The 139194-nt window shown below is 55.6% G+C and overlaps 2 protein-coding genes and 1 long non-coding RNA gene across 20 annotated transcripts in view; 1 reads left to right on the top strand and 2 right to left on the bottom strand.

Annotated features, from left to right (window-relative positions):
• RAP1GAP (RAP1 GTPase activating protein) overlaps positions 1-25553 on the top strand; it is a 62684-nt gene extending 37131 nt beyond the window's left edge. For 4 of the 10 annotated variants that reach the window (XM_060200874.1, XM_060200879.1, XM_060200880.1 and 1 more), the window contains 23 exons: positions 584-619; positions 1500-1547; positions 3207-3245; positions 3636-3821; positions 6376-6479; positions 7239-7317; positions 7616-7669; positions 8684-8767; positions 9976-10076; positions 10187-10316; positions 11660-11815; positions 12173-12244; positions 12669-12755; positions 14969-15103; positions 16746-16877; positions 20219-20296; positions 21120-21229; positions 22360-22515; positions 23129-23252; positions 24063-24165; positions 24456-24559; positions 24750-24790; positions 25326-25553. In XM_060200874.1, the coding sequence (XP_060056857.1) occupies positions 584-619; positions 1500-1547; positions 3207-3245; positions 3636-3821; positions 6376-6479; positions 7239-7317; positions 7616-7669; positions 8684-8767; positions 9976-10076; positions 10187-10316; positions 11660-11815; positions 12173-12244; positions 12669-12755; positions 14969-15103; positions 16746-16877; positions 20219-20296; positions 21120-21229; positions 22360-22515; positions 23129-23252; positions 24063-24165; positions 24456-24559; positions 24750-24758 (2127 nt within the window). In that variant the 3' untranslated portion in view covers positions 24759-24790; positions 25326-25553. Of the gene's footprint in view, positions 1-583; positions 620-1499; positions 1548-3206; positions 3246-3635; positions 3822-6375; positions 6480-7238; positions 7318-7615; positions 7670-8683; positions 8768-9975; positions 10077-10186; positions 10317-11659; positions 11816-12172; positions 12245-12668; positions 12756-14968; positions 15104-16745; positions 16878-20218; positions 20800-21119; positions 21230-22359; positions 22516-23128; positions 23253-24062; positions 24166-24455; positions 24560-24749; positions 24791-25325 lie in introns of those variants that run through there. The other 6 variants (XM_016193070.2, XM_060200877.1, XM_016193071.2 and 3 more) reach the window with 4 other exon arrangements.
• Positions 17478-17851, bottom strand: LOC132541175 (uncharacterized). The gene is made up of 3 exons (XR_009552347.1): positions 17785-17851; positions 17660-17706; positions 17478-17548 (listed from the first exon to the last, which is right to left on the bottom strand). It is a non-coding gene; the product is annotated as an uncharacterized LOC132541175 (long non-coding RNA).
• A 15006-nt stretch (positions 25554-40559) lies between the features above and the next one.
• ALPL (alkaline phosphatase, biomineralization associated) lies at positions 40560-114557 on the bottom strand. 9 transcript variants are annotated; one of them, XM_016193074.2, is made up of 13 exons: positions 66533-66659; positions 66078-66183; positions 63811-63978; positions 61231-61350; positions 60887-61002; positions 59432-59606; positions 58831-59006; positions 51644-51787; positions 49459-49528; positions 46098-46232; positions 44034-44225; positions 43167-43286; positions 40560-41500 (listed from the first exon to the last, which is right to left on the bottom strand). In XM_016193074.2, exons 1-13 carry the CDS (start codon positions 66560-66562, stop codon positions 41235-41237), a joined length of 1818 nt encoding a protein of 605 aa, XP_016048560.1. In that variant the 5' UTR covers positions 66563-66659; the 3' UTR covers positions 40560-41234. The 9 variants fall into 9 exon arrangements, with proteins under 9 accessions (XP_016048560.1, XP_060058330.1, XP_060058325.1 ...); XM_060202347.1 differs by lacking the exons at positions 66078-66183; positions 66533-66659 and adding an exon at positions 114435-114557; XM_060202342.1 differs by lacking the exons at positions 66078-66183; positions 66533-66659 and adding an exon at positions 105309-105325.
• Between the last annotated feature and the right edge of the window lie 24637 nt (positions 114558-139194).

Genomic DNA, 139194 nt, shown 5'->3' with positions numbered 1-139194 from the left:
TAAGCCCAGCCCCTAGCCCCCAGCCCTGACAGTTCAGCAGGCAGGGATGCTGCCTTCCAGGAAGGCTCCCAGGAGCAGGCGCTGGAGAGGCCCAAGCTGCCAGACACAGCTGGCAGATGACCAGGCTAACCCTGCGTGTGCCCTGGCTGGCCTCAGGGAAGGCTGTGTGGGGGGTGTTGGGGGCTGGACTCACACATAGTTGCTGGGTCAGTGGGTCATGGTGCCGTCTTTTCCCCAGCCCACTCTGCTTTAGAGGGGAGCCCTCTTTCTGGATGCCATCTAGGCTGGGACCTGGGACTGTGGGTGCCCCTGGCACTGGCAACATTGCGGTGACTTGGGGGAGATGTAGTTCTCTTAAGGTCACATCTTTCTCCCCCTCCCTGCGGAGAGGGGGCTGACTGTATTCATAGCTGGCCACACCCATAGGCCAGCTGCTTGGTGCCCCCTCCCAAGATGTCCCCTCTCTTACTGCTTGGGTAGGTCTGCCATGGTTGGCCAGATGGGGGTCAGACGCCTAGGGGCTCAGCAGGGCCCACTAGACTGCCCTTAGGTCTGACCTCACTCCTCTCCACCTCTATTGCAGAACACTGACCTGTTTGAGATGATTGAGAAGATGCAGGTGAGTTGCCTCCAGGGTCATTGTGGGGCTGTGGGGCGGGGTTGGGTGGCTGGAGAAGGGGTCCTTGCTCTGGAATGGCTAGGAGGTCTTGACAGGCTGAGCCCAGAGGGGGTGTTGGCAGCTTGCTGCACAGGGCTCTCTGCCTTGGTCAGAGAGGAGGACACACACAGGTGGTGCCCACTTCCTGGCCTGCGGGCACAGACCCATCAGTGTCTCACTGGCTCCCAACCCTGTGCCGATCCCCAGCAGGACTGTGGTCAGCACTTCAGCCCACCTACATATTAACCAACCGACTCCCCCAGCCCCATGTGGTACCGACTTTGCAGAACTCCATTGTGGAAGGGGAAGAGGGACAGATGCCAGGGTGCTGGGTAACCAGAGGCTGTGAGCCTCGCAGCACCCCTGCTCCTGTCCCTCCCTGCTCCTCTCACCTTTGTCTGTTTTGTGTGGGGAGGTGGGGAGGTGGGTGGGAGGTGGCAGGGGGTGAAGTGACTTGCAGAAACCCCAAGAGCTTGCCCCAGGTCAGTTCACCCCCCTAGCCTCTCTCTCCTGCCTCCTCCTGTCTCTGCCCCCTCAGTCTTTCTGTATCCGCCTCCCTACCCTTGCCCCCACCACTCCAGGCTCACACAAGCATGTGCACCCCAGGCCACCCCATGTGCAGCGCAGGGCTCGAATTCCTGCATGGAGACTCCAGCCCTGCCTGCTGCCCAGCCTCCAGTAGACTGGGTGTCCACCGGGACAGCCAGCCTGCAGGAGCCCTGGAAACTGTCCTGGAGGAACCAGCCTCACTGGGCTTTGCAGGTGCCCTCTGCAGGCAGGGAGGGGCAGCCTCATTCAGCGGGCAGTGCACGGAGATGTAACCAAGTCCTTCTCTTGGCAGGGAAGCAGGATGGATGAACAGCGATGCTCCTTCCCACCACCCCTCAAAGTAGGTCTGAGGACATTTCTGTGGGCTGCTTGCCTGTGCCCTGCCCTGTGCCACTGCTTCCTGAACAGCCTCTCCAGTGGCCGTGGGGCCCTGGAGGAGACAGGGAGACGGGGTGGAGCCTTTGGAGTGGCCCCTACTGAGACAGCCCACCCAGTCTCTCCCTGCCCCTGCCAAGCAGTGCTCTGCCTGTGTGCCAGGCACGGGGCCGGGCTGAGCAGGTGCACCAGCCCCCGCCCTCCAGCAGTTCTGATGTGAGGACCCTACTCTGCTCTGAGCTGAGGGGCTCTGGCTCCTGCCCACCTTTACCTCTCCAGGCTCCCCCATCCCAGAGTCAGATCCCATGTCTCACAGGACAGCCTCCCTCCACCGTTTTCCCTGACACCCATCATGGGCAGCAGTGCTGAGACCCAGGAGACTTATGTCCATACACCCAGCCGGGGGCCTGGTTCTAAGGAGTGAGGACCCCTGCCCATTAGGCCCCTGAACCTGCTTCTGAGAGGAAGTGGCAGGGTGACCAGAGGAGAGGGAGATGGCCTGGTGGCCCCCGGTGCCAGTGGGGAGAATGACAGGGGTTAAAGTTGCCCTCTAGAGAGGCATGTGATGCTGTGACTGGTCTGGGAGGGTGGGACAGGGCTGCAGGGAGAAGGGTGTGTGTGTGTGTGTGTGTGTGGTGTGTGTGCGCGCGCGTGTGTGTGTCTGTGGGAGGTTCATGGTCCTATCCTTTTTTTAAATTAAAAAAAATTTTTTTAATTTATTTCTTTATTGGGGAATTAATGTTTTACATTCAACAGTAAATACAATAGTTTGTACATGCATAACATTCCCCAGTTTCCCATTTAACAATACAACCCCCACTATGTCATTTATCATCCTTCATGGACCTGTATTCTCCCCACCACCCACCCCAGAGTCTTTTACTTTGGTGCGATACGCCAATTCCATTTCAGGTTCTACTTTAAATATTTATTTATTTATTCCCTTCTGTTGTCCTTATTGTTTTATTGTTGTAGTTATTATTGATATCGTTGTTGTTGCATAGAACAGAGAGAAATGGAGAGAGGAGGGGAAGACAGAGTGGGGAAAGACAGACACCTGCTTCACCGCCTGTGAAGCGACTCCTCTGCAGGTGGGGAGCCAGAGGCTCAAACCAGGATCCTTGGGCCGGTCTTTGCGCTTTTGCCATGTGCGCTTAACCTGCTGCACTACTGCCTGACTCCCCCATGGTCCTATCCTAGCGCTCTGTTCAGGCAGGGTTTCTCAAGGTCCTCAGACCTGCGCCAGCTACATGCCTTGGGAGCTTGAGGGAAACATCAGTTCTCAGACCCCACCCAGACACACAACCTCAGAAACTCTGAAGGTGGGATGTGACTGTGTGTACTTAAAGCCCCCTGGCTGGCCCCATGCTCTGAGAACCTCATCCAGAGCCTTCATCTGGGGAGGAAACCTCTTTTTCTCCAGGCAGGAAGAGACACAGAGGGACAGCCTGCTCAGTGAGCGTGCCTGCTGGGCCTCTGCCCCTTGGGGTCAGCACAGTTAGGTCCTGCCCCATCTACACGTGGGAGACGGGTCGAGGCCCCGGCCATACACTCAGCTGGGGGGCCTGGTTCTGATGAGTGTGAGCCCCTCCCCATTAGGCCCTGCCCCGCTTGTGTCTTGCAGACAGAGGAGGACTACATCCCCTACCCCAGCGTCCATGAGGTAACCAGCCAGAACCCCCGAACTCGGCCTCACCTCACCACCTGAGAGGCAGCCCTGTGGGGAGTCTGGGCACCTGGGCCTCCTCCCTGGGCTGTGCGGGCTGCACGTGTCTGAGTCTCATTCTGGCTAGCCTCATGGCCAAGGTCACGTTCCCATCTCTCCCTCCCTCCCTGCTCCAGCCTTTGAGAGCAGCCACACACTCCTTGTGGTCTGCAGTGGGAGAGGCAGGGTGGGACATGGGGCATGGAGGTGTGGGTGAGAGCCCTGGCATGGAGCAGGTGCTGGGTTCTCCCCTCACACCCCTGGCTATGGTGCAAGTGCCCTCAGTTTGGCTGGGGGCCTGTCTTGGCTCCCCAGGTGTGGGTGGCTCTCAGCTGAGTCTCTCCTTAGGTCCTGGGGCGAGAAGGGCCCTTCCCCCTCATCCTGTTGCCCCAGTTTGGGGGTTACTGGATCGAAGGCACCAACCATGAAATTGCCAGCATCCCCGAGACAGAGCCGCTGCAGTCCCCCACGGCCAAGGCGAAGCTGGAGTGTGACCCCACAGCCCGCATCTACCGGAAGCACTTTCTTGGCAAGGTGGGGCTTGCTGCAGTTGGGGGGGTAGGCTGGGGAGGGAGAGGGGTCCCACCCAGCTCTGGGGGAGACTGGGCCAGGGCTGGGCTGGGCTGGGGAGGGAGTGTCAGGGCAGGTGGTTGTTTTCTGTATTTATTCAACAAGGTTTAGTGTAAAAGGCAGTGTTCATGGCAGTGGCCAACAGCAGACACTTGACAAGGGTGTGAATATACAAGCAAGGCTCTTCTGCCTCCCATGAGGGATACTGGGCAAGTCACTTACCATCCTGGAGCCTCTGTGTCTTCCTCTGTGAAAACAGAGAGGGTGTCTGTACCTGCCTTGTGAGGTCGCTGCCAGCTTTGAACATTGCTACAAAGGTGTTCAGAACGACGGCGTTCAGGGCCAGCAGGTGTGTGCCTGGCTCTGTGCCTCCCAGGTGTGCAACAGTGAGCAGGCAGACCCAGGCCCTGCCCTTGGGCAGTTTGAGATGGAGACTGCAAAGATCTCAATGTCCTGGCTGGAAGCAACCCCCCTCTCCCAGAGCAAGGACCCTGCACAGTCAGTGTTACCCCGTGGGACTCCCACGGGGTAACAAGAGCTGTGGGCCAAGGTCCATGGGTCCAGGGAACGGTTCAGTGGGTAGAGACAGGACCTGCATGCACCAGGACTCCCGTGCATGTGCCAGACATTTGGTACTCTGGTTTCTCTCTAAGAAAAGAAGTCAGTGGAAGGAAGGAAGGAAGGAAGGAAGGAAGGAAGGAAGGAAGGAAGGAAGGAGACTGGGTGGTGGTGACATGCCCAGTTCAGCACATAGTATGATGTGCAAAGACCCAGGTTCAAGCCCCTCCAGCTCCCTACCTACTGGGGGGTCACTTCACAAGTGGTGAAGCAAGTTTGTAGATGTCTCTCTTTCTCTCTCCCTCTCTGTATCCTCCCCCCCCTCAATTTCTCTTTGTCCTATCAAATAAAAATGACGGAAAAAAAGTAAAAAGAAAAAAAATGGTCACCAGGAGTGGTGGATTTGTAGTGCAGGCAGCAAGCCCCAGTGACTAGAGGCAGGAAAAAAAAAAATGAAGAAAGGGCGGAAGGTAGTTCTTGGGCTGGAAGGACAGTTTGTTTGAGAGAGTGCCTGCTTTGCTGTGTGCACAGCTTAGGTTCAGACTGGGACCCCATTGCACTGGGGGCAGCTTTGGTGCTGGGTTTCCCTCTGCCTTTCTGTTTCTCTTTCCAGCTTAAAAACAGCCCAGAGCAGCAAAGCCCCAGCAATGACCAAAAAGTAAATAAATAAGGTTACTGTGAGGCCGTAGGAGTGGAAGGGGAGGTCGCAGGCTAGGCCCAGGGATGCAGTCGGCTCTGTCAGTTCACTGCGGAGTGGAGGGTGTGGTCTGGATGCGCAGCATGTCCCCTCCTGTGATTGGTGGTGTGACCTTGGGCAAGTTGTTTAAACGTCCTGAGCCTGCTTCCTTGTCTGTAAGGCTGGGAATAAGGAGAAGTGCATGAAAGCACAGAGCTGGCCTTTCACATAGTAAGTGTGTAGTGAGTGCCAGCTGTCTTCATAGTAACTCTGAGATCAGCATTCTCCCTGCCTCCTCCTCCCTCTCCCCCTTCTCTGCTTCTCCTCCTTCCCCCTTCCACCTCCTCCCTCTCTCTCTCTTTCTGCCATTTTCACTACTTTTGGGCCAACTTTTTCAATCTCTCCCCCCACCCCACATAAAGAGTCATACAGAGAGGGAGAGACACCACAGCACTGTATCACCACTCAGGTCACAGGCCAGGCGTGCCGCCACTGGGCAGGTTTCTTATTGAGCACCTACTGTGTGCCTGGCCCCTGAGGAGAGAAGGGCAGGGAAGGAGCCAGTGTGCCAGTGCAGACAAGCTTCCTTTGCTCCCTAGGAGTGAGCTCTTGGGTTTCCAGAAAAGTCATGACCTAGTTTTCCGTTTTTCTCTGCAAAAATGTATCATGGCTTTTCTGACAGCCAGTATCTCCTAGCCAGGATTGGCTTTTTTTTTTTTTTTTAATTTCCAGAGGAGGAAACTGAGGCTCAGGGAGGTGGAGTGACTTGTTGGAGGCAGTGCGACACCCCAGTGTGCTCACGGGGAGCTGCGCTTCCTATTTCTCATGGGCCCTGACTCCGGGGGTCACAGAGTCACGGGGGGAGCATTCCTGAGCACGTTTTGTTGAGCACATACTGTGTGCCTGGCCCCAGAGAAGAGGAGGGTGGAGGCGAGGAGCAAGGTGTGTGTGTGTGTGTGTGTGTGTGTGTGTGTGTGTGTGTGTGTATGTGTGTGCTCGCACGCGCGCGCAGATATGGTCCTGATGCTGTGCAGAACCCAAGCCGCCAGGTGCCACTCAGTGAACACACACAAAGCATCTGGCCTGCACGGGGAAAGCAAGGAAGCAGGCGCCAAGAGGCAAGGGCACCCTTGGCCCTGCTGGCGGGTGCCAGGCTGCAGTGCAGCCTGGGAAGGAGCCTGCCGTTAACGGGCACTTACAGCCTGTCCAGGGCCCCTCCCGGGAGCGGGTTGGCTCTTTGGTCTGGTTTCCGGAAGCTGCCAGATCAGCCTGCCCCCTCCCCAGGAGCATTTCAACTACTACTCCCTGGATGCGGCCCTGGGTCACCTTGTATTCTCCCTCAAGTACGACGTCATTGGGGACCAGGAGCATCTGCGTCTGCTGCTCAGGTGAGGAGCCGGACCTACACAGGGAAGGCCCAGCTCTCGTAAACTAAGCACCCACCTCGCTAACACACCCTTATTTGTCTTTAGTATTTTATTTGTTAGTTTTCTTAGGAAAGAAGCAGAAAGAAATTGAGAGGGAAGGGGAGATAGAGAGTGAAACAGAGACACCTGCAGCCCTGTTTCCACCACGTGTGAAGCTCCCCCTGCAGGTGGGGACCAGGACTTGAACCCAGGTCCCTACATGTGGTGATGTGTGTGCCCCACCAGGTGTGCCACTGCCCTGCCCCTTGTCCACCTTTCTTTTTAAAACATTTTTAAATTAATTACTTATTCCTTTTTGTTGCCCTTGTTGTTTTGTTGTGATTATTATTGTTGTTGTTATTGATGTCCTTGTTGGACAGGACAGAGAGAAATGGAAAGAGGAGGGGAAGACAGAGAGGGGGGGAGAAAGACAGACACCTGCAGACCTGCTTCACCGCCTGTGAAGCAACCTCCCTGCAGGTGGGGAGCCGGGGGCTCGAACCGGGATCCTTAGGCCATCCTTGTCCTTTGCGCCACATGCACTTAATCCGCTGCGCTACCGCCCGACTCCTCCATATCCACCTTTCTAAGCAAAACGGGGCAGTACCTTTGCCCGAGGACTCACAGCAGTTTAGCACCTGTCATGGCCGCTGGTCCTCCCTGGAGTGTCCCCTCCATGTGGGAGTCTCCCACATCCTTTCCCCATCACCCAGCTCCTCACCGTGGGCTTCCTCCTCCCAGGACCAAGTGCCGAACGCACCACGACGTCATCCCCATATCTTGCCTCACCGAGTTCCCCAACGTGGTCCAGATGGCCAAGGTGAGGCCCTGCTCCGTCACGCCCACTGGCACGCGCCCTCTCTCTGGCCCTTGGTGCTTCAGCTCCCGCCTCTGCTGTGCTCCCATGTTGTGCGTGTTTGGGCTTCTGGGCCTTGTTAGGGCACCTGCAGACAGAGACTCTATTTCTTTGTGCCCTGTTCCACACAACAAGGAGCTCTTGGCCCTGCCTCAGCCCTGGGTGTTCCCCGACAAGCCACAGGAATCCTAGGTGTGGCCAGGGAGGCTCAGAGACCCCTTCCACTTAGCCCCGCTCTCAGGCCCCCCTTTATCTCCTGCAGCTGGTGTGTGAAGATGTGAACGTGGATCGATTCTACCCTGTGCTCTACCCCAAGGTACGGCTAGATCTGAGCCCTGCGCATGTAGGCTGGGTGGTGGGAAAGTGAGGGTCTGAGCACTTACTGGACACTTGCTGCACGCCAAGCATCCTCCCTGCATTTCCTTACTCAGTTCTCACAGTCGCCCTGCAAAGGCCGTGACTTGCAGAAGAGGGACCAGAGATGTGGCAAGGTCCTGAGTATCCCAGAATGCATAGCAGATAAGGAGGGCCTTCCTTGAGCCTAGGGACATGCACCTTAGAAGCAAGACCTCTGAGCACCTGCTGCTGCCCCCCCCCCCCCACACACACACACCTTGTACTCCTGAGCCAGGAGACGCCACTGACCCCAGGGAAGTCCTGGGCAGAGAGCAACATAGGCCCCTCCACATGGCTGCCCCATGGACAGCGGCTGCACTGCTGCTCTGGTGCTGGATGCCGGGTGCTGCGTCTGAGCCTCTGCCTGTGTGGACAGAAAGGAAGGGAGGGGGTGTCCATCTCCAGCAAACCAGGGGGGCCTTCCTCGATGAGATGGGCTTTAGAAGACACAGGAAACCCTGTGTCACTCTGGTCTCTGAGCGGTGGTGTGGTCCAGGGAACATCCCCTGAAGGGACCTCAGAAAGCAGGTCCCTGTAACTGCTCCTCTGTACAGAAGAGGAAATGGAGGCTCAGTGTGAGGAGGGAGCTCGCTGAAGGCTCTGCTAGTTAGCGGGGTGATGACAGGTTGCTGGTGTGCCATGGGACCCAGTGTTGGGATACTGGGGCTTCCTGACTCTTAGGCAGCACTTGGGAGCAGTGAGCTGCTGCTCTGAGACCAGCAGGCCAGGCAGGGCCCCAGTCCCAGCCCTGCCCGCAGCCAGTCCGTAAACTCTCTGCACTTTGGTTTCTGCGTCTGTCCGACGGGGCAGCAGGAACACCTCCTCTCAGTCTTGTCTTGGTGAGATGAGCCAGTGTGCGAAGAGGGCCTGGTGCCGTGCAGGAGAAGTAAACGGCTTGAAATAGCAGGCTGTCACCACCCTCCTTCTCCTCCAGGCTTCGCGACTCATTGTCACCTTTGACGAGCATGTTATCAGCAATAACTTCAAGTTTGGAGTCATTTATCAGAAGCTTGGGCAGGTGTGTCCAGCCCCTCCCACCTCTGCTTCCCCTACAGTCTGGCTGGATGTCAGGTTGATACCACCTGCCCAGCCGGGGACTCCGATTACCAGGAGCTCAGGGCCCCCAGAGGTCTCCTTCCACCTCCTTTGGGTGTGAGTGGGGACAGGATGGGGGGCTGCCTCATAGCGTCTGCTGGTGTGTGAGTGGGGACAGGGCAGGAGCTGCCTCAGAGCATCTGCCCGTGTGTGAGTGGGGACAGGGCAGGAGCTGCCTCAGAGCATCTGCCCGTGTGTGAGTGGGGACAGGGTGGGAGCTGCCTCAGAGCGTCTGCCCGTGTGTGAGTGGGGACAGGATGGGGGGCTGCCTCAGAGCGTCTTCCGGTGTGTGAATGGGATCAGGGCAGGGCTGCCTCAGAGCGTCTGCCCATGTGTGAGTGGGGACAGGGCAGGGCTGCCTCAGAGCATCTACCCGTGTGTGAGTGGGGACAGGGTGGGAGCTGCCTCAGAGCGTCTGCCCGTGTGTGAGTGGGGACAGGGCAGAGGGCTGCCTCAGAGCGTCTGCCCGTGTGTGAGTGGGGACAGGGAAGGGGGCTGCCTCAGAGCATCTGCCCGTGTATGAGTGGGGACAGGGCAGGGCTGCCTCAGAGTGTCTGCCCGTGTGTGAGTGGGGACAGGGCAGGAGCTGCCTCAGAGCTTCTGCCCATGTGTGAGTGGGGACAGGGCAGGGGGCTGCCTCAGAGCTTCTGCCCGTGTGTGAGTGGGGACAGGATGGGGGGCTGCCTCATAGCGTCTGCCGGTGTGTGAGTGGGGACAGGGCGGGGGCTGCCTCAGAGCGTCTGCCGGTGTGTGAGTGGGGACAGGGCGGGGGCTGCCTCAGAGCGTCTGCCCGTGTGTGAGTGGGGACAGGGCAGGGGGCTGCCTCAGAGCGTCTGCCTGTGTGTGAGTGGGGACAGGATGGGGGGCTGCCTCATAGCGTCTGCCGGTGTGTGAGTGGGGACAGGGCGGGGGCTGCCTCAGAGCGTCTGCCCGTGTGTGAGTGGGGACAGGGCAGGCAGGAGCTGCCTTAGAGCATCTGCCCATGTGTGAGTGGGGACGGGGAAGGGAGCTGCCTCAGCGTCTGCCTGTGTGTGAGTGGGGACAGGGCGGGAGCTGCCTCAGCGTCTGCCCCATGTGTGAGTGGGGACAGGGCAGGGCTGCCTCAGCATCTGCCCGTCCCATGGCCCACAGACCTCTGAGGAGGAGCTCTTCAGCACCACTGAGGAGAGCCCTGCCTTTGCGGAGTTCCTTGAGTTTCTTGGCCAGAAGGTCAAACTTCAGGACTTTAAGGGGTGAGCCACGCAGAATCTGCCCGGCCCCCTGCACCCCACCCTCGCCCGGGAGGCCTGGCCGGGGGCTGCAGACTGAGGCTGGCCTGGGGACTCTGGGCATCCCTAAGCAGGTTCCGAGGAGGCCTGGACGTGACCCACGGGCAGACGGGGACGGAGTCTGTGTACTGCAACTTCCGTAACAAGGAGGTCATGTTTCACGTGTCCACCAAACTGCCCTACACAGAAGGGGATGCCCAGCAGGTACCTGGACCCCCGCCCACTGCTCCCCCCAGCCCGTCTGCCTGTCCCCCCCGCACTGCTCTAGTCCGCGCGGCCACACAAGGCTCACAGGCCCAGGGTTTGGTGTTCTGCGTGGGCCAGCCTCTCCCTCTTGTGGGCCTTGACGGGGCCGGGGAGGGAGCCCCAGTTTCCATATCTGTGGAATGGGGCAGCGGCCTCTGACCTGGGCGAGGGTGTGCATGGTGGCAGCAGGGCCAGGAACGCAGACTTTGCCGGGGCCGAGGGGCATGGGCAGAGACCTGGAGGGGTGGAGGCGGGCCAGGTGCTCACAATACAGGTCGTGGGCGAGGAGGAGAGAGTGTCCTCCGCAGACTGCAGGCCAGGTGTTTCCGGCACTCGCACTCAGACTTGTTACCTCGTCCTTAGCTTCCTGTGGGGCCCTCTCGCCACCCCACGCCTCCACCCTGGGGGCACAAGGACAGGGTGAGGAAAGGAGAGCTAGGTGATCCTTATTCTTCATGACTCAGAAAAAAAGGTGTTCTGTTCCGAGTGTGTCCTGAATAAAATTCATTTGTTCAGGAAAGACGAAATCTGGGGGTATTTAGACAGACGCAATGGGAGAGAGAATTGGGGACCAGGAGCTTTGGATTTGAGTCCCTGACTCACTCTTGGCCTGAGTTTCCATAGATATCAGGAATTTAAGTAGACAAAAGAATATATTTTTTATAAAGGCCTGTTATTGATGAGAGGGAGACGGGGGTGGGTGGGAGAGCCAGGGCATCACTCTGGCACGGGTGCCACCAGGGATCAAACTCTGGAGTTAAGCACCTTACCCACCTTCACCACTTCCTAGACCACAACAGACAGTACTTTTAAAATTTTATTTAGTTGTTATTGGATAGAGACAGAGAGAACTTGAGAGAGGAGGGGGAGATAGAGAAGGAGAGAGACAGAGAGAACTTGAGAGAGGAGGGGGAGACAGAGAAGGAGAGAGAGAGAACTTGAGAGAGGAGGGGGAGATAGAGAAGGAGAGAGACAGAGAGATGCCTGCAGCCCTGCTTCACTGCTTGCAAAGGCTCCCCCCTGCAGAAGGGGACCTGGGGCTCGAACCCAGATCCTTGTGCTTGGTAACATGTATACTTAACTAGGTGTGCCATCACCCAGCCCCACAGAGTACTTGCAGCTCCTCCTCATTAAGTTGGGGCAGCAAAGCTTCTCCCAGCCTCTGCCCGTCCTGTCCCCCTCCCGTGGGCCCCATGCTCAGCCCGCCAGGCTCTCACACCCGGGCTCCCTGCTCATCCTGCCCCCTCCCGTGGGCCCCATGCTCAGCCTGCCAGGCTCTCACACCCGGGCTCCCTGTTCAGCTTCAGCGCAAGCGTCACATTGGGAACGACATCGTGGCCGTGGTCTTCCAGGACGAGAACACGCCCTTTGTGCCTGACATGATCGCCTCCAACTTCCTGCACGCCTACGTGGTGGTGCAGGCCGAGAGCGGGGCCCCTGAGGGCCCCCTCTACAAGGTGGGTGACCTCAGAGAGCCTCCAGGGGAGCCGGGACACCCCCTGAGCTTCAGTGCCCTCTAAGTGGGGCCGTCTGGGGGGTGTGTCCCGGCCACACACACCGTGATGGGTACAGGGTTCCCTCCTGCCTTTCCTGTGCCCAGAACTCCCCTCCAGAGCCCTCTTGCTGCCTCTGCTGTCACCACCACCATTGTTCGGTGGCTCCTGAAGGCCTCACCCCTGCACCACCCAGATGCAGGACAGAGGGTGAAGGAGCTGTGGCCCTGGGCCACCTCACCCCTCCACCCCATCAGCAGCCACTGGGCCACCCCACCTGGGGCAAGAGGCAGCTCAATGAGGGCTTGCCCTGCCTCCCAGGTCTCGGTCACTGCCAGAGACGACGTGCCCTTCTTTGGACCTCCGCTTCCGAACCCTGCTGTGTTTAGGAAGGTGAGGACTCAGTGGGTGAGGGCAATGGGCAGGCCATCCTCCCACCGCCACCTGGGGCCTGTGGTGCTTCATTTCCAGAGCAACAGGAATGATTGTAGCACTCAGCGAGGCTCCCGGCAGACTCCCAGACACCCCTCACTTGCCTTCTCAGAAAGTGTCTGCCATCAGTGCTTCTTCGCACACTGAGCCCCGAGCCAGCCCCTGGCATCTGTGGCATCTGCTTTCCCAAGGGTGGAGGGGCCTGGCAGGTGCCGGGGCTGGGGAGCAGGGCACGGGGGGCACCCTTATGGGAGTGAAGAGGGCGCCCGGGCCCCCGCAGGGAGGGCCTAGGAGTCTCAGCCCTGCTCTCTGGGACTCAGCCTCTGGTGCCTATGCTCACCTAGCCCCACCCCTGTCTCCCCTCCTCCACGCTGGGGGCTCCCAGGGGCCTGAGTTCCAGGAATTCCTGTTGACAAAGCTCATCAATGCTGAATACGCCTGCTACAAGGCCGAGAAGTTTGCCAAACTGGAGGTGAGGGGGCTGTTGGGGCTGAACCCTCACCACTACTACCCTCCCTACTTAGAATGTCAGTTCTGCCCCTGGTAGGGGAATGCTGTGTCCAGACCCCTGGCTTCAGGGAGGGCTGCCTGGGGGAGGAGGGATGGACTGGAAATGAGGACTGGGGTCAAAGGGAAGTAGGGCATCTCCTGTGTGTGAGGAATGTCCAGAGGGGCTTGGGGGCAAATGGGGAGAAGGGAGGGGTGAGTGAGTGAGTGTGTGTGTGTGTGTGTGTGTGAGTATGTGATTGTGTGTGAGTGTGAGAGTGTGTGTGTGAGAGTGAGTGCATGTGAGTGTGTGTGTGTGAGTGTAAATGTGAGTGTGTGTGAGTGCGTGTGTGTGAGTGTGAATGTGAGTGAGTGTGTGTGTGAGTGTGAATGTGTGTGAGTGTGTGTGAGTGTGTGTGAGTGCATGAGTGAGTGTGTGTGAATGTGAGTGCGTGTGAGTGTGTGTGTGTGAGTGCGTGTGAGTGTGTGTGAGTGTGAATGTGAGTGAGTGTGAGTGTGTGTGAGTGTGAATGTGAGTGTGTGTGAGTGAGTGTGTGTGTGAATGTGTGTGTGAGTGCATGTGAGTGTGTGAGTGTGAGTGTGTATGAGAGTGTGTGTGTGAGTGTGTGTGAGTGTGTGTGTGAGTGTGTGTGAGTGTGAGTGAGTATGTGAGAGTGTATGAGTTTGTGTGTGTGTGTGAGAGATTGAGAGAGAGTGTGAGTGTGTGAGAGTGAGTGTGTGTGAGTGTGTGTGTGTGAGAGTGTGTGTGTGAGAGTGAGTGTGTGTGTGAGTGTGAGTGTGTGAGTGTGTGTGTGTGTGAGTGTGTGTGAGTGTGTGAGAGTGAGTGTGTGTGTGACTGTGTGTGTGTGTGAGAGAGTGTGTGTGAGTGAGTGTGTGTGTGAGAGTGTGTGTGAGTGTGAGAGTGAGTGTGAGAGTGTGTGTGTGAGTGTGTGAGAGTGTGTGAGTTTGTGAGTGTGTGTGTGTGTGTGAGTGAGTGTGTGTGTGAGAGTGTGTGAGTTTGTGAGTGTGTGTGTGAGTGTGTGTGAGTGTGTGTGTGAGAGTGTGTGTGTGAGAGTGAGTGTGTGTGTGAGTGTGAGAGTGTGTGAGTGTGTGTGTGTGAGAGTGAGTGTGTGAGTGAGTGTGTGTGAGTGTGTATGTGTGTGAGTGTGTGAGAGTGAGTGTGTGTGTGTGTGTGAGAGTATGTGTGAGTGTGTGTGTGAGAGTGTGTGTGAGTGTGAGAGTGAGTGTGAGAGTGTGTGAGTGTGTGTGAGTGTGAGTGAGTGTGTGAGAGTGTGTGAGTTTGTGAGTGTGTGTGTGAGTGTGTGAGAGTGAGTGTGTGAGTTTGTGAGTGTGTGTGTGAGTGTGTGAGTGTGTGTGTGTGAGTGTGTGTGTGAGAGTGAGTGTGTGTGTGAGAGTGAGTGTGTGTGTGAGTGTGAGAGTGTGTGAGTGTGAGTGTGAGTGTGTGAGTGAGTGTGTGAGAGTGAGTGTGTGAGTGAGTGTGTGTGAGTGTGTATGTGTGTGAGTGTGTGAGAGTGAGTGTGTGTGTGAGTGTGTGTGTGAGAGTGTGTGTGAGTGAGTGTGTGTGTGAGAGTGAGTGTGTGAGTGAGTGTGTGTGAGTGTGTATGTGTGTGAGTGTGTGAGAGTGAGTGTGTGTGTGAGTGTGAGAGTGTGTGTGAGTGAGTGTGTGTGTGAGAGTGTGTGAGAGTGTGTGAGTGTGTGTGAGTGTGAGTGAGTGTGTGAGAGTGTGTGAGTTTGTGAGTGTGTGTGTGAGTGTGTGAGAGTGAGTGTGTGAGAGTGTGTGAGTTTGTGAGTGTGTGTGAGTGTGTGAGTGAGTGTGTGTGTGTGAGTGTGTGTGTGTGAGTGAGAGTGAGTGTGTGTGAGTGAGTGTGTGTGTGAGAGTGAGTGTGTGTGTGAGAGTGAGTGTGTGAGTGTGAGAGTGTGTGAGTGTGTGAGAGTGTGTGTGAGTGTGTGTGAGAGTGTTTGCGTTTGTGAGTGTGTGTGTGAGTGTGTGAGAGTGAGAGTGAGTGTGTGAGTGTGTGTGTGTGTGTGTGTGTGTGTGAGTGCATGTATAAAGCTGCATTTAGCTGGGTGAGGACCTCCGGGCTGGAGCTGCAGGGCTCTGAGGGCTGTGAGCTCAGGCTGCTGGGACCCAGGTCCACTCCCGCCCAGAGAAGGTTCCGCAGCTCTGCTGTCCCCCAGGAGCGGACCCGGGCGGCCCTCCTGGAGACTCTGCATGAGGAGCTGCACGTCCACAGCCAGTCCATGATGGGCCTGGGCGACGAGGACAAGATGGAGAACGGCGGTGGTGGTGGCGGCTTCTTCGAGTCTTTCAAGGTGACGGACGTCCTGCCTGGGTTCTGGCCAGGGCTAGGGGTGTGGGGTTGGGCTCAGGCTGGGGCTGTGGGCTAGGTGTGGGGCACAGCCAAGGGGACACATGGGGGCATGACTGGGGCCTTGGGTAAAGCTCAGGCCTGGGTATGGGGCTGGCGGGTGGGTGCTCAGGCCAGAGCTGCGGCTGCCACAAGGATGGTGGCTGCAGGCAGAAGCTGGACTTGGAGACTGTGCTTGGGAGGCCTACAGAAGACGGGAGTCCTCTGGGGAGCTGCCGCCATGGTGGCCGCTGCCAGCTCAGGCGGGGAAACACTACGGTCTGAAGAGGCTGTGTGAGCTGCGTGGCTGGCCCACTGGGTCTGTGCCTCCCCAGGCCAAACCTTGAGGCTGGAGGCGTGCGTTTGTGTGGGGGGCAGAGCCTGGCTGCCAGACCTGCCCGGGCTTGGGGGAGCTGACCTCACTGAGGAGACCCAGGACACCCCACCTCTGCGCACTGAACAGAGGGAGTGGGTGACGGTGGACACGGGTAGGGATGTCTTCTTGGGTGGACTGTAGGGGTCGCTCTCCAGTGGGTGTGGGGTGGTGTCCTTGCAGGAGGCTGAGCACGGATGGGCGTGGGTGCTAGGCTCACACTCGTGTCTGCCTCACCACATGTGGCATGGCCATGACAGCAGTGCCCGCCTCCTGGGGAGACTGGGTGAGAGGTCGGATATGACGTACCTGACACCTGGCTGAATGCACACGTCACTATGCGCAAGGATCCCGGTTCAAGCCCCGGTTCTCACCTGTCCCGGGGGAGGGGGCTTCATGAGCAGTGAATCAGGGTTGCAGGTGTTTCTTTTTCTGCCCCTCTATCTCCCTGTTCCCTTCAGTTTGTCCTTGTCCTATCAAATAAAAGAAAGGTAAAAATAGTCACTGGGGGCAGTGCAAACACCAAGCCTCAGCAATAACCACGGTGGCAAGCAAAAAATTAATCAGTCAATTAGCGAGAGGTAGGAAAATTGATCAATTAATTAAAACAAGGAAGCAGGTGGATGAAGGGAGGTGAAAAGAAAGGAGACCCTCTAGAAAGGAAGCTGAGCTTTCTGGAGGGCTCTGCCCTTTTTTTTTTTTTTTTTTGTCTCCAGGGTTACTGCTGGGGCTTGGGGCTGACACTACAAACCCACTGCTCCTGTGGCCATGTTTCCATTTTATTGGACAGGACAGAGAGAAACTGAGAGGAGAGGGAAATAGAGAGGGGAAGAGACAGAGAGGCACCTGCAACCCTGCTCTACCACTTGTGAAGCATCCTCACAGGTGGGGAACCAGGGGCTCGAACCCGGATCCTTGCGCAGGCCCTTGCACCTCATGCTGGTGGTGCTTAACCGGGTGTACCACCCCCGCTCCCTCGCACACTCTGTCAGCTCCCAGCAGCCCCCACAGTCCTCACACGTGTAGACTCAGGTCCATGGCTTGTCCATGGTCACCTAGCAGATCGGCAGCAGAGCCCGGGCCCGGCGGCCATTGCACCATGAGAACTTGCTCCACATGTGGCCTCACAGGGAGGGACTTGGTGTGGAGCGGCCGGACACCTGGGCTCCTGGGTCCTCCCAAGGGGGCACTTGAGGAAGCCTGCATCTCCTCCACCAACCCGTGTCCCTCACAGCGGGTCATCCGCAGCCGCAGCCAGTCCATGGACGCCATGGGACTGAGCAACAAGAAGGCCAGCACCGTGTCCACCAGCCACAGTGGGAGCTTCACACCCAGCAATCCTGACCTGGCCAAGGCTGCAGGAATAGTGAGTGCCCCAGCCTACCCCCCCCCCCCAGCAGTCCTCAGTCCCCTGCCTCCATGGCTCCGCTGGCCCAGTGCCCATCCTGGGCTCACAGTCCATCCTAGCCCTGCTCACCTTGGGGCCAGGTGCCCAGGCCACCACGTAAGGGTTCCAGGCAGCCCCCTCCCCCTGGTCCCTGGCATCGTCCCTCCTTCCAGCCCTGTTCCGCACGGATGGCTTTCTGCCGGCGGGCTCTGGGCAGCTTTGATACGTAGCACACCCCTTGTTCAGCATCTACTGTCTGTCGTCCACTTGGAACGGGGCTGCTATGTGGGCACCTGTTGTCAAGCTTTGTCAACCTACTTTGTGTCAGGCTGTGGGCATGTACTGTGCGTCAGGACCTGGACTTCTGTGTGGACCTGTTGTGTCCCTGGCTCTGAGATGATGCAAACACCTGCTGTGTGTCAAGACTTGGTGGCTGCTGTGTGAGCCTACTGTGTGCCAGGACCCAGGCTGCTGTGTGAATACCTACTGTGTGTCAGGACTTGGCTGCTGTGTGAGTACCTACTGTGTGTCAGGACTTGTCTGCTGTATGAGTACCTACTACGTGTCAGGCCCTGGGCTGCTGTGTGAGTACCTACTGTGTGTCAGGACCCAGGCTGCTGTGTGAATACCTACTGTGTGTCAGGACTTGGCTGCTGTGTGAGTACCTACTGTGTGTCAGGTCCTGGGCTGCTGTGTACCTACTGCGTGTCAGGCCCTGGGCTGCTGTGTGAGTACCTACTGTGTGTCAGGTCCTGGGCTACTGTGTGAGTACCTACTGTGTGTCAGGACTTGGCTGCTGTGTGAGTACCTACTGTGTGTCAGATCCTGGGCTGCTGTGTGAGTACCTACTGCGTGTCAGATCCTGGGCTGCTGTGTGAGTACCTACTGTGTATCAGGACTTGGCTGCTGTGTGAGTACCTATTGCGGGTCAGGACTTGGCTTCTGTGTACCTACTGTGTCAGGACTTGACTGCTGTGTGAATACCTACTGTGTTCCAGGTCCTGGGCTGCTGTGTGGATGTTCTGTGAGCTTCTGTTGTGGCTCAGGTGGCCCCGAGCTACTGTGAATGCCTCTAGTGTGTCAGGACCCAGGCTGGTGTGTAGACATCAGTTCTATGTGTGTCTGCTGTGCTCACAGCCCTGGATTGCTGTGAAGACCTACTGTGTGCTGGGGATGAACTACTGGTTGGGCATGTGATGTGTGCAAGTGACCTGCTGTAAACGTCAAGTCCTTGGTCCGCGAGTGCTGTGTGTTAGCTCCTGACTGTAAAGACTTGGCGTGTGCACCTCATGAGTGAACACCTACTGTGTGTGACTTACTGTCTGCCAGGCTCTGGGATCCTGCTGCTAACACTCAGAGGGCATGCTGGGCAAGCTGGGCATGCTGGGTAAACAAAGCCTTGGACTGTGGGCCTGTGCACTTTCTGCTGCTTAGTGGCCCCTGGGCGCTGCACCTGCTGCTCTGCTTCCCCTTGCTGACCCACCTGCCCATCCACCCACCCACCCATCCAAACACCAACCTGCCCACACACACCCACCCGTCCACACACACCCACTCGCCCATCCACACACCCACCTGCCCATCCACACACCCACCTGCCCACACACACACCCACCTGCCCACACACACCCACCTGCCCATCTACACACCCACTGGCCCATCTACACACCCACTGGCCCATCCACACACCCACATGCCCATCTACATACCCACCTGCCCATCCACACACCCACCTGCCCATCCACACACCCACCTGCCCACACACACCCACCTGCCCACACACACCCACCTGCCCATCCACACACCCACCTGCCCATCCACACACCCACCTGCCCATCCACACACCCACCCGCCCATCCACACACCCACCCGCCCATCCACACACCCACCCGCCCATCCACACACCCACCCGCCCATCCACACACCCACCCGCCCATCCACACACCCACCCGCCCATCCACACACCCACCCGCCCATCCACACACCCACCCGCCCATCCACACACCCACCCGTCCATCCACACACCCACCCGTCCATCCACACACCCACCCGTCCACCCACAAACCCACCCGTCCACCCACACACCCACCCGTCCATCCATACACCCACCTGTCCATCCACACACCCACCCATCCATCCACACACCCACCTGCCCATCCACACACCCACCTGCCCATCCACACACACACTCGCCCGCCCACCCACCCATCTACACACACACCCGCCCGCCCACCCACCCACCCACCTGCCCATCCACACACACACCTGCCCATCCACACACCCATCCGCCCATCCACACACACACCTGCACATCCACACACTCACCCGCCCACACATACACCCACCTGCCCATCCACACACCCACCTGCCCATCCACACACCTGCCCATCCACACACCTGCCCATCCACACACCCACCTGCCCATCCACACACCTGCCCATCCACACACCTGCCCATCCACACACCCACCTGCCCATCCACACACCTGCCCATCCACACACCCACCTGCCCATCCATACACCCACCTGCCCATCCACACACTCACCTGCCCATCCACACACCCACCTGCCCATCCACACACCCACCCATCCATCCATCCTGTCTGCTGCATGCAACAACGTGTGCTCAGAGCAATGTCATGTGGAAGAGGGCCTCACCCCAGCCCTATCCTCTGCTGCCCAGCAGCCAGTCACCAAGCCCACTGTCACCAGAGGAGCATGCCCACCCTCCCCGACCCAGACTGGCCCAGCCTCCTGTGGGTGAGGGTAGAGGGGCCGCGGGGGCAGGACTGGGGACAGGACAGAGCCAGCAGCACCCACTGTGGCAGTAACCAGATTCATTTCTGTTTTTGTTTTTGCACAACTCTCCCTTTCCGTTGTGTTGCTTCCTTTCCCTCCCAATATTTCCTTTCTCTCTTCCCTCGCTTCCTCCTCCTGGCTTCTCTCCATCTTCTTGTGCTTTTATATTCCTTCTTCTCTTCTGTGATTTTTCCTCCTCCTCTTCCTCCTCCTTCACCCCCCACATTCCCCTCTTCCTTCTCCCCCCACCACATTCTCCTCCACCTCCCCTCCTATCTTCTCCCTTGCTTTTCTCTCTGTATCTCCCTTTGTCTTTCTCACTCCCTGGTCCTACCTCTGTGTCTCTCTGTCACTCTGTGCCTTGTGTCTCTATCTTTGCTGAATTGTCTCCATCAATTTCTCTTCCTTCTGTTCTCTCTCTCTCTCATCCATTTTTCTCCTCTCCCTGGCCCCATATCCCCACATCCCTCCCTCTCCTATCTCTCTCTCTCTGTGTCTCTGTCTCACCCTGCTGCTTGCCAGTCATTGCTTATTCCTGGGAAAAGTGCGAGTAGATTCGGACGCCGGGGCAGTGCCATAGGCATAGGAACCGTGGAAGAGGTTGTCGTCCGCGGGGCCGCCAGCTATGGAGGCTGCCTGCACGCGCTGTTCTCTGCTCGCTGTCAGGATGGAGGCCATATTGGGGACGTTGCCCCCGCCTGGGGACCAGCCCAAGGGCATGCAGGGTGGCATGCCGGCAGCTCTGATGGCACTCAGCACCTGCTTTGGGGCCTCCTACCAGCACCAGAGCCAGAGCCCTCCACCAGGGGTGTCTGGCTCTGCCCTGGCCCCTGGGACCCTGGCCCAGTCCCTCCCAGGATCTGGTACCCAAAGACCCTGTGTCCAGCTGCACGTCCCCCAATATTGCCAGTTCTGCATGGAGCACCATCCCTCCTCTCTGGCCTGAGGGCTCCTGCCACCCCGTGCCTCCCTGGGGCCCACCTTCCTGTGTCCCCAGAGAGGCTTGGGCCATGCTTCTGGTGCATGGTCCTTGCAGAAACTGGGATGGGGATCCTCTAAACTGCTGGACTGGAACCTCCCCAAGCTAGTCTGGCAATGCCAAGGTGGGGTGGGGACTTGAGGCGCTGTGCTCACTCTGTGGGGTGGTATCCGCCCAGCCCAGCCCAGCCCAGCCCAGCCCAGCCCAGAGCGGCTCTCAGCCTGCTCCCCCAACCCTGGGCTCTGCTCCTGACTAACACATGGGGGAGGTTGCTGCCCACACTGGGCACCTTCCTGGCTTGACACCCTGGGGGCTGTCTCTGCTCTCTCCTCTGTGCTCACTGCCTCTGCTTTGGGGCCTGGGGCAGCAGGACCCAGGGTGGCATGTGGGGGGCAGTGGGGCTCACAGGCCAGGTGGGCACTGATTTGGGGCCTCTCCCCACAGTCACTGATTGTCCCTGGGAAGAGCCCCACGAGGAAGAAGTCGGGCCCCTTTGGCTCCCGCCGCAGCAGTGCCATTGGAATTGAGAACATACAGGAGGTGCAGGAGAAGAGGTGGGGACCGGGGTAGCTGGGCACGGGCAGGGACGGCTCCTTTGCTGCGGTCGGTCTCTCTTTCTCTGGAGATACCGGTCAACCCTGGTGGGATGCAATCATGCAGGGATGAGGTCCTGCTAAAAAACAAACAGGATTCTTTAAATTTTTTTATTATCTATATTTATTTATCGGATAGAGACAGCCAGAAATTGAGGGGGAAGGGGGGGTGAGGAGAGAGAGAGAGAGAGAGAGGGAGAGAGAGAGACCTGCAGCCTTGTTTCACCACTTGCAAAGCTTTCCCCCTATAGGTTGGGACCAAGGGCTTGAACCCGGGTCCTTGTGCACTGTAATATATGCACTCAACCAGGTGCACCACCACCTGACCCCAAGGCTTATCATGTCCTGGCTGCAGGTCCCCAACCAGGTTGCGTTGACACTCCTCCCCCCAGTTCAGGGGCTGCTGGGTGTCCAGCGGACTGAGCCCCCTAGTGCAGGGGCTGCCAGGTGTCCTGTGGGGCTGAGCCCTCCCCACTCCCCAGTGCAGGGGCCAGCAGATGTCTTGTGGCACTCAGCCCCACAAGTGCAGAGGCTGCCAGGTGTCCTGCAGGGCTGAGCCCCTCAAGTGCAGGGACTGCCGGGTGTCCTGCAGGGATCAGTCCCTGCCCAATGCAGTGTCCAGCGGGGCTCAGCCTCCCCCAGTGCAGGGGCTGAGCCCCCCAAGTGCAGGGGCTGCTGGCTGTCCTGCGGGGCTCAGTCCTCCCCAGTGCAGTGTCCTGCAGGGCTGAGCCCCCCAAGTGCAGGGACTGCCAGGTGTCCTGCAGGGCTCAGCCCCCCAAGTACAGAGGCTGCCGGGTGTCCTGCAGGGCTGAGCCCCCCAAGTGCAGAGGCTGTTGGGTGTCCTGCAGGGCTGAGCCCCCCAAGTGCAGGGGCTACTGGCTGTCCTGCGGGGCTCAGCCCCCCCAGTGCAATGTCCAGCGGGGCTAGCCCCCCCATTGCAGGAGTCGGTGGGTGTCCTGTGGGGCTCAGCCCCCCAGTGCAGAGAAGACTGGCCAGGGCTACATCAGGGCCTGTTGCAGACGCAGCCCCTGAGAGCAGAGGGCAGAGGTGCCATGACCTCCCCTCACCACGTGGGCATCACTCTACCCCAGGCCTGGTGGTGAATCTCCTCACTGCCCCTGTGTACCCTGCAGGGAGAGCCCCCCAGCAGGCCAGAAGACCCCAGATAATGGGCACGCTTCCCAGGAGCCCAAGTCAGAAACCTCCTCTGCTCAGAGCTCCCCAGAGATGCCCACGACCAAGAACAGGTGAGGAGTCGGGGAAGTCCGGCAGGGCAGGGGAGAGGCCTGCGGGTGGTGCACTCCTTCCCCTTCTCTGTTGGGCCCAGGGCTGCCCCAAGCTCTGTCCACACTGCCAGGAATGACACTGTATGTCCTTTTGTGCAGGGAGGGTGGTCTCCATCTCAGGGGCGGATTCAGAGAGCATTTCCTTGAGCGGGCAGCCCTCTGCTGACTGGTGAAAACACATTTGTTTCGGGGGCTGAGGGTAGGAGTGAGTCTGCAGGCAGGAGGCACAAAGGCTCAGGGCAGGTCACAGGCTGTGAGAGTGGAGTGTGCCCTGCGGTCAGAAGGCCTGCATGCAGACCCCTTGCTCTCCCACCAATGGCTGGGCCCGCCCTCTCTGCATGGCTGTCCTCTGGAAGACTGGCCCAGTAGCTCTGGAAGCCAGATGACTCAGGAAAGGCCACCCAGAAGCACTGTGCCTGTCACAGAGGAGACACACGGCGGCAGTTACCTTTGTCAGGCAAGCCCAGGAAGCTGAGTTTCTCTAGGCGTTGGGGAGGGCTCTGAGCAGGGAGCAGTGTGTAGCATGCACCAGGAGGACCTGGAGCTGGGGGCTGATGGGAAGGTGTCTGTGCAGAGCGGACACAGCTGTCCAGAGAGCAGAGGTGCTGAAGGACGTCTCCCGCTCCTCGTCCAGTGCCAGCAGCTTCACCAGCGTGGTGGAGGAGACGGAGGGTGCGGATGGGGACGACACAGGCCTGGTGAGAGGCCCGGGGAGCGGGGGCTTCACAGCGGTGTGTGTGCTGGCGGGTCCCTGGTGATGCTCTGGGCTGAAGCGAGAGCCTGAGTGTGGCCGAGGGCCGCAGGGCCCAGCCCAGAGGAGCCGTGCAGACGGTTTCCTCCTGCCCCAGAGCTTCCCGTGGCTTCCCAGCGCCCTGACTGAGCCCAGTCTCAGGGTCACTTAGCATCTTTCCCACCTTCCTTCCCACTCCCAGCCTTTTTCTTACCACGATAGCCATTCTGCACGCCCTGGCAATGCCCCCAAGTCACCCAGCTGACCCAGAACATTCTTACTTACTGTTGTCTCCTCCTTCCCTTCATTGTCAGACTGACTCCCACTTATCCTTGCTGGTTAGCTGTACACCCCTCTCCTCCTGACAGCCTGCCTAGGTTGAGCACTCCTGTACGTTCTCCTTGGTCTCATCACTCTCCTCACAGACCTCCAGTGGGCCCCTCCCTGCTGGGTTGTTCCAGACGCCAAGGATGCGGGAGGGAACCACGCTGGCCCTGCCCACTGGGGGCTTAGAGACCAGGATTATGACAGTCTCTCAGGCGTCCAGCCCTCTCTGGGCAGGGGATGTGTCTGATCTGTCTTAGGGCCCTGCCACAGAGCATCCGTCGGTGTGTGTTGAGTGAATATGAGGTGGTGTGTACCATCTGCCTGCTTCCACGGCCCTCCTGGCCGACGTGGCTGGGCGAACGGGGCAGAGGCCAGCGGCTAGGATCGCAGCAGAGGGATGGAGGCCAGACCACGCCTCAGAGTGCTCACGTCCCTCTGCTCCCTTCACCAGGAGAGCGTCTCATCCTCAGGGATGCCCCACAAGCGGGACTCCTTCATCTACAGCACGTGGCTGGAGGACAGTGTCAGCACCACAAGTGAGGGCAGCTCCCCAGGTACCCAGCCAGGGCGGCCATCCCCGGGCACAGAGCCACACACGTGGTGGGAGGGGGCAGGGCAGAGACAGCCCCCGGAGGAGCCGCTTCCGCACGGAGGACCGGGCAGCCCACAGTCTGCCTGAGGGTGCCTGAGGGCACGGAAGACGAGTGGCTCCTGGGAGGGATGTGGCAGATGGCTGGGCGTGAAGAAGGGAGCTAGGGGAGGGCTTCTGAGCAGGAAGACCGGGGGCACCGGTGCCCACCCGCCCACACCCCGTCTCCCGTGGCCTCTGTGTCCCCCTCCCCAGGCCCCTCGAGGTCACCCCACCCAGACTGCAGCAAGTCAGGGGACCCTGCATGTCCCGAGATCAAGATCCAGCTAGAAGCAGATGAGCAGCACACACCACAGCAGGTTGGTGCCAGGTGGGATGGGCAGATGGACAGGCAGGTGGGAGGGGAGCCCCCCCAGAGGGGACTGACATCCAGAGTTCTGGGAGGGGGCTGGGCTGAGAGTCTCAGCCGTGACAGGTGCTCACCTGTGTCTCCTGTTCTCTGTCCTCTGTCTGTCCACCACCTACCCCGATGGCCACTGTGCTTTGCAGAGCTGTTAGCCAGGCCTCACTCTGAAGGTGAAACTGAGCAGGTCAGACTCAGCCCACTGGACTTGTGAGGGAGGGTGTTGGGGCTGGGGTGGGCTGCCACCTTCCTGTCCTCTGCCACCCCCTGGGTGGCAGCTGTGTCACTGGGTCTGAACCCTCTGCCACCTTGTTGCTAGATGTTCAAGGGGCAGATGGACTTCCTTGTTGGTGTGAGTTTTCTTTTAGGTTTATGTATGGGGGGGGAGACAGAGAGAGAGAGAGAGAGAGCGCAGGCACACAAACCAGGACGTCACTGTCACGTGCAATGTGGCATCAAACCAGGGCCCTCATGCTTGAGAGCCCAGTGCCGGTCCTCTGTGCTGCCTGGCTGGTGACAGGCCTCTGCTTGCTTGTCTGAGCACCTGCCATCTCTCCACCTGTGCTTTCCTGGGGCCTGATGGGGACTTGGCAGTTGTTGGGAGGGAAGGGTCTGGGGTCCCAGTGAGATTGAAAGATCCACAGTCTGGAACCCCAAGGTTGCCTCCATGCCCCACTTCTGTCCCCCTGCTTTGAGGGGTCTCCACTTCCCTCCGCCTGCAGATGAGACCTCAGAAGCACAAGGTGAAGATACTGTGTCAAATCCAGGCAGCCGGGACCTCTGCCCCAAAGCCTCCACCAGCCCCCCGGCCTTCCCCGTGGCCCACCCTCTGGGCTGTCTCTGCAGGGCAGAGCCGTCCAGACCCTGGAGCTGGGAACCTGCTGGCATCATCCCCACCCCAGGCTGGGGGTCTGGGCAGGGAAAGGGAGAGGTCAGTGGTCAGTGGACGCAGGACTGCAGGCTTGGCAGCCTCCACCCTGGGCTCACCATCACCTTTGAACTCAGGAAGAGCAAGTTGAGAGGGAGGCTGAACGGTCCCAGTGCCACAGAGACAGTGGGGTGGCGGGTGGGGATCTCGAACCCTGGCTCTGAGTTGGGTTCCGATGTGTGAGTCTGGGCCAGCCACTCTCACTCTCTGGGTGCCTCCACCGTGCACAAGAGGGTTTCAGAGTCACAGAGACTGACTCCTGCCCCAGAACGGGGGCCCTCCCATCACATCACCCTGCTTCTTGGGGTCCCTGGGAGCCCCAGGTGGCTGCAGGGTGAGGGGCTGGCTGACTGCCCACTTGCTCCTCCCGGACCTCAAGCTCTACCCCAGATCTGCTGCTGCCCTGTCCACTGCCTCCACATGACACGAGTGACCCCTGCTGTGGAGGGAGGCTCCTCAGCTGGCTCCCACCCAGTCCCTGCTGTCCCGACTCTTGAGCATTCAGGTGGAGGGGTCTCAGCCAGGCGTCATGGGCCTCACCTCTGTGTCCCCCAGCCCATGGGGGCAGAGCACAGCTGCTGTGAACCCGTGTGTGTGTGTGTGTGTGTGTGTGTGTGTGTGGTGTATGTGTGTGTGTGTGTGTGTGTGTGTGTGTCACACCAAAGGCCAGCCTCCCGGCCCCAACACCCATTTTGGAAGTCCCCATGGCTGTGTGTGTGTCCATAACAGTTGTACAAAATAAATTCTATTTATCGCTATTATACACAGACTTGGACCTGGGTCTTCATTACTGCTGCTCCAGACACCACCCCTCACCCAAGACCTCAGTCCAGGAACCAGCCTACCCTCACCCCACCTGCCACTGACACCACAGCTGCTTCTCCGGGACACACCTAAGCTCAGTCGCCTGCCCCGTGACTCTGCGGTCCGTCTGCCCCAGCCCCTTTTTCCACTGAGCGTGGAGTAAGACTAAAACTGAGGCTGCTCTCAGTTTAAGGAAGACAGAGTTGTTGGGGTAGAGGGCACACGTATGCTGGGAATCGAACCCAGGGCCTCAGCTATTTGAAGTGTGGATTCTGCCACTGAGCTCCACCCCTGGTCCCTTGGCAGGCCTGGGTTTGAGTCCTGGCACCATCGCTCACTAGTCGCCTTTTGAGAAATGCACTAACCTCTGAGCTGTGCAGCAGGAAGCAGAACCCTCCCAGGGTTCAGTTAGTAGTCCTGCTTCTCACTCAGGCTCAGGGAAACCCAAGCCTTTCTCCACGTGGCCGGCAGGGGGCACCCAGGGACCACTCACCCTGTCGGAAGAAGCGGGGCCTGTGGAGATGGGCATGTCAGTTCAGCTTTGAAGCAGAGGTCCAGCCTGAGTGAAGGAAACTGGGAAGACCACTCCGGGTGCCGTACTGTCCTGGGAGGCTTAGCACAGTCTCTCCAGGAGGGGACAGCAAGTGCCAAGCTACAGGGGGAGAGTGCGGGGGCTGGGAACGTCCAGGAGGGGCCGGGGCTGGGAATGTCAAGAAGGGGCTGGGGCTGGGAACATCAAGCAGTTCTGAATGACGGAAGGTGGGGGTAGAGGGACAGGGAGGTGGACTGACCTATGGCCACATGGCCTTGAGTGCAGACCACAGGCCTGGGGCCTAATGCTGTGGCCAGCAGGGAGCTGTGGAGGACCTGCGTGGGGACTTGCCATGGAAGGAGAAGCAGGGGCTGTGCTGGAGCCCCACCAGAAGCACTGGCTCAGGGAGGGGGTTCCAGGAGGTTGTTGCTGGGTGACTGGTAGGACAGTGGGCAGGCCTGATGGGCTGGGTGGGAGCAGGAGGGAGATGAAAGGAGGCTCCGGGCAGTGCTGGTGAGTGAGGGAGCTTCTCCTCTGACTGCTTGGAGGAGGCCACAGGACAGGGCCCCCGAGGGACAGCCATCCCTGGCCCCCTACTCCCACCCACAGCCCCCAAACCTTCTCAAGGCCAGTGACCCTGGGAGCTGTCTGGGGGCACCAAGAGCTTCCTGTCAGGGTCCTTTTGTTCCTAAAACTCTCCAGCCACCTAAGGTGCTGGGACTCACCAAGCCCTGTCCTGCCCTGCACCCCTGAGCTTCAGGCTGCTCTGGCTCATGTGTGGCCCAGCCCTCCCTCACTCACCCTCACCCCTGCTCTCTGACCCTCTCTCACCCACCCTCACCTCTGCTCTCTGACCCTCTCTCACCCACCCTCACCTCTGCTCTCAGGCCCTCCCTCACTCACCCTCACCTCTGCTCTCTGACCCTCCCTCACCCACCCTCAGCTCTGCTCTCTGACCCTCCCTCACCCACCCTCACCTCTGCTCTCTGACCCTCTCTCACCCACCCTCACCTCTGCTCTCTGACCCTCCCTCACTCACCCTCACCCCTGCTCTCTGACCCTCCCTCACCCACCCTCAGCTCTGCTCTCTGACCCTCCCTCACCCACCCTCACCTCTGCTCTCTGACCCTCTCTCACCCACCCTCACCTCTGCTCTCTGGCCCTCCCTCACTCACCCTCACCCCTGCTCTCTGACCCTCTCTCACTCACCCTCACCCCTGCTCTCTGACCCTCTCTCACCCACCCTCACCTCTGCTCTCTGACCCTCTCTCACCCACCCTCACCTCTGCTCTCAGGCCCTCCCTCACTCACCCTCACCTCTGCTCTCTGACCCTCCCTTGCTCACCCTCACCTCTGCTCTCTGACTCTCCTGACATCTCCCAGGCCCCAGCTCTTCAGTCCTCTCTGCCTCAGTCTCTCACTCCATTTCCTGCCACTCAGCACCTGAGTCAAGAGCTCACCTCCTAGCTCCACAGCACTGGGCATGTGGGTTTGGTTCCTGGGGCCTCAGCTTCCTCAGCTGTCTGACGTCGATACTGAGAGTTCTAGGTGGGGCTAACTGAGGTGACACTTTCCCAGGTTACCGGGGAACCTTAGCACATAGCAGACTCTGGAGACAGCACTCATGCTGGGGCTCAGTGGCCACAGGTGAGGCCTGTGCCCACAACCACATTAGCACAGGCCAGTGCTTGGTGTGGACTGCTGAGGAACGGGGCCACTTGCCGGTATCCAGGCGCAAGGCTGTGGGCAGGGTGGCTGTCACTTCTGCCTCTCAGCTTTGCTGGGGTCAGTGGTCCTCTTAGCAGAGAGCCCCCCAGTGGGACCCTGTACTTCCTGCCCACCCCACCCATAGCTCTGTCCCGGAGCCTGGAGCCTGGAGCCCAGCACTGGGCTCATTGTGGAAAGCAGGTGGGCAGTGTGGTGGCCAGGCCTGTCTTTGTGGCTGTCTGCCCAGGTCATGCCAGTCCCCAGCTGTGGGAAGGCAGGCCCCTGGGCTGGATTTCAGCCTGGAGGCCCCACCCTGCCCCACCCCACCACTTTGGGCTCCAAGATGGGGCTGTGGAAGCTAAGGATGAATCCTTCTTTGGGATCAAAGTGGCCAGAGCTGTTTCTTTTGTGCCTGTGCCAGCTCTGTGCTTGCCCTGGGTTCTGAGGTGCGGAGGGTGAGTCGGGACACTGACCCAGCTAAAAGGAGGGCTGGCTTGGGCGGGGGGCACTGAGCTCCTGGAAGCTCAGTGCCCCCCATGCTGGAAGTGGCATCTCTAGATGAAGGCAAGCCTCCTCTGGGGGGTGTGGGGGTCTGGCTAACCCAACACCTTCACCGGGGCTGGCTCAGGCCTCTGGGCCTCAGTTTCCCCACCTATAACGTGGAGACGCGGCCTGGGAACTACTGACCCGTCCCTGGACCAGTAGGAGGGGCCCTCCTTGTGGCCCCCAGCAGCTGAGGTGTCCCTGGTGACTCTGCCAACCCACTGGGAGGGAACTGGGGTCCGGGTGTTCCCTGCTGCTGAGACCACAGGGGTTCAAGTCCCTCTTCCCCACACCTTCCCTGCCAAGGGGACAGTCAGGCCTCCTGCAATAACCACATCTGGTTAGGGAAGCTAATTTTAAAAGCCACTCTGGCTGCCCTCTGGGCCCTTCTGGGAAGCCATGAATGTCCCAGAGTTTGGCCCCAGGAGGCCAGATGAGGGGAGGGCAGCAGGGCCCAGGGGGATGCCCACTCCATATGGCAGCGCAGGAGAGCCTAAGCCACCTGCCAGAGCTGGGCCACCTGGGCCAGAGCCATGGGTCTGGTGTTGCGGTTGAGGGGTCCAGCCTCTGACCCAATCCATGTAGGGCCCCGCCACCCACTGCACTAGGCTTCCTGGGACTCTTCTGAGTCTCTCACTGTCTTGGCTTTCTCCCACTCCTCATGCTCCTTTTAAGTTTTTAACATTTATTTATTCACTTAGACTGAGATGGAATGGGGGAGAAATAGGAGAGACACTTGTAGGCCTGCTTCACTTGAGAAGCTTCTGGCCCCAGGTCCTTGTGCATGGTAGGGTCCGTATTTGACACAGAGCTCTGCCGCCTGGCCCTCCCTGTGTTCCTAGGCCTCTGTGGTGCTGGAGATGCTCAGCTGCAGCTGTGACTCTGGCCCCCCTTTTTATCAATCCATTTTTATTATCTTTATTTATTTCGTAGAAACATCTAGCAATTGAGAGGAGGGGGAGACAGGGAGAGGGACACCTGCAGCCCTGCCTCACCACTTGCAAAGCTTTCCCCCTGCAGGTGGGGGCCAGAGGCTCAAACCCACGTCCTTGCTCTCTATAACACGTGCACTCAACCAGGTGCACCACCACCAGCCCCTCTGTGCACCTCTTCCTGGGTCCACTGCCCAGGTGGCTGGACAACATTCCTGAGGGTCTGGAGCTGGGTGTGTGTGTCAGGGAGCCAGCAGGAGCTGTCACTGGGCAGGCAGGGGCCATGTCCAGGCACGGCTGGGGCCATCAGTCCTGGCCAGGTTCCAGCAGGAGGAGCAGTGCTGGGGGTAGGGTTGCCAGATTTAGCAAGCAGAAACACACGGAGCCCCGTTACTCCCTTTCGGATCAACAGAAATCATTTTTAGTTGAGTCTGCCTCATGTAATAGCTGGGATCTACTAAGGCTAAAAGCATTTCCCCTGTGTTTATTTGGAGTTTAATTTAGCAGGGCATCCTATATTTTGTCTGGGAGTGAGCGGAGAGCTTTCTCAGGAGCCGCCACTGCGGGAGTCAGAGACTCTGGGAGCACCAGGGTGGGAAGATGTCCCACCTTGTCCTGGGAAAGCCCAGGGACAGGCACAGCTCCCATCACAGGGACTTTGGGCTTCCGGGGGGAGGGGGGCAATCCTCAGGAACATGGGCGGAAACAGACACCAGCTCCCTCCTCCCAAACACCATGCACTAGAAAAGAGGGTCCCTGTGTATCCCCCGGGTCCCACCCCTAAAAGGACCCCAACCAGGACCAGGCACACATCAGGGGCTTCATCCTGAATATTTGCTGAATGAACGGGGACTCCTATCAGACCATCCTAAGTTGTGTGTGTGTGTGTGTGTGTGTGTGTGTGTGTGTGTGTGTGTGTGTGTGTTGAGAGGGCATGGTCAGCAGGGGACTCCAGCACCTTACCTGTCTTGTTCCTCACACACCTCGGGCCCCTGGGTGTGCACTGCCTCCACCCCAGAGGCCCCCAAGGTGAGCAGTGGAGGTCCTGGAGAGGAGGCCAGTTTTCCCCCAGCCTCCCCCCTCATCTCAGACTTCAGTCCTAACTCAGTTCAGTGTAAACTAGGGTGTGGACGGATAGGGGACTAGGACAGGGTGACCTCTGGCTTCTGTCACTGGGAGGCGGACTGTGGCTAGCGGAGGAGGCAGGCTAGAGGGTGATGCTCACTGCCCCTGGGAGCATTTGGATAATTCCGGCCAGAAAGGAAGGCACCCTGGTTTCTGCACAGGGGAGATTTGTCTATGGCTCAATCTCAGGAGTGTGTCTGGAGGAGCAAATAACAAGAGTTGTGACTTACTCAAAGGCAGGGGCCTTGAAAGAAGTCATTCACTCTCTGACTGTCACCACTGCTGATGACCTTCCTTCTGGCCTGACGCTAAGGGGCCTTACGACTCGTTCTGTCCCAGTGGAAGCACCTGTTCAGGGCCGGCTCTGCCTCTGCTGCTCATGTGTCTGTGCACAAGTCCCTGGGCCCTGAGAACCTCGGTTTCCATCTGCGTGCTGGGCCATGGCCAGCAGCTCCCGGGGTCGCCACAGGGCGGCTGAGGTGACGTCTGCACAGTCAGCGGTTCAGGAGGGTGGGGGAAGTCACAGGCGCCTTATTCTGGGGTCTCTGCGGGCTTGGCAGGGCGTGGCTGGCCATTTCCAAGGCTTGTACTGTGTGGTCAGGGTCTGGCTGAGGACATTCAGTGGGCCCCACTGCTTCCTGGGGGTCAGCTGCCTCAGCCCTCCCTTCTTTTCAAGGAACACAGGTGACTTAGCAGTGCATTTGGCCCCAAGACGTGGCTGTAAATCCTGAGAGAAAAGCAAGGGGTGGCTGGGAGGGCCACCTGGGGCAGGACAGGGGCCTGGCCCTCTCTGAGTCTGTGGTGCGAGCGGGGACGTGTCCCCTCTTGCCGGGGCCTCGGAGTCTCTGTTGCACGGCGAGGGGGCTGGGCCGGCCATCCTGCCGGCCCTGGAAGCAGCCCCTGTGTGCTGTCCTGTTAGTAATGGTTTAGCTGGAGCCTATAATCACATCTACCCTGGGAAGAACTAACACAGCGTTCCTTTCAATTGGGCTCTAATTGTGGCCTTCAGTGGAGTCAGCTGTGCTTCCATCCCCAGCTGGTCTAAATCAGTGAGGCTGTCCCAGCCTGCCCTGCCAGGCCCAGGAACCCTGGCTTGTCCGGCTGAGACAGGGGCAGGTCAGGGACGGTGTCCCTTCAGGACCTACTGTGCATACTGCTCTTAATGCCTTCATGGCCAGGGAACCTGGGAGGCACTGGTGCAAGGCTGTCCAGGGCGCTTTTCAGAAGGGAAGTGGAAGCTCAGAGAGGCAGTCACAGAGCTCTGGTTTGAAAGCAGTTCTCTGGGCCTCCAGGGCTTTGCAGTCTGGGGCTGGGGAGATGGACTCTGTCCCTGTTGGATCCAAACCCCCCCCCCATGCCTGGGAGGCTGGGACACTGGAGCCCCCCAGGATGCCTGGGAGGCTGGGACACTGGATCCCCCCCCAGGATGTCTGGGAGGCTGGGACATTGGAGCCCCCCCCCAGGATGTCTGGGAGGCCGGGACACTGGATCCCCCCCAGGATGTCTGGGAGGCTGGGACACTGGAGCCCCCCAGGTTGCCTGGGAGGCTGAGACACTGGAGCCCCCCCCCAGGATGTCTGGGAGGCTGGGACACTGGAGCCCCCCCCCCAGGATGTCTGGGAGGCTGGGACACTGGAGCCCACCCCAGGATGTCTGGGAGGCTGGGACACTGGAGCCCCCCAGGATGTCTGGGAGGCTGGGACACTGGAGCCCCCCCCAGGATGTCTGGGAGGCTGGGACACTGGAGCCCCCCAGGATGTCTGGGAGGCCGGGACACTGGAGCCCCCCAGGATGTCTGGGAGGCCGGGACACTGGAGCCCCCCAGGATGTCTGGGAGGCCGGGACACTGGAGCCCCCCACTCCCCTCTCAGTTTGCTCTGCCCAAGGTGACCACAGCTACTCTGCTTCTTCCCTGCTGGAAAGTGGGGTGTTGGCACACAGAGGCAGCCCCCACCACTGGGCAGGGCTGGGGGGGGGACTGCGGTTTCCTTGTTTGCTCTAGAGATCCCAGCCGCTTCCCCGAGGAGACAGCCAGTGGTTCCCAGGCCACAGCCCCTCAGGCAGAGCCAGACCACAGCTGGCCAGCCTGGGAGCATTGCCCACCGGCCCCACCAGGCCCCACCAGGCTCCACCAGGCTCCACCAGGCCCTGGCGCTGGGTGGTCTGGGCAGGGGCAGGGGGTGGGGGAGCCTCCATCCTGGCCACAGGGCAGCAGCCATGACTGAGGCCAGACTTGAGGCTAACCCCTCCCCCCAAGGCCAGGGTAGAGACAGGTGTGGGGCAAAGCCTGCCTAGGACTCCAGGAATGAAGCCCTGTGCCTCTGTCCCAGCACGGAGCTGCTAAAGAAGTCCCTTTAGGGTGGTCCCTGGGTTGGTGTCTACCCAGCCACTGGTTGGTTCAGCCAGGAGCCTGCTTGAGAGGTTGGTGGGTAAGTTGTGTCAAAACCTAGGTTCCAGCCCTGCCTTCTGGACCTCAGTTTCTTCCTCCCTCTCTCTCCCCCCCCCCCATTATATTTATTTATTGGATAAAGACAGGCAGAAATTGAGAGGAAAGGGGAGATAGAAAAGGGGAGAGAGAGAGACTTGCAGACCTGCTTCACCACTTGCAAAGCTTTTCCCTGCAGGTGGGGAGCAGGGGCACAGACCCAGGTCTTTGTGAATTGGAACATGCACTCAGCCAGGTGTGCCACCATGCAGCCCCAACCTCACTTTCTCCATCTGTGCAAGGGACAAGAACAGGGACAGGATTCTGCTTGACAAGGGCTTTGGTAATAGGCCAAGCTATGGTGGGGCAGGCAGGCCAGACGCAGACTGGCGGGACCCCAGTTGTTCCAGAATTCATTGCAGGGCTTCTTCCTGCTTGCCCCCATCACTCAGCCCCTCCCACCCCACCACAGATGGCTCTCAGCCTCTCTGTTCCCAGCTTCACCTGCAACAACAGAAAGAGCTCCTGCTGCAGGCTTCAGAGCCCGGCAGAGACCAGTCGGAATCCTGGCATCCAGTGCTGCCATGACCCTGCTCTTCCTGTCTGCAGCCTGGACGCTTCTGAGCGGCAGACTTCTCTTCCCGACCCCAGGAATCCAGACCAACTCTGCGTTTCCTCCTCACCCTGCTCCCCCAGACCGTCAGGCGCCGGCCAGAGCTCCAGCACACCTCTGGTGCGACTGTGCCCCCTTCTCCCCTCAGCCCACCAGCAGTCCGCGGGCTCTCACCCACACACGTCTGGAGGCCAGCTCCTTCCCATGGCAGTGGCTGGTCCGTGCTGTGGCCCTTCCACCAGGACAGCAGAAGGGTTTCTGGTCCACCCTTGGGCTTCTGTTCTTGCCTCGCGACTCCCCCTCTGCTTGGCGCCCAGAGCGGCCACAGGTCACCCAGCATCCAACTCTCCAGGGACCACCCCATCAGCAAAAGGCACCGCCCCAGCTGGCACGCAGGACAATGCCTGTCTACCCCCTAACTCAGCCCCCCGCCGCCCCTTCCCCTGGGCTGTGGTCCTCTTCTGTCCCCACAGTGCAGGCTGTTTGCGGTGCCTAGTTTCTGTTCAGACACTTCTCCTCCCAGCAGCTGCAAGGTGGCTGCTGTCTTAACTTCTCAGCCTTTGCTCAGGTGCCGTTTCCCCAACCACCCACCATGGTGTGACCCACTCACTCTCACTCTCAGGACCACATTTCCTCATCTGTGAGACGGAACCAGCACCCACCCCTGCCAAGCTGTGGTCTGCCTGCCTGCCTGCCTGCTTTCCTATTTAAAAAAAGATTTTTATTTTTATTTATTTATTGGATAAAGACAGGCAGAGTGAAATTGAGAGGGGAGACAGAGTAGGAGAGAGACAGACACCTGCAGTCCTGTCACCACTTTTGAGGCTTCCCCCTGCAGGTGGGGAGCAGGGGCTGGAACCTAGAGTCCATGCTCATGGGAACGTGTTCCAGGCACGCCACTGCCAGGACCCAGACTGTGATGTTGGTGGGGCGGTGCAGTGCCAGTTCAAGGTCGGGGCCTGGTACCTTCCTCCTCACTGGCACCCCAGTCCCAAAGCACAGCTGACTCTCTGATGGCCAGCCCCAGGCCAGGAGGCCAGGAGACCCCTTCACTGGAGGCAAGAGAGAGGAAGCTGGGTTTCCTGCCCCGTGACTTGCACCGGGTCTCTGACTCTGGCTGCAGAAGCCTGCTCCGAGTCAGTCTCATCTGGAAGGCCATGGTGCGGGGTCTGTGGCCCAGAAGGCCCCCTCGGGCGGAGGGCTCTGGGAGACCAAGGGCCAGACGGTGCCTCTCATGGATGTTGGCATGGCACCTGCTCCTGCCTCAGGCTAGGGCCTGGGTACAGGCCCTGGGAGGCAAAGGGGGTGGGGACCAGTCTGTCCCCAAGGCTGTCTCTCAGCGGTGCCAGAGCCCTGCCTACTCTGCTCAGGGCAGAGCCTCATGGCTGTCAACTTCTTTTTCCTTTTTTTTTTTTTTTGCCTCCAGGGTTATCACTGGACTTGGTGTCTGCACTGTGAACCCACTGCTCCTGGAGGCCATTTTTCCCATTTCATTGCCCTTGTTGTGCTTGCTGTAGTTGTTATTGTTGTCATAGCTGTCATTGTTTTTTTGATAGGACAGAGAGAAATGGAGAGAGGAGGGGAAGACAGAGGGGGAGAGAAAGACAGACACCTGCAGACCTGCTTCACCACCTGTAAAGTGACTCCCCTGCAGGTGGGGAGCCGGGGGCTTGAACTGGGATCCTTACGCCGGTCCTTGCGCTTTGTGCCACGTGCGCTTAACCCGCTATGCTACCGCCCAGCTCCCCATTTTTTCCATTTTATTGGACAGGACAGAGAGAAACTGAGAGGGGAGACAGGGAGAGAGACAGAGACACCTGCAGCCTTGCTTCACTGCTTATGAAGCTAGTGGAGAGACAGGTTCAAATCTCGATCACTGTGGGTCCTTGCGCTCAGTACTAAGGGCGCCTAACCGGGTGCACCACCGGCCGGCCTCCCACAGCTGCCATTTTCCTCAACCAGGTGGCCTGGTTGGTTCCAGGGTGTGTGTAGTGTGAGCACATCACTGCCAGTAAGTGTGCAGGGGCTTCCCCACCAGGGCGAAGGCCAAGGCCTGGGAGGACGGGCTCTCCACTAGACACTGCAGCCCCGACCCTGAACCTTTGCAGAGATGCTTCCCACTCTCTAGTCTGCTGTCCCTTCTGCTGGGTCCTGTAGCTTCTGTCTCTCCTTTTTATTATTAAAAAATTATGGGGGGGGGCAGGCGGTGGCACACCTGGTTGAGTGCACACATTATAGTGAGCAAGGATCTGGGTTCAAGCCCTGGTCCTCATCTGCAGGGGAAACTTCACAAGTGGTGAAGCAGGGCTGCAGGTGTCTCTCTGTCTGTCTCTCTCCTTGTCTTTATCTCTTCCCTCTCAATTTCTGTCTCTATCCAGTAATAAATAAATAATTAAAAACTTCATTGCCAGTGGGTCCAGTTGCTGCATGATAACTCTACTGCATCCAGCGGCAGCACCCCCTTTTCCTTCTGTGCTTTATTTGGTAGGAAAGAGAGAAGTTACAAGAGGAGGAGACAGAGAGACACCTGCTGACCTCTCCACTGCTTGCGAGTCTCTCTCTTGCCAGTGGGGACAGGGGACTCGAACCCGGGTCCTTGTCATGGTACCGTGTGCTCTCAACATGTGTGCCACCACCTGCCCTCTGCTGTTCTGCCTGTTTCCTGATAGTGGTGTGGCATCAGTCTGTCCCTTTCTCCATTTCTCAAGCGGGAATAGCAAGGGCCCGACCTCTTGACAATGTTGAAAGGATCAGTGGGTTGACGTGCCCTGGGAGATGGGGGCCAGTGCCTGGCAATGGATAAAATGGGGCACTCTCCAGCCTGAGTTCCTGAGTCTGATCCTTGGCATTTCACATGCCACTGATTCTTTAAACATAAATAACTATTAAAAATTGAAATGCTCGTAACTGCCTGTAGCTGGCATTCCCACGGCCTCCATGGTTCAAGTCTCTGTTGTAAGAAACAGGAGGGAGTGAAGCCCTGGGCCCTAACCCAGGTGTGCCCCTCTCCAGGGTGGGAGCAGCTGGCTAAGGACCCAGCAGCACGACCCCCACCCCACCCCAGGCTGTGATCAGTGCAGTATCAGAGACCTCAGGAGGCCACACAGGAGCCTGGGAACCCAGATCATCTCTGAGAACTTAATTCCCACCCGCATCCACAGCCAGTGCTGCAGTTCTCCATGGGAGGTCCTGGGTTGGCCACCACAGCTAATTATAAAGAGGCTGCTGGAGGCTCTGGCTGGCCCCAGCTAAGGGCTCAGAGCTGATGGGCTGAGGTGGTGCCCTGAGATTGGCACCTAGGAGGCAGGGGGGCCAGGCCCACCTAGGCTGGGCTTGAGCTGACTTGCAGGCCGTGGCCCCTGGAGTGTGTCATGGTGGCCTGCCACAGCCGTCTTCACAGCTGTCATGTGGGGGTGCTTCTGTCTAGGGACAAGACCGTGGGGGGGCATGCATCCTTACAACAGCTTCATCTCCATGTCTCATGGCAGAGCGGGCCCGCTGCACCTCCTTTCAGCCCAGAGCTGTCACGTTCCCGATGTCTGGCCCAGCTCCCCGTGGATGCTGAGGGCTGAGGCATGTCGGGACCTTGCTCCTCCTCCCTCTTTCCACAGTCCAGCTTTTCCTGCCTGGCCTCTGTAAGAGCTTCCTTGCCGGCCCCCCAGCATCGTTTCTCTCCTTCAGGAACTCTTGAAGCCAGATCTGGACATGTTTCAGAAAGTGCCACTTCCAGACCAGCTCATGGGTCTCCCAGGCTCCCCAGAGTCTGCCTGACCAAGACCCAGATTCCCAGAATGGTGTCCGAAGTCATCCTGCCCCATGCCGGCAGTGTCCTCTGGCCCTCCCTCCATCCTCCTCTGGTCTTCTCTGGTCTTCTCTGCTCCTGGGTCACGCTTGGCCTCACAGCAGCTTGCTGTGCACTGCACCGGGATTGTCCTGGAGGGCTGACATGACGTAGGATCTTCCTGAGGACAGGGCCCTGGACAACGCTGACTCCCAAGTGTGACCTCCCAGTTGGAGTAGAGGGAAGCGGGGACCACCAGGATGATAGGTCGGCGTGGGGACACCAGGGTGCTTGGGGCTGGGGCCACAGGAGAGCTGGGCTGCAGATGGCAAGTCACCTGTCAGCTCCTGGCAAAAGTGCAGGGAGTGCCTGTGAGACCTTCCAGTTCTGCCTAGAGCCAAAACCCAAGTCCTAAGAAAGTAAGCTCCTCTTGTTTTATTCATTTTTTACTTTTATTTGTTGTTTTTTTCCTTTTGTTGCCCTTATTATTGTTGTGGTTATTATTATTATTGATGTCATCATTGTTGGATAGGACAGAGAGAAATGGAGAGAGGAGGGGAAGACAGGGAGAGAGAAAGACAGACACCTGCAGACCTGCTTCACCACTTGTGAAGCGATCCCCCTGCCCCCCGCAGGTGGGGTATTTATTTATTCTTAGTGGTGCTGAGACTTCACAGCTCCTGGTACCACTGGATTCTCACGTGGGACCAGCACGAGCAGGCAGGCACCCTGGCCAGAGGACCAGCCTCCAGCCCTCAGCTGTGTTAAAGCGTGCGTGAGCTTGACCGAGATGGCTGACACACAATCCCGAGTCCCTTCCCAGCCAGACCAGAGGTCCTCACTCTCGTTTCTATGTTATTTATTACTGGGTAGAGACAGAAACTGAGAAGGGAAGGGAGATAGTGAGTGAGAGACAGAGACACCCGCAGCCCTGCTCCAGCGCTTGTGACAGGACAGAGACACTGAGAGGGGAGGGGAGTCAGAGAGAGAGAAAGGGAGACACCCGCAGCCCTGCTTCAGCGCTTGTGACAGGGCAGAGACACTGAGAGGGGAGACAGAGAGGGAGACAGAAAGGGAGACACCCGCAGCCCTGCTCCACCACTTGTGACAGGACAGAGACACTGAGAGGGGAGGGGAGTCAGAGAGAGAGAAAGGGAGACACCCGCAGCCCTGCTCCAGCGCTTGTGACAGGACAGAGACATTGAGAGGGGAGGGGAGTCAGAGAGAGAGAAAGGGAGACACCTGCAGCCCTGCTCCACCATTTGTGACAGGACAGAGACACCGAGAGGGGATACAGAGAGGGAGACAGAAAGGGAGACACCCGCAGCCCTGCTCCACCATTTGTGACAGGACAGAGACACTGAGAGGGGAGACAGAGAGGGAGACAGAAAGGGAGACACCCGCAGCCCTGCTCCACCATTTGTGACAGGGCAGAGACACTGAGAGGGGAGACAGAGAGGGAGACAGAAAGGGAGACACCCGCAGCCCTGCTCCACCGCTTGTGACAGGACAGAGACACTGAGAGGGGAGGGGACACAGAGAGGGAGACAGAAAGGGAGACACCCGCAGCCCTGCTCCACCGCTTGTGAAGTGTCCCTCCTGCAGGTGGGAAGCCGGGGGCTCAAACCTGGGTCCTTGCGCATGGTGATTCGTGTGTTCAACTGGTGTGCCATAGCCCAGCTCCACTAGAAGGGGGTTTCTCTAGACCTGGTGGGCAGTGGTCCTCAGCATAGCAATGACAAGAGTAGCACTTCTGGCCCTGTCTCTCTCATCACACACACACACACTCACGGTTCTGCAGGGGAGGCTTGGGGCAGACTGATGCATCAAAGATTGTTATCACCTGTCTGTAACAGGTGCCCTATGATGTCACGTCCACAACCTGACTCAGGCAGCGCTGGGAACTGAACCTGAGACTTGGTGGCTCAGGCATCTAAATCTTTCGCATAACCATCATGCTGTCTACCCAGCCCCTTCATTTTATAGATAAGAAAAGTGGGGGGGGGGTGTGGAGCGGTGACACACCCAGTTAAGTGCACATAGTACTAAGCACAGGGACACTCCCAAGGACCCAGGTTCAAGCCCCCGACCCCCACCTGCAGTAAATTTGCTTCATGAGCAGTGAAGCAGGTCTGTAGGTGTCTCTATTTTTCTCTCTCTCCCTCTCTGTTTTCCCCTCCTCTCTCAATTTATCTCTGTTCTAGCCAATAAAATGGATAAGTTGGCCACCAGGAGCCACCAGGAGTGGATTTGTAGTGCTGGCACTGAGCCCCAGTGATAACCTAGAGGCAAAGAAAGAGAGAGAGAGAGAGAGAGAGAGAGAAGGAGAGAGAAAGAAAGAAAGAAAGAAAGGGAGAAGAAGAAAGACAAGAGGCAAAACCACAAAGCAATTTGTCCAAGTTATCCAAGGACTGATCGCTGAGGCTCCTCAGACCAGCAGGAGCCCCCTCCCTGTGCAGCCCATCTGCCCCTGCACCCCTACGCCCAAGTCTAACTCTTCTCAAGAGAAATGAACTTATTTTAGTTCCTTCCTCACTGACCACAAAGACTCAGCTCTGTCCTCAGAAATATTTGGAAAGTTTTATTTAAATGTTTTGTGTTCCCTTTTAACCAACACCAAGAAGAGGGGAAAACTGCCATCCCAAACAGGGGAGTCACTTCAGAGAGGAGCTGGCATGTGCGTCCAGGGCTGGGAGTATGCACCGCCAGTCTCAGCCTGCTCTGCCCAGCTGTGCCACCCTGGGGCTGCACATTCGGCACCCAGAGTGGGCTCCCTGGGAGTCCCGGGCAGTCTGGAACAGATGGGTGAGCAATCACCCTCACCCTGCACAAGAGGACGGGAACATGGGGACACAGACATGGGGGTTGCAGAGGGAAGGAGAAGAGAATGGGAGGGTCAGATCTGGAATGTCCCATGGAAGCGCCAGGGCCTCTGGGTCTGGAGAAATATATTTGCTAGAAAAATAAGATGCTTTGAGAATTTCCTGCTGTCTATGTGCTCTGTGTGCCCAAGAGAACACACCCTATTGACCAGGAGGCAGTGAGGAGGGGTGACAGCTTGGGGCCAGGAACTGGCCGGCCCCGCACAGGGTCCAGAGCAAGGTGGGCAGTGGACTCTGGCTGCCCGGGCCCCTTCTGGCCTCCCCTCCCCGCCACTTGAGGTGTGGGCTGCCGAGTAGGCAGCGCCGGGAGGGGAGCCGGCCCTCTGTCAGGGGCTGGTGGGTGTCTGGGCTCTGGGCCCTCAGAACAGGATGCTGAGGGCCAGCAGGGCCAGCGGGGACAGCAGGGAGCCGGCCGGGGGGGCACCCGCAGAGCTGGCGGAGGCACAGTGGTCGCGGTTGGCCCCGATGCAGGCGGCGTAGGCCATCACATGGGGGATGTAGTTCTGCTCGTGCACGCCGTGCAGCAGGTGGGCCATGGGGCCCTTGGCAAAGACCGCCACGTCCTCCCCGCCGTGGGTCTCGTGGCGCAGGGGCACAGCCGACTGCGCCTGGTAGTTGTTGTGAGCTGTGGGCAGGGAGAAGCCACAGTGAGAGCCTGGTGAGGCCGGGCCGCAACACCTCTGCTTCAGAGCAGAGGAGACTCAGGCTCGGGGCCGGGAAGGGCTGTGTGCGCATAGTCTTAGGACTTGGGCCTGAACCAGTTCTGACACAGGCCTGCAGGGCACCCCAAAGAAGTCACCCTGGGAGCACCACTGCCATTGTGGCCCCAGGTCCCTAGGGCTGCTGGGGACATTATGAGCACTCAGCAAAATGGAATGGGATGAACAGAGTGGGAGGCACCTAGGTCGGAGTATCATGTAGCCAGTGGAATCACCTCCATGTTCCAGGCACCATGCTTGAGTCAGCAGACCCAGTTAATCTTTCAGACAAGTCCAGGAGGTAGAACCAGCGGCTGAACCCAGGTCTCCTGCATATCTCACACTGCTGAAACACCTCCCCGGCCCAATTTTTATTCCAATTTTTTTTTTGCCTCCAGGGTTATTGCTGGGGCTCTGTGCCTGCACCATGAATCCACTGCTCCTGGAGGCCATTGCCCCCTTTTTGTTTATCATTATTGTTCTTATTGTTGTTATTGATGTCATTGTTGTTGGATAGGACAGGGAGAAATGGAGAGAGGAGGGGAAGACAGAGAGGGCGAGAGAAAGACAGACACCTGCAGACCTGCTTCACTGCCTGTGAAGTGACTCCCTTGCAGGTGGGGAGCCGGGGGCTCGAACTGGGATCCTTACGCCAGTCCTTGTGCTTTGTGCCACCTGTGCTTAACCTGCTGTGCTACCGCCCCAGCCCCCTATTCTAATTTTTTTTAAAGATTTTCTTTTTATTTTATTATATTTATTTATTTTCCCTTTTGTTGCCCTTGTTTTTTATTGTTGTTGTAGTTATTGTTATTGATGTCGTCATTGTTGGATAGGACAGAGAAATCGAGAGAAGGGAAGACAGAGAGGGGGAGAGAAAGATAGACATCTGCAGACCTGATTCGCCGCCTGTGAAGCGACTCCCCTGCAGGTGGGGAGCCGGGGGCTCGAACCAAGATCCTTACGCCGGTCCTTGTGCTTTGTGCTGCCTGTGCTTAACCCGCTGCGCTACCACCTGACTCCTCCATTCTAATTTTTTTTAATCTGTTCATTTGAAAGAGACAGTCAGAAATAGAGAGGAAGGGGAAAACGAGAGAGAGAGAGAGAGAGAGAGAGAGAGACCTGCAGCCCTGCTTCACCACTTGTGAAGCTTTCCTCCTGCTGGTGGGGAGTGGGAGCTTAAACCCAAGTCCTTGATCACTGTGCACTCAACCAGGTGCACCACCACCTGGCCCCCCAATTTTTATCCTACGTTTCTGAAAGGCCAAAGCACTACCCCTCTCCTGCAGAGCTCCCTGGGAGCTGCTCGCACGACTCCCATGTGTGCTGGAGCCTGAGCCCAGAGTCTCGTGTCTGCGAGGCCCGGCCAGGGCCTCTGAGTCAGCTTCGTGCACCAGGGACTGAAGCTGAGGTTGGGGCAGCCGTGCAGCTGAGGCCACAGAGCTGACCTGCAGCAGGGCTTCTCATTCAGGCTGTTCTGTCTCAGGCTCTGGCTACTCTGAGGCTCCTGGCCCTGCCCACAAGCTTGTCTTCTGCTCCAGTGCCCACCACCAGGCTGCCCTGCCTCCTCCCGGCCCCGAGCCCAAGCAGCCTCACCGTAGTCCACCATGGAGACGTTCTCTCGTTCGCCATCCACCACCTTGTAGCCAGGCCCGTTGCCATACAGGATGGAAGTGAAGGGCTTCTTATCCGTGTCGCTCACCGTGGGGGCCAGACCTGCACGGGGAGGCCTCAGCTCAGGGTCTCGTTGGAGCACAGAAAGGACAGTGTCGGGGCCTAGCCCCTGGAGACCTTTTGATAGGCCCTGAGCCACCCCAGGAACCACTTTCCAAACCCCACTTCCAGCCAAATATCCTTCAGCTTTCATGATGCCCACATCCCTCCATCTGCTAGTCCACTGGTGGGTCCATCCATCCACCCATGCACCCATCCATCCATCTAGCCTCTCCTTATCCTGCTCACCATGCCATCCTCCCCTCCCCCTTTTACTGCCACCAGAGTTATAGTTGAGGCTCAGTGCCGGCACTACACATCCACCATTCCTGGTGGCCACCCCCTTTACTTAAATATATATTTTATTAGCCAGAACCAAGATAAATTGAGAGAGGAGAGGGAGAGCGTCAGAGAGACCCCTGCAGCCCTGCTCCACCACTCGTGAAGCTTCCCCCTGTAGGTGGGGAGCCAGGGCTTGAACCTGAGTCCTTGCGCACTATAATGTGTGCACTCAGTCAGGTGCGCCATGGTCCGGCCCAGCCCCTCCTGTCCACTCTCAGTCTCATATCCACCGTCCAGACAGTGACCCACCCATCGCACCCTCTCCTCACTCTGCCCCTCCACTGTGTCCCCCATCCGTGATTTCTCCTACCTGGTGACTAGCCACCTGCGCTATGCTGTGGGCTTGCTGGCTACCCCCTTCTCCCAGACAGGCCAGTTCCCAGTGCCCACCCTAAGGGTCACCCCTACCAAAGATGGAGTTGCCGCGGGGGGTGTAGCCACCAAAGGTGAAGACGTGGGAGTGGTCAGCAGTGACGACGGTCAGCGTGTCTTCCAGGGAGGTCATGGTGCCGGCCTGCCCGATGGCCTGGTCCATCTCCACGGCCTCATGCAGCGCCTGCTTGGCTTTGCCCTCATGGTGTCCATGGTCAATCCTGCCTCCTAGGGACGCCAAGGCCAGAGTGAGGGCAGTGCGGGAGGAACCCCACAGACACTGGACCACCCTCTGAGGGGAGCTGCCAAACCAGCCGCCTGGCCTCTGCCGCTCAGAGTGGGAGACCCACACAGGAGACAGAGTCAGAGCTGAAAGCAGACCCACTTGCGGGAAAGCTCACGCTCTTCACGATGCCCCACACGGCTCCTGGCAACACTGCTCCAGACACTGGCGGCCAGAGGAACCAGCCTGAGTGAGTGCCTGGTAGGTGCCAAGCATAGCTAGGTGGTGTCTGTCTTTTCTCCCTCCCTTTCTTTCTGATTTATTATTTTTTTAAAAAAATGTTTATTATGTTTATTAATTCAGTATAGACAGCCAGGAATTAAGAGGGAATGGGGAGATAGACAGGGGCACAGAGAGAGACACACACACACCTGCAGCCCTGCTCCCCAACTCATGAAGCTTTCGCCCTGCAGGTGAGGACCAGGGTCTCGAACCTGGGTCCCTGTGCACTACCACGTGTGCTCAAGCAGGTGCGCCACCATCCAGCCTCCACCCCTTCCTCCCTTCTTTTATCTTTCTCCCTTTCTCTCTCTTTCTTTCCTTTCTTTTTTTTAGACAGAGGCAGAGAGACTGAAAGACACCACAGCCCTGAAGCTTCCTTTGATGCCGTGGCAGCTGAACTCACACGTGGCCCTGCATGTGGCAAAGCAGCGCATCACCCCAGTGAGCTGTTTCTCGGCCCCGTAAGCTGATGTCCTCCCTCCTCCCCTCAGGCCTGGGCCTGCTGAAGCCTTGGCCTGTGGGCCTCCCCTGGGCAGTGTTCCTGGGCCGGGAGGCCTGCAGGTGAGCCTGCCTCTAAGGTCCCAGAGGGGCCGTGTGGGTGAGGTGAGGCCCCTGGTGTCAGTGAGGAGGATGCCGGCTGGGGGTGCTTCTGGCTCCGAGGCTCCTGACCAGCCTCCCCTCCCACGAGCTGAGGCCTGGCTGCCCTGACCCAGAGGCTGGCAGGGAGGGCCCTCCCTCCCTTTGTTGTGGTTCTGCTGTCCTGGCCTGGTGGGCCCTGGCCCTGTGCACAAAGAGGACAGCTCCCGGGGGTCCATGCTCACCACTGCGGGATGCTGGCTGGTCCCTGGTGTCAGAGGCCTGTGTGAGGCCAGGCTGAGACCGCCAGGCTCGACTGGGAACCCTGGGATTTGGCAAAGAAGCAGCGAAGCCAGGTGGCGGCCACCGGCCTCTGGAGAGTGTGTGTGTGGCTGTGTGTGTGAGTGTGCGAGTCTCTCTCTGTGAGTGTGTGTGGGGATCTCAGGGAACTTGCAAGACGATGGCTGTCAGAACTCTGGGAGAGTCCGGAAACTTGATCATTTCCACACGCTTCCTAGGTCACTGACACGGCTGCTGTGTGACCACAGCATGTAACGGCAATCATAGGGACACAGGATCTTCTCTCACTGAAGTTCCAGGACTTTGTGTCTCTGAATGCAGCAGAGGTTAGTGTCCTCCCACGAGACGGGCAGTCTGGGAGAAGCTGCACACCCAGCAGTGGCTGCAGCGGCTCAAGAAACCAAGCCCGACCCTCGTGCCTTCACCACAGCACTGGGGAAGCTGGGACTGGCGGGGTGTGAAAATCCATCTTTCTGCAGGTTTCCCCCCAGGCCAGGCCCAGGAAGGAGACCCCTCCCCTCCAAAGTGCTTCCTTGCCTGGTGATCCTGACGTGCTACCTGCATGCCCAGGGAAGCCTCAGTTTCAGACCCTCCTTCCTGAGCCCATAACCATCTTCCTAAGAACTGGGACTTTTTTTTTTCTTTAGAAAGCACCACACTTTGCCCTGACCTCAGGAGAGCTTTCTGGAGGCTCTTGCTGTCAGGCCTGGGGCCCCTACCTTCCACCAGCAGGAAGAAGCCTTTGGGGTTCTTGGCCAGGATCTTGATGGCCACCTCCACCATCTCAGAGAGGGACGGGTCCGTCACGTTGTTCCTGTTGAGCTCATACTGCATGTCCCCGGGCTCAAAGAGACCTAGGGGGCACAGAGCAGGGTGGTGGGAGCTGGAAGAGTCTCTCCCTCCCCGCAGAGCCGGTGTCTCAGGCCTCACCACTGGGCTGGGGAGGGAGGGAGGGAGCTGCTTTGGTTGCTGGGGCAGGAGTGAGCTCCTCTGGGTGCGGGAGGGAGGGAGCTCCTCTGGGTGCTGGGGCGGGAGGGAGGGAGCTCCTCTGGGTGCGGGGGCAGGAGGGAGGGAGCTCCTCTGGGTGCTGGGGCGGGAGGGAGGGAGCTCCTCTGGGTGCTGGGGCAGGAGGGAGTGAGCTCCTCTGGGTGCTGGGGAGGGAGGGAGGGAGCTCCTCTGGGTGCTGGGGCGGGAGGGAGGGAGCTCCTCTGGGTGCTGGGGCAGGAGGGAGGGAGCTCCTCTGGGTGCTGGGGAGGGAGGGAGGGAGCTCCTCTGGGTGCTGGGGCAGGAGGGAGGGAGCTCCTCTGGGTGCTGGGGCAGGAGGGAGGGAGCTCCTCTGGGTGCTGGGGCAGGAGGGAGCTCCTCTGGGTGCTGGGGAGGGAGGGAGGGAGCTTCTCTGGGTGCTGGGGCAGGAGGGAGGGAGCTCCTCTGGGTGCTGGGGCAGGAGGGAGCTCCTCTGGGTGCTGGGGCGGGAGGGAGTGAGCTCCTCTGGGTGCTGGGGCAGGAGGGAGGGAGCTCCTCTGGGTGCTGGGGCAGGAGGGAGCTCCTCTGGGTGCTGGGGAGGGAGGGAGGGAGCTTCTCTGGGTGCTGGGGCAGGAGGGAGGGAGCTCCTCTGGGTGCTGGGGAGGGAGGGAGGGAGCTCCTCTGGGTGCTGGGGCAGGAGGGAGGGAGCTCCTCTGGGTGCTGGGGCAGGAGGGAGTGAGCTCCTCTGGGTGCTGGGGCAGGAGGGAGGGAGCTCCTCTGGGTGCTGGGGCAGGAGGGAGCTCCTCTGGGTGCTGGGGAGGGAGGGAGGGAGCTTCTCTGGGTGCTGGGGCAGGCAGAAGGGAGCTCCTCTGGGTGCTGGGGAGGGAGAGAGCTCCTCTGGGCTCCCAGAGCCACACCTGCACCTTTGACAACATCACCTCCTTTCACTGCTGTGACCCTGCCACCACAAGGGGACCACCGTGTCCACACAGAGGGGACTGAGGCCTGGTGTTCAGCAATTTATTAGTACTATTTCAAGTTTTCTTTTCCACAGTTTTATTTATTTATTATTGGATATATAGAGAGAGCCACTGAGAGGGAAGGAGGAGGTAGAGAGAGAGAGAGAGAAAGGGGGCCGTGCGGTGGCGCACAGGGTCAAGCACACATAGTACTAAGCGCAAAGACCAGCACAAGGATCTGGATTTGAAACCTCACTCCCCACCTGCAGGGGGGACACTTCACAAGTGGTGAAGCAGGTCTGCAGGTGTCAATCTCTTTCTCTACCTCCCCTCTCAATTTCTCTCTGCTGCCAGGAGCAATGCCTTCATAATGCTGGCACCGAGCCCCAGTGATAACCCTGGAGGTAAGAAAGAGAGAGAGAGAGAGAGAAAAGGAACAAGACAGAGACTCCTACAGCCCTGCTTCACCACTTGCAAAGCTTTCCCCCTGCAGGTGGGACCAGGGGCTTGAACCCAGGTCCTTGCCCACTGTAATATGTGTGCTTAACCAGGTGCACCACTGCCTGGCCCCAATTTATTATTTTTTAAAGCCTTATTTATTAATGAGAGGAAACCAAAGGAGAGACAGAGAGAAAGAGAGAGAGAGAGAGAGAGGCAGAGCGTCACTGACATCGTGGGCGCCAGGGATGAAGCTCAGTACTTGTCTTCCTCACTCTGCCACCACAGCACCTTTCCAGCGTCCAGCTGCTTCTTTTCAGCTGCCCAGTGATCATGGCTCCCTGACACACAAGGACTCCACGTCCTTGTCTGTCTCCCCCACACTGGCCAGAACTTGCATATCCAGGAGGAAACAGAACCAAGGGGACACGTGCGTGAGGAGGCGAGGCCCCTGCCAACAGCCTGTCCCAACACACCAGCCCACAGGGAAGCCTCTCAAAAGCCCCAGCGAAGCCTTCAGGTGACTGGCTGCCACATTCCTGACCCAAAGAAACGGTGTGAGGTAGTAAGTGTCTGCTCCTGTTTCCAGACTGTGCAGTGGCCAGAGCTCACAAAAACATTGGCTCACTTCACCCACGTGACAGCCCCGAGGGAGGCTCTAGCTTACGCTCACTTCATTTCTCCTGCTTCACAGGAGAGGAAACCGAGGGGCAGAGACGAGAAACCACCTGTGCGAGGTTGCAGAGAGCAGATGGTACATGTGTGTTTGAACACAGAATCTCGACTTTAGGATCCATGAGGCCATGAGTACAGGGCTGGCAATTATCTACAGAACAGATTCTCATGCCTGAGACTGAAGTCAGAGCTGAGCAGTTGGTAATAAACAAATCTAAGATCCGTGAGTGGAACTGTCATTCTGCATGAGGACACACAGCCTGAGTGGGATACTGGGGGTGTTGGGTGAGCCTGACCAGCAGAGGGGGACAGAACTTGGCAGGCCTCCAGCTACCGTGTCTATGCTCACGCCAGGACATGGGGCAGTGCAGCTTGGGAGCTACTCACGAGTTTTCACCATCACGTGCTGGACACAGCAGCCAGGTGGGAGCAGGTCTGAGCTATAGCCCTGGACCCCTCGCCTATTCCCCGATGCTGGAGGCAACCTGGCTGGCTTTGCCTGGAGCCACAGGAGAGAGCTGGACAAGGTCCCCTGCCTCTGAGCCCCAGGAGGACTTTTTATTATTTATTTCTTTTTATACAGAACTGAGCAAAACTGAGAGAAGGGGAGATAGAGAGGGAGAGAGACAGAGAGATACCTGTAGCCCTGCCTCACCACTCACGAAGCTTCCCCTGCAGGCGGGGAGTGGGGCCTTGAATTTGGGTCCCTGTGCACTGTGACGTGTGCACTCTACCGGGTGTGCCGCCCGGCCCCAGCTCCAGTCAGTACCCAGCCATCTCAGGATGACTGCTCCAAGCAGCTGTGTGCACAGCGGGACACTTGCCATCTCCGAGCTCCAGCTCCCCCTGAACCCCGTGGGCTACTCACCCTGCACAGCCAGCAGATTCCAGGCCGAGGCTCTGAACCAGAACACCGTCCTAACCCCCTCCCGGGCCAGGCCAGCCTGCCGGGGCAAAGATCCCTTGCAAGGAGGGAAGCTGGGGCCACGCAGCCCAGCTCTCGGGAAACCTCGCTGGACGTCCGGCACCCCACCCTTCCACTTACCCAAGAGGTAGTCCACAGTGTAGGGGCTGAGGGCCAGGAGCTCGGTGCGGTTCCAGACGTAGTGGGAGTGCTAGGAGAAGGGCCTGTGTCAGCACAGCTGTGGGGACAGGAGGCCTGACCCCAGTTGCTCTCAGAGGCTGGGCCTCCTGCTTGTTTGCTCTAGCCATTTAGCAATCCCTCCCCAAGGACCAAACATCCCTGTCCTCATGGAATGACAGACAGACAGGCAGCTGCAATGCTGAAGGGTGAGAATTCTGCAAAATGAAGTGGGTGGTGGTGGTGGGGGGGAGCTCAAGCGCAGGATCAGGGGATCACCTGGTGGAGGTGATGCCCTAAGGGACCCTGTGGGCAAGTAGGAATCATCAGTCTGAGACCTGGGAGGCAGGGTTCCAAGCAGAAGGAGGAGTCCTGGGGAAAGGGAGGGAGGCACAGGCAGGTCCAAGGGGCCTGGAGTATCCACTAAGGGTCTGAGCTGTGTGTGTTGTGGGAGAGCCGGCGGGGACATGCTGCCCTAACTACCAGCTGACTCCGCTGAGACAGATGAGGAGATGCTGCTCCCCGGGAGATGGTCCCAGGCAGCAGAGAGGGAGCAGTGGGTCTCGGTTTTCAGGGGCTGCTGAGGAAGGAGGGTGGAGAGGCAGAGAGTAGCTCACCGAGGCTCCCGCAGCCAACCTCTGACTCAACCATGTGGCCCAGCACACAGTAAGACAGGACAAGTGTCCTGGCAGGTGACCCCGGCCCCTCCCCGCCGCCTGGCTCCCTCCAGCTCCTCCCTCACTGGCAGGAAGAAATCATATCTGCTATGGGCTGTTCATCTTAGGCCATGTGATCCCTCTGAGGGAAGAACTAAGGCTGGAGAGACAGCACAGTGGTTCTGCAAGACCCCTGCCCGAGGCTCTGAGGCCCCAGGTTCAGTGCCCAGCACCACCTGCTTCCTGGAGGCGGCTGTCCTGTGCTGTCTCACTTGATCACGACGCCAGCCCTGTGAGGCAGCACTGCTGCCATTTCACAGAGCAGGACGCCGAGCCCTGCACATGGCCTAGCTATTAGGTGGACAGTCGAGACTCCACTCCACAGGTGTGGCTGTGCAGGAGTGCACGGCCTATCTGGGATCCCACGTGACACCCTGTCCAGGTGGAGGTGTGAGTCCTCTCCACCTTTCTGGGGTTGAGAGGGGACCCCACACTAAACACCTACAAGGCCAGGCTCCATGGACAGACACAGAGGCTGACAGGGATGGTGTGTGGCCTGGAGCAGCAAGGGGCTCCAGCCTGCCTGTGCTGACTTCTCAAAGAAAGCGGGAAAGGATCAAAGCAGCCAGTGCCCCCACTCAGCCAGGGGCCATTCCACAGCCCCTACCCCACCACCACCCTTGGCCCAGCTCTACTCCACAAGGCCTCCCCAGGGGCCAGACTTGGAGGCCTCAGAAACCCAACCCCAGAGTGACATCAAAGCGGCTGCCAGGCTGCTCCCCGCTATCTTCAGAGCTGACCACAGATATATCCAGACCCCAGACTGCCCCAGCCCCAGTGGCCAGCAGCACAGGCTTACAGGGCCAGGGCATTTCCAGGGAGCCCAAGAGCCTTTCGAAGTGCTGCCCTCGGGTCAAGCCAGCTCACACTCAGACAATCACCTGACTGCAAGAGCTCCCCCAGCAGCCCCAGCAGACCTTCCAAGTCCTCCCTGTGATGTGCCCTCTGAGGCTCCCATGCCGGGCTAGTGGGGGGTGCATCTACCCCGTGTGTACTCCCTGGGTTAGAGACTCATCTACACCACATCCCATAGTAGCTCCAATGCCCCTCTGGTCTCCATGGCAATATGACTCTTGTAGTCCTCTGACCCTGCAGCCCTCTGACCCTGCATCCATCAGACCCTGCAGCCCTCTGACCTAGCAGCCCTCTGACCCAGCAGCCCTCTGACCCAGCAGCCCTGTGACCCAGCAGCCCTCTGACCCAGCAGCCCTGTGACCCTGCAGCCCTGTGACCCTGCAGCCCTCTGACCCAGCAGCCCTCTGACCCAGCAGCCCTCTGACCCTGCAGCTCTCTGACCCTGCAGCCCTCTGACCCAGCAGCCCTCTGACCCAGCAGCCCTCTGACCCTGCAGCCCTCTGACCCTGCAGCGCTCTGCCCCCCCAGCCCTCTACCCCCCCCCCACCCCGCCCTCTGCCCCTGCAGCACTCTGGCACCTTATGTCTTGGCTTGAAGCTCCTCCAAACGTCGATGAGGTTCAGGCTGTCCAGCCTTGTGCCCCTGGCCTTGTCATCCAGCTCATATTCCACGTCAGTGCTGTTTTTGGGGAACATGTACTTCCGGCCACCGCCCATGATCACCTGAAAGAGAACAGGTGTCACCCACAGCCCAGGCTCAGAGACTTGCTGAAGCCGGTGGACCTGGCTGGGAACTGGGCGCCCAGGTGAAATGAGCAATCCACAGGCAAAAGATGAAATAAGCAATCCACAGGCAAAAGATGAAATGAGCAACCCACAGGCAAAAGATGAAATGAGCAACCCACAGGCAAAAGGATGAGAGGCACTGCAGCTGGTGTACTCACTTAAGCATTCCAGGATCTGAGTGGCGGCTCTAGCCAGCCTGCTCTCACCTCTACTGCCTGCCCCGACAGACTAGCCAGCCTGCTCTCACCTCTACTCTCTGCACCTTGACAGACTAGCCAGCCTGCTCTCACCTCTACTGCCCGCACCATGACAGACTCTAGTCAGCCTGCTCTCACCTCTACTCTCTGCACCTTGACAGACTAGCCAGCCTGCTCTCACCTCTACTGCCCGCACCTTGACAGACTAGCCAGCCTGCTCTCACCTCTACTGCCTGCACCTTGACAGGCTCTAGCCAGCCTGCTCTCACCTCTACTCTCTGCACCTTGACAGACTAGCCAGCCTGCTCTCACCTCTACTGCCCGCACCATGACAGACTCTAGTCAGCCTGCTCTCACCTCTACTCTCTGCACCTTGACAGACTAGCCAGCCTGCTCTCACCTCTACTGCCCGCACCTTGACAGACTAGCCAGCCTGCTCTCACCTCTACTGACTGCACCTTGACAGACTAGCCAGCCTGCTCTCACCTCTACTCTCTGCACCTTGACAGACTAGCCAGCCTGCTCTCACCTCTACTCTCTGCACCTTGACAGACTAGCCAGCCTGCTCTCACCTCTACTGCCCGCACCTTGACAGGCTCTAGTCAGCCTGCTCTCACCTCTACCGCCTGCACCTTGACAGACTAGCCAGCCTGCTCTCACCTCTACTGCCTGCACCTTGACAGACTAGCCAGCCTGCTCTCACCTCTACTCTCTGCACCTTGACAGACTAGCCAGCCTGCTCTCACCTCTACTGCCTGCACCTTGACAGGCTCTAGCCAGCCTGCTCTCGCCTCTACTTTCCGCACCCTGACAGACTCTAGTCAGCCTGCTCTCACCTCTACTGCCTGCACCTTGACAGGCTCTAGCCAGTCTGCTCTCGCCTCTACTCTCCGCACCCTGACAGACTCTAGTCAGCCTGCTCTCACCTCTACTGCCTGCACCTTGACAGGCTCTAGCCAGCCTGCTCTCGCCTCTACTTTCCGCACCCTGACAGACTCTAGTCAGCCTGCTCTCACCTCTACTGCCTGCACCTTGACAGGCTCTAGCCAGCCTGCTCTCACCTCTACTCTCCGCACCCTGACAGACTTGCTGATCAGCTTGTGCTGACCCGGCTTGAAAACAGGTGACGGCTGGGTGCTGAGGCACAAGGCGGTGCAGGTCTGTTAGGACTGGCCTGTGACCCGCTGACATGAACTAAACGCTGCTCCCTGCCCTCCACGCGGCATCAGCCTTGTTCTCTGGTCACTTTTGTGCTGGAACACTAGAGAGCAATGCTATGGAACCATTCACAACACAGGGACCCTGGATGCCCAGGTCACTCAGTGGTTGTTTCTTCAGCCTGTCAAGTCCTGGGTCCAGCCCACACTACCTACCCAAGCCACGCTTCCGGAGTGGAGAGACAGAATCATGAGCTGATAGGGACCATGGGTTGGGGCTTCTGGTGACATGCGGTGCTACTGAGAACCCTGCTGCCTGTCTCTCCAGAAGTCTGCTGCACACTGCCCACCACCATAAAAATAAAATCAGTACAGCCACGTGGTACGGAACTATGCCCCTAGAATCTTAGGATCTTGTAGAACATTATTAGATCACTAATAAAGTACATGAAAATGATCTCTGCCGCTGGGAGGGTGTACACTGACTACACAAGCCTGAAGTTCTGAGTTTAACCCCCAGCACCGCATAGCTGAAGAGATGCTTGGGTTCTTTCTCAAATAAATAAATAAATAAATAAATAAATAAATAAATGCCAGATTCCTTCTCCACCAAGTTTCCTTTGTTTAAAAAACACAAACTGTGGGGAGCCGGCCAGTAGCGCAGCGGGTTAAGTACACGTGGTGCAAAGTGCAATGACTGGCGTAAGGATCCTGGTTCGAACCCCCGGCTCCCCACCTGCAGGTGGCAAAGCAGGTCTGCAGGTGGTGAAGCAGGTCTGCAGGTGTCTGTCTTTCTCTCCCCTCTCTGTCTGCCCCTCCCCTCTCCATTTCTCTCTGTCCTATCCAACAACAACGACGACATTAACAACAACAACAACAATAATAACTACAACAGTAAAACAACAATGGCAGCAAAAGGAAATAAACAAATACCTAAAATAAAAAACCAAACACAATCTGTGGAGTGCTTGCTGCAGCAAGCATGGAGGAGCTGAGAGCACTGTCTTGTTTAACTTCACACCAAGGTTCCAAGGGGCCTGTGTTGCAGCCGTGGGCTCAGTGAAGGCTGATGTGGTTTTCACTGGAGACTCAGACTAGCTGCAGGTCATGTCGGGAGGGCACAGAGCCCTTCAAAGTGAGACAGCAGAGGGTCTGGGGTCCTTGTCCAAATAAAGAAATGGGGGTGGGGTGGGGTGGGGGAACAGCTCAGTGGGCAGGTCTCCTGCCTTGCCATGTGTGTGACCCAGGCTGGAGCCCCAGTACAAGGAGAGCCCCAGTGGCACGGGGGGGGGGGGGGGTCATTGTCCTCCTCCTTTTCTTTCTCCTCCCTTCCCCACCCTCCTCTTCCTTCTACCTCTCCTCTCCCTCTCTTCCCTCTCTTCTTCTTCTTTCTCCCTTTCTCTCTCCCTCCCCCCTTTCTGAATGAAAAAGTCAGCCCCAAACAGTGAAATGGCACATGTGTGAGGTCCCAGGGGAGAAGGGCAGACAGACAGACAGACAGACAGACAGACAGACAGACACAGTGGTAACAGTCACAGGATTTCCTCTCCTTGGTGCTACACAGCCAGTAAATGGCAGTCAGGACTGGACCCATAGCTTCTCTAATCCCAACACCAGAGCTTCCCTGCACCTACAGAGCTGAGGACAGGGACTCCAAGAGCCTCCTCTCCCACAGCAAGCTCAGGACACCCGCAGGCAAGAGGCCGCCAGGGAGGTCCCAGGGCAGCCCAGCTGCGAGCCTGGCAAATGGCTCTGTGCAGCTCCCGTCGAGCTAATTTTACCCACTGCGGCTGCACTAGTGGGTGGATGGACGCGGGGCTGTTTGTTTTCCTTGGGAGTCCATGTTTGAAGTCCTGACTATTTTTAAAATGAGGGCCAAGAGCATAACAGCCACCGCCTGCGGTGACCACCACACCGGTGTCCTCCTGTCACTGCAGGCGTCAGCCCAGGCCACCGCCCTGGCTGGCACCTGAAATGAACATAGTCCAGCTGTGGCCAGCCTGGGACCCACCATGCCCAGGCCCCTTCTCTGGGGCTGGTTTCTGTGGGTGGAGAGAGGACCCGGGGCCAGGCCAGAGGTCGGGTGGAAAAGGCCAGACTGCATGCAGTAGGAGGCAGGGGAGGCCATGGGTTTGAGTCCTGACTTTACTGCGGACTGGCCCAGGGTCTCACTTGCCCTCTCTGAGCCTCTGCTTTCATAGCTGTACAGAGGGGCCCACCCCTCGCAGGACCCCCAGGAGCAACGGCAGCAACACTGTAGTCTCAGCACCCAGAGGTGCTGTCCATGGGCGGCAGTGCTAAGTGGCAGAAGGAAGAGACGCGGTCTTCCCACAGAGCTCAGCTCCAGGCGGGGCCTCGGGGGCTGGGCAGGGCCCCCCACATGGTTCCCACAGACTCTGACCCCTGGCATTTGCAGAGTGGAGAGGAAGCCCCCAGTCTTCCTGCGGGAGCCCCATCATCCCAGCCCCAACAGGGCTTCACAGGGCTCATTAAGCTCCAGTGACAGACTGGCTGTCGGCTTTGGGGTTTGGGTTTGGGTCGCTCTTTCTTTTCTCTCCTCCCTCTCTCTTTTTTAAGGGCAAGATACTTCTTCCCAGGGTGGATACCAGGACTTTTGTTTCATGCGCAGAGGCTGGGGCTGAGAGAGAGAGAGGGAGAACAAGAGAGGAATGCAGAGGCATCCACAAGCCTGCCCCTCCTCACTCACTCCCCACATCATTCTCTCAGTCCACCCACTCAAGCCCCCCCACCTACCCCACCCTGCCTGAAGAATCTCTCTTCTACTGGCTTTGCCCCTAAGCTCCTACTCCCAAGATCCCTCCCCCCCCCCAGGCTGTTCTGGCAAATCTCCCTGAGAAGCAGGCCCATAATTACACCCTGTGCCTGTACAACAAATGATCTCACATCCATGACTTCATCCTGGACTCCAGCAGCCTGAGTGGATGTGTCTGGGGGGGGGTCTCTCTTTTGGTGACACAGGTGGGGAAACTGAGGCTCAGAGAGGGAAGTGACAGGCCCCAAGGTTTGTGTCTGGTGGAACTGGAGTGAGGATGAGAGTGGGGTGTGGGCTCACCAAGAGAGGCTGATGGGGCTGTCGGGCCTGAGAGGAGTGCCTGGTCCGTTGCCAGGTGGGGATCTGCAGAGTTGGGACCTTGTGGAAGGGACCCATGGGGTCCATGGGGGCCAGAACCACTCAGTGACAGGAAGAAGACTGTATAGAGGCTGGGGACTGGGGGTGGTGTCTGACACAGTAGGAGTGAGACAGGGGCTGGGCAGTGGTGCAGCCAGTTAAACACACATAGGATGAAGCACAAGGATCTGAATTTATCCCTCAGCTCCCCACCTGCGGGGGAGGAAGCTTCATGAGTGGTGAAACTAGTTGGCAGGTATCTCTCTTCTCTCTCCCTCGCTATCTCCCCCTCCCCTCTTCTCTCAATTTCTCTCTGTCCTATCTAATAAAATAGAAAAAAAAGGAGGGGCTGGGTGGTGGCGCAGCGGGTTAAGTGCATGTGGTGCAAAGTGCAAGGACTGGCATAAGAATCCTGGTTTGAGCCCCCGGCTCCCCACCCGCAGGGGGAGTCACTTCACAGGCGGTGAAGCAGGTCTGCAGGTGTCTATCTCCCCCTCTCTCCATTTCTCTCTGTCCTATCAAACAACAATGACAACAATAACAACAATAACAACAACAATGATAAACAACAAGGGCAAAAACAGTCTCCAGAAGCAGTGGATTCATGGTGCAGGCACCGAGTTCCAGCAATAACCCTGGAGGTAAAAAAAGAAGAAAGAAAGACAGACAGACAGACAGAAAGAAAGAAAGAAAGAAAGAAAGAAAGAAAGAAAGAAAGAAAGAAAGGGCGGGCCTCCAAGAGCAGTGGATTTGCAGTGCTGGCACTGAGCCCCAGTGATATCCCTGGAGGCAAAAAAAAAAAAAAAAAAAGAAAGAAAGAAACAGAGTGGGGCTAAGTGGGACCTAGAGGCTTGCTCTGAGCGTCACCGGGTCCTTTCTAGGCCCAGGGGCTCGGGCTTTCTGTAGCTCTGGCAGCTGGTTCAGAGACCCCCAGAGGCACGAGTCACAGACCGTCCCGTAAGCGCAGAGAGCGGGGACCCGCTGAGCACTCGGCGGGTGATGCCTGGCCACACGTGCACCTGGAGACAGGAAGCCCCTTGGGAAGTGGAAGCCTGTGTTTCCAGGCACCGTCCACACATGCTGCCACTTTCTCAACACTCACTAGGGCCCAGGGCCTGTTAGGTGCTGGAGGAGACGCTGTGTCCAGCCTGTGGTGGCTTGCAGGTGAGGGGCGTCTCACAGAGCGGTTGTGAAAGGATAAACAGTGAAGCCAGGGTCACACTAAAGGAGAAGGGCAAGGACTCGAACCCGCATTGGACAGGAGAGATTGCAGTGACCACCGTGCACACGACCGTCTCTGGATCCGGGCACGGACTTCTGGGCAAACGGGAACATGCAGGGCAGGACTGGCCCCGGTGGCCATGCGTCACCCCAGCCTCCTTGTGTTGGGGTGGGGAGGCAGGTGAGGACCCCAGGTCCTAACTGACAGCTTAACCCTGGGCGCCCACACAGGGTTTAACCCTTCAGCCTCACCACGGGGAAGCCCTGCAAGGCCTCCTGCTCCACCACAAATCCCCTAATGGCTCTCCTAGCGGTGTGGGGAGCTAGGCGGTGTCTTATCAGGTACCAGCCCAGGCCGGAGCCCTCAGACCCCAGAGCCCTCTCACCAGCCTTCATCTGTCCATCTATCTGTCCACCTGGCTTCTCGGGGGCCTCCATGCCCTAGGGCCCCTCTCCCCAGCCTGTGTCTGTCCACCTGGCTTCTCGGGGGCCCTCAGGCCTGACCCCTCTCCTCAGCCTGTGTCTGTCCACCTGGCTTCTTGGGGGCTCTCAGGCCTGGACCCTCTCCCCAGCCTGCTGTCCACCTGGCTTCTCGGGGGCCCTCAGGCCTGACCCCTCTCCCCAGCCTGTGTCTGTCCACCTGGCTTCTCGGAGGCCCTCAGGCCTGACCCCTCTCCTCAGCCTGTGTCTGTCCACCTGGCTTCTCGGAGGCCCTCAGGCCTGACCCCTCTCCTCAGCCTGTATCTGTCCACCTGGCTTCTCGGGGGCCCTCAGGCCTGACCCCTCTCCTCAGCCTGTGTCTGTCCACCTGGCTTCTCGGGGACCCTCAGGCCTGACCCCTCTCCCCAGCCTGTGTCTGTCCACCTGGCTTCTCGGGGGCCCTCAGGCCTGACCCCTCTCCCCAGCCTGTGTCTGTCCACCTGGCTTCTCGGAGGCCCTCAGGCCTGACCCCTCTCCCCAACCTGTGTCTGTCCACCTGGCTTCTCGGAGGCCCTCAGGCCTGACCCCTCTCCCCAGCCTGTGTCTGTCCACCTGGCTTCTCGGGGGCCCTCAGGCCTGACCCCTCTCCTCAGCCTGTGTCTGTCCACCTGGCTTCTCGGAGGCCCTCAGGCCTGACCCCTCTCCCCAGCCTGTGTCTGTCCACCTGGCTTCTCGGGGGCCCTCAGGCCTGATCCCTCTCCTCAGCCTGTGTCTGTCCACCTGGCTTCTCGGGGGCCCTCAGGCCTGGACCCTCTCCCCAGCCTGCTGTCCACCTGGCTGTGGCCCTGCACCCACCTCGATGTCCTTGATATTGTGCATGAGCTGGTAGGCAATGTCCTTACAACCCTGGCTCAGGGCCTCTGGGGGCATCTCGTTGTCTGAGTACCAGTCTCGGTTGGCAGAGTGGGCATAGGCGGCACTGGGGGTGGCGTGGTTCACCCGCGTGGTGGTCACGATGCCCACAGATTTCCCTGGGTTGGGAGAGAAGGGGTTGGCTTCATCCAGGGTGGGCATCCCAGTATCCCCCCTTCCCTCTCCCACCAGCTCCACACATTGCCTGGGCCTCCTCCTATGTTGGGGCTGGTGGCCTCCAGTCTGTCACCCTCTGGGCCAGGTACCTGGCTTGGAGCCCTTCCCCCTTCCAGAAGCCAGGAGAACCCCACTCCCGCAGGAGCCCCTCCTCAGGATCTCTGGGTGCCCACCAGTTCATACCCTGACCCCCAAAGCTCCTAGGGGCATGGGCCAGGGTCTCCCAGTTCCCAGGAGGAAATGAAGAGCAGACTGGCACTGAGCTCACGCAGGCTGGCGCCGGGAGAGGCCCACCCCCCTCTCCCCACGGTGCAGCCCAGGAGGCTGAAGCCCCCACAGGCCCGGTTCCTGCCACCACCCCACTCGCCTGCATCCTTGGCCCAGCGCAGAATGGAGGTGACCTCGTTCCCCCGCGTGGTGTTGCACTGGGAGCGCTGGGTGGCCGCGCTCACCCCCACGGTGCCCTCGTTGGCCTTGACCCCACACAGGTAGGCTGTGGCCGTGCCTGCGCTGTCGGGGACCTGGGCGTTGGTGTTGTACGTCTGTGGGAGGGAGGGAGGGAGGAGGGTCAGGCTGCGGCAGGTCTGCCGCCCCACCCCCACGCACACCCCAGGTCTGCACTGGAGCCTTGAGGCCGCTGCGGTTCCCTGGCTGCCTGCTTCCTGCCCCACTGGCTGTGACTTTCCAACATGTGGAAGTGAGTGTGGTGAGATGTGATGCCAGGTAAGCAGCTGAGGGAGGTGCTGGAGACGGGAGAGGGAGGGAGGGAGGGAGGAGGGCCTTACAGGGGCTGAAAGAAGGGTACAGGATTTAGAACTGGGACATGGGAATACGAAGCTGGCACCCAATTCTCTGCCAAGTGTCCTCTTCCCTCTCTCTCCCTCCACCTCTCCCTCTCTCCCTCTCTCTCACACACACAGTTGGACCTCTGATAGGACTTTGAAGCCACCCACCTGTCTCCCTGCCCACCTCCGTGAGCTAATGAAGCAGCCTCCTTAGTGCCTGGAGGGCACAGAGAACGTTCCGGTGAGCCCAGGCCTGACTTAGCCTCTAGCAGACAGAACACCACTAGCTTCAACTAGAGCCCAACAGTGCTGGGGCAGGCAGGTGGTGTCCGTGGCCCTGGACTCCATGCCTCAGGAGAGGAAGCAGCTTCCTCAAGCCGGCACAGCAGAGGGGCAGACGCATCATTGGTGCGGGGCACCTACCAGCACTTTAGCGTCCCCCCCGTGCGGCGTGCAGGCTGAGGAGTGGCTCAGCAGGACACGGGGCAGGGGGAGGGACAGTGACCAGGACACCTCGAGTGTCGGCTTGCTCCTCAGCGCGGGTGACTCTCAGACAGGCAGGCACACAGGGCTCGGGAGAGCTGAGGCCACTGCGCCTGTGCCCCTCTCTACCTAGCATTTACGATGTTCCAGTAGGGAGTGTGCGTGAGTCACCAGGGATGCTGTCAGGGCTTGGTGCCTGCCTGCACAATGAATCCACTGCTCCTGGGGCCTTTGTATTTTTCTGACAGAGACAGAGAGAAAGAGGGAGGAAGTGAAAGGGAGAGAGACAGAGACACCTGCAGCCCTGCTTCACCCATCATGAAGTTTCCCCCTGTGGGTGAGGACCATGGCCTTGAATCCAGTCCCTCCAGCGTGGCGAGCTGCGCACTCTGCCAGGTGCAGCAAGCACCCTGCTCCGTCCACCCCAAGAGTCGCACGCCAGTTGAGCTAAAGCATTAAGATGAGGTCCGGGGAAGTGGCTGCCGCGTTCCGTGCCTCCTGCCCCCGTCCTCTCCTGAGGTGGGCGGAGTGCTGGAGGGCAGGCCAGCGCTCACCTTGGAGAGAGCCACGTGGGGGAACTCGTCCATCTCCAGCTTGGTCTCCTCCCCGGGGTTGTTGTGGAGCTGACCCTTGAGGATGCGGGCGGCCGTCACCGTGGACACGCCCATCCCTGTGGTGTGGGGCAGGAGGAGCTCAGTCTCCCGGGTTCCCTGTCTCTCCACCAGGCAGTCTGTCTGAACACCCAGGGCTCCCTGCTTGGGTGCCAAGGCACAATGGGTAACGGACCCCAGAACCCACCTCTGGAAACATGCCCAGAACGCCTCCCGCACCTCCGCTCACCCCCAGCTGCGCCTCTATCCTTCCCGCCCCGCCCCGAGGCCCTAGGCCCCATCATCACCGTCTCCCAGGAACATGATGATGTTCTTAGCCACGTTGGTGTTGAGCTTCTGAAGCTTCAGGGCATTTCTCAGGGTCTGTTGAGCCTGGTCTCTCCAGTACTTGGGGTCCTTCTCTTTCTCTGTGCAGAGACGGAGGCAACATGAATTGGCAGGGCAGGAGTGGCTCCCCACCCCAGACTTCAGACTCCCCATGGTTCACAGTGGAGTGCCGGGACCAGGGAGTGGTGGCTGCCTGTCTCAGGTGAGCTTCCTGAGGAGTGTAACATACATCCACGGGTCCTGGGTCTTGTTCACGTCTCCGACTTTAGAGACCGTGGCACAGAGACACCAAGTGACTGGCACAAGACTGCAGAGTACAGGCACCCACTGGCAGCCGGCCCTCTACTGGGCTCTACTCCAAAGCCTTCCATCTTCCCCCACTAGTCGAGGCATTCTGCTGCAGCAGCAAATGAATCTGCTGGCACCATCAGGGGGGTAATGTTTAACTGCTCAAGAGAACGGACTCGCCACTCTTCCCAGCCCCTGGATGTTCCCGCAATCGTCAGCTCTGCCCAGCTTACTCATTAAGCAGGAGCCTGGCATAGCCGGTGCTAACAGCAAGCCGTCCTCACCAGCAGACTTAAGAGTGGCCAACTTCATGCCTGTTTGTCTGATGATTCAGCTGAGGGGACATTCTGTGTCCCTGATCTCAAGATAAGGAGCCAGCAGTGCCCTTGCCCGTTCTCTCTCTCTCTCTCTGGGTCCACAGGTGCCTGCCTGGCCACCAACCCTCAGTAGAGAGACTCAGCTTTGGTGCTGACAGGCCTCAGCTGAAGGGGCAGCTGTGCCAGTGACCAGCTGTTCAGACTGGACACCTCTGCAGCCCCCACTTCCAGAAGAAAGAGCGATTGTGTGTGTGTGTGGCGGGGGAGGGTCCCAGGGTGAAGATGGGGGGCTAAAGGATTAGAAAGGGGTTGATGTAAGCGGAGGTGTTTGGGGAGGATGGTGGCACAGAGGTGTGTCCACACTACTTCCCTCCATACCTTCCCATTGCCACCCACATGAACAGGGACGTGACCACAGTGACTCTGAAAACCGGCAGCCTGGAGGCTGCTGGGAGGTGAAGGCGGTGGTGGTGTGCGTGAGGCACTTGGCACTTGCCTAGAACGTGCGTGTGTGCCCGTGTGAGGTGCCCATGTGAGGTGAGCTGTGCTCAACATGCGTACCTGTCCCGGGACACAGTCAGAAATGGGTCTGAGCTGTAACTGAAGAGGAGAAACCCACCTGTCAAAAGACATTCTCGTAGGGACCGGGCGGTGGCACACCTAGTTGTGCACACACGTCACCATGCAAAGGGACTGGGTTTGAGCCCCTCCGCCTCCCATCTGCAATGGATAAGCTTCACAAGCAGTAAAGCAGGTCTGTAGGTGTCCATCTTTCATTCTCTCTGCCTTCCTCCCCCTCTCAGTTTCTCTCTGTCCTACCTAATAAAATCAAAGAAAACAAAATAAAGTGAAGGAGAGGGAAGAGAGGAAATGAGAAAATGGCTGCCGGGAGCAGTGGATTTGTAGTGGTTGCATGGGCCTCAGCAGTGACCCTGGTGTGAGTGTATGTTCTCCTGAAGTAATGCTGAAGTCTGTCTGACACTGTCTGTCCCACACCACTGCTACAGTGGGCCTTAGGAGGAACTGTCCTCTCCACTGGGCAGGCAGAGAAGCCACAGCTCAGGAGAGCAAGGGGGCATTTCTGGCCACTGAACAGACTGAGCTGACGAGGGCTCTGTCTCTGACTCAACGCTGAAATGAAAAACAAAGCACATAGTCTGAAAAAGGCAGAGCTCGAGAGAGAGAGAGCAGACACAGGCTGAGGGGACATGTCCTCGTGGGCACATCTCGCCTCAGAGCTATGGGAGGAGTGGGGACACAAAGCCAGTCTTGAGAAGTGTAGACTCCAGACCTGAGCCAGGTCTAAGCAGGGGTCAGAGTCAAGTGTAGGAACCGCAGACTGAGGGATTAACACGAGAACTATCTCCCTGAAGCAGCAGACACAGTGCTGCACTGTAGAAACACTCCCATGAGGCCTAGCTAACAAACAAGTCCTGTCTAAGGCCAGTTCCGAAGCAGGTATTAAAAGCATAAGGAAATGTACCGCCACCAGGGAAAGTTACACAGACAGAAATGAACAGGAGGTACAGTGTCCCGAGACCTGGAGGGACATCAGCAGAAAAGAGGGAGCAGAAACCCTATGGAACAGGCGCGGGGGAAGAGTGTCAAGGGGCCAGGCGGTGGCACACCTGGCTGAGTGCACACATGACCATGTGCAAGGAGCCAGGTTACCTGCCCCCCCGCAAGGGGAAGTTTCACAAGTGGTGAAGCAGTGCTGCAAGTGCCTCTCTCTCTCCCTATCTCTTCCTTCCTTCTTGACTTCTTCGTCCCTATAAAAAGTAAATTAATGAAATTTTTTAAAATAGCAACACAGCTGGAGTTTCCTGCTCTGAACATATTTCTGACTAGTAAGAACTCTGGATGATTCTGACTCTGAATCAGATGCCATCCCCCCAACACCAGGCTTCCCCACCCTCTACCTGTGCCCTGTCTTACCTGGTACTAAGGAGTGGGTAAGACAGGTGCCAATGGCCAGCACCAAGAAAGGTGAGATCATGGTTTGTTCCAGGACCTGCTTCCTCTCTGGAGTCCAGAGGTATGACCGGCGTGAATGGGAGGAGATGGGCTGGCAGCTGCTAATTAATGTTAACTGATGTTCCAATCCTAAAAATTAAAAAGAAAGTACATGTGGGTCACAGTTCCAAAGTTCCTGGGTCCCCTCCCTGCTTCATTCGATACATAGTTATTGTGCACTTATCACAGACCAGGCCGGGAGTAAGCACAGGGATGCAAAATCTGGAGACTATTCGTTGAGGAGGCTTGATGACAAACGGTTGTGTAAGTGAGCTTCACGTTGCCAAGTAGTTCCTTCCCACTTCTCAAGTGAAGTCTCATTTCCGGGCCCCTGAAGCAGGGCGCCCAAGCTCATCTTCTAAGTGCAGGGTCCCCAGCACCTGCTCCAACACACACACACTTCACTTCCAACCAACCCCAGGGCTGAGACTCTGGCTGCTGGCTCTGGCTGCTGGCTGTGGGCTCCACATGAAGAAACGGTGCTCTAGAATTCAGTGGTTACACTAAACAGAACCTCCCCTTCCTCCTAGGTCTCCTCCAAGACAGTTCTATACAAGACAATCTCTTTCCCAGTTTGTCACCTACAGAGAGAGATGTAAGAAAGGCAGGAATGTCCTGAAGCCTCCCCTCCCCAGAGCCCTGCCCCACTAGGGACAGACAGACACAGGCTGGGGGTGTGGACCCACCTGCCAACACCCATGTCCAGTGGAGAAGCAATGACAGAAGCCAGAACTCCCACCTGCTGCTCCCCATAAAGAATATGGGTCCAGACTCCCAGAGGGATTGCCAGGCCTTGTTCAGGGCACCATTTGCTGGACTAGCTTCGTGACCAGGGACTCATGGCTGAGCTGGGAAGCAGTATCTCATTTATTAATCAGATACATCGCCTTTTATGCATCTCTTCACAGGAAGTGACAAGGGAAAGGAAATGACTAGGAGAGGGGGTGAGCAAAAAAAAAAAGAGTGCGAACAGAACATAGAAAGCTTCCATCTAACCAGTGGGGATGAAACCAATACCCTGCAGGCAGTGCGGGACCCAGGCAAAACAGTGATGATGTAAATAGACCACAGCCTCAAGCAATGTAACACAAGGGGTCTTAGAAGCAGAATTTAGAAGCATACCAACAAGGGATAAAGAATAAAGACGCTTCCAATGGAGGGGATGGGACAGAGAACTCTGGTGGTGGGAACTGTGTGGAATTGTACACCTGTGATCTTACAGTCTTGTTCATCATTATGAAATCAGCAATAAAAATTAAAAAAGAAAGGCAGGAGTGACGTCTAAGGAAAGATTGTCTGGGAAGAGTGACATTTCTGGGCAGCCGCATCACAGACAGTTTCAGCTGCCTTTCCAGTCTTTCCCATTTCCCAAATTTTACTCTGTGTTGAGATGCTACTTTTATAATAGTAAAAAAACAAACAAACAAAACCATTTAAACACACACACAGTAACTGGTTTTCTCTGAGGAGTAAGAGTTGAATGATTATTTCCTCTCTTGTTTATTTATTTTCTTAATTTTCCAAACTGCCTAAAACGAGCTTGTATAAATGGCATAAGAATATTTTTAAATTGTGGTCAACTGTTAGAATCAAAAGGCAACTCTTGTTGAGAAACGTTGGAGCAGTCCGCTGGCAGCTGAGCGGCACCAGCCTCTGTCTGTGTGTGACAAATGCGCCTGGAGACGCTGTAGCTCAGCTGCCGTCTCACTGGGGCCATTATCCCACCAGCACCAGAATAAGGCGATGGTTCCAGTGAGAATGGGAAGCAGCAGTGGCGCACAACACTCTACACTGAGGCGGTGACAGTTAAGGGGCCATACCACCAGGCGCCGGACATACTCAGTGACATACTCAGACCACACATGCCACAATGCCAAGGGTTCAAACCCCTGGTCCCCATGGAGGGGGGGAGGAGCTTCCAAAGTGGTGAGGCAATGCTACAGGTATTTCTCTTTCTCCCTCTCTCTCCCTCTCATACCAAATCCTCTGTTTCATTCAATAATTACATATAATGGTAAAAAATAGAAATAAAAAGAAACCACTACCCCCAGAAAAAGGGGTCTAGATGCAAGCCTGAAATGTGTTCCAGTGACCGGAAGCATGGCCACCACAGACAGTCTGCTCTGCAAAGCACACTGCTCAACAGACATCCCACCCAAGGGCGTTCATTCGTTCCCTTCTGCACTCACCTGGCTTCCTAACCTGTGGAGGTGCTGGGGCAGTGGAGGAGAGACAGAGCTGCCACTTATCTCTGAGCACTGGAATTTCAGATGAGTTCTTTTTTTTTAACTCAACCTAAAATTTCAAATACTTTAAAAGTAAATCCTGGGGCCGGGTGGTGGCGCACCTGGTTGAGCACACACATCACAGGGCACAAGGTTCAGCCCCCGGTCCCCACCTGCAGGGGGAAAGCTTTACGAGTGGTGAAGCAGGGCTGCAGGCGTCTCTCTGTCTCTCTCCCTCTATATCTCCCCTCCTCAATTTCTGGCTGTCTCTATCCAATAAATAAATAAAGGTAATAAAAAATTAAAAAAAGAAAATGCCACTTTAAAAAAGGTAAATCTTAGTATCAGAAAAAAGTTATTAAACTGATATAAAATATACATAGAGATATTATTAGAAATTATTTAAAAACTGAGGTCACCTTTTCCAGGAAGGCTTCCAGGATGGCCATTTATCCAAATATATTGCCTCTCGTCTTCATGTCACTTAAATCACTGTATCTCCTCATTCTGAAAGCGACTTTTCCTGACCTGTCTTACTCATCACACCGGGAGCTTCTGAGAGGAAGGACTTTGACTTGTTTATCTGTAGTTCCCTGCTTGGCAGAGTCAGTATTTACATCAGTTGAAAGCATTCTAAGGGTGAGAGGCAAGGGGCAAGGGGAAAGCCATCCTTGTAAATCCTTCCTTTAGGGCCCGGGTGGGGTGCATCTGGTTGAGTGCACACATTTCAGTGCACAAGATCCCGGGTTCAAGTCCCTAGTCCCCACCTGCAGGGGAAGCTTCACAAGTGGTGAAGCAGGGCTGCAGGCATCTCTCTCTGTCTCTTTCGCTATCTCCCCTAACCCTCTCAATTTCTCTCTGTCTCTATCCAATAATAAATAAATAAAATTTACAAAAAATCCTTCCCTTGTATTTAAAGTCCAAAAACTGAGAAGAATGTTCACTGTTGGTGGAGTATAGACTGGTACAACCACTTTGAAGACAGGCGGCACCTTCCAGAGTGGAGTGCTGTGCACATGCCCTTTGACCTATTCATTTCCACCAAAAATGTGCACATGTTCACCAAAACACACGTACAAGAGTATTTACATCAACCCTGCTCAGAATGGTCTCAAAACTCTGTCCATTTACAACAAGATGAATAAATACTTTGTGAGGGTTCATAGGCCAGGCATTGACACAGCAGTGGGAATGTCTCACTCCTGACCTCTTTAGTGGAAGAGGGGGACTTGCACAGATTCCTGTCATCATTACTATCACCATCATCATTTTAGATAGAGACAGAAGCAGAAAGGCAGAGAGAGGCAGAGAGAGGCAGAGAGAGAGAGAGAGAGAGAGAGAGAGAGAGAGGCAGGCTGCAGCACCAAAGCCTCCTTTAGTGTGGTGGGGGCTGCTCTCAAACCTGGGTCATGCACACAGAACACAGCACAGTATCTACTCACTGTCACCAGCCCTCAGGTTTCCATTATAGACAAAAACAAAACAAGGTTGTGAAAGCATTAAGTTGCCCAAGACAACACAGCAGAAACTTGCCCAATCAAAGTTTACCGCTGATGGTCCTAAGACTGCTACTTCTGTTCCTCAACTATGAAATGAAGGTTCTAAAGATTAATACATATAAATTTATATCACTCCTGCCACAATCAGAATACACAATGGTTCTACCACTTCCCTTCCTCCAAAAAATTATCATGTGTTGCTATTTTTTTTTCCTATCACAGAAGCCTCTCCCCCCAGTCCAAACTCTGGTTTCCATCACTGTAGTTTTGACTGGTCTTTTATCATATCTGTAGCTAATCTGGAAAGGCCATGCATATTTGCAAGACCCAGTCTGGTTATGAATGCAATGTCTTTCCATGCATCTAGTTCTTTGTAGGCTTTATGTTAGCTAAATTTGTATTCGTGGTCATCATTGATGTGAGATACTGTAACATTGTAAGTTTAAATAGTTCACTGCTGATATATAGAAATATAACTGACTTTTAAAAATATTTTTTTATTTTAATGAGGGAAAGACCTTGAGAGGAGAGAGAGACCAGAGCACTGCTCAGCTCTGGCTTATGGTGGTGCTGGGGATTGAATCTGGGACCTAGGAGCCTCAGGCATGAAATAACTTGAACGTCTCAGAGACGTTTAAAGCCTTGATAGAATAAGAAAAGCAAAAGAGGGAGTGGGGCGGTAGCGCAGCGGGTTAAGCACACGTGGCGCAAAGTGCGGGGACCTGTGTAAGCATCCCGGTTCGTGCTCCTGGCTCCCCACCTGCAGGGAGTCGCTTCACAGGCGGTGAAGCAGGTCTGCAGGTGTCTGTCTTTCTCTCCACCTCTGCCTTCCCCTCCTCTCTCCATTTCTCTCTGTCCTATCCAACAACAACAACAATAATAATAACCACAACAATGGTAAAACAACCAGGGTAACAAAAGGGAACAAATGGACTCTAGGAGCGGTAGATTTGTAGTGCAGGCACCGAGCCCCAGCAATAACCCTGGAGGCAAAATAATAATAAACAAGTAAATAAAAAGAAAAGCAAAAGAACAGACAAGTATTTGACAATAGCCCTTATACCCTTGCAGTTCCCCTCCTGGAGACAGATCCTAAGGAACCAAACACACCCGTCCAAAAAGATCTGTGTGCACCTGTGTTCATAGCAGCACAGTTTGCAATAGTCAAAGCCTGACATCAGCCCAGGTGTCCAACAAAAGATGAGTGGCTGCGAAAGTTGTGGTCTAGATACACAATGGAATACTACTCTACTAATAAAAGTGGTGAATTCACCTTCTTCAGCTCCTCTTGGATGGAGCTTGAAGGAAACATGTGAAGTGTGATCAGCCAGAAACAGAAGATGAACATGGGATGATCTCACTCAGAAGTTGAGAAATAAGAACAGAAGGGGAACACTAAGCAGAACTTGGACTGGGTTTGCTATATTGCGCCAAAGTCAAGAACCCCGGTGGGGGGGGGCACTTTCAGGTCCTGGTGCTGATGGTGGGGGAGGACCTAGGCTGTGGGTGAGAGTGTTCTGCAGAAAACAGAAATTTCACACATGGACCAACAACTGTATGTGTTATAAACCAATTATCTCCCTAATAAAAAAAGTTCCTTTGACTTGATCAAGACTTTATGCCAAGCCCTCCAGAAACCATCACACCACAGAAACTTCTGGCAAATCCATTCATAGTGCTGGTTTGCGATTACAAGGATTTGGGGGCAGCTGGCTAGAAGAATGAATGAGTCTGGTGGAAGCAAAGTGTGTGGCAACAGTCTCAGCAAGAAATCAGAACAGCTGCGTGGGTGGAGCTTACAAACCAAAAACGCTCCAGCCCGCGCGTAAGTGTCAAACGGGCAACACACAGAACACGGCTTAGCTCGCAAGTGTGCATACAAGCCCAGGATGGCAGGCACAGCAACATGAGGACCTCTGGGGAACAAGAATCAGGGGTGGAGAGTGAAGAAATCAAACAAGAGCCAAGTTCGCCAGGTTATACTGTGCACTGAGAAATAAAAGATGTGCTGTGCAGATGCCCCCTCAGGCTAGTGCCAGTTCCTGCAAGAGTTAATACGACATTCTCACAGTCCCCTTCCCAACCAATCCTGTCACTCCCGGTTTTTGCCCTATAAAGCCCTTCTTCTTCCGCCCCTCTCTCTTGCCCACTTTTCACTTCGGTGATTAGACGCAGGGAAGGGGAGAGAAAGACAGACACCTGCAGACCTGCTTCACCGCCTGTGAAGCGACTCCCCTGCAGGTGGGGAGCTGGGGCTCAAACCTGGATCCTTACACTGGTCCTTGCGCTTTGCACCACCTGTGCTTAAACCCGCTGCGCTACTGCCCGACTCCCTACTAAAATCACTTTAAAAGAACCATCATGCAGTACTGGGAAGCCCTTCAGCTCACCCAGGGCTACCCTCTGCCTGTTTCTCCCTTGCTTGCTTGTTGATTCAGACCCAGGGTGGAGTCATCTATGCCCGTGTGTGAGTGGGGACAGGGCAGGGCTGCCTCAGAGCGTCTGCCGCCTCGCGCAGCAACCTTCCCTGCGTCTAATCCCCCTCTCTGTCTTCCCCTCCTCTCCCCATTTCTCTCTGTCCTATCCAACAACAACGACATTAATAACAACAACAAGCAACAAGGGCAACAAAAGGGAAAATAAATAAAATAAATTTTTTTTAAAGTTTAAAAAATAATAAAGTGGTTTTCAGTGGATTAGCAAAATAGCTCACCTGGACCGAGCACTCCTTTGTCAGGTGCAGAGCCTGGGTTCAGGTCAGACTCTCACTGCATTGGAGGAAGCCCCAGTGCTATGCCCTCCCACCCTCGGCTGCTAACTAAAATAAGGGGAAAATAATAATTTTATTATTAGTGAGTTCACAGTGGTTTACAAAATCATTAGATTTGGGGGGTATTGTTTTAAGTGTGTGTGTGTCACTGTACCCACAGATGTTCCTGGGCCCCTTCCCTGGGATACCCACCATAGTTTTCACAAAGTCTGGAGGCAGCTCACCATTTCTTAGAGTTTATTTGCTTGACTCTCCACATGGATGAAGCCACCCAGTAGCTGTCTCTCACCAGCTCTTATTTCACTCAGCACAGCTACTCCACAGTTCCACCCACTGTGTCCTGACAGACACACACACACACGCACTTTTCCCCAGATCCCTGCTCAGCTCTGGCTCATGCTGGTGTGGTGGGTTGAACTTGGGACTCTGGAGCCCCAGGCAGGAGAGTCTGTACTGTCTCCTCCAACCCGCATGCTTATTCCTGTTTGCTTATCTTGTCTCTCTCTCTGCTGAGGACACTCTGTGATGGTAAAGACCGTCTTACCTGTCTTTGCATGTCCAGCCCTATGCGCAAAGAAACAGCTCTGTGGATACTTTCCAAGCTGGATGTCCTGCCATGGATGGGCCTGTCCTGGAAGCAGGTGCCTTTTCCCACTGCCTCAGTGGAGTAGGATGAGGCTGGGCACCAAAAACATCCGGACGCCAGTCTTCCCTGCTGGCTCCCCTCAGCCCCACCTCCACTTGGAGGCTCCAGTCTGCTCCCAGGCAGTTGGGGTGACAGGCTGCATGGGGCCCGGTCTGGGGCTGCAGGGGGCCCGGCTGCCCGGCACTGGTGCCAGCACTCTGCCAGCTTAGAAAGGAGCCTCCGGGTGTGTGCCAGCCCCCTCACCCCCCCAGCCCTTCTCTGCCAGGCTCCCGGCTACGTGCCCTGCTTACTCATGGCAAGTGCATTGAAGCCCTGGGCTGGCTCTGGCCGCAGGAGGAGCAGCAGCAGCAATGAGAGGGAGAAGAGGAGCTGAGTCTGAGGACGGGAAGATGCAGCATCTCAGGGCAGAGGACACGGGCCCTGGGTGCCAGACAGAAAGCCCAGCCTGGGCTAGGTCCCTAAGAGCCAGGGTGCATGCCGGGGTAGTAACACTGACCCCAGTCACTCCATTTCTCAGCACACGTCGTACTCAGCCCTGTGCTGCTTGCATAGGTGATCTCTAAATGTCAGCCTTTCTAACCCAACTTAGGAAAGTGAGCAGAGGACGCCGTGTGCCCAGGACCCAGCACCGTGGTCCAGGCAACTCCACCCTCCTGCACTCCAGTCTCCCCACCCCGAAGAGGGAGAGGGGTTAGCAGCCACCCTTCCTTGGCCCCACAAGAGATGGAAGTGAATCTAGTATCAAGTACATGTGGGACCCTCCGAGCCCTCGCAGGGGGCTGGTCTCCTACCTGAGCGGCCTGGCCAGGCGGCAGGTGCACAAACAGAGCAGACTCAGGGCCAGTGCCAGGAGGAGGAGGCTGAGGACAGTGGTAAGGACCACGTCCAGGGTTGGGGACACGAGAGCCATCCTGGGATGAAGGGGACCCACAGGAGGACCACTCCGGCCCAGACACATGTAGTGACACTGGCCTCTGGTGGCCTCTCCAGAGCCCTGATCAGTGACCAGTGACCTGGCTCTGTCCTCCGGGTTAATCTTTGGGGATTAGCCTTGGGGGAAGAGGGGAGGGGAGAGACAGCCCATGACGCTCCCCTCCCCAGCCCAGTCTGTCACTTGAGGTTTGTTAAGTCAACTTTGTTCACTCCTTTGTCTCTAGCCACTTACTGTACACCTGTGCACACAGTTAAGGTAACAAGTAGTGAGGGGAGAGGCAGACACACCCTCTTCTGGACTCTGAGATTCCTGAGAGGTTAGCGTAGAAAACGGACCTGCTCTGTGTCTGCCCTTGATCTGGGTCCCAGGCTTTTGTCCAGTGGACACTCAGACACGGATTAGAAGGGACACTGACCCCCCCATGTTCACAGCTGCATTGTTCACAACAGCCAGAGAGTGGACGCAGCCTAGATGCCCACCCACAGGTGACTGGATAAAGAATTTACGGGATATTTATTCCATGGACTACTACTCTGCCATCAAGAAAGATGATAGTGTCCTTTGGGACCAGATTAATGTACCTGGAGGTGGTGATGCTTAGTGAAATAAGCAAAGAGATGAAAGACAACTGCCAGATGGTTTCACTCATATGTGGAACCTAGAGATCTGATTTATACAAACTTGCCAAAAAAAAGTCCAAACGAAGCAAGCCAACTGTAAGACTTGTGAGAAGTACGGTGGTGATCTCTGGGAGCTAAGAGGGTGGGGACACAGAACTTCGGTGGTTAGGTGTGGCGTGGAGCCATATTGTGGTCTTACCATCTTGTAACAGACTACTAATAACAAATAAAAATTAAAATAAATAAAGAGGAAGGACAATCTATCTTTAAAGAAAGAAAGAAAGGAGGGTGAAAGAAAACCCTGGTTGAAGCCCAGCAGTTTGTAAGCCCGGGACTGTGCTACACATCTGTGCTGGCCCCAGCCAGGGGGTGGACCTGCACTCAGGAGAGAGTGCTGTATTTTTGGTGTTTTGTCTCCCGAGCCCTGCTCAGCTCTGGCTTATGCTGGTGCTCAGGACTGAACCTGGGACCTCCAAACCCCAGGCACAAATGTCTTTTTGAATAAGCATGATGCTATCTCCCCAGCCTCAGGACTGTTCTGATCACCGAGTGTCAGGCCTCTAGGGAACTAGGTACTTAGTGGAGCAGACACAAGCTCCAAGGCACAATGGCTGAGCTGGGACTTGGCCCAGCACCGGGCTGCTCTGTGATGTTCAGTGACAGCCCTGAGCCTCTGAGCCTGTTACCTCTCCATCAGGCTCAGGAGAGCATCTTGCAGTGTGCAGTCTGTCACACATGAACCAACCTGGGTGCCAGAAACAGTCACCCCTGCCTCCAGCTGAGGGTGTTGGAGCAGACAGTGACCCAGAGCCACACAGGAGGGAGGTGCACAGTCTGCACAGGGACCACCCCGTGGACCACCCTATCATGCAGCCTCCTCCACCAATTACCCAGGACACTCTCTGGCCCACCATCTCTGCAGCTCTGCCACTCATCCAGCCTTGGAAATGGACATGAGACCCTGAGTGTGTCACCCTGTTCTCCCAGTCATGCCTGGGGGGACTGAGGGGGCTGTTGTTTTTCTCTGGGGATCCCCCATTCAGACCTCACAGTCCTGGAATGTCTGGGCCAATTTCCCAAATGGATCAAACCACAAGCATCACCTGGTCTGATTATAGAAAAAGTCCTATTCCCAAGTTGTTACCTAGGCAGCAATATTGACTGGAGGCACTTCAGGGGGTATTTCGGCAGCAGAGGAAGTATTCTTATACTCATCTGGGGAGTTAATAATGCAGGCTCAGGGCTGGGAAGACAGCACAGGGGCTCTGCAAAAGACTTTCATGCCTGAGGCTCTGAGGTCACAGGTTCAGTCCCCAGCACCACCATCAGAGTTCAGAAGTAATCTGGGGAGTCGGGCGGTAGCACAGTGGGTTAAGCGCACATGGCGCAAAGTGCAAGGACCGGCCTAAGGATTCCAGTTTGAGCCCCCAGCTCCCCACCTGTAGGAGGGTTACTTCACAGGCGCTGAAGCAGGTCTGCAGGTTTCTGTCTTTCTCTCCCCCTGTCTTCCCCTCCTCTCTCCGTTTCTCTCTGTCCTATCTAACAATGATGACAGCAATAACAACAACAATAAATTTAAAAAAGGGCAACAAAAAGGGAAAATAAATAAATATAAAAAAGTACTCTGGTCTCTCTCTCTCATTAAAATAAGTAGTAAATAATACATTTTAAAATGCAGGTAGATATGGCATTCACCTAGAGCTCAGTAACCTCCATCTTGTCTCCATCACTAGCATGTTGTAAGGATTACATGAGATTGAAGTGGGGGAGAAAGAGGGTTAGGGTGTGACTGGGAGCTAGTGCACTGGGTCAGAGTCAGCTCTGGACTTGTAAGGTCAAAAGTTCGACCCCTGGCATAGCACATGTAGAATGATGCCCTGCTTTTCCTTAAAGGTATGTGTTGGGGGGGGGCTTAGGGTAATGGTGGGGCAGTCTTCAGTTTTAAAAGACCACAACCTCCCCAACTGCACTCCTAGCCCCCTCACTCCAGACCGACCCAGTAAGGATCTTCCAGGCCAGGACCTGGAGTTTCATTCTGTGAGCAGACTAGTTTGGGAAGTTCTGCATTACATCGACTTAAGGGAGGCGACCTCATTGCCTCAGAGGGAGGAATGAGGCTGGAGAGGACTTACCCAGCTCCCCCAGCTCTCTGTGCCCACAGATGCTCAGGAACAAGGAGGACCGACCTGGACTAAGCCCGCGGCCTCTGGCTGACAACCGGACCTCGGCTCTCTCAAGTTGCTGTGGCTGCAGAGAGGGACCCTCCCTGTGCTCCCGGGGCCTGGGGACAGGCTGGGTGGCAGGCGGGGACTCCTACAGTATGAATGACTAGCGGCTACAGGATCAGAGAGAGGGGACGTGGAGTCCCTCTCAGCCAAATACGGTGTCTGGCAAGCCTGGCTGCTTCAGACTTTCTCCATTCATGGAGGGAAGTTATTTACAGCTGCGCTGAGCAGCCCCCGGGTGGGTGGAGGGCAGGAGAAGGAATGTGGCTGCCAGATGGGGTGCAACTCCCCCCAGGGACCAGGGGCCAGGGGCCAGGCTCAGCCCCCAGAGGCTGATGGCGCACCTCCCACAGCCAGATGGGAGGGGACCCAGCCTGAGGGGCTCTGTGCACCCCGCCTGCTCCCAGGCCATCACATCTTCAGGGCTCAGATGAGACACCAGCTGTCTCGCAGGCATGTCCAGCCTTAACACCTCTGCACATCGTGTTCCCTGGTTGGAATGTTCCCTGTCGTCCATGCCATCAAGTCCTCCCTCTGCCTCCACCTCCGCCTCACCAGGCCACCCTGTAGCCCCAGCACAGCTGCAACAGGAGTCACTGCTGCCCAGCAAGCTCCAGAGCCCCAGCAGCACCAAACCTGGGCGGTCAGAGCCTCAGCAGCACCAAACCTGGGTGGTCAGAGCCTCAGCAGCACCAAACCTGGGCGGTCAGAGCCTCAGCAGCACCAAACCTGGGCAGTCAGAGCCTCAGCAGCACTAAACCTGGGCGGTCAGAGCCTCAGCACCTTTGACCGCTGCCTCCTCGCACGGGGCGCGAGCGCCTAGTGCATGGGGATGGGGTGGGCTGCTGGGGGCAGCCTGCCAGATGGAGCTCAGCTGGGCAGGCCGGGAATGCTGGGCGGTGGGTGGAGGGGGGCGGGGGGCAGCTTGTCAGCAGAAAGAGCAGCTCTAAAACAGTCCCATCCGCCTTCTGTAGCTCAGGCTTCTCGCGGCAGAGTGGTGACTAGTGGAAACTAGGCTTATCGGAAGGAGGATACACGTTAACACAGACAGCTTGCAACAGTGCAGCGCAGGGCAGGCGCTCAGTGAGCACCCACCAGCCGCTCAGATCATGGGCCGGGGGAGGATGGACAAATGGGCAGCAGGTGGACAAGTGGCGGAGCTGAGACAGGCCCTTCTCTACCCACATGGCTGGGCAGCCAGCTACCCACTCACCTGGAGGGCCAGTCTGCTCTTCCTGACTCTAAGGGGAAGCTCAGGGAGGGCAGGGCAGCTCCCTGGGTAAGGTGTGTGCCCTTCCATGCACACGGCCCTGGTTCAGGCCCCAACATCACATGGAGGTGTCCCTCTCCCTCTCCCTCCCTCTATCCCTCCCCTCCCCCTCTCCTCTCTCTCTCTCTCCTTCTCCCTCTCCCTCCCCCTCTCCTCTCTCTCTCTCTCTCTCTCTCTCTCTCTCTCTCCAAAAGCAGTCTGGAAGCAATGAAATCACACATGTGTAGCACCCCGGCTCTGGAGGAAAAAAAAAGAAAAAAGCAATGCTGTCCTCCCTGCTGTGCTTCTCCATGGGGTGGGCATGGGGGACAGCTAAGGGCAGAGATCACAATTTTTTGTTTTTTTTCCCCAGGTAGCAAGATTGAGACAGAGAGGCAAAGAAAGCTGGGGTGGGGAGGGGGTGAGCCACACACCAAAGCTCCCTTCAGGGCTGCGGGCGCTTGGCTCAGAGCTGGGCAAAGTAACCACACTGTCCAAGAGTGGTCCCAGCTCTTACTAGTCAAACGGTCCCATGTTTCTGGGGCTAGGCAGGGTATACCTGATTGTGTGCACATATTACCATGTGCAAGGACCCAGGTTCGAGCCCCCACTACCCACCTGCAGAGGCAGAAGCTTCATGAGCAGTGAAGCAGGCCTGCCGGCATCTTTCTCTCTCTCTATCTTCCCTCCCCTCTCAAGTTCTCTCTGTCCTGTCAAATATAATAGAAAAGGGGGGGGGGAATGGCTGCCAGGAGCAGTGGATTCATAGTAGCTGCACTGAGCCCCAGATAACCCTGAAGAAAGAAAGAAAGAAAGAAAGAAAGAAAGAAAAAGGGAAAGAAGAGAAGAGAAGAGAAGAGAAGAGAAGAGAAGAGAAGAGAAGAGAAGAGAAGAGTGAGTTCTATGTCTCCAGAGGACCTGACTGTGCACTCACCATTTTCCTCTCTCTCACACAAGCAAGTTCACGAGGAGAAACTAACAGCCCAGCAGACAGTCTGACGCTTCCTTTTCCTCTGGGAGGAGAAAGAACAGCCAGGGTCACCCAGTAAGGTCCAAGCAGGTGGGGTGAGGAGGGAAGCCAGGCTTCAAGGACAGGAGGGCTGGAGTGAACAGAGACGCTGCTCCCACTGGGAGGCCCTGAACATGCCAAGGCAGAGGCAGGGAGTGAGCAGCGTTACGGGTCGGGGCGGGGGGGAGAAAGGGAGGCAGAGAAGCAGCCAGGACTGGACATAGAGGCCTTTGCCTCCACTCTCGGCCTCATCAAGTACAGGCCCCTCTGTGGCCTGGCTCAGCCATGCGCCTCACCTCAGCCCCACGGCCCCACGTGCAGGCGAGGACGGGAGTCTGCCCTTGCCCAGGTCACACGGCCCGAGTCCAGGTATGGACAGAGCATCTGCCCTTCCCCAAGCCACACAGCAGAACCGGAACCAGAACTGAAGCCTGAGATATTCCAGGGCTCTCTGGGGTGCAGGGATGGTCTTGAGGCCACAAACCGGCCCTGCAGGCAGAGGACTGAGCAGGCAAAGCTCAGCTGTGGGGGAGCTGGCAGCAGGGTGGGGGTAACGGAGCAAAGACACCATGTCTGAGGTCTGGGCTAACTGGCAGGCCCAAGCAGAGGGGCTTGAGAATGGCCACTCTGTAGGCATAGGGGCTCCCTCCATCCCGAGGAGGCATGTTCTGCTCATGTGCCCGCTCTAGAAGCTGCCTGGGGGTGGCAGGGCCGGGCCGGGCCCCTCTGAGGCACCATCACCCACCCCCCTGCACTGGGTTCATGCTGCACTAGCAGCCGGCATCTGACCCTGAGCTGACTGTGGACTGACCCTGAGCTGACCCTGGACAGACCCTGGACAGACCCTGGGCAGATCCTGGACAGACCCTGGACAGACCCTGAGCTGACTGTGGACTGACCCTGAGCTGACCCTGAGCTGACCCTGGGCTGACCCTGGGCAGACCCTGGACAGACCCTGGACAGACCGTGGGCTGACCCTGGACAGACCCTGGACAGACCTTGGACAGACTGTGGGCTGACCCTGGACAGACCCTGGACAGACCCTGAGCTGACTGTGGACTGACCCTGAGCTGACCCTGGGCTGACCCTGGGCAGACCCTGGACAGACCCTGGACAGACCCTGAGCTGACTGTGGACTGACCCTGGACAGACCCTGAGCTGACTGTGGACCCTGGTCAGACCCTGGACAGACCGTGGGCTAACCCTGGACAGACCCTGAGCTGACCCTGGGCAGACCCTGGACAGAGCGTGGGCTGACCCTGGGCAGACCCTGGACAGACCCTGGGCAGACCCTGGGCTGACCCTGGACAGACCCTGAGCTGACTGTGGACTGACCCTGGACAGACCCTGAGCTGACTGTGGACTGACCCTGAGCTGACCCTGGGCAGACCCTGGACAGACCGTGGGCTGACCCTGGACAGACCCTGAGCTGACTGTGGACTGACCCTGAGCTGACCCTGGGCAGACCCTGGACAGACCGTGGGCTGACCCTGGACAGACCCTGAGCTGACCCTGGGCAGACCCTGGACAGACCGTGGGCTGACCCTGGGCTGACCGTGGGGAGCCAGTCCTGATGCTGATGTGCTGTGAGGCCCATGGGCTGGGGTGGGGAGGGGTGCAGGCCTGTCTCGTACCTTGCCTTCTCTTTGTATTTTTAAAAATATTTATTTCCTTTTGTTGCTCTTGTTGTTTTATTGTTGTAGTCATTATTTTCATTGTTACTGTTGTTGGATAGGACAGAAAGAAATGGAGAGAGGAGGGGAAGACAGAGGGAGAGAGAAAGACAGACACCTGCAGACCTGCTTCACCGCCTGTGAAGCGACTCCCCTGCAGGTGGGGAGCCGGGGGTTGGAACCGGGATCCTTGTGTTTTGTGCCACCTGTGCTTGTCCTGCTGTGCTAGCGCCCAACTCCCTTCTCTGTGTATTTTCAAAAAGATTCATCTAACTTTGGAGCCCAGAGTCTGAGAAGCACAGGCTGTCCTCTCAAGGCGTACTGTGAACACCGTGTCCGATTCCAGTCAGTGGTATCAGTCCAAACAGACTATTCTAGAAAAATCCTTATCTCACACACTGTCGCTGTGTTCTTCTTGTTTTTTTTTTCTTAAAGGATTTCTAAAATGTATTTCATATGAGAAAGAAGAGTTTCACATGGGACAAAGAAAGACAAGTCAGACCACCACTTGGTCATCAGTGTCAGGGGCTAAACCAGGAGCCTCAGGCAAGTCCAGGGCTCTGCCTTTCCCCTGGCCTGTCACTGGGTGAATGATCATGACAACAGACCTTTTTTATTTTTATTTGTCTATTTTTATTGCCACCAGGCTTATCACTGTGGCTCAGTGCTGAGTGTATGAACAACTGCTCTCAGGAGCCATTTTTCCTTTTTCTTTCTTTCTTTCTTTCTTTTCTTATAATTTTTACTAGACAGGACAGAGAGAAATTAAGAGGAGGGGAGACAGAAAGGGAAGGGACAGACACCTACAGACCTGCTTCACCACTCATGAAGTGAAGCAACAGCAGGTAGAACAGGGACTCGAACCTGGGTCCTTATGTTTGGTAACAGTGCTCTTAACTGGGTGCCCCACTGCCCAGCCCCATAACAACAGACCTTTTCTTTTTTTTTTTTTCTTTTATTTATTTATTCCCTTTTGTTGCCCTTGTTGTTTTATTGTTGTAGTGATTATTGTTGTTGTCGTTGTTGGATAGGACAGAGAGAAATGGAGAGAGGAGGGGAAGACAGAGAGGAGGAGAGAAAGATAGACACCTGCAGACCTGCTTCACCGCCTGTGAAGCGACTCCCCTGCAGGTGGGGAGCCGGGGTTCGAACCGGGGTCCTTATGCCGGTCCTTGCGCTTTGCGCCACCTGCGCTTAACCCGCTGCACTACAGCCCGACTCCCCCAACAACAGACCTTTTCATGGTCCTTACAAAGGGGTAGGTGTCATTCTACACACCTCACCTCTGTTGACTTACTCATTTTTCTTTTACACTCTTTTGCATTAGTTAACTTATCAGATTTCTTCACTTCATGAGAGAGATCTGAGCACCACCAGCATGAGAGGCCTCAAGCATCAAGGCCTCAAGCATCAAGGCCTCAAGCATCAAGTCCCGTGCCTGTCACTCCCTCAGCCACTATAACAACTCATGCAGCTGCTGCACACAAGGCAGCAGTCTCTCCCTCTCCCTCTCTCTTCCCCCTCCCTCTCTCTCTCCCTCTCTTTCTCCCTCTTTCCCCCCTCCCTCCTCCCCCTCTCTCTTTCTACCCCCTTTCTCCCTCTCTCTCTCCCCCTCTCTCCCTCTCGATCCCTCGCTCTCTCTCTCTCCCTTTCCCTTTCTCCCTCTCTCCCTCCCTCCCCCTCTCCCTCTTTCTCTCCCCCTCTCCCTCCCCCCTCTCTCCCTGTCTCCCTCTCTCTCTTTCCCTCTCTCTCTCCCTCCTCCCCCTCTTTCTTTCTCCCCCTCTCCCTCTCTCTCTCCCCCCTCCCTCCCTGTCTCTCCCTCCTCTCTCCTTCTCTCTCTCCCCTCTCTTCCCCCTCCCTCTCTCCCTCTCTCTCTTCCACCTCCCTCTCTCTCCCTTTCTCTCTCCCTTTTTCTCCCCCCTCCCTCTCTCTCTCCCTGTCTCCCCCCTCTTCAGGTTTGTGGTATGTGGGACATGGAACCTGGGACTTTGGAGCCTCAGGCATGAGAGTCTCTCTGCGTAGCCATTATGCCATCTGCCCCTGCCTTATTGTCATCTTTTCTACAGGTGACAAGACAGAAGCACAGACAGGTCACACAGCTCGCCCGAGGTCACAGGCTGAAGTGCCAAGCCAGAGATGGGTGTTTCTCGTAGGCGGTGCTGGCTTCCAAGGCCATTAAAGCCTCTCGAGCAGCAGACATAGCTGAGAACAAGGCACATATCATGTGCCTGCAGCCTCGTGGGTTCCAGGAGCTCCCCTTTCACTGTCATTTCACGCTGTGTGTGGCACAGCCCCTGAAGGAGGCCTCCCTTCCTCTCCTCACAAAGGAGGTCAGGGAGCTTAGCCCAGCGAGCCCCACCTCTGAGGGACACCGTGAAAGTCACACGGACTTGTGGTGGGGACTGGGGAGAGGGGCCTGGAGCCCAAGCCCTGATCAGTGACACCCTTCCTCTCACCAGCTCCTGGAGGACCCACCCCAGAGGACACTCCACTCTCCCACAGGGACCCACTGGCCAGCGAGGTGGAGACGGCTCTGGGCTGGGGCACAAAGGACCAGCACCTTGTGGCCCGCCAGGCGGCAGCCAGTACAAGCGGCTACCCTGGAGTTCCAGCGGGAGGGCGGGGGCTGGGGAGGGCAGTAGTGGCATCAGAGAACTTGGATGGTCCCAGAGCTGGCGTTCACTTCAGCTGGGCTCCTATACTCCCAGACAGACAGCCACTCCCAGCCGCCAGCAGCCTGGCCAGCCACAGTGACCCGGGAGGCAGCAGGGCAGGGAGGCAGCAGGGCAGGGACATCCTGACTCCAAGGTGTGGGCTGGAAGGGGAGCGGCCAGAGGCCCCACTGCTCTGTGTCAGTCTCCTGTTCCCTCGGGTTCCTCCTGGGTCCCCAGTGGATCATCACGGTGCTGTCCCCACTCCAACAACATTTGATGAGATAGAGCCTCAGAGCTTGACAAGAAATAAACCTCGTTAAATGTTACTTTGTAGTGGTAACAGTGGAAACAGAGTTGGCAGTCAGCTGAGGTCAAGAACAAACACCTCATCACAGACCCCTGCGAGCGTCAACCCGGCTTTGACCTAGCACGTTATGATCGGGCCCTCCTCAATCGCTATCGAACAGGCCATGGCCGGTGCGCCGCTATGTTCCATCGCTGGGGAGCCAGAGACGACCCGAACTGCCCCTGCGGCTCCAGACAGACTATGACCCACATAGTCAACGACTGCCACCTCTCCAGATTCAAAGGAGGTCTCGAAACTTTACATCAGGCTCAACCTGACGCTGTTGACTGGCTGCGGAAGAAGGGCAAACGCTAGAAGAAGAAGAAGTGGTAACAGTGCTGGGCACTGCTTTGTATACATGGATCTGTCTAATCCTTACAACAACACACGGTGCTATGACTGCTGTAATTACAACGATTAATGCTCACAGAAGTTAACCTGACCAAGGTCACACAGCTACTAGCAAGACACTATGCAAAGAAGAGAATTTTATTTTTTTTATCTATAGGGCAAGAGACAGGAAGAAAGAGACAGAGAAAAGGAGAGACACCACAGTGCTGATTCACCACTCATGAGCTTCCCTTAGCAGATGCTCCCATGTGGCCTGGGGCTTGAACCTGTGTCTTCACACATGGTAACTAGCCTGTGTGTTCTGCTGTGAGTTACCTGCTGGCCCCAAGAGGAGAAACTCTTTTTAAAAAATTGTTATTCATTGTTCACACACACACACACACACACACACATACACACACCAGAGCCCTGATCAGCTCTGGTTTATGGTGATGCTGGGTGTTGAACCTGGGACCTCAAAGCCTCAGGCATCAAAGTCTTTTGCAGAACCATTGTGCCGTCTCCATAGCCCAAGGAGAAATCCTTAATGGAGCCCTTACAACATGCTGGGAGTTTTCTGTTCAGCTTTCCAAGAACCCAGCTCTGTGGAAATTATAAATCTAGGTCAGAAGAGAAAACTGAGGCTTGGAAAATAAGAGGGGCACAAGATCCTCTAGCAGATGATATGTGAAAGCCAGGACCCCCACGCCTGCCTGCACCCCACGCCTGCCTGCACCCCACGCCTGGCTCCCCACCCCACGCCTGCCTGCACCCCACACCTGGCTCCCCACCCCACGCCTGCCTGCACTCCATGCCTGGCTCCCCACCCCACGCCTGCCTGCACCCCACACCTGGCTCCCCACCCCACGCCTGCCTGCACCCCACGCCTGGCTCCCCACCCCACGCCTGGCTCCCCACCCCACGCCTGCCTGCACCCCACGCCTGGCTCCCCACCCCACGCCTGCCTGCACCCCCCCCCCAGCCTCCTGCTCTCAGGGCAGTCATACACATGAACAGCTCTTGACATGACTGTAGACCAGATGCCTTGGCCATTAGAAACCCATGGGGCTGCTCCAGTGTGGCCTTGTAGAGACAGGAGACAGGGACTGGCAGTCAGCACGGTGGCTGCTTGCTGTGTATGTGCCCAGCACTGACCCATGATGGGTCAGGATGCCAAGCTGCTCCCTTCACCCCAACCAGCTTCTTCCAGGCTTCTGTGTGACACAGTAACCTGAGGTCTCTCTTCTGGCCTGAGCACTGGCCCCGGAAGGGAAGGGAAGGAAAGGGAAGGGAAGGGAACGTAAGGGAAGGGAAGGGAAGGGAAGGGAAGGGAAGGGAAGGGAAGGGAAGGGAAGGGAAGGGAAGGGAAGGGAAAGGAAGGGAAGGGAAAAGGTACTGCCCCCGTGGGTTTGTCATTCTGCACAAAGGGGCTGAGATGGGCTGGGGAAGCCCAGGATCTGAGAGTTCCTGCAGACACTCAAGAGCATTTCCTTTCTGTGAAACAGAAGTCAGACACACCTTTCTGCCTTGAATAGCGGCTTCTTGGAGAGAAGAGTCGAGCCCCAGGCAGAGGTCTATGCGCCCTGCTCTGGTGGCTGCGGTGGCTAATTCTTGGCCACCTAGACTCTCTGTCCCCTTCCTTAAAAATAGCTCAACGTTCTCTGGGAAGTGACCCTGTCTCAGCCATGTGACCTGAGTAAGGTTGGTCCCATGCAGCACCTCCAGCTGGTCTTGCTTGGTGTAGGTCTACTGGGATGGTCTGTAGGCGGGCTGTGGCTGCGAGATAGAACTGTCCCTGGGAAGGCAGCAGAGAGATGCAGAGAACCTGAACCTTTGATGACACTGAACACCTGAGTGGAGCCATGCCTGAAGTCCACCTCTGAGTAGCCCAGCTACAGTAGCCACCTAATCGCTCTATTGCTTTTGTAATTTTATTTATTTATTTTCTCTTTTGTTGCCCTTGTTATCTTTTTATTATTGTTGTAGTTATTATTGTTGTTGTTATTGATGTTGTCATTGTTGGACAGGACAGAGAGAAATGGAGAGAGGAGAGGAAGACAGAGAGGGAGAGAAAGACAGACACCTGCAAACCTGCTTCACCACCTGTGAAGCGACTCCCTTGCAGGTGTGGGGAGGCAGGGGCTCGAACCGGGATCCTTAACGCCCATCCTTGCACTTTGCGCCACCTGCACTTAGCTTAACCTGCTGAGCTACCGCCCGACTCCCCATTCTATTGTTTACTGTTCCTTCTTTGTTACTCAGAACACAGTGTCTGGACTCAGAAGTCCAGTTCAGCCAGTTATCAGTCAGACTCTTTACATTGTAAGAAACCACAACTTATCCTACTCAATCAACTGTCTCATCAAGGGGGAAATCTTAGAAACAAGCTAGGGGTGTGTGCAATTTCAAGTACCAAGTGAAATGAAAGGCCAGCTGGGTATAGGCTGGGATCTTTGGCTGGAGTCAGCAAAAGAGTCAGTGTAGAATTGCAAGAGGTCCCTTCAATGCATTTCCCTAACAGCAAGACTTGGACTCCTCCCAACAAGCCGTTGCCAGTTCAGCCTACTGCCGTTTTGTGCCACTGGGCCCGAGTGTCTCCTGTGTGCCTGGCCCTGTGCTGGGGCCTCGGGGGCCTCTACCTTCCGGGTCCTTCCAACTGGTTCTAATACACACTTGACGAGACAACAGCTTGGAGTGGGGAAGTGTGACTTGCCCAAGGTCCCTCCGTTCAAGACAGGAAAGGCCAGGTCAATGCCCCAGATCTGCTCCAAACCTGTTGGTTCCCTCTGGCCTTCAGGGTAGCAGGGGTGGCTCTGGGGCTGTCGTTTCTGAGGTAGTTTGACTTAGGGGCAGTCAGAGGGGTTTAAAAAACTTAAGGAGCTTTGGGGGTAGAGTGCACGTTACCATGCCCTCACATCAGTTCGAGCCCCCAGTCCCCACCTTTTCCGGGTGGGGGGGGGAGCTTCATAAGCAGTGAAGCAGTGCTGTAGGTGTCTCTCTCTCTCTCTGTCTCTCTTTCCTCCAGGGTTATTACTGGATCTCGGTACTGGCACTGATGACCATTTTTTTCTATTCTGTTGGATAGGACAGAGAGAAATTGAGAGAGGAGGAGGAGAGAGAGACACCTGCAGGCCTACTTCACCACTTGTGAAGCTTCCTCCCTGCAGATGGGGAGCTGGGGCTTGAACCCAGATGCTTGCATGGGTGCTTGGGCTTCGTACTGTGTGCCAACACACCCAGCACAGGTGACTCTCCTCGCAAATAAAGGGTGGAGGGGAGAATGACCCAGGAGTGGTGGACCCTTCATGCAGTGAGGCCCAGCGATAACCCCAGTGACAGCTGAAAAACACAAGGTAACAAGGGCTGGAGAAATACTGGTAGGTCAGCAGGTAGGGCAGGCACTTGGCCACTGGCATGTGGTCCCAGTTTGAACCCTGGGCCACCTGGAAGGGAGTGCCTGGGCACCGAGGGCAGATCTCATGCTCCGGTGAATCTCCTCCTCAGTCTCTGAGTGGAGAAACAACCCACAGAGGTGATATCACTCATGTGCGAAGCCCCAGCTCACCAGGAACAAAACGGCTAAAAGCGGGGCAAGTATCACGGCCGCTGGAGGTTGAGGCCTTGAGAAGTCCTGCAACTCAGCCCCTCTCACCTGACCCTCCGGTAGGCAGGCAGCACCCTCACAGAAAGGTCCCGAGTTTCCGGCGGAGCCTCAGCACCCAAGCCAGCTCTTCTGCTTTGTCACTAAGACCCGGCTGGACCTGACCTGGCACCTGCTGTAGCCTCCACCCTCCCCTCCGTGAGATTCACTCAACATCCCGTCCGTCTGTTCACTGAACCACCTCTGATAGCCTGTAGCCGGGGGCTGTTCTAGGACAACCCCAGCCCCTGCTGGGAGGCAGCTGGGGAGCTGTGTAGACAGAAGGAAGGGAAATAAACCCACAGGGCACCAGGGAGTGAGAGGACAGTACCAGCAATGCAAAGAAGGCGGGCAGAAGAGCTGGCGGCTGCCGTTTTCTTTCTTTTTTTTTAAATTTTTTAAAAATATTTTATTTTATTTATTTATTCCCTTTTGTTGCCCTTGGTGTTTTATTGTTGTAGTTATTATTGTTGTTGTCATCGTTGTTGGATAGGACAGAGAGAAATGGAGAGAGGAGGGGGAATACAGAGAGGGGGAGAGAAAGACAGACACCTGCAGACCTGCTTCACCGCCTGTGAAGCGACTCCCCTGCAGGTGGGGAGCCGGGGTTCGAACCGGGATCTTTATGCCGGTCCTTGTGCTTTGCGCCACGTGCACTTAACCCGCTGCGCTACAGCCTGACTCCCCAAGGCAGCTGCCGTTTTCTAAAGCAAAGGCACACACGTTCTCACCACAAGTGTTCGCCGGAGCCTGGCAAGACCCCCACAGCCAAGAGCGGGAGTCAGACCCAGGATGAGGAAGCCAGGCTTCAGCATCGGAGCTGCAGTCCACACTGGCTGAGCCAACCCGTATGGGGCCGAGACCCCAGCCCAGCACTACCGGCCTCCTCCTGCCCTCTCCCCAGTCTACAGGGAGCACCAGGCGTGAGAGGCGACGCTCTGTGCCCAGACCTGCAGGACACGCCACGGCTGGGGCTCGGGCCCTGCGGCACCAGTGATGGGCTCTTGGCAAGACCCACATCTGCTTCCACAGGCTGTGAGCTCCAGTCCTGGGCTTGTTAACTCCAGTCCTCCTTGCTGGTCCCTGTCCTTCAAGAGTCCTCCCTCCCAATTTTTACTATGTGTTTATCTATAGATGTATTTATTTTGGCCATTCCCACACTGGGCTGACTTTTCTAGATAACAGGAGAGAGAAAAGATGAGAGGAGATGAGAGAGAGAGACAGGAGATGAGAGAGAGGAGGTGAGAGGGAGACAAGAGGTGTGAGAGAGAGACAGGAGATGAGAGGGAGAGAGAGAGAAAGAAAGGGAGGGAGAGAGAGAGAGGAGATGAGAGAGAAAGAGGGAGAGAGAGAGAGAGGAGATGAGAGAGAAGGAGAGAGGGAGACAGAGAGAGGAGATGAGAGAGAGGAAGAGAGAGAGGGAGAGGGAGAGAAGGAAAGAGAGAGAGGAAGAGAGAGAGGGAGAGAAGGAAAGAGAGAAGGAGAGAGAGAGAGGGAGGGAGGGGGGCAAGACTATAGCACCAGAGCTTCCCCCCTGCAGTGGGGGCCAGTCTGGAAGCCAGGGTGCGTGCACAGCAAGGCAGGAAGTTACCCACAAGTGAGTTACATAGCCGTCCCAAGCTCTCACCTCCTCTCCTGAAGCCTCTGGTTCCCTTTCAGGTTCATAAGCCCCTAATTCATCCAGCCCACTCTTGTCCTGCCTCCTCAATGACCTCCCAGCTCATAATTAAACCCCATTTGCAGGAAACCTGAAGACATCTGCACACGGTCAAAGCTGGAGCATGTGTGTATGAGGCCGGGGAGGAGGGTCCTCACTGAGCTTTCCTGTCCAGGCTGTTCTGTTAGCCCAGCCCCCGTCCATCTTCCTGAACACTGGCGTGATGGAGAGACCTCTGTCGTGGAGGAAGTGGACACAGGACTCTGTCCTGACTCTGAGGCTCTGAAAGCCTGTGAAGTGGGAGAATGGCCTCCCTTGCGCAACGTGTGAAAATAAGATGCAGGTGAGCATCTGTTAAAAGACAACATCGGACAATGTGTTCACCTGGCAGTCTTGTTGAATCAAAGACGTGAAATCTGTAAATAGCTGACAGCCACCCGCGGCAGAAGGGCCGCACCCGCCTGCTCTCGTACCCTGGCGGAGGTCTTCAGTCTCTCACTTAGAGGAGAGAGGAGCAGAGGACTAAGCGCCTGGCCTGTGCAGTGGCAGAGCTGAGTGCCGAGCCCAGCTGCCTCAGCTAAGCTTTCAGTCCTGCTGCAGAGTGAGGTTTCACTGGTGGGAGCCACTGCTCACTGACACACAGCAGTTCAGTGCTGTCCAAGCGGGTGATGGCCAGCCCCTCTCCAGAACCTTCACTTTCACTCACCCCAGCCGCCTGTTCAGAGCTGACGGACTCCAGGACTCGTCAGCACAGTGTCACACTTTTCCAGAAGGAGCCACCAGTCCAGAGTAGTATGACCTTGCCAAGGTCACAGGCCACTTAGCTGGACAGTCAGGACAGGCTCCCCAGTTTCCCTGCTGTACAACCCACGTTATCCATCACATTGACTCATCAAGGAAAGCTCCTTGAAAATGCAGATTCTTTTTTCTCTAGTGAAGACAGAAGAAATACAGTCCAAGCAAAGGAAACAGCCAGCGCAAAGGCCGTGGGGCCATGAGACCCTCCCCTTTTCTTACAGGGCAGAGAGAAGCTGAGGGGAGGGGAGGTAGACAGGGAGGAAGGTAGAGAGACACCCGCAGCCCCGCTTCCCCGCTCATGAAGCTTCCCTCTGCAGGTGGGCACTGGGGGGCCTGAACCCGGGTCCCCAGCACTGTAACGCGTCTCAGCTGGGCACGCCACCACCTGGCATGAGGTCTTTTTCTAGAGGGTATGAGCTGTGTGGAGAGCACCGGTACAAAGAAGGCCACGTGATGGGACTGGCTTTTCAGGTTTTAGACGGAATCTCTCCACTCACTGGACCCTTCCGTTGTGAACAGCTTGTCTTCCTTGTGTTGTGATGAAATCTACCTGCATGTCGTAATGCTTACATTATTTCACCATAGCTAGCAACCACGACCACTGAACGCAGTGGTGCCAGTCAGCTGTTTTTCCTTGGCAGTCACTGCTGTGCTCTGGGAGCGGGCGGGCTGGGGGGCACACACTAGCCCTCAGAACCAGCCCAAGTCTCCCGGACCCTCCTCCTTGAAGCAAGAAACGCCAAAGTGCAATGTCACCAAACCAGAAAATGGTGGAGAAAACAGACTCCTGAGAGGTGGGAGGGAGCTGCTGCAGGCTGAAGCCGCGGTGGGTGTGGCCCGCTGGGTGCTCAGAGTATTGCAGGAGAGAAAACCCGCCAGGGTGCCCAGGAGAGCTGGCTCCTTGGGTAGGGCACACGCCGTGTGTGCAGCCCAGGTGTGAGCCCTGGCCCCACGTGGGAGGTGTTGTCACCAGAGGGAACTTTGGCCTTCCTTATAAGCTCTCTCTCACTCCCTCCCCGTGTCTCCTTCTCTTTCTTCCCTCTCCCTCCTTTTCTTTCTTCCTCCCTCTCTCCCTCTCTCTCTCTCTCCCTTTCTCTCTCTCTCCCTCTCTCTCTCTCCCTCTCTCTCTCTCCCTCTCTCTCTCTCTCCCTTTCTCTCTCTCTCTCTCCCTCTCTCCCTCTCTCCCTCTCTCACTCTCTCTCTCCCTCTCTCTCTCTCCCTCTCTCTCTCTCCCTCTCTCTCTCTCTCCCTTTCTCTCTCTCTCTCTCCCTCTCTCTCTCTCCCTCTCTCACTCTCTCTCTCTCTCCCTCTCTCTCTCTCTCTTGCCCTCTCCTCTCTCTCTCTCTCACTCTCTCTCCCTCTCTCTCTCGCTCTCTCTCTCTCCCCCTCTCCCTCTTCTCTGTCTCTCTCTCTCGCTCTCTGAATCAGAAAGCAGCTCAGAGTAGTGAAATCACATATGCACAGGCTGGGGAGACAACATAATACTTATGCAAACAAACCCTCAGCCTGAGGGTCTGAGGTCCCAGGTTCAATCCCCAGTACCTCCTTAAGCCAGAGATGAACAATGTTCAGGCACACGTGTGTGTGTGTGTGTGTGTGTGTGTGTGTGTGTGTGTGTGTGTGTGATTAAAATTAAGTAAATAAAATATTAAAAGAAAAAGAAATGACACATGCACAAGGCCCAAATTCTACAGAGGAGGAGGAGGAAGCAACAGCAGGGCAGGGGAGAGGAGGAGAGGGGATGGGATGGGAGGAGAGGATGAGGGTTGGGCTCTACTCTTGGCACTTTGCATCAGACCTTCCCTGACAGCCTCCATGCCGCTCCAGCCCTCAGTACACCCCAGTGCCCGTGCCCAGTGCCCACAATCCTCACTTGCATATCAGCTGCCCAGAAAGGTGGCACAAGTATCTGCTGGACCAGAATGAGGGCAGCATGATAGGCGATACGGTTGCAGGAACCAGGAGTGAACAACCTTCAAGCACCATCCCACCAACACCTCTCTCAGTTCCTCTCTGTCCCACCTAATAAAAATATAGCAAAACATGGGAGTTGGGCAGTAGTGCAGCAGGTTAAGTGCACGTGGCGCAAAGCGCAAGAACCGGCGGTGTAAGGACCCTGGTTCGAGCCCCCGGCTCCCCACCTGCAGGGGAGTTGCTGTGTCTGTCTTTCTCTCCCCCTCTCTGTCTTCCCCATCTCTCTCCATTTCCCTCTGTCCTATCCAACAACAATGACATCAACAATAACAATAACCACAACAAGGCTACAACAACAAGGGCAACAAAAGGGGGGAAAAATGGCCTCCAGGAACAGTGGATTCATAGTGCAGGCACTGAGCCCCAGCAATAATAATAATAATAATATTATTTGGGGCAAATAATAATAATAATAATAAAAAGATTCAGGCATAAGAGTTCATATGAGCATTTTTAATACTCCTAAACTAAAAAGAAGTTTACAAATTCACTAACAGATGAATGGATAAATAATGGAGGTGACTGAGACAGTGAAACTTACTCGTCAAAACAGAATAAGTTACAGACACAACAAACCTAGATGAATGTCAAAACAGTACACTCAGCAAAAGCAACTGGACAAAATGACTTGTGCTAAATTTAATTTATATGGAATTCTAGAAGAAAAACTAGTCTACAACGCAACGACTGCCACCTCAACATGCTTCACCTCAGACTGTGTCCAGAGACTTCACATGTGGAATGACAACCCTTCAGCTTCATTACTCGGGTGAGACCTTTCCTTTCATAGTATACTCTAATTCCATCTCAGGTGGTTCACTTTCTAACAAAGTCCCATAACCTAGATATACACCAGTTTCTGTGAGAGAGAGCTTATGTTCACACATATCCATAAACTACTGCAAAATATATACCTGAAAGCAGAAGTACACTAGAGTTTGCAGTTCCAGATGCCACCAGGATGCCGGCCAGGTTTCCCTGGATTGAAGACCCCACCAATGTGTCCTGGAGCTCAGCTTCCCCAGAGACCCACCCCACTAGGGAAAGAGAGAGGCAGACTGGGGGTATGGACCGACCAGTCAACGCCCATGTTCAGCAGGGAAGCAATTACAGAAGCCAGACCTTCTACTTTCTGCTCCCCATAATGACCCTGGGTCCATGCTCCCAGAGGGCTTGAGAATGGGAAAGCTATCAGGGGAGGGGGTGGGTTATGGAGATTGGGTGGTGGGAATTGTGTGGAGTTGTACCCCTCCTACCTTATGGTTTTGTTAATTAATCCTTTCTTAAATAAAATTTAAAAAAAATAAAAGAAAAATAAAAAAAAAGAAAAACTAGTCTAATTTATGGTGAAAGAAATTAGAACAGAGGGGCTGGGTGGTAGTGTACCTGGCTGAGTGCGCACATTACACTGCACAAGGATCCGGGTTCAAGCCCCTGGTCTCCACCTGCAGGGGGAAAGCTTTGCAAGTGGTGAAGCAGGGCTGCAGGTGTCTCTGTCTCTCTCCCTCCCTAACCCTTTCTCCCCTCTTGATTTCTGACTGTCTCTATCCAATAAATAAATAAAGCTCATAAAAATTAAATAAATTAGAACAGTTGCTTTGAGGAGGTGAAAGGGACTAGAATGATGCAAGGAGACTCACTAGAGTGAGAAATGTTTTTGTGATTTTGTTTGGGGATTTGATAGAAGGTAATGAGTATCTGTCGAAACTCATTGAGCTGGACATTTAAGATCTGTGAATTAGGACTGGGGAGATATAATAATGATTATGCAAAAAGCCTTTCATACCTGAGGCACCAAAGGTCCCAGGTTCAATGCCCAGCACCACCATAAGCCACAGCTGAGCAGTGCTCTGGTAATTAAATAAATAAATCTGTGAATTGAACTGTATAAAATTATACATCAACCAAAGAAGAGGGGAGATGGATACACCAGTGCCAATATCTACATCATCTGACTAGAGTCCCTAAAAAGGAAGTAAGTCAGGGGAGGAACTATTCGAAGAAGCAATAATAATAATCTTGGAGTGAACGAAGATGAAAGACTTGTATTTGAAAGGATCCAGAATATACCAAACAGGACAGATAAAATCACGGGAAAACCACACATTAAAATATAGCAAGTATCAAAAGACTGCAGAGATAATCTAAGTCTAAAGAAAAACACTGTTTAGAAAGGAGTCAATGTTAGGGAGTCAGGCGGGAGCGCAGCGGGTTAAGCGCAGGTGGCGCAAAGCGCAAGGACCGGCATAAGGATCCTGGTTCGAGCCCCTGGCTCCCCACTTGCAGGGGAGTCGCTTCACAGGCGGTGAAGCAGGTCTGCAGGTGTCTGTCTTTCTCTCCCCCTCTCTGTCTTCCCCTCCTCTCTCCATTTCTCTCTGTCCTATCCAACAACAACATCAACAATAATAACTACAACAACAACAAAAACAACAAAAGCAACAAAAAGGAAATAAATAAATATTTATAAAATAAAAAAGAAAAGAGTTAATGTCGAATCAAACTGGCCAAGGACCAAAGTAAAATAATTTAAACCAAGAATTTTATATCCAGCCAAACTTTCATTCAAATATTAAGGTAAAAAATACTTTTGAAGTGACTGCTTAAGTAATCAAAATTAATTTTGCAATTGACATTTTGAGACAGGTGAAAGTTTAGCAAATGAGCACAGTTTTAAAGATTTACTTATTTTATGAGAGAGCAGAGCTCTGCTCATCTCTGACATAAAGGGGGCACAAGGGATTGAACCTAGGACCTCAGACATACACTTCTGCTGTGCTAACGCTGTAAGCTCCCCAGCCCAGTAAAGTTTAATTTTAAGAATTCAAATAAAAGAGCAAGAGTATAAATCATCTGTAATAGCTCAGAACTAAAATTCCTAGATAAATTTCTATGCGATGTTATAGGAAGCTGCATCAGTGAAAAGTGGTGAAGGCTGAAGGGGACAGGAGAGCAAGGAGTATGGGGAAACACCGAGGAGCCTGGGAAGTGGCGCAGAAGACAGAGAGCTGGGTTCTCAAGCATGAGGCTCTGAGTGCAGCCTTGGCATCCCATGTGCCAGAGGGATGCTCTGTTTCTCTCTCTAAAGAAAGAAATCTTTCTTTTTTTTAAAAAAAATGCTAACCTTGTATTTTTAGGGAAAAACTATCATAAATCTATTTTTAAAAAACAAAGCATTACAAGAAGACCAAAAAAAAAAAAAAAAAAAACCAGGAGTCAGCGGTGGCGCAGCAGGTTAAGCACACATGGTGCAAAGTGCAAGGATCCCAGTTCGAGTCCCCGGCTCCCCACCTGCAGGGGAGTCGCTTCACAGGTCTGCTGGTGTCTGTCTTCCTCTCCCCCTCTCTGTCTTCCCCTCCTCTCTCCATTTCTCTCTGCTCTATCTAATAACAACGACATCAATAACAACAATAACTACAACAACAATAAAAAAACAAGGGCAACAAAAGGGAAAATAAATAAATATTTAAAAAATTTTTAAAAACCAACAACAAACAACAAATTGAGATAAAAATTTAGGATTGTATGAAACGAATCCAATTACAAAGCAGACTAAAGCAAGTATAAACCTACATCAAATTAATAACCAGAATATATAAAGAAATATATATATATTCACCACTGAAGAGATCCAAAAAGGCCAAGAAACACATGAAAAAATGCTCCAAGTCTTTGATTGTCAGAGAAATGCAAATAAAGACAACAACGAGATACCACTTCACTCCTGTGAGAATGTCATACATCAGAAAAGGTAACAGCAGCAAACGCTGGAGAGGTTGTGGGGTCAAAGGAACCTTCCTGCCCTGCTGGTGGGAATGTCAGTGGGTCCAACCTCTGTGGAGAACAGTCTGGAGAACTCTCAGAAGGCTAGAAATGGACCTGCCCTATGATCCTGCAAGTCCCCTCCTGGGGATAGATCCTAAGGAACCCAACACACCCATCCAAAAAGATGTGTGTGCACATATGTTCTTAGCAGCACAATCTGTAATAGCCAAAACCTGGAAGCAACACAGGTGTCCAACAGTAGATGAGTGGCTGAGCAAGTTGTGGTCTAGATACACAATGGAATACTACTCAGCTATTAAAAGTGGTGACTGGGGCCAGGTGGTGGCACACCTGGTTGAGAGACATTTTACAGTGCGAAGGACCTGGGTTTGAGCCCCTGGCCCCCACCTGCAGGAGGAAAGCTTTGCGAGTGGTGAAGCAGGACTGCAGGTGTCTCTCCAGCTCCTCCTTCCCTCTCGATTTCTGGCTGTTTCTATCCAATAAATAAAGATAATAAAAAAAAATTTTTTAAGTGGTGACTTCACCGTTTTCAGCCGATCTTAGATGGACCTTGAAAAATTCTTGTTGGGAGTCGGGCGGTAGCGCAGCGGTTAAGCGCAGGTGGCGCAAAGCACAAGGACCGGCATAAGGGTCTCAGTTCAAGCCCCTGGCTCCCCACCTGCAGGGGAGTCGCTTCACAAGCGGTGAAGCAGGTCTGCAGGTGTCTATCTTTCTCTCCCCCTCTCTGTCTCCCCCTCCTCTCTCCATTTCTCTTTGTCCTATCCAACAACGAAAGCATCAATAACAACAACAATGACTACAACAATAAAACAACAAGGGCAAAAATAAATAAATAAATATTTATTAAAAAAGAAAAGAAAAATTCTTGTTAAGTGAAATAAGTCAGAAATAGGATGAATACGGGATGATCTCACTCTCAGGCAGAAGTTGAAAAGCAAGATCAGAAGAGAAAACACAAGTAGAACCTGAACTGGAATTGGCGTATTGCACCAAAGTAAAAGACTCTAGGGTGGGTGGTGGTGGGGGAGAATACAGATCCAAGAAGGATGACAGAGGAGCTAGTGGGGGTTGTACTGTTATATGGAAAACTGAGAAATGTTATGCGTGTACAAACTATTGTATTTACTGTTGAATATAAAACATTAATTCCCCAATAAAGAAATTTAAAAAGTTGAATTGTAGAAACAAAGTACGTACACATTCTTTTCAGGAACAGTAAAACATTAAAATAATTAATCTCACATAAGGCCATGAAGTAAAAGTCACATTTCAAATAAAAAGTTTTCACATATTTCACATACTCTGATGATGGTACAATTACGTTACAAGCTTAGCTTTTTTTAAAGGTACAGAGATTTCCCCCATGCACTTAGAAATTTCAAACATCCTTAAGTAATTCATGGGTCAAAGAAAAGTCATTATAAACTGAGTGATAAAACACTATGTATCAAAAATTGTAGAATGCACAAAGAGGCAGGCTGAAAATTTGTGATTTAAGCATCCAACTTAGGGAGTTAGAAAAAAACAGAACAGAAATCCAAGGAAAGTATAAAGAACAGGATTCAACAAAATGAAAAGAAACATACAATTGCAAAAGAAAGCCGTAAGTCGGTCCTTTAAAAAACGGTAATGGCCCTGGAGGCTCGGTAGGCAAAGTGCGTACCTCAGCATATGTGAGGGCCTGGGCTGGACCCCAGGCACCACACAGAAACACCAGGAACAGCATCAAGGGGACCTTCAAAGGATAAAAACGGGCCAGAGAGGCAGCTCAGATAAGCACGAGGTCCTGCGGCAAGACTAAAACAAGTAAATAAGTACATAGATGAGGCACAATTATTGTGGGAAAGAGTAGGGATATAAAAAGAAATTGCGTGGTCTGGGAGGTGGTGCAGCGGATAAAGCGTTGGATTCTCAAGCATGAGGTCCTGAGTTCAATCCCCAGCAGCACATGTATCAGAATGATGTCTGGTTCTTTCTCTCTCTTTCTCCTTCTATCTTCCTGAAAAATAAATAAAATCTTAAAAAAGAAAATGCAGTCAGCAATCTTACGCCTATACATCTGAAAATGTAGGTGAAATGCACATTCATGGGGTCAGGTGGTAGGTGGTTCACTGCTGTGACACAGCTTGAATTCTGGGGTGTGATTAGCACACAGCTGATGTCAGGCTGAATGACTTAGGTCAACCAAGTCATTTAACTGCCAGGCTGGCAGAAGTCTGCCTCCTCCTGCCGGCGCTCGGTGCCTCAGGCTCCGCTCCCCAGGACCCACCATGCTGCCTCTCACGGGACAGACTGAGCATGTGTGGGTAGACAAGCTCAAAAGACTCTCCTCTAAGGCCTGAGTGACTGCACAGTACTCTCCACGTCCCCTGTCCTGCTGTACCTATGATACCATTCCCTACCGCTGAACACACTGTAGTAACCTTGACTGTTGAAACCCACACCAAGCGCCCCCAAAGTCTTTTTTATTTTTTAATTACAGTAGTTCACCTCCTAGAATGCATGCATCACCTGCGTAAGGACGTAGGTTCAAACCCTGGTCCCCACCTGCAAGGTGGTGTAGGGAGGACTTGTGAGCTGTGAAGTAATGCTGCAGGTGTTTCTCATTCTTCATCTCTTCCCCACCCTCAGAAAAAAAAAGTGGGTCCAAGTGGTGGCGCACCTGGCTAAGTGCACACATCACAGTGCCCAAGGACCCGGGTTCAAATCTCTGGTCCCCACCTGCAGAGAGAAAGCTTCACGAGTGGTGAAGCAGAGCTGCGGATGTCTGTCTCTTTCCCTCTCTACCTCCCCTCCCCTCTCAATTTCTCTCTGTCTCTATCCAACAATAAATATTAAAGAAAAGAAATGGAGCAGTGTAGTCACAAATCCAAGCGATAACACTAGTATAGATATTAAAAATATAAATTTAACTTAGAATTTAATAACTTGCGCAGGTGGCGCAAAGCACAAGGACCGGCATAAGGATCCCGGTTCAAACCCCGGCTCCCCACCTGCAGGGGAGTCGCTTCACAGGTGGTGAAGCAGGTCTGCAGGTGTCTGTCTTTCACTCCTCCTCTCTGTCTTCCCCTCCTCTCTCCATTTCTCTCTGTCCTATCCAACAATGACAACAACAATAATAACTACAACAATAAGAAAAACAACAAGGGCAACAAAAGGGAATAAATAAATAAAATAAATATTAAAAAAAAGAATTTAATAACTTGCATTAAAAAACTAAAATAGCAGTTAAAGTCTTTCCACAAAGTAAACAAGTCTAAGTGATTCTACAGTTAAATTCTATCAGAATCAAAGAAATATATCATTTCAATTTCATCCAAACTTTCTTAGAGGACAACAAAAGAAAATATATTACTATCCAATTTTATGAAAACGTATCAAATTTACTCAAGTTTATTAAAATTGCAATACAAAATGTCAAAAAAGTACAAAATAAAAAACTAAAATCAGAGTTCACTTTATTGAGGAAAACTGATGTAAAAATTCTAAGCAAATCATTATGAGAATAACCAAGTAGACACATAATAAACAAAGTAAGCTTGTCCTAGGAATGCAAGGATGACTTAATATTAAAAATTTACAGAAGCCACTAGTTACATTAATGAATTAAAGAAAAGCTTTATGTTCCTTTTAAAAAGTTAATACACACACATATGCTTTCAAATACCAAGCATAAGAAGAGGCAGGGAATAAACTCCAGAGTTCTAATGAGAAAGAGAGAAAAAAAATGTATAAAATACTAATCAAAGGGGCCAGTTTATAACTTAAACACAAACATACTCAGTGATTACATTTTGCAAAAACTTTAGAAAGTGGTTCAAGTGCATCATGCTACTGAGTCCTCAGTGTCTTACGAGCTAGAGATCTTTATTGTCCCCATGGACGGAGTAACTGAGACTGTCACTTGAGCAGGGTCAATCATAAGGAACTCAGGTCTGAATGACTTGAACCAGGTCCCCTCTCTGGGCCTCACTTTTCTCCTGGTGAACCAGACAAGGTATGTCACTTTCTCGACAGGACAGTCATGTGTCTTGACAGGACAGTCATGTGTCTTGACAGCCATGTGTCTTGTGTCTTGACAGTCATGTGTCTCGACAGGATATGTGTCTTGTGTCTTGACAGTCATGTGTCTTGACAGTCTCATGTGTCTTGACAGTCATGTGTCTTGACAGGACAGTCATGTGTCTTGACAGGAGTCATGTGTCTTGTGTCTTGACAGTCATGTGTCTTGACAGGACAGTCATGTGTCTTGACAGGACAGTCACGTGTCTTGTGTCTTGACAGTCATGTGTCTTGACAGTCATGTGTCTCGACAGGACAGTCATATGTCTTGACAGGACATGTGTCTTGTGTCTTGACAGTCATGTGTCTTGACAGTCATGTGTCTTGACAGTCATGTGTCTTGACAGGACAGTCATGTGTCTTGACAGGACAGTCATGTGTCTTGTGTCTTGATAGTCATGTGTCTCGACAGGACAGTCATGTGTCTTGACAGGACATGTGTCTTGTGACTTGACAGTCATGTGTCTTGACAGGACAGTCATGTGTCTTGACAGGACAGTCATGTGTCTTGTGTCTTGATAGTCATGTGTCTTGACAGGACAGTCATGTACTTCATGTGTCTTAATCCAAAAGGACTGTGTGGGCCACACCACAGCCACCACCAGAGTTCTGTGTCCTCACCCTCCCACTGCCCAGAGATAACCACCGGAGTTCTCACAAGTCTTACATAGTTTGCTTGCTTCTGTTTTCTTTCTTCCTTCCTTCCCTTTATTTTTTTTGTTTCTTCAAATTCATGTGTACCCAATCTCTAGAGTCTACATATGAGTGAAACCACCTGGTATCTGTCTTTCATCTCTTGACTTATTTTACTAAGTATTATCACCTCCAGTTCCACCATCCACTTTGTCCCTAAGGACACGTCTTCTGCCTTACACTCACTCTCGTCCTTCGGGAAGAGGGCTGGCTGGTCCAATGCCTGGGCCCTCCCGTTCCAGGTCTCTGCCTGGCTCATTTCTCATTCTGCATGGTGAAGAACACTTCCTTCAAGCTCTTCCCTGTGTATGCTGGGAAAAGCCCACCCCACACTGGTTCTCTCACAGTCCATTTAGTTATCTTCACAGCACCCATCACTGCCTGGAATGGTCTGCTTTCTCCTACCTCTGTGAGGAAGGACTGTGTGCCCACTGCCACCACCTAGAGCCACATCTGACTTCAGAAGTCAATTCGTGAACAAAGCTAGGCTGAATGAATGCCACTTCCTCCAGAAATCCCGGTGTTGGTTCTGCACAAGACCAAGCCAGGGAACTCCTCTGATGCCAGGGTTTCTGCATTTCCCTTTGCCCATACCTGAAACTGTCTGCTCCTATAACCCTCTCTGTGTATATGGTGATCCCTGAACACAAACATTTACCCTACTAAATATATATCCATATCCTAAAGGGATAAACTAAATCTGATCCATCTGTAAATTTAGCACCCTGCTCCCCACCTGCAGGGGAAGCTTCATGAGTGGTGGAGCAGGGCTGTAGGTGTCTGTCTCTCTTCCCCTCTCCCTCTCAATTTCTCTCTGTGTCTGTACACTAATAAATAAATATTTTAAGAAGTCTCAGCACGGGGGCCGGGTGGTGGTGCACCTGGTTGAGTGCACATGCTACAATGTGCAAGGACCCAGGTTCGAGCCCCTGGTCCCCACCTGCAGGAGGAAAGCTTTGAGAGTGGTGAAGCAGTGTTGTAGATGTCTCTCTGTCTCTTCCCTTCTCTGTCTCCCCATTCCTCTCGATTTCTGTCTCTATCCAATAAATAAATAAAGATAACAAAAATTTTTTTTTAAAGTTTCAGCACCTAGCTGGAAGCCTGACAAGCGTGAGCTAGGAAAGCGTTTCTGAAAAAATGCACAAATGGATACATGGTGTCCCCACTTCTGTTTACCCCTCTCTCCTCTCGGACAGGCATCAAGAAGCTGGCTCCCCAGCAAATGATGGGAAAGGTCACTCCAGCAAAATGCCCTCCCTCACGGGGAGTGCCTAATGTCTCTACCAGAGTTGCTCCAGGCAGGGAAGGGACCAGACTGAAGGCAGCATGGCCTCGTCTCAGGAATGGACCTGGGTTTAGGCCGGCAAAGCAATCCACACAGGGTCTTATTCACCACCTGTCTCCAGCCCCAGAGAGAGGCTATGTGGCTGAGCCCCGCCTGGCCGTGGGCCAGTCAGGAAGCACAGGAAGCACTCAATTATTCCGGTCGTGTCCTTACCCAAGAGGAAAGGATGTTTCCTCCAAAAGGGGAAGTGGGGCAGGCAGCCCTGCCCAGGGGTTTGGGCGTTGAGGGAGGAAGTTTCAGAGCAGAGTTCTCGCACAGCCGAAAGGGAAGCCTGAGATAGCAGTCCAGGAGGGTTACCCCAAGAACAGACCCAGTCATCAGGAGGCTGCTGAGTGCGGTGACTCAGCTAGGACGACTGCTCTGGCCGCCTCCTGACTGCCAGCCTGGAGGCGCCAGGACTTCTCTGCTGTGCCCTACCTGCCCCCACTCCTGCCCTGGAGGCGCCAGGACTGCCCTGCTGAGTGCAGTGACTCAGCTAGGAGGACTGCTCTGGCCGCCTCCTGACTGCCAGCCTGGAGGCACCAGGACAGCCCTGCTGTGCCCCACCTGCCCCCACTCCTGCCCTGGAGGCACCAGGACTGCCCTGCTGTGCCCCACCTGCCCCACCTGCCCTGGAGGCACCAGGACTGCCATGCTGTGCCCCACCTGCCCCCACTCCTGCCCTGGAGGCACCAGGACTGCCCTGCTGTGCCCCACCTGCCCTGGAGGGACCAGGACTGCTCTGCTGTGCCCCACCTGCCCCACCTGCCCTGGAGGCGCCAGGACTGCCCTGCTGTGCCCCACCTGCCCCCACTCCTGCCTTGGAGGCACCAGGACTGCCCTGCTGTGCCCCACCAGCCCTGGAGGCGCCAGGACTGCTCTGCTGTGCCCCACCTGCCCCCACCTGCCCCACCTGCCCTGCAGGCACCAGGACTGCCCTGCTGTGCCCCACCTGCCCCCACCTGCCCCGGAGGCACCAGGACTGCCCTGCTGTGCCCCACCTGCCCCCACCTGCCCCGGAGGCACCAGGACTGCCCTGCTGTGCCCCACCTGCCCCACCTGCCCCGGAGGCACCAGGACTGCCCTGCTGTGCCCCACCTGCCCACACCTGCCCTGGAGGCACCAGGACTGCCATGCTGTGTCCCACCTGCCCCACAGGCACCAGGACTGCCTTGCTGTGCCCCACCTGCTCCACCTGCCCTGGAGGCGCCAGGACTGCCCTGCTGTGCCCCACCTGCCCTGGAGGCACCAGGACTGTCCTGCTGTGCCCCACCTGCCCCACCTGCCCTGCAGGCACCAGGACTGCCCTGCTGTGCCCCACCTTCCCTGCTGTGCCCCACCTGTCCCCACTCCTGCCCTGGAGGCACAAGGACTGCCCTGCTGTGCCCCACCTGCCCTGGAGGCACCAGGACTATCCTGCTGTGCCCCACCTGCCCTGGAGGCACCAGGACTGCCCTGCTGTGCCCCACCTGCCCTGGAGGCACCAGGACTGCCCTGCTGTGCCCCACCTGCCCCACCTGTCCTGGAGGCACCAGGACTGCCCTGCTGCGCCCCACCTGCCCCACCTGCCCTGGAGGCACCAGGACTGCCCTGCTGTGCCCCACCTGTCCCCACTCCTGCCCTGGAGGCACCAGGACTGCCCTGCTGGGCCCCACCTGCCCTGCAGGCACCAGGATTGCCCTGCTGTGCCCCACCTGCCCCCACCTGCCCTGGAGGTGCCAGGACTGCCCTGCTGTGCCCCACCTGCCCCCACTCCTGCCCTGGAGACACCAGGACTGCCCTGCTGTGCCCCACCTGTCCCACCTGCCCTGGAGGTGCCAGGACTGCCCTGCTGTGCCCCAGCTGCCCCACCTGCCCTGGAGGCACCAGGACTGCCCTGCTGTGCCCCACCTGCCTCACTCCTGTCCCTGCCTTTCCAAGAGCTGAACACAGGGAACTGATCAAGTCTGCACTCCTCAGCTGAGGGGAGCAAGGTGTGTTGCACAGTCCTGTCCTGTTATTTCCTCAGTTCGCCTCTGGAAGAATCATCGAGTGGCAGAGTTCACACCTCTGGCCCTTGGAACTGTATCTACTTCACATGGCGCCACTGTGAGCCCAGGCTCTGGAGCCAGGCGGCTCAGGTTCGAGTCCTGGCCCAACCACTGAGGAGCTGTAGGACCTGGGGGAATGCTTCCCTTCTCTACACTTCTAATATGTGACCTGCAATAGAAAAAAAGAGGTGGTGGGGGTATGAGCTTCCACTCTGTGGGGGAGTTAAGACCAAAATTCTGTAAAACTCTCAGCCCGTGTGGTGTGGAGCGTGAACAGCACAGTGGCTGGTCAGATTCAGCTCATTGGAGATGAGGCCTGAAGCTCCATATCAGCCAGTCCCCCAAGACATACTCGACAGCCTCATAAGAGCACAAATTGCTATGATCAGTAGACTGGAAGGCATGAAAGCTCCTTGTGTTGGGTCCAAATGTCAGCAACATGGCCTACCAGCACTGTGACTCCATGGCCTACCAGCACTGTGACTCCATGGCCTACCAGCACTGTGACTCCATGGCCTACCAGCACTGTGACCCCACAAGTGACCTGACCTTTCTGTGCTCCATCTCCATCTCTGTGTCATCTAACCATTAGCTGCTCTTTCAGAATTCCCACAAGATATGGTCTGGGAGGTGTCACAGTGGATAAAGCACTGGATTCTCAACTATGAGGTCCTGAGTTCGATCCCTGGCAGCACATGTACCAGAGCTATGCCTGGTTCTTTCTCTCCTCCTATCTTTCTCATGAATAAATAAATACATTATTTAAGAAAAAGTCAATAATTAAGAATTCCCACAAGATGCCTGGCTCACCTGGTTAAGTGCACAAATCCCTGCACAAGTGACTGGGTTTGAGCCCCTGTTCCCCACCTAATGGAGGAAACCTCACAGGTTGTAAAGCTGGTCTGCCTGTGTTTCTCTTTCTCCTTCTTTATCTCCCCCCTTCCATCTCTGAGTCTTTCTGTCTCTAGTCAATAAACGAATGAATGAATGAATGAATAAAATATTTGAAAGAAAAGAACTGCTGTATTTATTCCCATCTGAAGAGGTGATGATGTCTGCTGCTGTCTGCCCGGGGCAGAGCCAGGAATTCAGGGAATTGGCCACTTCTGTGGCTGCTCCAGGCTGGGCGGCTCCTGGTCGACCTCTCTTCCCGGAGACTTCCATGCACCAGGGCACATGCCTGTTTGCCATCCGGCAGCCTCAGGCAACGGTGAAGGGAACTGAGGCAGGAAGTGTAGATGGGTCCTTACAAAAGGACAGTACAGCCCCCCCCCCAAGCCCATCTGTAAACCCTACCAGTTGTGGTGGCCTTCCATCAACTCAGTCACTTAATGGGCATGTGCATCTTGTTAGACACTAAAACACAAACAGTTCTCATAGGGTGATTCTCCCCAGGAACTTCTGCATGGCTAGATGACAAAGGACTCTACTTCTGACAAAGATGCCGTCAGCAGGCCAACTGGCAGGCGGGGAGGGCACAGCAGGGGTCACCTGGGGAAAGGCCTTTACCCAGGCTCCTGATCTGACTTTGAAGGCTGCTTTGCTGTAGATCTGATCTCAGGCAAGCTGCCTTGCTTCCTGGAGTTTGAATTTCCCCTTTGGCAAAATGAAGAGAGTTGTTTATGGGGCTGTTTTAAGGGCTAGGTGAGTTCATGAATAAGAATGGGCTTTGTGGGCAGGGGAGGTGGATGAATGGTTATGCAAACAGACTCTCTTGCCAGAGGCTACCAACAGCCAGTGTCAGTCCCTACACCACCAAAAAACAGAGCTGAGCAGTGCTCAGGTGAAGAAGAGGAAGAGAAGGGGGGAGGAGGAGGAAGAGCATGAGGAAGAAGAGGAAAAAAGAAAAGGAAGTAAAGGAATAAGGAAGGTGGGTGGGTTGGTTTTGAGAACTTGATAAGTGGGAGGCAGAGCAGTGGACAAAGCATGGCACCTAAGAGCATGAAGTCCAGGGCTCATTCCCAGCATCACTGGCTCTCTCCTGCCCCACTAGTAAACACATCGTCTTCTTCTTTTTTTAAGAAACCACAAAAACCTTGAAGTGGTGACCCAGGAGGTGAGGGTCAGGGTTCACCCCCCAACTCCCCTGTGCCAGAGGGATGCCTGGGTGTGTCTCCTACCCTGAGAGGTCAGCCCTGAACAATGTCACTTCACTCCTCCCTGCGGTGAGGACAGATGTCTTCAAATGCTCTGATTCTCTGAAGGTGGGACAGCTGAAAACTTCACGCTTTGACCAAATAACGGTAATTTAGCTGTCCTGACAATGTCTCTCCCTCTCATTAATAAATAAATCAATCTTTTAGAAGGTTTAGCTCTAAAAACAAAACCCTAAAACTCAGGCCAGACAGACACTCACGAGGCAGGACACATGCCTGCCGCAAGAGTGGTCCGAGTCTGCCGCCATCACCACATGGGCGCACTACAGCACCAGCACTGTAGCGGTGTCTTTTCTTGTGACTCTGGGTCTCTTTCTGGATGAAAAAGTAGACCTTGAGGCAGTGAGACTGAGTATACACACCCCAACTGTGTGAGAAGTAATATAAATATAATTTATAATAAAAATAATTATAACATAAATAAATATAAATAAAGACTCTAAAGTGTGGTAGAAGCCTGAGGTGGGAGTATTCAGGTGTCTGGCCCAGGATGACATGTCTGACTATGAAGGAAACTATGACTGGCCTGTCCAGATGGGGCAGCCAGCCAGACCCCATCTCCACCACACATCTCTGCCACAGGCTCCCTGACCCCCAGTGCAGCAAGGCCCAGGAACAGAGGAACAGTAAATCCCCTGGTATGGGGATGGCAAAGCCAAAGTCAATCTCAGGTCCCCCTGGCTTTCTAAATTTTTTCTGCCAAGATTGTTCTTTTCCCTTTTTTTTATATTTTATTTTATTTTATTTATTTATTTTCCCTTTTGTTGCCCTTGTTTTTTTTATTGTTGTTGTTTTTATTGATGTCATCGTCATTGTTGGATAGGAGAGAAATGGAGGGAGGAGGGGAAGACAGAGAAGGGGAGAGAAAGATAGACACCTGCAGACCTGCTTCACCACCTGTGAAGCGACTCCCCTGCAGGTGGGGAGCCGGGGGCTCGAACCGGGATCCTTATGCCGGTCCTTGCGCTTCGCGCTGCCTGCGCTTAACCCGCTGCGCCACCGCCCGAGTCCCGATTGTTCTTTCCCTTAATGACTAGAAGAGGGAGGTATGCAGACCCCTACCCATTGTCTGGGGAGAGCAGGCCCTGCTGTCTGACCACAAGTGCCTACACTTCTCACCCACCTCAGCTGGCAAGCCCCGGAGACAGATGCTTCCACTAAAAGTGAAGGCACACAGCAAGGCCCCAAGGGCTTTGTGTTCCAACATCAGCAAATCTGAATGGGCAGAAAGGCGTGCTCTTGGATGGCATTTTGCTTCCTTTCAGTGCAGATTTAAGAAAGCTACTCAGCTCCCCTGAGTTTCAGCTTCTTCCTCTGTGAAATGAAGACTTTCACAAGCCAAAGACAATAAAGTCATTCAGACTGATTAGCTTGGTTCCAGACACAGTGTCAGAGCTCCTAGATGTTAATTATAAAGATTAGGTCAATGAAGAATCTAAACACAGTATTTTCACAAGAAGTCCTCCTGGGATTCCAAGGGCTTGAAAAAGCTGTTGGGGGAACCCCTGCTATTTCCCACATCACTTTAAAGATGCAGCAACACCAGCACAAGTGGGGCCCAGGATAGAGCCTGCAGCTTCACAGAGGCCCGTTCTGTACTCTATCCACTAAAGCTGAATCACCTTCCAGCTTTATGTATTTTGGCTGGGGCTCTCCAGGCCCTCTGTATTTTTTTTAGAAAGTGAGAGACAGAGAGGACAGGAGAGACACCCTCCTGTGAAACTTCCTCTTTGCACGGTGCTCCCACGGGGGCCTGAACTCGGGTCTTCACACAGAGTGAAATGTGTTCTACCAGCTGAAGTGCCTCCTGCCCCAGCTGGAATGTGTCATATTTGCTGACTTCACAGTAATAAGGAGCAGACTTTCACAGGAAGACATGGCTTTCTAGAGAAGGAAGAAGCCCTGGTGAGTGGGCACAGGGGTGAGTACATCCACTTCTCTGCTGGGTGACTTTGGGCCTCTGTCTTCTCATCTGTCCTGTGGGGATCACAGTGCTTCCCAGGCAGGACTACCATCAGCCAGAGGAATAGGGCCGGGGACTCCCATTCCTGAGGCTCTGAGGTCCTAGGTTCAATCCCCAGCACCGCCGTTAGCCAGAGCCGGGCAGAGCTCTGGTAAGAGAGAGGGGGCTGGGGTGGAGAGACACTAGTGAGTGATTCCATACCTGGTGTCACAGGGCAGAGTGTGAACTCTTGGTGGTAGGTTGTACAGGTGGGAAGGGAGACAGAAACTGCGGCTACGAGTGGTAAGAAGGTAGGAAGAGGACTTTTCAGAACAGTCAACAATCAGCACATTATTAGGTCCTGTCTGCTCAGAGACTGATAAGCCAAGTGGGAACAGCGGAAGGATACAGAAGCAAGAAAGACGCACAGAGACGACCAGGTTATACAGCTCAGTGGCAATCAGGAGGCCTGGAGGATCATGGGAAACGCTGAGCCCCTGAGCCCTGGGCCTGAGCAGGGCACCACCCTGCTGCTTAGCAGACAAAGTCGAAGGTGGACCAGGTAACTCAAGAGGCTGACCTAAGAAAGAGTCACCCAGCAAGTCCTTTGGAGGGCTGCGCTGACGGTTCTTCACATGGTTAACCACGGCTTTACTTCCCTCCACTCTCCTTTTTTTAAGTAGGTGTTTGCTAGACTTTGAGCAGCAGTTGGAGCAGTCCACGGACCTGATGACATGTCAAGATCTGGGAGGATGAAGGACCTTTTCTGGAACGAGCCCAGGGTCAGGGCCTCCACGTGAGACCTGTGTCACTAAGGTCTCATTCTCAGACAGTCCCCCAGTTCCCAGCCCCTCTCTGCTTCCCAGACAAGTGTGTGCCCTCAGAGAACTCACCCCTCGGTCATAAAATGGCAGGGGTGGAGGCAGGTGGGGATCAGTCGGGGTTGAGGGTGTCTGCTCCCCAGTGGGTAGACTCCACACGCAACACGTCCTAGGCACACGGGCTCGAGGCTGCACTGAGCAGTCAGCTGTCTGTGATGGTCCCGTCCCAGACACGGAGACCTTTCCTGGCATCTCTCGTGGTGGCCGAAGCCTCTGCTGGTCTAAGTGCTGCTGGGTGTGGCCCGGAGGCTTTATGGCCCCTCACACTTCCTTGCTGCTGTCATACCAGCTGCTTAGACCCTCAAGGCAAAGCAGAGTCACGGGCTTACTGGCAAGGTGTCTCTCCTATCTGTGGATAAGCATCATTGAGCAGGACAGATGAGATGGCGGTGCCCAGGGGGCCCCCTCCTGGGTGTGTGTGTGTGTGCGAAATGTGCCTCTTGAAGCACCAAGACCGCCTGGCCCCAGGCGTGGGCAGCAGGCCCTGCTCCCTGCTCCCTGAGCCCTGGAAGCTAGTGCCCTGCCACCAAAAGCCTCTAGAGCCCTTAGATTCCAGGTTTGTTTTTTTTAATATATATTTTTAAAATATTTATTTATTCCCTTTTGTTGCCCGTGTTGTTTTACTGTTGTAGTCGTTATTGTTGTTACAGATGTCATCATTGTTGGATAGGACAAAGAGAAATGGAGACAGGAGGGGAAGACAGAGAGAGAAAGACACCTGCAGACCTGCTTCACCACTTGTGAAGCGACTCCCCTGCAGGTGGGGAGCCGGGGGCTGGAAGCAGGATCCTTATGCCAGTCCTTGAGCTTTGCGCCACCTGCGCTTAACCCGCTGCACTACCGCCCAACTCCGATTTTTCACTTTTTTATCCTTATGCATTGGATAGAGACAGCCAGAAATCAAGAGGGAAGGGGGTGATAAAGAGAGACAGAGACACCTCTTTCCCCCTGCAGGTGGGGACCAGGGGCTTGAACCCGGGTCCTTGCACATTGTAAAATGTGAGCTCAACCAGGTGCACCACCACCTGGCTCCCCTTAGATTCTTTTTTTCCCTTTTATTGGGGGTTTACGGTCGGCAGTGAAACGCCACATCTCTCAGTTTTCCACACAACACTCTAACGCCCTTCCCCCAGGTCCTCCTCCACCACCATGTTCCAGGGCCTGAAGCCCACCCCACCCCAGAGTCCTTGACTTTGGTTCAACACACCAGATCCAGTCCATGTTGGGCTGTGTGTCCCCTTTCTGATCTCTCATCTATGTTGGGCTGTGTGTCCCCTTTCTGTTCTGATCTCTCATCTTCTGGCATTATCCCATACTCTTTCTTCTTGAGCCCTGAGATTCTTCCTGGAGACCCCAAACCAGGAGAAGGCTGCTTCATGCAGCTGACATGTTTCAGAGACACTACCAGGCAATAGACAAGGGGCTGGTTCCATATACCCAGCATTCCTTTTTCCTATATTTTATGGTTATTTATTTATGTTGAATGAGCGAGCAATACAGAGATACAGAGAGACACCAGAACACTCTTCAAATCTGCCTTATGGTGATGCTGGGAACCAAACCAGAGACCTTAGAGCTTCAGGCATGACTTTTTGAAAAGTCTTACTGAGGGACCGGGTGGTGGCGCACCTCGTTATGTGCACATGTTACAGTGCTCAAGAGTGCCGGTTCGAGCCCCCGGTCCCCATCTGCAAGGGGAAAGCCTTGCAAGTAGTGAAGCAGGGCTGTAGGTGTCTCTCTGTCTCTCTCCCTCTGTCTCCCCCTTCCCTCTTGATTTCTGGCTTTCTCTATCCAATAAATAAAGATAATAAACTTTTTTATAAAAAATAAAAATAATAAAAGTCTTATTGATCAACCGATTAATCAATCGGGGAGAGGAAGAGAAAGTGAACCAGAGTGTAACTCTGGCACGTGTCAGGCCAGGGCTTGAATTCAGGGCCTCGTGCCCACAAGTCCGGCACTTCCCCACTGTGTCACCTCGTGGGCTATGTGCTCCACACTCCTATTCTGAGCCTGGAGGGCTGTCATGTTAGACCACACAAGTCAGCCCTCTGTTTGGCCCACAGCACCTACTCCAGAAATTGCACATGGGAAGACAGACAGGTGAGGTCAGTGAGGCCAGCAGCTGGGCAGAGAGTGGGGTGTGGTGGGCCTGTGGTGAGGTGGACAGAGAAGCTGCTAGTCTGCTCCAGCCATGACGGCCAGGCTGGGAAGCCGCCCCATGTGGCCACATCGTCTCATCTTTCAGAAGCCAGAATCCCTTGTTTTCACATGAAGTGACATTGTACAGACCCCTTCCTGCCACCGCAGGTGGGTGTTTTGAGACTAACCTGTCACCATCTCGGCCACAGTGTCTGTGGACCAGCTCACAAGTGAGACCCGTTTCAAGCCCTACGGCAGTCCCGCCCTCAGCGGCATCTTGTTTATGGACGAAGAAACTGAGGCTTAGAGGGGGGTCACGCTTTGTCCAAGGACACACAGGTAGTGTATCAGATCTGAAGGACTTAAACTTTGCTCTCCTGAGTTATATCTCTTTCCTTTTACTTTTTATTCTTGCTGTTTTATTTACTGGATAGAGACAGAAATCAAGAAGGAATGGAGAGATTCAGAGAGAGAGAGCACACAAGCTACAACACTTTCTCTGCAGCAGTGCCACCTCCCCTGCAGGTGGGCACTGGGGACTTGAACCTGGGTCCTTGTGCACTATAATATGTGCACTCAACCAGGTGCAGGCCTGCACCCACACACCATCTGCAACCTCCTTGGTACAAATCTTTCTTTAAAGGTGAAGGGAGGGGCAGGAGAGCTCACCCAGCAGAGCCTACACTTGCCTGAAGGACCAGGATCTGAGCCCTGGCACCACAGAGACAGGGCGCACATCACCAGGGGCAACTCCATGCACAGGGGAGCAGCACTGTGATGTCTCTCTTGCTCTCTCCTCTCTTCCTCTGCTTCCCTGTCTTTGATGCTGACAGTGGGAAGAGTCCACTGGAGGCAGTGGAACCGAGGAGGCACAAACTTCTGGTGCCTCCAAAATGAGAGGCTAGGTCACTCACTCGCTAGAATACACACCTTCCTATGTGTGAAGCCCTGGGTTCAAGTCTCAGTGCCACATGGGAGTCCCAAGGAATGGCGTAGCTGTTCTTTCTACTCCTCTCTCTTCTTTCTCATTCTCAGAAAGAAATAAGAAGGTGGGAAATGTTGGGCAGAGAAGGGCACTCCGCTATGTGGTATATGTCCAAGGCCTTGGGAATAAACATAGATTCACTAAGGATGAACTATGAGAGATGCACAGCGAGTTCAAGAGAATGGCTATGGGTCGTAAAGTCAGAGGACAGACGTCCCAAGCCAGCTCTGTCTTGTGTGGCGGGTGACCCTGGGCTAGGCTCTTCTGTCCTCTGAGCCTGTGTCTCCCTGGTCTGGAGAGCCACCAGTTAGCACGAGCCTCTGAAGATATTCCAGCTATGAAATTCTAGGCATCTCTGGCCAGTACTTTGTGGCCTTAGAGGAATATAAAATAGTAATAATAATAACGGGGAGGACAAGTCCATACTCGCTGGGAAGGAACACTACAATTTTTAGTGAAACCTGACCCCTAGTTACTGGAATCCAGAGAGAAGGATGGTAATACTTGGGCAGTTAACCACTACCCTACAGTTAAACAAAAACACATCTGGTTTAACTTTTTTTTTTTCTTTCTCATCTCCACCCCTACCCCCTACCCTCATCTCAAATTTTACCCCTTAATTTGAGAAGTCAAATTAAATGCAAACAATTGATTTCATGCCACGGTAAGGCTGAGAATTTCCGCATGGAAAACTTTAAGCATGAAGTTTTTCTGGGAGCAATTATGAAATGCTGGGGGTGAGATGGAGAGATGGAAACGCATGGGGACGGGACTGTGTTCTTACTACCCTCCGGATGGCAAGCACGGTTTAAAAGTTGCTGGGGGCCTACTATGGCCAGCAGTGAGGGAAAGTAACTTGTCACATGCCACACACTAGGAACTGGAGCACTGATCCCCCCCACCAAAAACATCTGTATTTTCCTGATTGTCTGGCCCTCAATAACCTTCTCTCTGGTCCTACTAGATGTTCCAGTGGTAGTTAAAGCAAATGCTACTGAAAATGTCCACTGAGGCATATTAGTTCTTTATTATAAAGACAGAGAAGTTGAGAGGCAGGGGGAGGTAGGGAGAGAGACAGAGAGACACCTGCAGCCCTGCTTCACCACTCCAAAAGCTTTCCCCCTGCAGGTGGGGGCTGGGGGCTTGAACCCAAGTCCTTGCACACTTAACCAGGTGTGCCACAGCCTGCCCTCCTTGGCATATTGGTTTTTCACTGACAGTCGCCCACACAGTTGCACTAGTGCCAGAAACCTGGTAGTGATCTCTCTGGCAGTTCTCACAGTGACTCACATGTGTAGCCTCATAAATCCACATTACAGATGCTGTCCTCACCCACGGTCCAGAGAGGGAAACTTGTCCAGAGTCACACGGCACCTCAAGGAATGACCCCCTCAAGCAATCTACTACCTCCAGCTGCTCTCTAAAGTGCAAATATCTCTGGAAAGAGGAGACGATGGGGAAAAAATAAGTCAAACGAACACACCACACGCCTAGCCCGCTACACGGACGTCTTGGGGAGCTGAGTCAGCATTCCTGTGGCCATGCGGAGGTTTGTGGAAGCTGGTTTTCAGCCCAGCTAGCTCACTCTCCCTCCAGTGTTCTCTTCACGTTCGGGGCTTGTACTAACAAACCCAACAGGACCTGACTCAAGGTAAGAACACACCAGCAACCCCCCTTTAAACTGGGAGGCCTTTACCCCCAGGTGGGCACAGCACAGACACAGGCTCAGGAGTCTGGACAAGGGTAGCTCCTCAGGTAGCATGTGCTCCCCTTGGTAAGTCACTTCCCCTCTCCCAGAGGCTTCTCCACTAAGGAAAGGAGGAATTCAGTCTCTCTTACAAGGCATGCCAGCTGTAGAAAGCACGAGGTGAGTACAGTTTGGGATTACTCCCCTGTCCCAAATTGGGACTCACTGAAGTGTAAGAACAGGCAGCACACAGGGCAAGTGGTGTGGGCAACAGGCCTCCCGGGACCCTGGAGCCAAGGCTGCGTCAGGATGGGTAGGAAATGTCATCTGCCCGAGGGTGTAGACTGGAGGGCACCGTCCACCCTGTGGCACAGCCCGCTGGGCGGGCAGGGCCCACGTCAAAGGGGCCATGGGCTTCCAGGTCAGGACAGCTCTACACCTGATCTCAGTGCTGCATTGTCTAGAGAGAAGAGAGCTAATTATAGCCAATATGTTTTTGTTTTTTAAGTACAGGCACCAGCTAAACACTTCACATACTTTAACTGCATCTAGACCTCACCGCGAAGGTACTATTTACTGGTCTCTGCTTACGGGAAGAGACTCAAGGGAAAGGCAGAACTCACTCTAGGCCACAGCTGTGCCCCTTCCTAGCTCCGCGAGAACATGCTTGCTGGGGACATTGCATTGCGCTCCAGTGGGCTGGGCGGTGACACGATCCATCGATAAGACCCTCGGCTCTCAGGAACTAGTTCCTGAGATCAACCCCAGTGGCGAATGTGCCAGAAAAGCTCTGGTTCTTTTTCTCCTCCTCTCTCATTAGTGAACAATTCTTAAAAATTCTACTGCCAAAAAAAAAAAAAAGAAAAAGAAAAGAAATTCCTACTGCGCTTTGACTTCCTTGTGAACTGCTTTACTCTGAAATGTCCACTTCAGAACTCAGAGATCGTCTTGCTACCCAGTGTTTGCTGAGGAAGAACTCCTCTGCTGTCCTAGCCCTGCTCTAGCCCAGGACAGGGTGCAGGCGGGTGCCTGGCTGAAGGGAGACCCAGCTTTCCTTTCTCTCCGGCCTCCTCCCCCACCTCGAGGGGGGCAGGGACACAGGCAGGGCGCCCGCAGAACCCCATGTTTCAGGAATTCAGAGGCCCCAGCTCAGGAAGAGAGAGGAGGCCGGAGCAAGGGAAGAGCAGGGGCAGGGAGTGGAGGTGAGATGGGGACAGGACAGGTGGAGGGGAGCCGAGGTCGGTGCTGGGGAACCCGCCCCCGCCCTCCTCTCCTGGACGCCAGAATGGCTCGACTCAACTTGGCTGTGCCTCAGTTTCCTGGTTTGTAAAACGAACTGAAGCACGTGAAACCCTGAGCAGGCCTGGCACGGTGAAGGTGTTCAGGCTACAGCTGCGGCCACACTGCCCACCCAGCCCACCCTCCGCCTGGGGAGGGAGGGGGGGGTGACCTTTTCCCAGGACCCAAATGGCCCTTTGTCCCAAGAATCTCAATCTCTCTCTCCCTCGCTCCTCTCTCTCCTTTCACCCCCTCCAGAACTTCCCACACCCCCAGCCCCATCAGGCCTTTGTCAAGGTCCCCTCCTCCACCCCCATTATGTGTGAGAAAAGGGACAAAAGGGGCTGTTGAGAAGCCCTCCTCCCCGCCAAGCCCAAACTCCTTTAACCCCTTGTTGTCAGCGTGGCCAGCAGCGACCAGCCGGTCACCTCACCTGGGCGCAGAGGGGGTGGCAGACTCCCTAAGCTGAGGGCTGCAGAGGGGACCCCAAGACTGCAGAGGGGACCCCAAGACTGCAGAGGGGACCCCAAGACTGCAGAGGTGACCCCTAGACTGCAGAGGGGACCCCAAGACTGCAGAGGGGACCCCAAGACTGCAGAGGGGACCCCCAAGACTGCAGAGGGGACCCCAAGACTGCAGAGGTGACCCCCAGACTGCAGAGGTGACCCCCAAGACTGCAGAGGGGACCCCCAAGACTGCAGAGCGGACCCCAAGACTGCAGAGGGGACCCCCAAGACTGCAGAGGGGACCCCAAGACTGCAGAGGTGACCCCCAAGACTGCAGAGGGGACCCCAAGACTGCAGAGGGGACCCCAAGACTGCAGAGGGGACCCCAAGACTGCAGAGGAGACCCCCAAGACTGCAGAGGGGACCCCAAGACTGTAGAGAGAGACCCCCAAGACTGCAGAGGGGACCCCAAGACTGCAGAGGGGACCCCAAAGACTGCAGAGGAGACCCCAAAGACTGCAGAGGGGACCCCAAGACTGCAGAGGGGACCCCAAGACTGCAGAGAGACCCCAAGGCAGCAGAAGGAAGCCCAAGGCTGCTCGGCCGCCAGCTCCCAGACACCGAGCCCACCTGGCGGCCGCTTTCTCCAGCCACGGAGCCCGCAGCCAGACCCTCCCTGCGTACCCCTCGGCCGCAGGGACGCAGCGGTCCTCCGGGCTGGGCGGGGGCCGGCCCACGCTCCCCACCCAAGGGTGCCGCCGAGGCTGCTCAGCAGTCGGAAGCCGCCGGTGGGGAGGACCCGGGACCCCGGAACCCCGGGACGGAGCGCAGGCTCTGCGGGCGCCACGTCTGGCAGGGACGAGCGCTGGGTCCCCGTCAGGCCATTACCTGCAGCAGCGCCGCCGCCAGGAAGTCCTCCGGGCTCTCGGGGATCTCGGCGAGCAGGGAGCAGCGCGACCGTCGGGGCGGGGAGCGCTGGGGACACCGGCGGGGCAGAGACGCGGGGCTGCGGGGGCGCCACTGCCAGCTTATAAAGGAGCGGGACCCCGCGCCCCCAGCCCGCCCCCGCGGGGACCTTCCGCCCCCGCCCCACCCGGGGGAGGGACCAGTGCCCCGGCTCAATGGCCCCTCCCGAGGTCCCTTCCCGCCCCCGAGCCCTGGGGGTGGGGAACCCAGCACACAGCACCCAGCACCCACCCTCGCCGCGGGGACCCAGTCCCACCCCCACGTCCCCCAGGGGACACAGGACCCCACCCCCACCCTGCCCCAGGGGACACAGGGCCCCGAACCCACCCTGCCCCAGGAGACACAGGACCACAAACCCACCCTGCCCCAGGGGACACAGGACCCCGAACCCACCCTGCCCCAGGGGACACAGGACCCAGCCCCCACACTGCTCCAGGGGACACAGGACCCCACCCCCACACCCTGCCCCAGGGGACACAGGACCCCGCCGCCACCTCCCCCAGGAGACTCAGGACCCAACCCCCACCCTACCCCAGGGGACACAGGACCCCGCCCCTCATCCTGCCCCAGGGGACACAGGACCCCACCCCCCACCATGCCCCAGGGACACAGGATCCCACCCCCCCATCCTGCCCCAGGGAACAGAGGACCCCACCCTGCCCCAGGGGACACAGGACCCCACCCCCACCCTGCCCCAGGGGACACAGGACCCCGCCGCCACCTCCTCCAGGGGACACAGGACCCCAGCCCCCACACTGCTCCAGGGGACACAGGACCCCACCCCCACCCTGCCCCAGGGGACACAGGACCCCGACCCCCACACTGCCCCAGGGGACACAGGACCCCACCCCACATCCTGCCCCAGGGGACACAGGACCCCGCCGCCACCTCCCCCAGGGGACACAGGATCCCACCTCACACCCTGCCCCAGGGGACACAGGACCCCACTCCCCATCCTGCCCCAGGGGACACAGGACCCCACCCCCACCTGCACTAGGGGACATAGGACCCCGCACCCCACCCTGCCCCAGAAGACACAGGACCCCACCATCCTGCCCCAAGGGACAGAGGACTCCGACCCCCACCCAGCCCCAGAGGACACAGGACCCAACCCCCACCCTGCAACAGGGGACCCAGGATCCCCCATCCTGCCCCAGGGGACACAGGACCCCGACCCCCACACTGCCCCAGGGGACACAGGACCCCACTCCCCATCCTGCCCCAGGGGACAAAGGACCCCACCCCCACTTGCCCCAGGGGACACAGGACCCCACCCCACCATGCCCCAGGGGACACAGGACCCCACCCCCACCCTGCCCCAGGAGACACAGGACCCCACCCCCACCCTGCCCCAGGGGACACAGGACCCCAGCCACCACCCTGCCCCAGGGGTCACAGGACCCCACCCCCACTCAACACCAGGGGACACAGGACCCCGACCCCCACACTGCCCCAGGGGACACAGGACCCCGACCCCCACCCTGCCCCAGGGGACACAGGACCCCGCCCCCACCCTGCCCCAGGGGACACAGGACCCCACCCCCACCCTGCCCCAGGGGACACAGGACCCCACCCCCACTCTGCCCCAGGGGACAAAGGACCCCACCCCCACCCTGCCCCAGGGGACACAGGACCCACCCCCACCTGCACCAGGGGACACAGGACCCCGCCCCCACCCTGCCCCCAGGGGACCCAGCGTCCCCTCACCCTCCACCAGAGATCCGTCCGGAAGCGGGTCAGGGCGCCCTCTGCCGGGAGAGTGGTGCCACCTCGTGAGGCCGCCCCTCTGCACCCCAGGGCCGGTCAGCCAGTCCCAGGTGGGGTCTCAGACCAGGCTCCAGGTGCTGCCCACACACCCCACCCTACACCCCCAACCCCACTGGTTCCCAGTCCTGTCAGGGGCACCAGACGTTGCCCTCCAGCCCTCAGCCCCTCACCCTTCACCTGTCACCAATCACCCCATCAACCCCTCAACACCTGAACCCCTCACTCCTGCACCTCTCAACCCCTCACTCCTCACCTCTTCACCCCTCAACATTCACCCTTCAGCCCCTCAATCTCTGAACCCTTCAGACCCTTAGCCCATCACCCAATCACTCCCTCATGACCTCACCCCCTAACCTCTTCAACCCTCACCCCCCCAAACCCACAAACCCACTCACACCCGCCTCACCCCTCACCTCTTCACCCCTCACCCCATCACTCCCTCACCTCTTCACCCCTCACTGCCCAAATACCCCCACACCCCCTCACACCCTCGACCACCTCATCCCCATCAACCCCTCACATATTCACCCCCCACCACCTCACGCACCACATCCCCGTCACCCCCCTCACCACCCTCACCTCCCAAACCCAGGGCACTGCCCTTTGAGGGAGCTCAGCCCTGTCTCCTCGCCTGTCCTCCAGGGTGAGAGGGCCACATCTTTGTTCCTTTTCTCTCTCACCCTCTCTATCTTGTCTGATACTCACTGTCCTGAGTATTGTGCCTTTACATACCTGTGTCCCTCCTCAGTACAGACCGCAGGTGGCTCAGTTCCTCCTCGTCCTGGGATGTGTCCAAGGCCATGTCCAGAACTATGGGCTGTGTCTGGGCTATGGGCTGTGTCTGAACTATTGGCTGTGTCTGGGCTATGGGCTGTGTGTGGGCTACGGGCTGAGTCTGGGCTACGGGCTGTGTCTGGGCTATGGGCTGTGTCTGGGCTATGGGCTGTGTCTGGGCTATGGGCTGTGTCTGAACTATGGGCTGTGTCTGGGCTATGGAATGTGTCTGGGCTATGGGCTGTGTCTGGGCTATGGGCTGTGTCTGAACTATGGGCTGTGTCAGAACTATGGGCTGTGTCTGGGCTATGGGCTGTGTCTGGGCTATGGGCTGTTTCTGGGCTATGGGCTGTGTCTGGACTATGGGCTGTGTCTGGGCTATGGGCTGTGTATGAACTATGGGCTGTGTGTGGACTATGGGCTGTGTGTGGGCTATGGGCTGTGTCTGAACTATGGGCTGTGTCTGAGCTATGGGCTGTGTCTAGGCTATGGGCTGTGTCTGGGCTATGGGCTGTGTCTGAACTATGGGCTGTGTCTGAACTATGGGCTGTGTCTGGGCTATGGGCTGTGTCTGGGCTATGGGCTGTTTCTGGGCTATGGATTGTGTCTGGGCTATGTGCTATGTCTGGGCTATGGGCTGTGTCTGGGCTAAGGGGTGTGTCTGGGCTATGGGCTGTGTCTGGGCTATGGGCTGTGTCTGAACTATGGGCTGTGTCTGGGCTATGGGCTGAGTCTGGGCTATGGGCTGTGTCTGGACTATGGGCTGTGTCTGAACTACGGGCAGTGTCTGGGCTACAGGCTGTGTCTGGGCTACGGGTTGTGTCTGGGCTACGCGCTGTATTGGGGCTACGGGCTGTGTCTGGACTATGGGCTGTGTCAGGGCTATGGTCTGTGTCTGGGCTAAGGGCTGTGTCTGGGCTACGGGCTGTGTCTGGGCTATGGGCTGTGTCTGAGCTATGGGCTGTGTCTGGGCTATGGGCTGTGTTGGGCTATGGGCTGTGTCTGGGCTATGGGCTGTGTGTGGACTTTGGGCTGTATCTGGGCTATGGGCTGTGTCAGGGCTATGGGCTTTGTCTGAACTATGGGCTGTGTCTGGACTACGGGCTGTTTCTGGGCTATGGTCTGTGTCTGGGCTATGGACTGTGTCTGAACTATGGGCTGTTTCTGGGCTATGGGCTGTGTCTTGGCTACGGGCTGTGTCTGGGCTATGGGCTGTGTCTGGGCTATGGGCTGTGTCTGGGCTATGGGCTGTGTGTGGGCTATGGGCTGTGTCTGAACTATGGGCTGTGTCTGTGCTATGGGCTGTCTGTGCTATGGACTGTGTGTGGGCTATGGGCTGTGTCTGGGCTATGGACAATGTCAGGGCTATGGGCTGCGTCTGGGCTATGGGCTGTGTCTGAAATATGGGCTGTGCCTAGACTATGGGCTGTGTCTGGGCTCTGGGCTGTGTCTGGGCTATGGGCTGTGTTGGGCTATGGGCTGTGTCTGAACTATGGGCTGTGTCTGGACTATGGCCTGTGTCTGGGCTATGGGCTGTGTCTGGGCTATGGACTGTGTCTGAACTATGGGCTGTGTCTGAACTATGCGCTGTGTCTGGCCTACGGGCTGTGTCTGGGCTACGGGTTGTGTCTGGGCTACGGGCTGTATTGGGGCTACAGGCTGTGTCTGGACTATGGGCTGTGTCTGGGCTATGGTCGGTGTCTGGGCTAAGGGCTGTGTCTGGGCTACGGGCTTTGTCTGGACTATGGGCTGTGTCTGGGCTATGGGCTGTGTCTGTGCTATGGGCTGTGTCTGGGCTATGGGCTGTGTCTGGGCTATGGGCTGTGTGTGGACCTTGGGCTGTGTTTGGGCTATGGGCTGTGTCTGGGCTATGGGCTGTGTGTGGGCTATGGGCTGTGTCTGTACTATGGACTGTGTCTGTGCTATGGGCTGTGTGTGGGCTATGGGCTGTGTCTGGGCTATGGGCTGTGTCTGGGCTATGGGCTGTGTGTGGACTATGGGCTGTGTCTGGGCTGTGGGCTGTGTCTGGGCTATGGGTTGTGTGTGGGCTATGGGCTATGTCTGAACTATGGGCTGTGTCTGTGCTATGGGCTGTGTGTGGGCTATGGGCTGTGTGTGGGCTATGGGCTGTGTCTGGGCTATGGGCTGTGTCTGGGCTATGGGCTGTGTCTGGGCTATGGGCTGTGTCTGGGCAATGGGCTGTGTGTAGACTATGGGCTGTGTCTGGACAATGGGTTGTGTCTGGGCTACGGGCTGTGTCTGGGCTACGGGCTGTGTCTGGGCTACGGGCTGTGTGTGGATTATGGGCTGTGTCTGGGCTATGGGCTGTGTCTGAACTATGGGCTGTTTCTGGACTATGGGCTGTGTCTGGGCTATGAGTTGTGTGTGGGCTATGGGCTGTGTCTGGGCTATGGGCCGTGTCTGGGCTATGGGCTTTGTCTTGGCTATGGGCTGTGTCTGGACTATGGGCTGTGTCTGGGCTATGGGCTGTGTCTGGATTACGAGCTGTGGCTGGACTATGTGCTGTGTCTGGGCTATGTGCTGTGTGTGGGTTATGGGCTGTGTGTAGGCTATGGGCTGTGTCTGAACTATGGGCTGTGTCTGAACTATGGGCTGTGTCTGGGCTATGGGCTGTGTCTGAGCTATGGGCTGTGTCTGGGCTATGGGCTGTGTTGTGCTATGGGCTGTGTCTGGGCTATGGGCTGTGTGTGGACTATGGGCTGTGTCTGGGCTATGGGCTGTGTCTGGGCTATGGGCTGTGTGTGGACTATGGGCTGTGTCTCGGCTATGGGCTGTGTCTGGGCTATGGGCTTTGTCTGAACTATGGGCTGTGTCTGGACTACGGGCTGTTTCTGGGCTACGGGCTGTGTCTGGGCTATGGGCTGTGTCTGGGCTATGGGCTGTGTGTGGACTATGGGCTGTGTCTCGGCTATGGGCTGTGTCTGGGCTATGGGCTTTGTCTGAACTATGGGCTGTGTCTGGACTACGGGCTGTTTCTGGGCTACGGGCTGTGTCTTGGCTACGGGCTGTGTCTGGGCTATGGGCTGTGTGTGGGCTATGGGCTGTGTGTGGGCTATGGGCTGTGTCTGAACTATGGGCTGTGTCTGTGCTATTGGGCTGTGTCTGGGCTATGGGCTGTGTCTGGACTATGGGCTGTTGCTGGGCTATGGGCTGTGTCTTGGCTCTGGGCTGTGTCTGGGCTATGGGCTGTGTCTGGGCTATGGGCTGTGTCTGAACTATGGGCTGTGTCTGGACTATGGCCTGTGTCTGGGCTATGGGCTGTGTCTGGGCTATGGACTGTGTCTGAACTATGGGCTGTGTCTGGGCTATGGGCTGTGTCTGGGCTACGGGTTGTGTCTGGGCTACGGGCTGTATCGGGGCTACGGGCTGTGTCTGGACTATGGGCTGTGTCTGGGCTATGGTCTGTGTCTGGGCTAAGGGCTGTGTCTGGGCTATGGGCTTTGTCTGGGCTATGGGCTGTGTCTGGGCTATGGGCTGTGTCTTGGCTATGGGCTGTGTCTGGGCTATGGACTGTGTCTGGGCGATGGGCTGTGTCTGGGCTATGGGCTGTGTGTGGACTATGGGTTGTGTCTGGGCTATGTGCTGTGTCTGGGCTATGGGCTGTGTGTGGGCTATGGGCTGTGTCTGTGCTATGGGCTGTGTCTGTGCTATGGCCTGTGTGTGGGCTATGGGCTGTGTCTGGGCCTTGGGCTGTGTCTGGGCTATGGGCTGTGTCTGGGCTATGGGCTGTGTGTGGACTATGGGCTGTGTCTGGGCTGTGTGCTGTGTCTGGGCTATGGGCTGTGTGTGGGCTATGGGCTGTGTCTGAACTATGGGCTGTGTCTGTGCTATGGGCTGTGTGTGGGCTATGGGCTGTGTGTGGGCTATGGGCTTTGTCTGGGCTATGGGCTGTGTCTGGGCTATGGGCTGTGTCTTGGCTATGGGCTGTGTCTGGGCAATGGGCTGTGTGTGGACTATGGGCTGTGTCTGGACAATGGGTTGTGTCTGGGCTACGGGCTGTTTCTGGGCTGCGGGCTGTGTCTGGGCTACGGGCTGTGTCTCGGCTACGGGCTGTGTGTGGATTATGGGCTGTGTCTGGGCTATGGGCTGTGTCTGAACTATGGGCTGTGTCTGGGCTATGGGCTGTGTCTGGGCTATGAGTTGTGTGTGGGCTATGGGCTGTGTCTGGGCTATGGGCCGTGTCTGGGCTATAAGCTGTGTCTAGGCTATGGGCTGTGTCTGTGCTATGGGCTGTGTCTGGATTATGGACTGTGTCTGAATTATGGGCTGTGTCTGGGCTACAGGCTGTGTCTGGGCTGTGGGCTGTGTCTGGACTATGGGCTGTGTTTCGGCTATTTGCTGTGTCTGGCCCTTGGGCTGTGTCTGGGCTATGGGCTGTGTCTGGACTATAGGCTGTTGCTGGGCTATGGGCTGTGTCTGGGCTATGGGCTGTGTCTGAACTATGGGCTGTATCTTGGCTATGGGCTGTGTCTGGGCTATGGGCTGTGTCTGGGCTATGGGCTGTGTCTGAACTATGGGCTGTGTCTGAACTATGGGCTGTGTTGGACTATAGCCTGTGTCTGAACTATGGTCTGTGTCTCGGCTACGGGCTGTGTCTGGGCTACGGGTTGTGTCTGGTCTATGGGCTGTATCGGGGTTACGGGCTGTGTCTGGGCAAAGGGCTGTGTCTGGGCTATGGGCTGTGTGTGGACAATGGATTGTGTCTGGGCTACGGGCTGTGTCTGGGCTACGGGCTGTGTCTGGGCTACGGGCTGTGTGTGGATTATGGGCTGTGTCTGGGCTATGGGCTGTGTCTGAACTATGGGCTGTGTCTGTGCTATGTGCTGTGTCGGCGCTATAGGCTGTGTGTGGGCTATGGGCTGTGTCTGGGCTATGGGCTATGTCATGGCTATGGGCTGTGTCTGGGCTATGGGCTGTGTCTGAAATATGGGCTGTGCCTGGGCTATGGGTTGTGTCTGGGCTCTGGGCTGTGTCTGGGCTATGGGCTGTGTCTGGGCTATTGGCTGTGTCTGAACTATGGGCTTTGTCTGGACTATGGCCTGTGTCTGGGCTATGGGCTGTGTCTGGGCTATGGACTGTGTCTGAACTATGGGCTGTGTCTGGGCTACGGGCTGTGTCTGGGCTACGGGTTGTGTCTGGGCTACGGGCTGTATCGGGGCTACGGGCTGTGTCTGGACTATGGGCTGTGTCTGGGCTATGGTCTGTGTCTGGGCTAAGGGCTGTGTCTGGGCTATGGGCTTTGTCTGGGCTATGGGCTGTGTCTTGGCTATGGGCTGTGTCTGGGCTATGGGCTGTGTCTGGGCTATGGGCTGTGTCTGGGCTATGGGCTGTGTGTGGACTATGGGTTGTGTCTGGGCTATGTGCTGTGTCTGGGCTATGGGCTGTGTGTGGGCTATGGGCTGTGTCTGTACTATGGGCTGTGTCTGTGCTATGGGCTGTGTGTGGGCTATGGGCTGTGTCTGGGCTATGGGCTGTGTCTGGGCTATGGGCTGTGTCTGGGCTATGGGCTGTGTGTGGGCTATGGGATGTGTCTGAACTATGGGCTGTGTCTGTGCTATGGGCTGTGTGTGGGCTATGGGCTGTGTGTGGGCTATGGGCTGTGTCTGGGCTATGGGCTGTGTCTGGGCTATGGGCTGTGTCTTGGCTATGGGCTGTGTCTGGGCAATGGGCTGTGTGTGGACTATGGGCTGTGTCTGGACAATGGGTTGTGTCTGGGCTACGGGCTGTTTCTGGGCTGCGGGCTGTGTCTGGGCTACAGGCTGTATCTGGGCTACGGGCTGTGTGTGGATTTGGGCTGTGTCTGGGCTATGGGCTGTGTCTGAACTATGGGCTGTGTCTGGGCTATGGGCTGTGTCTGGGCTATGAGTTGTGATTGGGCTATGGGCTGTGTCTGGGCTATGGGCCGTGTCTGGGCTATGGGCTGTGTCTGGGCTATGGGCTGTGTCTGGGCTATGGGCTGTGTCTGGATTATGGACTGTGTCTGAACTATGGGCTGTGTCTGGGCTACAGGCTGTGTCTGGGCTGTGGGCTGTGTCTGGACTATGGGCTGTGTCTCGGCTATTTGCTGTGTCTGGCCCTTGGGCTGTGTTGGGCTATGGGCTGTGTCTGGACTATGGGCTGTTGCTGGGCTATGGGCTGTGTCTGGGCTATTCATTGTGTCTGAACTATGGGCTGTGTCTTGGCTATGGGCTGTGTCTGGGCTATGGGCTGTGTCTGGGGTATGGGCTCTGTCTGAACTATGGGCTGTGTCTGAACTATGGGCTGTGTTGGACTATAGCCTGTGTCTGAACTATGGGCTGTGTCTCGGCTACGGGCTGTGTCTGGGCTACGGGTTGTGTCTGGGCTATGGGCTGTATCGGGGCTACGGGCTGTGTCTGGACTATGGGCTGTGTCTGGGCTATGGTCTGTGTTGGGCTATGGGCTGTGTCTGGGCTATGGGCTGTGTGTGGACTATGGGCTGTGTCAGGGCTATGTGCTATGTCTGGGCTATGGGCTTTGTCTGAAGTATGGGCTGTGTCTGGACTATGGGCTGTTTCTGGGCTATGGGCTGTGTCTGGGCTACGGGCTGTGTCTGGGCTATGGGCTGTGTCTCGGGTATTTGCTGTGTCTGGGCCTTGGGCTGTGTCTGGGCTATGGGCTGTGTCGGACTATGGGCTGTTGCTGGGCTATGGGCTGTGTCTGGGCTATGGCCTGTGTCTGCGCTATGGGCTGTGTGTGGACTATCGGCTGCGTCTGGACTATGGGCTGTGTCTGGGCTATGGTCTGTGTCTGGGCTATGGGCTGTGTGTGGGCTATGGGCTGTGTCTGAACTATGGGCTGTGTCTGTGCTATGGGCTGTGTGTGGGCTATGGGCTGTATGTGGGCTATGGGTTGTGTCTGGGCTATGGGCTGTGTCCGGGCTATGGGCTGTGTCTGGGCTATGGGCTGTGTCTGGGCAATGGGCTGTGTGTGGACTATGGGCTGTGTCTGGACAATGGGTTGTGTCTGGGCTATGGGCTGTTTCTGGGCTACGGGCTGTGTCTGGGCTACGGGCTGTGTCTGGGCTACGGGCTGTGTGTGGATTATGGGCTGTGTCTGGGCTATGGGCTGTGTCTGAACTATGGGCTTTATCTGGGCTATGGGCTGTGTCTGGGCTATGAGTTGTGTGTGGGCTATGGGCTGAGTCTGGGCTATGGGCCGTGTCTGGGCTATGGGCTGTGTCTTGGCTATGGGCTGTGTCTGGGCTATGGGCTGTGTCTGGGCTGTGGGCTGTGTCTGGTTATGGGCTGTGTCTCGGCTATTTGCTGTGTCTGGGCCTTGGGCTGTGTCTGGGCTATGGGCAGTGTCTGGACTATGGGCTGTTGCTGGGCTATGGGCTGTGTCTGGGCTATGGGCTGTGTCTGCGCTATGGGCTGTGTCTGGACTATCGGCTGCGTCTGGACTATGGGCTGTGTCTGGGCTATGGACTGTGTCTGAATTATGGGCTGTACCTGGGCTATGGGCTGTGTCTGGGCTATGGGCTGTGTCTGAACTATGGGCTGTGTCTGAACTATGGGCTGTGTTGGACTATGGCCTGTGTCTGAACTATGGGCTGTGTCTCGGCTACGGGCTGTGTCAGGGCTACGGGTTGTGTCTGGGCTACGGGCTGTATCGGGGCTACGGACTGTGTCTGGACTATGGGCTGTGTCTGGGCTATGGTTGTTGGGCTGTGGGCTGTGTCTGGGCTATGGGCTGTGTGTGGACTATGGGCTGTGTCTGGGCTATGGGCTATGTCTGGGCTATGGGCTTTGTCTGAACTATGGGCTGTGTCTGGACTACGGGCTGTGTGTGGACTATGGGCTGTGTCTGGACAATGGGTTGTGTCTGGGCTACGGGCTGTGTCTGGGCTACGCGCTGTGTCTGGGCTACGGGCTGTGTGTGGATTATGGGCTGTGTCTGGGCTATGGGCTGTGTCTGAACTATGGGCTGTGTCTGTGCTATGGGCTGTGTCTGTGCTATAAGCTGTGTGTGGATTATGGGCTGTGTCTGGGCTATGGGCTATGTCAGGGCTATGGGCTGTGTCTGGCTATGGTCTGTGTCTGAAATATGGGCTGTGCCTGGTCTATGGGCTGTGTATGGGCTCTGGGCTGTGTCTGGGCTATGGGCTGTTTCTGGGCTATTGGCTGTGTCTGAACTATGGGCTGTGTCTGGACTATGGCCTGTGTCTGGGCTATGGGCTGTGTCTGGGCTATACACTGTGTCTGAACTATGGGCTGTGTCTGGGCTACGGGCTGTGTCTGGGCTACGTGTTGTGTCTGGGCTACGGGCTGTATCGGGGCTACGGGCTGTGTCTTGACTATGGGCTGTGTCTGGGCTATGGTCTGTGTCTGGGCTAAGGGCTGTGTCTGGGCTACGGGCTTTGTCTGGGCTATGGGCTGTGTCTGGGCTATGGGCTGTGTCTGGGCTATGGGCTCTTTCTGGGCTATGGACTGTGTCTGGGCTATGGGCTGTGTCTGGGCTATGGGCTGTGTCTGGGCTATGTGCTGTGTCTGGGCTATTGGCTGTGTCTGAACTATGGGCTGTGTCTGAACTATGGGCTGTGTCTGGGCTACGGGCTGTGTCTGGGCTACGGGCTTTGTCTGGGCTATGGGCTGTGTCTGGGCTATGGGCTGTGTGTGGACTATGGGTTGTGTCTGGGCTATGTGCTGTGTCTGGGCTATGGGCTGTGTCTGGGCTATGGGCTGTGTCTGTACTATGGGCTGTGTCTGTGCTATGGGCTGTGTGTGGGCTATGGGCTGTGTCTGGGCTATGGGCTGTGTCTGGGCTATGGGCTGTGTGTGGACTATGGGCTGTGTCTGGGCTGTGTGCTGTGTCTGGGCTATGGGCTGTGTGTGGGCTATGGGCTGTGTCTGGGCTATGGGCTGTGTCTGGGCTATCGGCTGTGTCTGGGCAATGGGCTGTGTGTGGACTATGGGCTGTGTCTGGACAATGGGTTGTGTCTGGGCTACGGGCTGTGTCTGGGCTACGGGCTGTGTCTGGGCTACGGGCTGTGTGTGGATTATGGGCTGTGTCAGGGCTATGGGCTGTGTCTGAACTATGGGCTGTGTCTATGCTATCGGCTGTGTCTGGGCTATGAGTTGTGTGTGGGCTATGGGCTGTGTCTGGGCTATGGGCCGTGTCGGGGCTATGGGCTGTGTCTGGGCTATGGGCTGTGTCTGGGCTATGGGCTGTGTCTGAACTATGGGCTGTGTCTGGACTATGGCCTGTGTCTGGGCTATGGGCTGTGTCTGGGCTATGGGCTGTGTCTGGGCTATGGACTGTGTCTGAACTATGGGCTGTGTCTGGGCTACGGGCTGTGTATGGGCTACGGGTTGTGTCGGGGCTACGGGCTGTGTCTGAACTATGGGCTGTGTCTGGGCTATGTACTGTGTCTGGGCTATGAGTTGTGTGTGGTCTATGGGCTGTGTCTGGGCTATGGGCCGTGTCTGGGCTATGGGCTGTGTCTTGGCTATGGGCTCTGTCTGGGCTATGGGCTGTGTCTGGATTATGGACTGTGTCTGTACTTTGGGCTGTGTCTGGGCTACAGGCTGTGTCTGGGCTGTGGGCTGTGTCTGGACTATGGGCTGTGTCTCGGCTATTTGCTGTGTCTGGGCCTAGGGCTGTGTCTGGGCTATGGGCAGTGTCTGGACTATGGGCTGTTGCTGGGCTATGGGCTGTGTCTCGGCTATGGGCTGTGTCTGCGCTATGGGCTGTGTCTGGACTATCGGCTTCGTCTGGACTATGGGCTGTGTCTGGGCTATGGGCTGTGTCTGAACTATGGGCTGTACCTGGGCTATGGGCTGTGTCTGGGCTATGGGCTATGTCTGAAATATGGGCTGTGTCTGAACTATGGGCTGTGTTGGACCATGGCCTGTGTCTGAACTATGGGCTGTGTCTCAGCTACGGGCTGTGTCAGGGCTACGGGTTGTGTCTGGGCTACGGGCTGTATCGGGGCTACGGGCTGTGTCTGGAATATGGGCTGTGTCTGGGATATGGTCTGTGTTGGGCTATGGGCTGTGTCTGGGCTATGGGCTGTGTGTAGACTATGTGCTGTGTCTCGGCTATTTGCTTAGTCTGGGCCTTGGGTTGTGGTTGGGCTATGGGCTGTGTCTGGACTACGGGCTGTTGCTCGGCTATGGGCTGTGTCTGGGCTATGGGCTGTGTCTGAACTATGGGCTGTGTCTTGGCTATGGGCTGTGTCTGGGCTATGGGCTGTGTCTGGGCTATGGGCTGTGTCTGAACTATGGGCTGTGTCTGAACTATGGGTTGTGTTGGACTATAGCCTGTGTCTGAACTATGGGCTGTGTCTCGGCTACGGGCTGTGTCTGGGCTACGGGTTGAGTCTGGGAAATGGGCTGTATCGGGGCTACGGGCTGTGTCTGGACTATGGGCTGTGTCTGGGCTATGGTCTGTGTTGGGCTATGGGCTGTGTCTGGGCTATGGGCTGTGTGTGGACTATGGGCTGTGTCTGGGCTATGGGCTATGTCTGGGCTATGGGCTTTGTCTGAACTATGGGCTGTGTCTGGACTACGGGCTGTTTCTGGGCTATGGGCTGTGTCTGGGCTACGGGCTGTGTCTGGGCTATGGGCTGTGTCTCGGCTATTTGCTGTGTCTGGGCCTTGGGCTGTGTCTGGGCTATGGGCTGTGTCTGTGCTATGGGCTGTGTGGGCTATGGGCTGTGTCTGGGCTATGGGCTATGTCAGGGCTATGGGCTGTGTCTGGGCTATGGGCTGTGTCTGGGCTATGGGCTGTGTGTTGACTATGGGCTGTGTCTGGGCTATGGGCTGTGTCTGGGCTATGGGCTCTGTCTGGACTCTGGGCTGTGTCTGTGTTATGAGCTGTGTGTTGACTGTGGGCTGTGTCTGAACTATGGGCAGTGTCAGGACTATGGGCTGTTGCTGGGCTATGGGCTGTGTCTGGGCTATGGGCTGTGTCTGCGCTATGGGCTGTGTCTGGACTATCGGCTTCGTCTAGACTGTGGGCTTTGTCTGGGCTATGGGCTGTGTCTGAACTATGGGCTGTACCTGGGCTATGGGCTGTGTCTGGGCTATGGGCTGTGTCTGAACTTGGGCTGTGTCTGAACTATGGGCTTTGTTGGACTATGGCCTGTGTCTGAACTATGGGCTGTGTCTCAGCTACGGGCTGTGTCAGGGCTACGGGTTGTGTCTGGGCTACGGGCTGTATCGGGGCTACGGGCTGTATCTGGACTATGGGCTGTGTCTGGGCTATGGTCTGTGTTGGGCTATGGGCTGTGTCTGGGCTTTGGGCTGTGTGTGGACTATGGGCTGTGTCTGGGCTATGGGCTATGTCTGGGCTATGGGCTTTGTCTGAACTATGGGCTGTGTCTGGACTACGGGCTGTTTCTGGGCTATGGGCTGTGTCTGGGCAATGGGCTGTTTGTGGACTATGGGCTGTCTGGACAATGGGTTGTGTCAGGGCTACGGCCTGTGTCTGGGCTACGGGCTGTGTCTGGGCTACGGGCTGTGTGTGGATTATGGGCTGTGTCTGGGCTATGGGCTGTGTCTGAACTATGGGCTGTGTTTGTGCTATGGGATGTGTCTGTGCTATGGGCTGTGTCTGGGCTATGGGCTGTGTCTGGGCTATGGGCTATGTCAGGGCTATGGGCTGTGTCTGGGCTATGGGCTGTTTCTGAAATATGGGCTGTGCCTGGGCTATGGGCTGTGTCTGGGCTCTGGGCTGTGTCTGGGCTCTGGGCTGTGTCTGGGCTATTGGCTGTGTCTGAACTATGGGCTGTGTCTGGACTATGGCCTGTGTCTGGGCTATGGGCTGTGTCTGGGCTATGGACTGTGTCTGAACTATGGGCTGTGTCTGGGCTACGGGCTGTGTCTGGGCTACGGGTTGTGTCTGGGCTACGGGCTGTATCGGGGCTAAGGGCTGTTTCTGGACTATGGGCTGTGTCTGGGCTATGGTCTGTGTCTGGGCTAAGGGCTGTGTCTGGGCTACGGGCTTTGTCTGGGCTATGGGCTGTGTCTGGGCTATGGGCTGTGTCTGTGCTATGGGCTGTGTCTGGGCTATGGGTTGTGTCTGGGCTATGGGCTGTGTCTGGGCTATGGGCTGTGTGTGGACTATGGGCTGTGTCTGGGCTATGTGCTGTGTCTGGGCTATGGGCTGTGTGTGGGCTATGGGCTGTGTCTGTACTATGGGCTGTGTCTGTGCTATGGGCTGTGTGTGGGCTATGGGTTGTGTCTGGGCTATGGGCTGTGTCTGGGCTATGGGCTGTGTGTGGACTATGGGCTGTGTCTGGGCTGTGTGCTGTGTCTGGGCTATGGGCTGTGTGTGGGCTATGGGTTGTGTCTGAACTATGGGCTGTGTCTGTGCTATGGGCTTTGTGTGGGCTATGGGCTGTGTCTGGACTATGGGCTGTTGCTGGGCTATGGGCTGTGTCTGGGCTATGGGATGTGTCTGAACTATGGGCTGTGTCTTGGCTATGGCTGTGTCTGGGCTATGGGCTGTGTCTGGGCTATGGGCTGTGTGTGGACAATGGGCTGTGTCTGGGCTGTGTGCTGTGTCTGGGCTATGGGCTGTGTGTGGGCTATGGGCTGTGTGTGGGCTATGGGCTGTGTCTGGACTATGGGCTGTGTCTGGACTATGGGCTGTGTCTGGGCTATGGGCTATGTGGACTATGGGCTGTGTGTGGGCTATGGGCTGTGTGTGCACTATGGGCTGTGTTTGGGCTATGAGATGTGTCTGGTTATGGGCTGTGTCTGGACTATGGGCTGTGTCTGGACTATGGGCTTTGTCTGGACAATGGGTTGTGTCTGGCTATGGGCTGGGTGGGACTATGGACTGTGTGTGGAATATGGTCTATGTCCGGACTATAGGTTGTGTCTGGTCTATGGGTTTTGTGTGGACTATGGCCTGTGTCTGGACTATGGCCTGTGTCTGGACTATGGGCTGTGTCTGGGCTATGGGCTGTGTCTAAACTATGGGCTGTGAGTGGTCTATGGGCTGTGTGTGGACTGTGGGCTGTGTCTGGGCTGTGGGCTGTGTCTAGGCTATGGGCTGTTTCTGGGATTTTGTCTCTGTCTGGACTATGGGCTGTGTCTGTACTATGGGCTGTGTCTAGACTATCAGCTGTTTCTGGACTATGGGCTGTGTCTGGAATATGGCCTTTGTCTGGACTATGAGCTGTGTGTGGGCTATGGCCTGTGTCTGGACAATGGGTTGTGTCTGGCTATGGGCTGGGTGGGGACTATGGGCTGTGTGTGGACAATGGGCTGTGTCTGGACTATGGGCTGTGTCTGGACTATGGGCTCTGTCTTTGCTATGGGCTGTGTCTGGGCTATTGGCTGTGTCTGGTCTATTCATTGTGTCTGAATTATGGCCTGTGTCTGGGCATTGGGCTGTGTCTGGGCTGTGTGCTATGTCTTGGCTATGGGCTGTGTCTGTGCTATTGGTTGTGTCTGGGTTATGGGCTGTGTGGATTATGGGTTGTGTATGGACTGTGGGCTGTGTCTAGGTTATGGGCTGTGTGTGGACTATGGGCTGTGTCTGGGCCTTGGGCTGTGTGTGGACTATGGGCTGTGTCTGGACAAGGGGCTGTGTCTGGGCTATGGGCTGTGTCTGGGCTATGGGCTGTGTGTGGACTATGGGCTGTGTCTGGGCCTTGGGCTGTGTGTGGACTATGGGCTGTGTCTGGACTATGGGCTGTGTCTGGGCTATGGGCTGTCTCTGGACTATGGGCTGTGTCTGGTCTTATGGACTGTGTGTGGGCTTTGGGCTGTGTTTGGGCTATGAGATGTGTCTGGTTATGAGCTGTTTCCAGACTATGGTCTGTGTCTGTGAGATGGGCTATGTCTGGACTATGGTCTGTGTCTGGACTATGGGTTGTGTCTGTACTATGGGCTGTGTCTGGACTATGGGCTGTATCTGGGCTATGGCCTGTGTCTGGGCTATGGACTGTGTCTGGGCTATGGTCTGTGTCTGGACTATGGGCTGTGTCTGGACTATGGCCTGTGTCTGGGCTATTGGCTGTGTGTGGACTATAGGCTGTGTGTGGACTATAGGCTGTGTCTGGATTATGGGCTGTGTCTTGGCTATGGGCTGTGTCTAGACTATAGTCTGTGTCTGGGCCATGGGCTGTGCCTGGATTATAGTCTGTGTCTTGGGCCAGGTGCAGGTAGCTAAATGAGACCTAGAATGAATGTTCATGGAAGGAGACTCCTTCACTAGATAGACTCCCTGCTGTTGATGGCTCAGGGAAGCCTGCATACAGGTTCCTCGCAGCCAGAGCCCCACCTTGTGCCTCCCCTGTGATGGAGCAGCCTTGGTTTCCCAGGCAGGAGAGCAGATATCCTGTTCCTGTGGCCCCTCTGGGCTCCTTGGCTCTGTGGCTCTACCTGCCCTCTGCTTGCCTTCACTACTAGGTGTGAGGTCTGGATGCAGGCCGAAAACACCCAGGAAGGTGGTGTATCCTTAGAGAATAGGTGATAATGGGGGGTGCTCAGGCCAACACAGAAAGGAGTAGCTGTCAGCACTGCCACTATGGACTCCAGAATCAGAGCCTGACGATGGGGGAATTTTATTAATAGGGACAGGCCGCAGAAAGCTCATGGTCTTACAGGATTCTGGGCCTGAACAAAGAAAGGGGTGGTCCAGCTTTGGTGGGGTGGCGGGGAGAGTTGCAGGCTGAGAGCAGAATAACCAGCCCAAACTCCTCTCTGGTGACACCCGCCCCAGGAGCAGGCCTCTTGCCTACAGGCCTCCCAACAGCCCACTTCACAGAGAAGTTCTAGGCCCAGACATAGCACATGGCTGCAACCTGGCTTGGGGTTGGCCCCAGGAACCAGGAACTGCCCTGTATTTCTTCCGTCCTGTGTTTTAGCAACCAGTACTGTTCATTTAGCTATGTGACTGTTCCCTCCTTGACATAATTTAAAAAGTGAGTCAAGGGGCCAGGCGGTGGCACACCTGGTTGAGCGCACACGTTACAGTGCACAAGGACCCAGGTTCGAGCCCTCGGCCCCCACCTGCAGGGGGAAAGCTTTGCGAGTGGTAAAGCAGGGCCACAGGTGTCTCTCTGTCTCTCTCTCCCTATCACCCCCCTTCCCTCTGAGTTCTGACAGTCTTTATAAAATAAATAAAGATAATTTTAAAAAGTGAGTCAAAAGTGTTGGGGTCTCTGGTGGGGTGATCTCCAGGGGAAAGGTAATGGACCGGTTCTTTCTTGCTCACGTAAGAGACGACATGAAGTAAAAGACACCGGGGAGATCTGCAGCGTACTCAGACCTCAGATCTCCAGTCTCAGGTCTCAGATCTCCTTTATTAGCAGGTGGACATGAGTTCAATAGAAAACCAAACAAAGGGAATTATTGAAATATGTCAGAAATTACAGGTTTCTTAAAGATCAGCTTGCCCCTGTGGTAGGGGGCTGGTATGACAGGAATTGATGAGATACAAGACAGTTATTCTCCATGATGCAAGCAACTTAATTATCCAAAGGTATTTGAGAGAAGCATAGGGGTTAAACCAGTAGGGTGAGACAGACAGAAGATGGATATCAAAAGGCCATATAGCTTGGAATTTCTCTTGTCTGGGGTCTGAGGTGTATGATGGAATGTGTGATAAGGTGTGTTCTTCTGTGATCAGAAGGTAAGGTGAACTTTGAGTAAATGAATCTTTTTTTTTTTTAAGATTTTATTTATTTATTAATGAGGAAGATAGGAGGAGAGAGAAAGAACCAGTTATCACTCTGGCATGTGTGCTGCCGGGGATCGAACGGGGCCTCATGCTTGAGAATCCAAAGCTTTTACCACTGCGCCACCTCCCGGACCACTAGTAAATGAATCTTAAAGTTGGTGTCCATGTGACCTGTAGTTAATGGAGAGAAGTATTGGGGTTTTTGTGGGCCTGAGAGTCAAGAAGGAAAGAACTAAGGCTGAGTTTCTCCCCTTTTGCTCACCTCGGTTGAGAGAGACTAACCAAGAGGGAATCTTCTCAGACCTCCATCCAAGGAAATCTATTCACCTGTTTCATGGGTTATGTTATTCTCGGTGGGTGGGGGAATCATGGGGATGGCCAGTGAATCAAGCCTGGGGGATACACTTACTACAAAAGAGGTTGTGGGTGGAGCACCCTGACTGAGCCCCAAACCTGGCAGGAGCTAGGCAATATCTTATGAACTCCCAGGAGTTTGAGATGATATCACCTGGGCGTCAGAGGCAAATCCCCAGGCAGGGAAGTCCAGTCCACCTTCTGCAGCCTGGCAACTGGATATACCTGTCCTGGGCCTCCGACATGTGTCCTGACGTTGAATCTTCCCAGAGACAGAGGGAACAGCATCTCCTGAATGGGGCCCCCTGTGCCTGGGTGGTTTCTCCCCAGGGCCCCCCAGACATCACCCACCTGGTGGAATTGGGTACCAGTCAGAGGGCTTGTTGCTCAGTGAGCCCACCACCTTCCTCCTTCACTGACTGGGGGGCAGGCAGCAGTCACTGCTCCCCTGCTTCCTGGGTGCTGGTCCTCCTGGCCCTGTAGCACATCAGGAAAGAGGCTTGGCTGGAAACCTGGATCCCTCCATTAAGTTCTCCTCCCCACTTTCTGCAGAATCTGAGAAAATCACTTTCTCTGGCTAGGCAGAGGTGCCCTCTGGCTGCCTGAAGTGGAAATCACCTGACTCCAGTCCAGATGCAGGACTGCTCAGCAGGGCTCCTGACTCCAGTCCAGATGCAGGACTGCTCAGCAGGGCTTCCGCACATGCAGACACAAACCTCTGGGCCTTCCTGTCATTGCTGGCAGAATAAGCAGATGGGACTGCTTAACCTCTGTGCTCCCTTTGCTCTGAGAACTAATCACTTTATTTATTATATTTATTCATTTATTTATTGAATTTTACCAGAGCGCTGCTCAGTTCTGGTTTAAAGTGGTATGGGGGAGTCAGGCAGTAGCACAGCAGGTTAAGTGCATATGGTGCAAAGCGCAAGGACCAGTGTAAGGATCCCGGTTCGAGCCCCCAGCTCCCCACCTGCAGGGGAGTCACTTTACAGGCAGTGAAGCAGGTCTGCAGGTGTCTTTCTCTCCCCCTTCTATGTCTTCCCTTCCTCTCTCCATTTCTCTCTGTCCTATCCAACAACGACAACATCAAAACAACAATAATAATAACTACAACAATAAAACAACAAGGGCAACAAAAAGAAATAAATATTTTTTAAAAATAAATAAAGTATGGAGCACTGAACCTGGGACTTTGGATCCTCAGGCATGAGAGTCTTTTTACAGAACCATTATTCTGTCTACCCCGCCCCCACCTCATTTCATTGTCTCAACAGTTCTGTAAGGTGAGCTGAGCAGGCATTTACACTCCCCGTGTACCTGAGGAGCCCCCCCCCCCCCAGATACAGCACCCAGACAGACAGTGAGCTGTGTCATCCGCCATGTGCCTGACCCAGGTTCTTTGATGCAGGTGCGTCTAGCTGCCTCCACACTGAAGGAATATTCAGGATTGTGGTAGCTTTCCCTTTCTCCCTCTGTCTCTTTCTCTATCCATCTGGAAAAAATACAATGAAGCCCTCCCTGATGGCCACCAAAATGAAATTCAAAAAAAAAGGAAGAAAGAAAGAAGTGCCAAAGAAGGGGCTGGGTCGTGGCACACCTGGTTGAGGGCACATGTCACAGTGCACAAGGACCCAGGTTCAAGCCCCCGGTCCCCACCTGCAGGGGGATGCTCTGCAAGTGGTGAAGCAGCATTGCTGGTGTCTCTTCTGTCTCTCCCTCTCTATCACCCCATTCCCTCTTGATTTCTGGCTGTCTCTATCCAGTACATAAATTAAAGAAAATTAAAGGAAAAAGAAATGAGGAAACCAAGAACTGGGGAGAGACAGTATAGTGGTCATATAAGACGACTTTATTTCTGAGTCCCAGGTTCAATCCCCAACACCGCTGTAAGCCTAGATGATTAAAAGTGGTCTGGCCCCCCCCCAAAAATGAGGGAACCAAGGCCAGATCATCAGTTATCTAACAATCAGATTTATGACTGAGACTTTCTCTTTTTGTTATTTTTTAAATATTTATTTGTTAATGAGAACAATAGGTAGAGAGGGGGGAGGAGAAGGGGGAGAGGGAGGGGGAGAGAGAGGGAGAGGGAGAAGGAGAAAGAGAGAACACACGCTAGATATCACTCTGGTCCATGTGATGCCAGTGGAGAGTGTGGTGTGTGGGGTGGGGTGAGGCAATGTGTGGAGGGTGGGGAGTGGGAGGGGGAGACGACCTGACATTTAACCACATATTTAAAGGGAGCAGGTCTGGTCTGAAAAACTTCTGTCCCTCTTGACAGGGACAAAGAGAAAGAAAGGTTTCTGTCCGCATGCAGCGGTCTAGTTTGAGAAACCAGGTAGACCATAAAAGGCAGCAGGGTGAGGCAGAAAACAGAAGGTGAGAAGTGAATTGAATAGATTTAGGGGCTCAGGAGTCCGTGGGAGGAGGCAGATGGTGGTAGGAAACAGGTTGAGAGAGAGAAGATGCACGTGGAGTGAATTAAGGGCCAGAGAGAGCCTGCCTGGGCCACCAGGTGAGGAGAGGCCCAGGACACTGTGTGCCTGCTGCCGGGCTGTCCAGCAGTGTGCCCAGCCTGGTTCCAACCCCACATCCACACCCTAGACACTGACCTATCTATCTGTCTATCTATCTATCTATCTATCTATCTATCTATCTATCTTTCTATTTGAAATATGGTTTGAACATGAACCCAAGGACTCACTCATGTGCTAGACCACCACTGTCCAGGCTTCTAGTCAATTTCTCTCTCTCTCTCTCTCTCTCTCTCTCATAAGCTTTCAAGGCCAAATAGAGTGCACATGTTACCATACTTCAAGGACCCAGGTTCAAGCCCCCTGGACCCCCACCTATAGGGAAAAAGCTTCAGAAGCAGTGCTGTAGATCCTGGTCTCCATCCCTCCCCCACCCCTGAGAAAGAAAGGGGGGAAGAAATGGCCACCAGGACCAATGGACTCACTATATAGGCGCTGAGTCTCGGTAATAACCCTAGTGGCAAAAAAAGAGTATCTTTATTTTCTTCCATAGTTGGAGCACTGCTCAGTTCTGACTCATACAGGTGCCAGAGACTGAAGCTGAGCACATTGGGCCTCAGACATGAAAGTCTGTCACCTAAACTGTGCTAAGGACTGCTTCCCTGATCCTTCATTCTTTAGTTCTGGGGGGTGGAGAGAAGGAATGAGAAAGACAGGTGGAGAGGAGAGACACCCTAGCACCACCACACTGAAATGAAAAGCTCACAGGCAGAAGAATGAAGGGAGGAGTCTGCCATGGCCGCCTCTCTCTCCCGCCTGCCAGGACCCCAGTGGAGGCCTTGGTGGCCTCTGTAGCCACCTGCTCTCACCTTTGATACCTTGATGGACTCTGCTCAGTCACTCGTGCTGCACCAGCTCGCAGGCAGGTAAAGGCTTAGTGCTGAAGATGCAAATGCTCAGGCCTGGTAGGAATCGGCCTCGGTCCCGTTGTTTGGTTATCTTTGAGTCATGACATCAGAGCTGTGATGCTCGGAGCTGCACTGTGGATCTTCCCGTGACAGCACCATGCATGTTGCTCCCAGGTGGCATGGAAGCCAGAAGCCAAGGCCTCGTTCCCAGCTAGGCTTGGGGTTCTCCCTGGTAGGCCACCATCTGCTCCCAGCTCCCGGTCCCACGCTCAGCCCATACCCAGCCCTCATGTCTGTGAAAACCTTTCCCTCGAGGAGGACTAACCCAGTGTAGCTCTTCACATCTGCATCTTCACCCTTAGTCCCAGTCTGCTCCCGACAGTCAGCACTAGTTCCAGCACCCTAAGAACAGGCCTGTCTCTGGCCCTGAGATTGTCCTCCTTCCCAGCTGCACAGAGAGCCCTTGGCCCTGGAGAGCCTGCCCTGTGAGGAACAGTGTTCCTGTTCTGCTCTTTCTTTCCAAAGTGACCTATGAACAGGCTCCAGGCTCCTAGTGAGAACATTTTGCTTCCCATTCTCCACCCTGGAGAAGTCAGGGAGCCAAGATGAAGGAAACGGCCAACTTCTGGGGGCTGGATTCCAGAGGCCCAGCCCATGCAGTCCTGTGGCATTTTCAGACTGGTGATAGCAAAGAAGTCATCTCCAAAAAGTGGGGACAGAGCTGACTTCCCAGGATGACAGGAGCTCTGCTTCACACATGCAGGGCTTTCAGCTTGAAGTCCCACCCACTGAATCAGTCTTCCTGTCCACTGGGCTTGCCCAGCCTGCTGCCTGTCTCCAATGGATGGGTCTGAAAGTGGCCTTAGTGGTGCCCACCTGCCCACTCCACTTGTCCATTCCACTTCCTGCTGCCAACAGCTGCAAAGTCAAGGACCTAAAGGCAGCGGCTGCTGATGCCATCTGGGTTAGGGATTAGTTTACAGCATTCTTTAAAAATATTTATTTATTTAGATAGAGACAGAGAAAAATTGAGATGAAAAGGGAAGATAGGGAGAGAAGAGGGTGGAGAGACACCTGCAACCCCACTTCACCTCTTGTGAAGCTTCCTCTGACAGGTGGGGACCAGGGCCTTCAACCCTGGTCCTTGTGCATTGCAGCATGTGCACTCAGCCAGGTGCACCACCACCCAGCTCACTATCTTTTTTTTTATTAAAAAGTCTGTCTTTTAAAAATGTGTTTATAGACAGACCAGACCACAGTCCTGTCGCATTTGCTGGTGCAGAGAATAAACTGGTAAGCCCTGAACTCCAGCTACTCAGCTACCTGCCCAGCTGTGTTAACAATGTTTTTTGTTGGTCTGTTTAATGTCCATTTATTTATGGGACAGAAAAAAGCCAGAGCATTACTCTGGCACATATGATGCCATGGGTCAAAGTCAGAACCTCATGCTTGAGAACCCAAATGGGGTTTTGTTGGTTTGTTTTGCTGCAGGGTTGTCTCTGGGGCTCAGTGCCTGCATGATGAGCCCACTGCTTCCAGCTTCCATTTTCTTCCTCTATTTTATTTGATAGGACAGAAAGAAATTGAAAGGGGAGGGGGGGATAGAGAAGGAGAGAAAAAGAGACACCTGCAGCCCTGCTTCACCACTCATGAAACTCCCTCCCCTTGTTCCCACAAGTGGGGCCTGGAGGCTTGAACCCAGGTCCTTGGGCATGGTAATGTGTGCACTCAACCTGGTGCACTGCTGTCTGGCCCTGAGAACCCAACCACCTCCTGTGCGGTTCTGGGAGTTTCAAGAGTTGGCAGGTTTCTGCTCTGTTTGCTTTCAGTCAAGCACCTGGACTAGTAACCCAAGAAGGAGAACTTGCTGCATCTCTGTGTGCTGGGCTAGTGTGGGGGTGCCTCTTCCTGGGCGCGTACTCTCTGGGCTGGAGAGAACTTGACCGGAGCCAGCTTGGGCTTCTATTCACTCAGCAACTCGAGGGAGATGACTCAGGAACCAAACATGTGGTGAGACAATGCAATGTCTTCATTGATCAGAGAGCCACAGCTTTTAAAAGACAGACCCAGAAGTGCCAAGTCGGAAAAGGAAATGGCTAGGAAAGGGGCGGAGAAAGGCAAAATGGAGCTGGAATGGTAGGAACTTCCTTAGCAACTGTTGTGAGGGTTTTAACTGGTAGGATTAATATTACCCTGCAGGCAGGAGGGTCTTGAGGGTAGAAAGAAGACAGATCAAAGGAATGGAATGGGTGGGGATCTTTCAGGCAAAACAATGATTATGTAGATAGGCCATAGTATCAGGAATGCAGGGTGCTCTGTGAGCCCTGCCCAGCTCAACCACATCCTCACAATTTCCCAACATCTCTCCATTTCTTTTTATCTAATGGCCATAGTGTCAGGAATACAGGGTGTCTGTGAGGTAGGGAGTCTGATAAGACGGGGCAAACCTTTGGGGGTTATTCCTGCCCCTCCGTGCTCAACTTCTTGGTAGAGAGAGAGACTGACAGGATAGACTGACTCCTCAGGCCAAACCCTGCCAAGCTCAACCACATCCTCACAATTCTCTGACATCTCCCCCTTTCTTATATCTAATGGCCATATTTAAATAGGTCAATGTCTGTAAAAGACTCCATTTCTGTCAGAGGAATAGCAATGTAGGGATGAACAGAAACCTTTTGGGCAGAAACCTAAATGATGTGGTGCGGGTGTTTTTAAAAAATGGAAAAAGAC

The sequence above is a fragment of the Erinaceus europaeus genome, chromosome 11 (genome assembly GCF_950295315.1).
Source record: "Erinaceus europaeus chromosome 11, mEriEur2.1, whole genome shotgun sequence".
NCBI lineage: Eukaryota > Metazoa > Chordata > Mammalia > Eulipotyphla > Erinaceidae > Erinaceus > Erinaceus europaeus.
Note: the sequence above shows the minus strand (reverse complement) of the source record. Positions and strands in the feature narration are given on the sequence as shown.

What these genes read in the sequence shown, in the direction of transcription:
- ALPL (XM_016193074.2), bottom strand. Translation starts at nt 66,562, where the DNA reads ATGGCCATCCTGGAAGCCTTCCTGGAAAAG. An exon ending in TACCCACTCCTTAGTACCAG is followed by an intron (nt 61,351 to 63,810) that starts GTAAGACAGGGC and finishes GTCTCTGCACAG; the next exon opens with AGAAAGAGAAGGACCCCAAG. An exon ending in CATCATGTTCCTGGGAGACG is followed by an intron (nt 61,003 to 61,230) that starts GTGATGATGGGG and finishes CCCACACCACAG; the next exon opens with GGATGGGCGTGTCCACGGTG.